Source organism: Danaus plexippus, chromosome 25, assembly GCF_018135715.1.
Source record: "Danaus plexippus chromosome 25, MEX_DaPlex, whole genome shotgun sequence".
NCBI classification, from domain to species: domain Eukaryota; kingdom Metazoa; phylum Arthropoda; class Insecta; order Lepidoptera; family Nymphalidae; genus Danaus; species Danaus plexippus.
This window is the reverse complement of record NC_083553.1, coordinates 4,789,299-4,931,029: the sequence shown is the minus strand read 5'-3', so window position 1 is coordinate 4,931,029 and position 141,731 is coordinate 4,789,299. Positions and strand designations below refer to the sequence as shown.

Genomic DNA, 141,731 nt, shown 5'->3' with positions numbered 1-141,731 from the left:
CGCAGCCAGGTTAACTCGCCGTTTTGCTTCCTCTAAGATAGACTTGTACGTTATTCCGCGCTCTTCTGCCCCTGGCTGAAGGGTAAGGACTACGGCCTCGGTCTTGAGGTAACGGAGCTTTCGTTCCCCTTTTCCTTCTTCTTTGAGGCCTGCCCACTATTTCCTTTTGGAGGCCCCTTTTTGGTCTTCCTTTTGACCACCGTTGCTCAACTCTCGTTAGGAGGTTGATCCGATGCCGCTGTGACTTGCGGTGTATCGCGTCTTTTACTCGCCGTTTCAGCAGCAGCAGCAGTCTGCGTTTCTTTTTCTTATTCACCCCTGGGCCCGGATTTGCCGGTGGCATGAGCTTCGTAACCGCAGGGGTTGACTCGTTACGCCTTTCCTTCTCTCGCGATGGCACCGCGGATGTTATTGCTGGGGCCGCATTGTCTCTCCGCTTGTCCGAGGCAAGCGGTGGTCGCACCTGAGGCTCCGGTAAGAACCGGTCACTCAGACTCTCGAGTCGGGCGTCCATACGGGAACTCATTAATGAAACGGCCTCCCGTACGGCCCGCTGCAGGAGCTCTTCCACGTTGAGACCTCCGTTGGAAGAGACCGTCCGCGATTCGGGCTTCTGCAGACGCGCATTGTCGAGTTCGCGTCTCATATCCGCTAGTTCGGCCCTCATATCCGCCAACTCTCTCTTTAGAATTGCGTTTGTCACCTCCAACATCCTCGTCTCATCCGTCTTTGTTCTGTGGAGTAGCGTGGCGCACGCCTCCTGTATGGATTTTGTGGACTCCTTTAGGATTTTGACAAAGGGTCCCCTCAGGTTCTTGGATTTGGTTGCCACCTTCGCTATAGCCTCAAGGCTTGTCGATATGGTGGCACCTATCGCGCTTGCCGTCTCCTGGTCCTCAGTGTTGAGGCTCCACTCCGAGTTAGAAGGGGATTCCAACAGTCGCGACATGCGTGGCGGTAGTATCCTCCTCGCAATATCCACCTCCTTCTTCTGTTTTTCCAGACGTTGGAGTTCCCGCTCCACTTCAAAAACTGCTTTCTTGGCCTGATGTAGGCCGACGTACTCTCCTGTGGTTGGCGGTCGGCCTCTACCACGCTTGGTAGCCTTAGACAAACCCTTCTTTAGTCCGGTTTCGCTGGCATCACTCCCGCGGCGTTTGCGGAAGTGTCGCCTTTTAGCGTCTTCGTCCCTCTCAGAGATTACAGAGGTTACTGTTTCATTGCCGCTTTCTTCCAAATTGGACAGATCTCGTCCTGAGCGGAAGAATTTTCCTCCGACTGCGGCAGTCCCTTGTGAAGTCTGGTTTTCGAGCTCGGAGCACGTCTCCATGGGTTCCGAGTCGGAGTCTCTCTGTACACGCGTTGAGCGAGCCACATTCCCCTCACTCTGTTCACTTCGGGGTACGGAGGACTGACGCACTTTGGACTGCGTCGTCCTCGACGTACCCATTAGTTCTCTCTCAAGTCTGACTACAAGTACCTTATCGCGAAGCATATCGAGTCCATTATTATTGCCAGTGTCGTTGTTTTCTCCTTCTCCTTTCTTGGGTTTTGATTTGTTTGTAAGATTATCCATAGATGTTCCCACGAGTACCGGGGTATTTACACCTGGCACGAATCCCCACGTGGTCAATTTTATCTTAATTGGATATCTTTAGGAGGCATTGTTTGAGCTGGTCCACGCTTCTTTTTCAACTAAAAACAAGCTTCTAAAGAAGAAGAGCTTGGGCGGCCCCTTTTCATCAGTAATTCTTTATCTGGCAGTTTATTATTTGGGATACGATTTCACTGGGCTGTTCCCAAGCAAAAAATTTCTTCTTTTGCAAGGTAAGTGACTAATGGCACTGATGAGTAGTAATTTTCCAAGTAGATAATATGGTTTGCACGTCTAGGAACAATCCGCGTTACTCGGACCACTGTGTTACAAGTTGGTCCCAAATCTGGTTCGTCATTTATACGAGGATGCTGGTTACCGCCAGAGTAGACCTCAAATTTGTGTGCAAATCTGTATACGCTACATGACAGGAACAGCTTGAACCCTCATTTGTGAGGTTTGTTGCGAAGATATTGTTTCGCGAACATTTGCTCATCTAAAGACAAACCTTGTTCTAAAGGTACAGAGGCATATTTTTTATTTAGGTAGACAATAACACAGGTCTACAATGATTTTGGTGCCGCTAAAAGTAAAACTGATTTCAAGTACATTCGTTACCCTGATAAAAACGTGATACTTACTTTTTTAATGCTACGTATAGTTTTCGAGATTCTATTTATTAAAAAACAAAAGAACATTTAATTAAAAACAGTTAAATACATTTACATATTGCTTCATAAGTCCCAATTTGATGTGCAATGGAGGCAAAATAATCTTATCACTAGAAACTAGAGGCGGGTTTATAATATTTTGTTTGCCAACCGTCATGTTATCTCTCAAAGGCCAATCTTTCTTGATCCAGTGGTCTTTTTTTGCTCTGCTGTCCCATAAACATATGAAGCACGGAAATTTAGTGTACCCACTTTGTTGGCCTAATAGAAAGTTGACCATTTTTAAATCGACACATATAACCCATTGGTGCTCCGAGTACTTAAGTTTTTTTGAAAACAAGATCCACATTTTGATACTCCTCTTTTAATTTCGTTGAATGAGCAATAGGCACAGCTGCATGATTGTTACCAATATCTAGTAAAACACATTTTAAACTTCGCTTACAGCTGTCCATAAACAATCTCCATTCTTCAGCTTTGTACTCTGAGAGCCCCAATTTCATTAGAAGGCCACCAATGTTATTACAAAAAACTATATCATCTTCTGAGCTAAAAAATGGAAGAAATTCTTTTTCACGATCACGATAAAATGTTATTTTTGTACCTTGAGATAACAAATTTCTTTCTTTGAGTCTAGATGCCAGTAGCTCAGAGCGCTCTTTCGAAAGGTCAAGGTCTCTAATCAAATCACTTAAAGCATCTTGAGAAAAAAATGAAGGCGCTGTTGACACTTTAAAATCACTGTCACGTTCATCAGAAAAAACTTCCATCATCTCGGTGTCCGACAAATCTGATAGATCTGAAAGATCTTGACTCATAAGAGATGGTACGTCATCTGAACACAGTCGAGCTCTTTTAGCAGACGGTAAATCAGGATATGTCATTTTTCTTTTGTTTATACCATGTAATTCTACAACACAAAAATAACAGTCATCAATGTGATTTTTCGGTTCTGTCCAAATCATCGGCACATTAAACTTTAAATGATTACGTTTACCGTTTGCCCACTGTCTTAAATGTTCACTACACAACTTGCACACAATGTTTGGAACCCACGGCTTGTTCAGAGCCTTCATCTCTATTTTAAAGTAATCAATATATGTCTTCTTCACTGAATCTGTTATAGGTTTTCTAAACTTTTTCACAACATATTCACCACAAATGTAACAAAATGTATTTGGATTATTTACACAACACCTTCTTGACGACGGCATATCAATATTATTAATTTTAAAAAAAAATATTGATTATAATGACATTAATTATGATAAAATACGTTTTTTAGGTTATTATATCGATCGATACAAACCTGAACGTAGCTTCACACGACATCTTGTGGGCTAATTAACCAAAATATAACCTAGAATTAGCGGCACCAAATAAAAATATTTTTTTTGTAGACCTGTGTAATTGGTCGAATTTGGTGCAACCTGTCAAAACTAGGGTTATCCTGAGGTAAATGAATAATATTGTCATTAAAATATAAAATTAAACAAATTTTTTCAAAATTCTTTTGTCATAGTTGATTTTAGAGGTTTATAACCATATTGATCCGACCAGTACATACGGAACTCTATTACAAACGACAAAAAAATCATCGGCTATCATTTTTATTTAATCTTGGCAGCCTTTCTTCAAGTTCCGTGTCAATGTGAACAGAACCAAAACAAAAATAAACTTCTAAAACATTAACTTTTTAATTAAAACAACTTCAACTTGAAATCATGTTTAAATCTAACAAATTAAACATAAAACTCTTCTTAGGAACCTTAGGTTACTATAAAATAAAACACAATGATTAACACATCAATGTGTACAAATAAAAAACGAAATCGTCTTTTACAACATTAACCAAAATGACTATGACTTGAAATTATCTTAAACATAAAAATTAAGTTAAGTAAACGACCTTAAGTTGTTGCTGTAATCATTCCTCGTGGTTATATTTTGTGTGAATGACAGCCGTTGGACACGATTTTCGAACTGGGAAATATGTGATAAAACAGTAGACACGGCAATTTGTTCTACCGAAAGATTTTTCCATTTTGACATTACGGATGACATCAATTTAGACGCATAAGAGGCTAAACATTCGCCGTCTTTTGTTCTACTATTTTGCAGGTTAATAAGGAATCCAGCAGCAGTCTCAGCACTCTCATACCTGCACTGGGAATACCCACTAAAACTCCCCGGCTTCCCTTCCTGCCCGTATTTAGGGTGATTTGGGACCTGCTGTAGCAATTCACCAATTCACCCCCGGAGCACTCTCATACCTGGTAGTGAACAGATCTTTAAAGTCGCTCCATGTCATTCCGTGAAAAGATACTTGAGACAGCCGCGTTGATGCTTGCTTTTTTAATGCACAGCTCAAGGTCATCATTAGCGGAGCACCTTGCATGTTCGGATCCTTGATACACATGTCCGCAGTAGATAACCAGGCACGAGCATCCACGTTTTCTTTGTCCGGATCGAACTCTGGCAACCGGATATCTTTGCTGGCCGACGACGTTGTTTTCATGGCATTGATTAAGGCCATAAAATTGCGATTCTGCTGCTCCATCAGTAATAACCATTTTGATTCGTCGTTACAAGGTGAATCACGCTGAGTTTCACTCGGGTTACATCCCACTTCTGATAACGGGGAAGGGAGGGGGCGTTCGTCTATACTCATCTTTAATCAACAAATGCGGCTTCAATTACACACTCTGATTTATTGAGATCGCAGTCATACAATAATCAACTTGAAATAATTAGACACAACGCGGATGCAAATGGATTAACTCTCGGAACGTGGTGAAGTCGGTCGTACGCTGGCGCGCCCGCACGATTCGGTCTCTCGTTCAAAAGTGCCACACGACGACGACAATCTTCGTGTTGCCGGCACACATTTCCGAATACCCCCAAGTCAATGTTGACTTGACGTTCCGTTTTATAATGTCCGACAAATAATATATTATGCCGCTACATGAGAACAGCATCCCGCTGTGCGGTTACCATTAGGACAATCGCAACAATAACGCTGAATACTGTTGTAATCAGTACCGTCAGAAATGTAGTCAATTAAATACGATAGACTTCACTGTTTTTATGTTTTGATTTCACTTCTGTTTTAATTACACGGGTCAACATGAAATTTGACTTTGATTGCAAAGCATTAAATTTCGGTAGTTTAGGTCGTAATAAGACGGAAAAAAAATATATGGCATGAAAAACTTTGCTTTTATGCTTAGAATACTGATTGAACGAAATTTTTAAAAATCTTGGATTTTAATTTTTGATTGAAAATAAAACTATTGAAATAAAAATGTTTATTATTTTTATGAAGTTTTACTATCAAATTAGCTTACAGAAAAGTGGAAAATAACTTAAAAGTGCACCATTTTACTTTTTCTTTTATGTTCATAGCTACTTTCTCTCAATAAACCCCAAATATAGTCGCCCATCATGTTTTCATTGTATTGGCCTTGATAGCGTTGTTCAAAATTCATGATGTCCTGATGGAAACGTTCCCCTTGCTCTTCGGAATAGGCTCCCATATTGTTTTTAAATTTATCCAAATGACCATGCAGCATATGTACTTTTAATGACATCCTGCAGCCCATGGCCTTAAAATTTGTAAGCATATCCTCAACCAACTTTTCGTAGTTTTCAGCTTTATTATTTCCTAAAAATCCAGAAACTACTGCTTTAAAACTGTTCCAACTTGCTTTTTGAGTACGATTCAGCAACGTTGGAAATTTTTCATCGGCGAAAATGTCTTATTTGCGGACCAACAAAAACCCCAGCATTAACCTTTGCTTCCGATAACTTCGGAAAAAATTTTTTTAAGTATCCAAAAGCTTCTGAAGTTTCATCCAGTTTTTTAACAAATTGTTTCATCAACCCTAACTTAATGTGCAAAGGCGGCATTAACACTTTTTCCGCTTCAACAATCGGCTCAAATTTGACGTTCTGTTTTCCGACACACAATTCAGTTCTTACAGGCCATGACCGTTGAATATAGTGTCTAGAATCCGCTCTGCTATCCCACAAGCACAAATAACACGGATACTTTGTATATCCACCCTGTAGCCCCATTAAAAATCCCACCATTTTAAAATCTCCAATCAGCTCCCAGTTATACTCACGATACTTTACAGATTCAAGCAAAATTTTGACACTTTCATAATTTTCTTTAAGATGTACTGAGTGAGCAATTGGAAGAGATAACATAAAAACGTCAACTTCGTTTAAACTGAAAGCAACAATTCAATCAAGATTTAATAATTTTGAAAGACATTTGTAAGTCTATACTGTTCCAGTAATTACAAAACAACATCCTACTAATTATATTGATAAAGGCAAGTTACATTTATCAGACAAAATCAATCTAGCGGATCCAACATTCAATGAACCAGGCAATATTGACCTCAAAAAGATATGTCAACACCAGAGGGCCCTGATTTATTCTTACAAAATACACAGTTCGGTTGGGTCATCGGTGGAGTAATATCAATAAATAATAAGTCCGACAATATCAAAACAAAACAAACGGATACTAGATGCCATATTACTACAATACAAGCACTTCAACAACTCACTAAGACATGGGTAATAGAAGACGGACCCAAACTTAAACATTTATCTGAAGAAGAAAAGGCATGTGAACAACATTATAAAACTCATACAACTCATAACAATAATGGAAGTTATGTCGTGGCTCTACCAGTTAACTCCAAGCAATCACTACTCGGAGAAAACCGAACACGAGCTCTCAATCGATTCAAATCATTAGAAAACAAATTCAAAAAGAATCCTGAGTTGGCAAAACAATATACAAACATTATGCAAGAATACCTCGACTTAGGGCATATGGAACTATCATACAATTCAGCAGGTGCAGAAGGATTTTACCACCCTCACCATGCAGTCATGAAAGAAACAAGCAACACAACTAAAGTACGAATCGTCTTTGATGGATCGGCAAAATCTAGCACAGGAATTATCACTGAACGATTTATTATTAACAGGAGCTACTCTACAAAAACCGTTATTCAATCATTTGATTTGTTTCAGGATGCATCCAATTATACTATGAAAAACTAATATACTATGAAAAAATGTTTCGGTACGTGTGGGTGAGACCACAAAATCGAAAAAATCTCAAAGTTATCTGGAGAGATGAATCAGGATCAATCAAAGACTATCAACTAACATTCATTTGGTACAACATCAGCAACCTTTTTAGCGGTACGTACTCTGAAACAAGTAGCTGGAGACGAAAAACAAGATTTTCCTAAAGCAGCAGAGATCATCAAGGATTCTATGTCGATGACTTGATTGCAGGAATGAAATCAATTGTCAAGGCAATAAAATTTAGAAACGATGTGACACAGCTCTTACAAAGAGGTTGATTTAAGATCAGACAATGGACTTCAAATGAACCAAAGGTGCTTGAAGGATTACCAGAAGAACATATAAATAAAAACCTACACACTGAAGTAGATCCAATGCTCAAAACCCTTGGCGTATATTGGCAAACACAGTCATATTTGCTTATTTATAAATTAAACAAACTGCCAGTTAAAGTAACCATGAGGGTTATCTTAGCTGAAATTGCAAAAATCTTTGATCCTCTAGGATAATTAGGACCACTTATTTTGGCTGCTAGACTAATTTTACAAGAATGCTGGTATAAAGAAGTTACTTGGGATCAAGAATTACCGCAGGATATTCAAAATGCATGGCAGACCTTTACAACAGAGTTCAATCAGATTACAGAAATAATATATAAACGATCACTTGTACTGGTTAGCAAGAAGCCGTAGGCGCGTCGAGAATCTACTTGAATTATGTTACAGCCGTTACATTTCCGGAGTCGAGGATTCAATCTTTCGCGATCCCTTAAAATTTTGGCGTTTTGTTAAAAAACGGCGTGGAGCTAAATCCGAGGTCCCATCTCAAATGTCACTAGGTAACACCACAGCCCATTCTGGTCAAGCGATTTGTAACCTTTTCGCACAGAACTTTGCGTCCTCATGTTCTTCTTTGCAGCCTTGTGTAGAATTCGTAGAGGAAAGTCCGGACTTTTATTCTCAAATGTCTCTCGCTCACGTCACACTAAATGAACGTACTATATCGAAGGCATTACGTTTAATAAATCCAAGCAAGTCAGCTGGTCTTGATGGCATTCCTCCTCTTTTTTTCAGAAAAACGTGTAAATTACTCGCACTCCCATTAAAAATTATTTATAACACATCTCTTCAGACTTCAACTTTTCCTACGAAGTGGAAGGAAGCTAATATTTTACCAATTCATAAAAAGAAATCAAAGAGCGATGTAAGAAATTACCGACCGATTTCAATGTTAAACGTATTATCCAAAGCCTTTGAAAGTATAATTACCCCTATTTTGTCCCAATATATCAAAACCATGATTACAAGTGATCAGCATGGATTTTGCCAGCGTAAGTCAACCACTACAAATCTCACAACTTACATACATTACATTTCTGGGTGCATAGATAATAAACAACAGGTTGACTCGATCTATACCGACTTCAGTAGCGCGTTTGACAAAGTTAATCATAAAATCTTAATTTACAAGCTTAGGTTATACGGCATTCATGACCCCCTGCTATCTTGGTTCCGATCGTACTTATCTGATCGAGTACAGAGAGTTACACTCGGTGGTTACAAATCTCACGAGTTTATTGCGACCTCTGGTGTTCCACAGGGATCACACCTAGGCCCAATATTATTTATCATCTTTATCAATGACATTGCACACTGTATCAAGAACAGCAAATGTTCTATCTTTGCTGACGATTTAAAGATTTACCGCTCTATAACATCCATGAATGATTGCAAATTGCTCCAAGACGATCTAAACTCCATACAAAAATGGTGTGATTTGAATGGAATGGAACTAAATGTCGATAAGTGCCAGTTTATTAAGTTTACGCGAAACAAAAACATAATAAGACATCACTATAGCTTACAGGGCAATCCACTCGGGGAAGTTTCGGTTGTTCGTGATTTAGGTGTTATGATCGACGCCAAACTTAAATTTAACACTCACATAAATCATATTGCCACGAAGGCCTGGAAAAACTTCGGTTTTGTCAGACGTAACTGCAATGATTTTAAGAGACCGGCAACTATCATAACTTTGTACAATTCGTTTATACGTAGCGCTTTGGAATATGCGGCTGTAGTATGGAATCCGCATAATAAGATTTACATTGAAAGGTTGGAACGCATACAACACAAATTTACAAAATTACTAGCTAGTAGAAGTAACAGTTGCCCTTATAAGGCCGACTATGAATCACGTTTAAAATATTTTGGACTGAGCACTCTAAAAAACGCCGCGAAATTGCCTCTCTAATTACTCTCTATAAATTATTGAATAACCACTTGGATGCAACAGACCTACTACAAGATATTAACATAGCAGTGCCACGTACTGCACCTAGACAACCTCTAAAAAAAATTTTCTCCTCTCGAACTTCCAAAACAAATATAGGTAAATACTCTCCACTCAACCACCTCATAAACTTATATAATAAAGTCAACAGTGATGGCATTGACATTTTTCACGACTCACTACCTCTTTTTCGCAAAAAATTAACGCTGGGAGCATTATTGTGATTGTGGTATCTTTACTGTTATATTTAGTTTGTTATATTCTACTTAATATTAGAACTTTGTAAGTTATGGTATTATCTCTAAAAATCTTATATTGTCATTGTTTGTAATTATTGTTAGTTATTTTTTTTTTTTACTTCATTTATTTTTTTTTTGCTAATTGTTTAAATGTTAAATAATTAATAAGCGTGTTATATTGCAGTCTGTAGTATTTATTAAATAGAGTATTGTTAAAAAAATTGTTAATGGAGGCTAACGTAACTATTAATGCTGTATATACCTATTAAGTGTTTGAAATTGTATCTGTCATTTTATCGTATTCTTGTTTTAAGTGCTATATTTCAAATACTGTGGTGTATCGATTAAATAAATAAATAAAAAAATCCTTTACCAGCACTCTGGACCACGAAATCAAAACCAATGTGCGAATACACGTTAAGTCCTATGGTTTTCCTGAATGCCACAAACAAGAAGTTCGAAACTAAGTTAAAAAAATATGAAAATACGGAATCATAAAATCTTCTATGTCCGCGTGGTCTGCTCCCATTTGGGTTGTTCAAAAAGGATAGATTCTTTTGGACAGCGGACGTGGAGAGTTGTAATCGATTATAGACGCCTCAAAAATGTTACAATCGGTGATTCATACCCGACACTTATCAATAACGAAATACTAGATCAACTTAGTATCCAAATACTTCTCAACTCTCGACCTAGCATCTAGATTTCATCAGATTAAAATGGCATCAAAAGACGCAGAAAAAACTGCATTTAATGTTCTTCAAGGGCATTTCGAACTTAAGTTTAAAAAACGCACCTTCAAAATTCCAAAGACTAATGAACACAGAGCTCACAGAACTCCAAGGAGCCAGATGTTTTGTTTATTTATATGACATATTAATATATTCGTATGACCTTAATTCTCGAAAAACGTCTCAAAAAACAAAATCTCAAACTTCAGCCTTAAACTTCTTAGAAAAGAAGTTTCTTGTCTTTGTCATCTTATTACGGATAAAGGTGTATCCAGTTTTCCAGTTCCAAAATGTCCTAAAGATGTCAAATCATTTCTAGGCCTCATGTCATATTGCAGAAAATTTATTCCCGATTTTTCTATTCTCATATACCCAGATTTTACGAAACAATATATCCTGAAAATAATGCAAACCCTGTACAACAGCAAAAAAATCGAAATTCACCCGACATCATAGATGAATTACAAGTATTTTAATGTCGCCTTTCAGCTGTTGAAAATCTTCTTAACCCTGAAACGGAACAAGAAGTTTTAGATTATTTTAGTGCCATCAATAACGATACACCTGTCAATGTCGGACTCAATCTACAACCCTTAACTAGCAGACAAAATCTTGACAAAATCTTGAAACCTTACCGATATCAACAAATCGTAGCCCTCAAAAATCCTTACCGTCTAAAAATATACATTTATCTAACGAAAACTTACTTTTATCCGCTGACTCTAATTCCGAGACAAATCAATCCATTGAAAACCAGGATAAATCACCTGACAATGACTATAGTAATTTTATCAAATCCCCTACAAGAACATTTAATACCACGATTAAAAAACACAATGAAAGCTTGCTAAAATGTACTCAAAATTTAATAATAGTACCAACTTCCATCGACTTAGACGGATCTATGCCGTATATACAAGAAGTACTTGATAATTGCCCCGAAAATACTCGCGACTAATTCTTTACAGTAAAAAGAGACGTTTTCACTACACTACCTCTTACAGTCGAAAATAAACACTTTCTCTTCTTATTTACTAAAGTACATCACTGACAATTTTTCTTATCCAAATATATACAAATCCTTAAAATTTGCCCATGATCAAATACTAATATCTTACACAACAATAAACGACATCCGTATATCAGACTTTAAAAATCCACTCGGCAAACATCCTTTTGTGAAAATATACAACGTGATTTTTTGTATAATGCAAACCTGAAAGTAGTTTGCTCGAAATGAGTAACATAATTCAATGGACTGGTTTTCAAGTGATGTTAAATTTTATCCCAAAATTCAATTAAAAATTAAACAACTGTGCAGTAAAACAATAGTTATTAATTAATATCATCTACTGTGCCGACTGCGTGTCCGCGACTAAACATGCCGCGCAAAGCACGTGTTTGTAAGGATGTTGTTTAGTTATTCAAATGCGCAATACAGCGAAATGGTGCGTTGTCTAATGATAATGTATCTGCTGCAGTGAGGCGTTTCGAAGAACAGTTTAATATTAGACTTTCGTGGCACACAATGCTTTCTGCAACCCAGCGCCAGAGAGATTACGGACAGTATCGGCCTCCAACTCTGCAGATAGAGGTATACCTAGCATCCCGAAATATTGGATTACGTGGTGATAAATCCCCGATGCAGCACCCGACAACTGGCAACAGTTTTATTTAACGTTAACGTCAAAAGTTTGCTTGGCATACCCTAAGGGATGATATGTAATGTAGGGTGTGCAATGTATGACACATAATAATTCGTTACGATTAAATCTTGCTACTCAGGTTATACGTAGATGATTCATTGTTGGTTGTTTTCGCTTTCGTTCGTTGTTGTTATTGAGTGTGGTTGAGTGTTTGGAGATGGGTGATAAAGAGTATGATGGTGGGGGAGTGCCCGGGAGGGAATACCGGGTGTTTCGAGTGTAGGGAGTGTGGCGGCGGATGATTCGCTGTCTTCGCGTCCGGGATCGGAGTTAGGAGCCAAGCGACTCTTTTCAGAGATGTCTGGCTCCGATACCGAGACCGGGGGCGGGATAGTTAGAGGGCTCGATCTGGCGGGAAGGCGAGGCCGGGGTAAAAACCTGACTAGGGCCAGGAAATTCTTGCGTCAGCGGGAAGAGGAGGAGTCGAAGGTTGCCTTCGACTCCTGTATGGAAAGGAGTCTTGCGAGAGAGAGGTACGGTGCGAAGATGAGAGCGAAGGGGAAGGAGGTCCCGCTTGAGCTGGAGGCCAAGGGGGCGGAAATGATTATGGTCGAGGCTGATTTGAAGGGAGGGTACGCCTCAAAAATAACGAAGGCTTCTGTCTTCCTGAAGGAGGTCCTCGACGTGCTGGTGACGCGCACGGAAGCGGAGGAGACCCGCCGTCTTAGAGCCGACATCGGTAGGCTCTGTGCCTACTATAAATACTATGTCACATAATTTTATTATTCAGTGTTGTAATAGATACTCAATTAAACAGACTTGATTCCTGCTGCGTCTAGTTATTCACGCTTTCCAAATAAGGTACTAAACTGTAAACACACACCCATTTGGTTATTTTGAATGATTTAATCCGCAAATATTGTTAATGTTTCCATACTGCCATAACAGAAGAGTAAACAAACTTCTAGAAAAAAACATTCTATTGTTATAACGAGCACACCAATGAAAGACACTCTCGAAGAGAAAGAATAAAAAAAAGAAATGTAAGGAGCAGATAAAAGAAATTGAAAAGTTAGCTAGTACAAATAAAGGGAAAAAGGAATGAAAAATCTTGGAGCGTTTGCGAATGAAAATTTTGAAAACAAAAGCATACGAGGACTGTACCATCCAAGCATAACCAAAGGGTATTCTCCGTGATTTTTGTAGGAGTTAAACCATGTCCGTTATTAACCCAAAGCATCCAAGATTAACCCACACTGTGTTCGTATATACCCCATTTACTATGGGATAATCCCAGATACAAGGGTATGTTTTATTGTTACTAGTTGATTTTATTTTGAAAATGTATCTACTTAACGAACGAGAATAGAAGATTGATTAGTTTTATTGGCAATTAATAGTGTTCTTAACTTAGTATGGTTTTTTAAGGTGGTAGAGCCTAACTGTGGTTAAATTACTACAGCTGGAATGTGGGCTAGATCGACCGGGGAAGTACCACCCTCTCACAGAAGATCGGCGTGAAGTAGACTTTAATGACTGCGTTTCATCTGATGAGTGGGAGAGCCGGTTGCCCTTTCCCTGTTCCCACCCTTTCCTGCCATTTCCTCATTGCCAACCCTCCCTCTTCCACAATAACCAACATTGGCAACGCATCCACAACATAAGACTTATTGTGGATGTCTATGGGCGACGGTGACGACTACCCATCAAGTAGGCCGTCTGCTCGTTTGACACCTCTTTCATTAAAAAAAATGGTTTTGTTTTAATTAAATTCTCTCTGAAATATTCACTATTACCCCACTTTTCCCTACTCAATAGCACGCTTTTTATTATGAGAATTTAAAGCATGTGTAACAGTAGTATTGGAAGAATGTAAACATATCGCCCTTGCCACAATTTAAAAATAAATGTGGTACCGTTTTTAGTCCCCATACGCGCCACTGTCTATGCAACTTTTATACTTATCAAGTCATTGTATGCTTTTATCTATCGTGCAATAAACCGAAGATTAATTTGTTAAATCTAGTAATTGTATTATTTCCCTCAGGTTATGGGCCGTCTCATATACTTTTATTAGATCAGTAATTAAATATTTATTGCAAAGTTTTAATCACAGTACATAAAACGCGAATCCGAATCACTCTGTGAATAATGGCTACGACTAACCTTCTAATTGACAAATTATCCGGCCGGGTTTTTGTTGTCCTAAATTTTTGAAAGCTCGACCTCTATCGTATCCGTTAAAAGAGAAAATTAAAAACGAAATTGATCATTTGGCAGAAGAGGGGGTATTGCGACCCGTATCTTTTTCAGATTGGGCCACACCCGTGGTACCTATTGTGAAGAAAAATGGGGATATACGTTTATGCGGAGATTACCGTAGTACCGTCAACCAGGCGACTGAGTCGGATACATACCCAATGCCCACAGCAAGTGAGGTGTTTGCGATAATTGCAGGTGGCTGTTATTACACAACTCTCGATTTAGAGAGAGCTTATACACAAGTTGTTGTTTCAGACTCCACATCAAAATTATTAACTTTAAATACTTGCAAAGGACTGTACTCCGTACATAGGTTAGCGTTTGATGTGAAGGCAAGTCCCGGAATTTTTCAGCGATTAATGACAGCATTGTTGGCAGGAATAAAAGGAGTGGCAATATTGATTGATGATATCATTATAAGTGGCTATACATTAGAGGAGATGACTGAACGTTTAGACCAAGTTTTACATCGCAGTGAAAAATCAATATATGTATGAATAAAAAAAAATAATTTAACATTGAAAGAAATGGGTCTATCCCAAACTAAACTAGATCCCTGTATTTACTTCAGAGTTGAAAATGAAAATAATATAACTTTTGTTACGTGACGGTGTCATAGTGATAGTTAAATTAGATATTAAAAGAATTACGGTGTAATCGCAGGTCGCTCTAAGCTTCTAAGTAAACTTGTTCATTCTACACGGGTCTGACTCAACAGTTCCGTGTGAACAGACTTTTTAGTTTTATATTTCTTTTTCGAATATTTTAGAATATTGTGTCACTATTTGTTCACCCTTCGTACAATATAGTCGAACCAATTAATTGTAATTTAGATTTAAAATTAAATTAAGTCATTTAAATTTTGGTTTCATTCCATCCACCGACCGTCGAAATCATAAATCTTTCCTGGCTGTCTATGTGGACGATCTGTTATTATTTACTAATAATTAAGAAACAAAAAGTTATATAAAAGAACGGTTACATTAACAGTTTAAAATTTAATATCTTGGAGATATGAGCTATTGCATTGGTATTCATGTAGAACGAGACAGGAAGAGAGGACTAATAAATTTGGACCAAAGAAAGTACCTACTAAAAGTGTTACAAAAATATGGTATGTCCAATTGTAAGACGGTCAAAACTCCTATGGAACTGAATACAAAATTGAGTAGAAAAGGAAAGACAGAGGAAATAAATATTATAGAATTTCCTTATCAAAAGATAATAGGGTGCTTATTATATATATCGTAAGTAACCAGGCCTGACATTAGTTTTGTTGTTAATATGTTAATCAAATATAATTGCAAGCCCGAAATGCAGCTCTGGGTTGCCCTTAAGCGCGTCATGCGTTACTTGAAAGGCACTCAAGATTATAGGCTGACTTATAAGCAGAACTCTGAAGAGACTGTGTCATGGTTATTGTGATGCTGATTGGGCGAGTTCAGAGGATGATCGGCGCTACTGCACTGGTTATACATTAGTTTTTCAGGGAAGAGCAGTCAGCTGGAACTCAGGAATAAACCTACGGTTGCTCTATCTACAACAGAAGCAGAGTATATGTCATTATCATGTATACAGGGAGCTTTGTGGCTGAAGCAATTTCAAGAATGTTTATGGCCACAGATGAAAAATAAATATACGTTCATTTACAGTGACAATCAAAGCTCAATAAAACTTTCAGGTACTGATGATTACCATTCTAGAACAAAACATATCGACGTGAGGCACCACTTTATTCGTGACTAAGTGCTAGGAGGGACAATTGAAGTTCGCTATATACAGACTGATACGATGGTTGCAGATGCTCTCACAAAAGCAATGACATACTCCAAGCTGGACTTTTGTTCATCCAAGATGGGCTTATGTTTAAGAGAGGATATTGTAAGAATGTTAACATCGCCCTTGCCACAATTTAAAAATAAATGTGGTAACGTTTTTGGCCACCAGCCGCGCCACTGTCTATGCAACTTTTATACTTGTCAAGTGATTGTATGCTTTTATCTATCGTGCAATAAACCGAAGTATAATTAATTAATTTAATTAGTTAAATCTAGTAATTGTATTATTTCCCTCAAGTAGCCTTAAAACGGAGATGAAGGCTCTGAACAAGCCGTGGATTCCAATCATTGTATGGGAGTTGTGTAGTGAACATTTGAGACAGTGGGCAATAGTAAACGTAATCATTTAAAGTTTAATGTTTAATTTATATTAATAGCATTAGTACAATTGATTTGTCTGGAGATATAACTCTTTATGCGGATGACACAAGCTTATTTTACTTTGGTGATAACATTAAAAATATAATTGACGTAGCTCAGCGTGATTTAAATGTTATTAGCGAATGGTTTGTTTCGTATTTATTAACTATTAATACCAAAAAGACATCATATATGATCTTCGCGCCTAAAAATAAAAATATACCAAATCATGACCAACTAACTATTTTTAACGAGCCAATAAATAAAACTGATCATGAAAAATATTTGTTTTATAATGGATAGCAAGTTAACCTGGCAATATCATATTGATCATCTTAAAAATAAAATATCCCCTTTGATAGAAGCACTACGTAAAATTTCATTATGTATACCTAATACAATTCGTCCTATTATTTATAATTCTTTAGTAAAACCTCATATCGAATATATTATTGAAATATGGGGAACTGCTGCAAAGTCTAACATAAAGTCATGACAAACTTTACAAAATAAAATTATTAAAGTTCTTTATAAATATGATTATATGACGCCATCCGTTGAATTATACAAAAAAAAAAAAAAAAATTCTTAATATAAATCAATTATACACTTTAAAAACCTGCATGTTGGTTGGAAAAATAATAACAAATAAAACACATTCACAATTACCCTTTCATAAAAAAACACATACATACCACACTAGAAAACGTAATAAACTAGAACTTCCAAAAACCAGAACCAACAATGGAAAGAAAAACATTTTATTTGAAGGAGTTCAAATTTATAATAAATTATCAGACTTAATCATTAATTCAAGAGTTTTCCTATATTCAAAAAACGTGTAATGGAATATGTGCAAAATAATTTATAAGTTAATGTAACCCCTACCTAAACATGTTTGTGTAATATATCTACCCGCAACATTTCATTTTACTGTATATAATTCATAAGGCAGACTTTTAAATGTACCCTCAAGCAAAATTATTGTAATTTCTTATTATAAGTGAACTTTTGTGTTCTCTATGAGAAATTAATGTCTTTAAACCGGAATGTGTCAATGATTTAGACAGAATCGAAAAATCACACTGATGACTGTTTTTTTTGTACTGTAGAATTGCATGGTACAAATAAAATAAAAATGACATCCTGATTTACCGTCTGCTAAGAAATCTCGACTCTGTTCACATGACGTACCGTTTCCTATGAGGCAAGATCTTTCAGATCAATCAGAGATGGTGGTAGTTTTTTCTGATGTACGTGACAATGATTTTAAAGTGTCAACAGCGCCTTCACTTTTTCTCAAGATGCTTTAAGTGATTTGATTAGAGACCTCGACCTTTTAAAAATGCGATCTGAGGTACTAGTATATCTAGATTCAAAGAAAGAAATTTATTATCTCAACGTACAAAACTGAAGAATGGTGACTTTAGGTGAAGTTTAAAAGGTGTTTTACTAAATATTTATAACAATTATTCGACGAAATTATAAGAAAAGTATCAAAAAGTGGAATTTTATTTTAAAAAAACTTAAATACTAAGAGCACCAATGGGTCGATCTAAACATTGTCAACTTTCTATTAGGTCAATAAAGTGGGTATACTAAATTTCCATGCCTGATATGTTTAGGGGACAACAGAGCAAAAAAAAAGTGGATCAAGAAAGATTGTCCTTTGAGAAATAGTTTGACAGTTGGCAGACAAAATATTATGAACCCGCTGTTATTTCTAGGGATATGATTATTTTGCCTCCATTGCACATCCAATTGGGTCTTATGAAGCAATATATTAAGGTATTAGATAGAACTAGTCCATGTTTTGTATGTCTTTTAAAAAAGTTTCCTGCATTTAGTATTAAAAAACCAAAAGCTGGTATTTTTGATGGCCACAGATAACACTTGTAATAAAAGACAAGGATTTCATACATTCGATGAATAATTTGGAAGCAAACGGATTGGAAATGTTTTGTTGGTGTTGTAAAAAGATTGTTAGGAAATCGGAAAGACTTCGGATATAGCGTTTATTTCGGGTATAGCGACTTGTTTTTATAAACCATTTGCGACAAATTCCTAAAAAACCTCTTATGGACATTGCGACTGAGTCGGCAAAGGCACCAAGAATCATTCATAAAACTATTAAGCTTTCTTATCCTTTGTTTAAATTTCCAGATGGTTAAATAAATGCTTTGTTTGCATGTAGAATTGCTTAGCACATGTAGAAAGTTAAAATTATGAATCCGTTAGCTAGTTAATTCCAGTGAGTAAACAGTGTTTCTTAAACTTTCAAATATGGCTCGAAAACGTACAATTACTGTTCTAGAAAAAGTGGACATTATTTCGAGACTGGAAAATGGAGAAAACAATGTTGATCTATGTAAACAATTTTCAGTTTCACATTCTACAATATTAATAATGTGGAAAAACTGCGCTAAAATTCTGGAGTGTTATAAAACAAAATCCCTGAAAATAAAGAAATATCGTAATCCAACTCATCCAATTATGGAAAGAGCTCTCCTAGTGCGGTTTAAAGCTCAGAGAAGCCAATTGTAACCCATAAGCGGTCCTCTTTTGAAAGAGAAAGCTAATCACTTTGCAAGAAAACAAACTTTAAATGTTCAGGCAGCTGGATCTACAGATTTAGAAAACGTCATGATATAGTGGTCGTTAAAGTTTGTGGAGAATCCGCAAGTGCATCGCAAAATGACTTGATTGGTTGAGAACAGTTTTACCAAAATTAACTGAAGGGTATACCGACAGTCAAATATGGAACGATGATAAGACAGGATTATTTTATAAACTGATTCCAGATAGAACATTAAAATTCATAGGAGAAAAGTGTGCTGGCGGCAAACTATCAAAAGAACGAATAACCGTGCTTGTTGCTTCAAGTATGGCAGGCGAAAAACGAAAATTGCTGGTTATAGGGAAGGCGAAAAAACCAAGGTGTTTAAAGAATGTTCAACCTTGATTTGCCTTTAGGTGTTTAAAGAATGTTAAACTTTGAACTACTTTGATTACGAATCGAACAAAAAAGCGTGGATGACATCGGAGATTTTCGAAAAAGTTTTAAGGAAATGGGGCTCTGAGCTAAGAGGAAACAAAAAGAAAATCATTTTATTTATTGATAATTGTACAGCTCACACACAAATTTAAAAATTTAACAAACATCAGACTGGCATTTTTACCATCAAATACCACATCAGTTATTCAGCCTATTGATCAAGGTATAATTAAAAATCTTAAAAGCCATTATCGAAAGCTTCTAGTGGAAAAAATGATAAACGACACTGGAAAAGTAGTACCCCATTTGCCGTTAATCTTCTGAATGCCATTGAAATAATAACAACAGCATGGGCAAGAGTAACTCCAGATACGATTAAAAAATATTTTTCACACGCTGCGTTTGGTAAGTTTTCAATTTTAACACTATGTTTACGGGGCACGTCAATTTGAAGCATCTTGAATTTTGTAAGAGAAATTACAGAAATCGTTTGCATTTTTATTTTTTCTCTTATAATGACTTTTTTTCATTGATCAAGGGAAATATATATTGAAGTCTATTTTCTTTAAAAGTTTTGAAATTTTAAACTTCTCTATGTGTGTTCTCTATGTATCTCAACGATATGCGTCAATTTGACGCGCTCGCAATATAGACAAAAATTTGAGTAAACACGCAAAGCCACGCTAAGAGTAATTAGGAATGTACCAACAATACTTCTATCCTTTATTTACCTTATCCGTATCGTCATTTCAAATAAAACAAGCGATAAACAAATGTCGAAAGGAAACTATAGAAAGAACGAAAAGCAGAATATAAATTGAGTGCCAAGATATTTTCTAGGTTTCAGTAGCTTAGTTCAAGTGTTGAATATTATTGTAAACCTCAATTTTATACTTTTTGAGAAATAGCCCTTATTTCATCTAAATATGTCTAGAAGAGGAGATAAAATTTTGCATAAGATAGTCAGTATTAGTGAGGAGTGTTCGGGCTCTGAAGAGGATATTGATTTTATTCAAAACGAGGATGAGATCGAGATTTTGGAATCTGATGAAAGTATGCAAGCAAAGGAATCATCAGACAGTGAAGAAGAAAACTTTCAAAAACTAAATTCTCGCAGAAAAAGAATGCGTATCCTATCCGATGCTGAATCTGAGAATGAAACTAGTATTACGGAAACTTCCCGAAATTTAGAGGCATTCTGTGACACAGAAATAGCAGTAGATGGAACAACTTGGACAAAATTGGAAGTGGGCGGATCAAGTGGTCGATATCCGTCCTACAAAATCTTCAAAGATATCGCTGGGCCTACTGGCCACACAAAACGAAATGTGATGGAAGGAAACGTAAGCAGTGCTTTTCATTTGATTATTACCAAAAAAATGATAAATCATATAAAGAGTTGTACTGAAGAAGAAGCACGTCGTGTTTTGAAAAGGGATTGGACGATTTCAACCACAAAATTGCTTGCATTTATTGGAATTTTGTACGCTAGGGGAGCGTATGAAGCAAATTCGCTAAATGCTTTTTATTTATGGTCCAAGGAATGGGGACCCCCTTTTTTTTCTAATTCATGCAAATTCTTCAATTTGATAAGAAAACGGAACGACCTAAACGTTTACGCAAAGACAAATTTGCAATGATATCCGAAATTTGGAATCAATTTATAGACAATAGCCAATGCTGTTATAAACCTCACGAGAATATTTCAATAGACGAACAGCTGTTCCCTACTAAAGCCCGCTGTAAATTCACACAATATATGCCAAATAAGCCGCACAAATTTGGCATAAAGTTTTGGTTGGCAGTAGATGTTCAATCTAAATACGTTATAAATGGGTTCCCGTACTTAGGTAAGGATGAAACGCGAACTTCAACACCCTTGGGCGAATTTGTAGTTTTAAAATTAGCCGAACCGTATCTTCATCAAGGCTGAAATATAACCACGGATAATTTTTTCACCAGTATTCCTCTAGCTGAAAAATTAGTTGCAAAAAAAAACTAGTTTAATTGGCACTATTCGAGCCAATAAAAGAGAACTTCCAAAGCCAGCCAAAATCAAGAAAGATAAAATGAATTTGTATTCTTCAGAACATTATAAATCAGGAAAATGCATACTCACTATATATAAAAGTAAATCAAACCTAAAGGTGCTGTTACTAAGTACTAAGCATACATTTGTAACAATAAAAGACAATAAAAAACATACTAATAGCATATTACAATGAGACAAAGTTTGGAGTCGACGTAGACCAAATGGCTCGCAAATATACCACCAAAGCAGCATCTTTTCGATGGCCTCTCCAGCTATTCTTCAACATTTTAGACTTAGCGGCAATAAACGCATGGATCTTATTAAGTTTTTATTAATATAATTTATGTCTAATGTCCATACAGTAGGCATGCATTTTTCGAGTGTAATGACATCTGAAAGATGTAGTCGCTTAGCGAATATTATGAAATCTTTAGATCCTACATCTTGAGTGGAGAGAGTTTAAATTGAACCTACTTAGATGGCTTACACACGTTATCACACGTACCACTTCCAAAAAGTGCAGTGCTTAAATGAAACGGACGGTGTAGTCGGGGTGGGCTTTTTAATTAAACGCGCTTTTGTATCACGGTAAAAAATTTTATTTTTCGCTTCACAAGTAACATAACTGTAGGTAGTTCAAAACTCTCCATTACTCTTACGTCAATCTCTCAGCCAATTACAGATTGGTTATGGCCGGCGCGTTTCGGGTACGCGCTACGGTGAATAACGCGTAGGGCAGGACACCTCGGCCTTTGCGCTCATGGCGCCTAGATGTATCCGCTATAACGGATAATTGTTGAAACTGATATTACAAATGTCTTTTTTTTCTGATCCAGTAATTTCTTGAGACATGGCAGATGACAAAAAAAATGTCTGGAGCACAATTACGTCAGAGAAAATTAGAGAAACAATTATCGTTAGCAAAGCAAGCAGACTCGTTCAAGAAGTATCTTCGTCCAAATCTTCAAGAACCGCAACCATCAGGCAACAATACAAATGATGATATGAAAGAAGACATAACCAATCCCACCACAGGAAGCTGTACTACAGAAGGTCCCGCTTTATTTTCAGCAAAAGAAAATAATCCACAACAGCGTGAAATAACCAAACAACCACAACCATGCAAAAGTACAAATGGTGATATGGGAGAAGACACTAATAATCCTCCCACAGAAAGTTGTCTCATTTTAAACTTCAGTGAGTCTGCAACATGGGATGTCTCTACTGATCATCTGCGGCAAATCCTCGTCAAACACGGGCCAGATCAAGTGAAAAATATCGAGTTCCCATTAGATAACCAGCGAAGAAAGTTTTCTACAGTGCATGATAAGAGAAAACTAGTCAATGTTGAACATGTGCCTCGTTCATGGCTGCAATATTCAGCTTCAAAGGATTCTTTGTTCTGTTTCTGTTGTAAGCTATTTTCTACAGATGAAAAATCCGCTCTATGCAACAAACGTGCGAATGACTGGAAGAATATTTCATATATATTATCAAATCACGAGAAAAGTAGTAGCCATTTAGCAAACTACCAACAGTGGAAAGAGTTAGAGCTTCGGTTGAGGACTAATAAAACAATCGATGAAGAAAATTTACATTTGATAAGGGACGAGGAAAAATACTGGCAACAGGTTCTCGAAAGATTGATTGCTTTAGTGAGAGTTCTAGGAAGCCAAAGTTTACCTTTTCGTGGAACGCATGATAAACTATTTACTCCTGGCAATGGATTTTTTTTGAAAATGGTTGAATATCTAGCTTTATTTGATCCTATAATGAATGAACATCTTAGAAAAGCGAGTAACAAAGATATTCATGTTCATTACCTCGGAAAAAATATCCAAAATGAACTGATCAGTGTTTTGGCTAAAGCTGTCCAGGAGAAAATACTGGCGTATATTAAATCAGCTAAATATTATTAAATAATTCTAGATTGTACACCTGACGTTAGTCATGTTGAACAAATGACCATCATCGTTCGAATTGTCAAATTGATAACTGATGAACGTAAATGTGAAATCAAAGAATATTTTTTAGAATTTGTCCCTCTTTCAGACACCACCGGTGCTGGCTTAACTGAAAAAATTCTTGATCAGTTAAATGAGATGTCTCTCTCATTAGAAAATTTACGTGGGCAAGGGTATGACAACGGAAGTAACATGGAAAGGTAAGCACAGTGGTGTTCAAAAAAGGATTTTAGATATAAATCCACGTGCTTTTTTTGTACCCTGCAGTTCACACACGCTAAATCTTGTTGTGAATGATGCTGCAAAATGTTGTCTGGCAGCGACATCCTTTTTCAACTTGGTCGGAAAAATATATGTATATTTCTCTGCCTCAACCCATCGTTGCGAAGTCCTATTGCGTCATGTGCCTAGTTTGACACTGAAACCATTGAGCGATACAAGATGGGAAAGTAGGATTGATGCATTGCGTCCATTACGTTACCAATTAGCTGATGTGCATGATGCACGTGTGGACATTTATGAAGATCATACTCTGATTGGTGCGTCTGGAAATCAAACTCGAATTGAGGCTCAGTTTATTGCTAAAAAAATTGCGTATTTTAAGTTTCTTGCTTCACTTGTCGTGTGGTATAATATTTTGTTCGAAATTAATTTAACTAGCAAAGATCTTCAATCCCAGGAATCTAACCTCAATACCGTTACAAATGCTCTTCTAAAAACGAAAACATTTCTTGAAAGCTGCAGAAGTGATTTGGGATTAGAAAAAATGCTAGTAGAAGCTAAAGAAATATCAGAAGAAATGAATATTGAAGCATCATTCGCATCAGAAACGAAGCCAGTGCGCCTAAGAAAAAAGAAAAGACAGTTAAGCTATGAAGCGGAAGATGAGCCAATATTTGATGCGAAAGACCAGTTCAAAATAAATTTTTATTTTGCTGTGCTAGATAGCACAGTAAATTCAGTTGATGAGAGATTTAATCAGCTAAAAAATGTTAGTCATGAGTTTGGATTTCTCTACAACGTTCATGAGATGCAAAATAAAACTTCCAAAGTTGTTCTGGAACACTGCATAAAGTTGGAAGAATCTCTTAGTGATGGAAACTCTAAGTATGTTGATGCAACTGAGTTATGCAGTGAATTACAAGCTATTGCAAGAAGTGTACCAAATAATACTGCGCCACAAGACATTTTAAATCATATTTGTACAAATGGGCTTCTAGATAGCGTACCTAATTTAGTAACAGCATTAAGGGTATTGCTCACACGTCCTGTGTCTGTGGCCAGTGGAGAGCACAGTTTTTCTAAACTTAAACTGATTAAAACATATCTCCACAATGACTCAAGAAAGGCTTGTAGAGTTATCGACTCTATCTATAGAGCAAGAAATTGCTGAAACAATTGATTTAAAAGAAATGGTTTCTACATTTGCAAGAATGAAGGCAAGAAAAATTCATTTTTCATAAATTAATGTCTACAGCCTAGCAACAGAATCGTGTCAATAGACTATGCTCTAATTATTTGATTAAAAAATACACTTATAATCTGCTTTGCTTTAATTACCTGAACCCATGCCAGTACCTAGTAAAAGTGTTTTTTGATCTTTGAATATGCTATTTCCGGATTATTCAAAAGTACAGAATTCGCAGTTTTGCTTGTGCGGAGTTTTGTTTTGTCAATCTTTAATCGGTGTACCTAGTATTTTTTTGTTGTGTTTTTTATGGGTGTCGTTCCAATGTTTTGCCTAGGACGCCAAGTTTCGTTGAGCCGGCGCTGGCAACGACGCTGAAATAAACTCAATAATTACAGTGGCTACGGTAACAACGGCATTGATTTCGACACAAATAGTGGCAGAGATATTCATAACAGGCACAGTGGTGATAGTAGCGGCGATAATGGCGAAATTGGTCTCAATCATGACAATAACACAAGGAACCGTGAGTCCTGCATAACACTTTAATGTAAATAATCAAAAAAATAACAGTAGTGAATTATTAAGTTTGCCTGGTTCATCTTCATTTTCCGTATCTTTTAATGCTGGTGATAGAAATTTTTCTATCAACTCAAGTATGAGCACTATTTATGCAAATGATCATAACTTGTATATTGAGAATAGTTGTAACTTTGATCTTAATATACAAAACAAAAAAGTTGGAATTACCCATGGAATAAAAGACAAGAGAATAGATTTGTCTCCAATACCATCTACATCATTTTTACCCTAGATCAGTAACTTAAATAATGTGAACAAGAAAAGAAAAATCCTAGAAAAAATCATTGTACAACCAGCAATGAAACAGCGAGGTACACCAGAAGGTTTTACACACACAGCAAATGGATTATGAAGAAAAAATAAAATAAATAAACCATGGTATAAAAAGTCAACAGAACAAAAATCGGCGATCATATTAAGTTGGTTTGTCAACAAGGAAATAGTGAATAAAGAACTAAATTTAAACTATATCATTAATTTAGAAGAAGTAGAAACTATCCATGACAAAGTTTTGTCAGCTGTCCTAGATGAACTTGTTGAAATTAATATAATTAAAAAATATTTTAAAACTGATGATTGGAAAATAATTGAACAAGTTTATGCTACTAAAAGAGAATCACCAGATCACCAGTGTGCAAATGTCCTGCATGCGAAAAAAAATCTAGATACCAGTGTTGATGAAGAAACAAAATATAAAACAAGTATCTACTGTAACTATTGCTGCGATTGGTACCACCTTAAGTGTACAGGATTGAAAACATGTCCCCGAAAATCGTTTTGGATGTGTAGTCCATGTAAAAACAATTAATCAATTGCAAATTATTAAGAGTAATTTAATGTAATGAGAAAATAAAAGTTTTCATTCATCGATAAATATGATTATTCAATATGTGGTGTAACCAAAAATCATAAAAATTTTAATTTTTATGATTTATTTTCAGTTTTGTTCAATAAAGTCTTATTTTTTAATATTATCTATAAAAAAAAAATACATATAGTAAAAATCAACTATACAAAAGTCATTTTATAATTTATTCATGGTATTTTGTTGCAAGATCCTGATGCGAAGTTCAATAAAAAAAAAAAAAAATTTAAACAGCTAAGTATTTCTATATTCTTCAAGATATAAATAACCTATAAATATAATTAATAAAAGTAGAATAATTTACTTACAATAATGAAAAATATTATTGCAGATATAGAATTAAGTTTTTGTGAGATTAGACACTTAATTAATATTTTATTTTATCAGATATAAAATTCATAATTAAAAATTTATTATAGTCAAAATATAACATAACTAAACATAAAAAGATATCTATTGTTGTGACTATTACCAGAGACAAAGCATAACAATAATTCTCAACTATGGAGGGTAGACCTCTACCCTCCATATTCTTAATTATCTTTGAATATTATACACACTTTTTGGAACTTTATGCACATAGCATCCATCTCACTGGGACGAGTTTAGACAAAGTTTAACAATATACTTTTAATTTAAATCGCAAATATTAAGCTGTTCTTATTTTTAAAAAAATTGTAATCGTTGAAGGAAATTATAATTCAAAAAAATATTAAATATACTTGGATTAATAATTATTCATCCGACTGCTGTAGGTACGCATAATTTACATTTATTCAAACAGTAACTGGACTAATAAATATAAATTACACGGACAGTACCCGTATAACTAGAATCAGCCTAAACTTAAAGTTTAAAACTTAAATTTTTCTAGTAAAATTCACTGCACCTACCTTTCGCGGTTTTAAACAATGTTAGTTCTGCGGTTGAATATACCGATTAAATGTCTTTTACTAAAGTGTAAGTTGTAACGTTAGTCTACAAGCAAAATTACTATTTAAAATAAACTTATACGAAGAAACTGTTTATACAAAACAAATCCAGATCGATAGCTCATAGCACTAAACAGTAAACATGAAGACTTACGTGACATCTGACAAATTACAACCTAAAATACTAAGAGAAAAAACAGACAAGATAAATAAATATTTCAAAAAAAATATTGCTATTATATCAAAAACAGATCTTTTTTTATTTTTATAATATGTATGAAAGTAAGGATATATAAATTTAGTATTTTCATTTTTTTATAATGATTTAAAAAAATCTATTCCTATAATCAGTCGGTAAATGTTTTTATATGATTACAATGTCGAAAACTGTTGTCTACTATTAATAAAGTCAATTTAATTACACATGATACTTCTAGTGTATAAATAGAATTGATTTATGTCAACCATTTTATCTATATATAAAAATTAAAACAAATATACTTTTTGTTTTTCGAAAATATAAGCAGTTCTGACGAAGTCAATGTCACTGTCACATTAGATTAAACTACTTTCAATGGTAACTTCAAAACTAAAATTATTTACTAAAGTCTAAAGTATTGTCTGTCATTTAAATGAAAACCGTACATGATTACACTCGTCTTATCAAATACCAATCCACACATCGTTTCGCAATTGTGCTAGCGTTGAAAATTTATTCTGTGTTAATATTTGGCTAAAATAAAAGCAAAATGTCACAATCTCGCCTAAAATCTTGTATTCCTCTGCCAATTGACCACAAGATGCTGGTGTCTGTGATAGAAAAAGCGAAGGATTGGGCCCTGATGCACGGAGTTGGGATGCGAGATAAAAAACATTTCAACAAAGATGTCATTCAGGTACTAAATTATTTCTTTGGTAATTGCATTTAAACATTTGATAATCACAAGTTATGTAGATAAATAAATCCATTAAGATTTTATTTGTGTTAATTGTCACAGTAACAGAACAATTTAAGTTTTAATTGATTATAATAATTGGGTTGATTTTGCTCTGAATTTAATATCACCAGATTATAAGAGAAGTGTTATTTATTTTTATTTCAGATTGCGCCATTTGTTCTTCTGCCATCACCATTCCCTCGGACAGAGTTTAACAGAGCAGTTGAGCTACAGCCAATATTAAATGAATTAATGCACAAGGTAACAAAATAAAATATAAACAATGAAAAAAATATTTTTGATGATTTTTAAGGTATACATTAAAGCAGAGACATTTTAATATTTTTTTTATTATTTTACTTCAAAACAGGATTAAATAGGCACCTACTGGTATAGGGTATTTACTAGGCTGTATTTCCACCTATCAGGTGATAAGATAATCTAGCAATATCCAATTAAAATATATAATCTTTAAGTTATTTTGACTATTAATATGTCCAAAGTTTATTCTGTAGGTTGCACATGATGATGAATTTCTGGAAAAGACACTACAAAATGCACTCCAGGTTGATGAGTTCACAGCAAATCTGTTTGATATATGGGTTAAAGTAAGGGAAGAGGGCATAACACAGGTAAATATATATTTTTTATCGGCATAATATTCGAAGTCGTTTGCTATTAAAAAAATAATTTTCAAAAAATTGTCAAGCTACATAAAATGGCGCAATTCCTTTAACATTAAGCCAGTATTGTCTAGCAGCTAGCTCACTTTACTGTTTAAATTGGCATGATACATGTGTTAAAAGACAAAAAATTTGCATGATTTTTTTTTATCTGTGTGAAAATATCGGTATTAATATTAATAAACTGTATTTATGTATGAATGAATGTAAATTTTCATCCAATGTGAACAATATTGGCCGAACATTCAATGAAATTAGTTTAATATTTGGATGTAACAAGTTTGTCTATCGTTGTGTCATATAATGGTCAAACCTGGACATATGGGCAAGCATTGAATGAAAAATGTGTCCGGCACAGCCAATATCACTAGGGATGCTGCGATCTGACATCATGTTGGAGTCGAGATGTCCTCACACAGAGAACCAATGCGCTAAACACACCCCATATTGCTCATGGAAGCAAGTGGAGATAAATAGTATAGCATCTGGTTTTGGACATCTTGGGCCAGTTTCTAAGGATATACAGAGGTAGTTTGGCCTAAAGCTGGTGAAAGATATCGATTATGTTATTTAACATGCAAATAATGTAGTTAGATTAAGGCTAATCGTCAAATCATTTGTGAAAAAAAAAGCAATAGAATGAGACTTGAAATACATATCGCAATAATTTTCTTGATGTTCATCGAGCTGGCCTTATATTTATAAAACCTGAGGGTGACGTAATTTCTACCTATGTATTATATTTTTCAAGTGTCATTCAATATGATCTTGTGTATGTAAAATGTATTTTATCATAGCAATGCAGAATGTCTACATAGAATACGTCATTTGTAATTTGTTAACATTCTCAATGGTGAATTATTAATATGGGGAATTAATTTTAGTAAGTTTCAAACAATGTTCCATTCATAATAAAAGAATATTTTATTTCAAATACATAAACTAAACAATTTTAATGTCACACTTAATTGATATTACGTGATACGTCCATTGTTTCTACAGTGATTAGCTAATTGTCTCATTATAATCAACTAAAATGTTTTTGTTTCGAGTCAAATACGTTACGTCATTAAAATATATTTGTTTATAACTAATCTTACAGGGAGTAGTTTGCGGACATGACATGACATCGTTTGTCATATACTGCAACATCAATATTTACACGACACAATTGTTATGGATTAAGTGTTTTGTTTGATAACATGAAAATGCTTATTGCTAAATTACCGACGCGACGCTGCGTCTTTATACAATTTTGACAGTTCTAAAGGAAATAACAAAATGGCGTTCAATGTATTAATATTTAATATTGACAGGTGTTGGATAGTTATGATATGAAACAAAAATACATAACGTTATCTAAAACTAATTTATTGATTCATTAGTATTGAAGTTATAATAATTGTAGCAATTATTTATTATAAAAAGAATATATTTATAGAGTAAAAAAAAATACGATTATAAATTTAATACTTAACATTTTTATAATGATAATATATTTTAATTGTTTGCGAGATTTTAAGGTTTTATTTTCTTCTTTTCTGACATAATAGGATCGTTATACTCATTCTTAAAAACATACCCAATGAAAATAAGGCGGTTGAAAAAGATTCCAAAAATTAATAATTGGACAAAATTTAAAAAACATTTTCAGTCGCTCAGCTTCGGGCTCTTCAGATCGGACTACTTGATGCAAAGGGACGGTAACCGGATCAAACAAGTGGAGTTTAACACTATAGCGTCGAGTTTTGGCGCCCTTACCTCACACCTGCCCGCTATGTCTCGGTACCGACTGTGTGTTGCTAGCTTAATTTTCAATAGCAGGGCTTCCCAGACGCGACGACATTCATTGAGTTACGTTTTTAGTTATTACGATGATTCATAGGTTGTATAAAATCGGGAACCCTTGCTATACGGAATATTAAGGCTGCCTCACACGCAGACAATCAGTCAACATCTCTCATCTACGTGTGTGCACGCTTTCATTTCACTGCTTCTATCGCACGCATGTTTTCTTTGCATGTTTTCCTTTCTTCTTGGTAGAATAAGTATTTTAGCACTTGTGATTTTTGTATATTTTTTTTTTTTGTTTGAAACTTTGCGAGCATGTTAAATTGAGAATTTGAGAGATGTTCCCTGACCACGCCTGCGGTGTCGGTTGAGGTTCATACATTTGTTTGTTAAAAATTTTGTCCAATTATCCCGGGATGGTTAGGGTACACATCTTTCAACACATGCACAGATATATAGTCAAATATGAATAGATAAAAAATATTTAACCTACGACGGCTCCATTTTTTTTTTATTCAGGGATCTAAGCGCATAGTGTTCTACATAAAAATATATATATGCAATTAAAAAAAGTCTTAATTTTCTATCAAACAAATAAATATGTGTGTCAAATTAAATGTCGGCTGGAATTCTTTTAAAATGACAGACCAATACAAAATCAAAAGTTCTTATAAAGACAACGGTCCACAAAATTCTTTTTACTAAAAAAAAAAAAAATCAGTATTAATAATTTTATTGGTACATAATTTAAATTACATACAATCCGTTATTAAAAGATACATTAATTCTTTATATTAATAATGTTGTAGTACGAAATGTGTGCATGTAAAGTAACAGTATTGTATTGTACGAATAGTTTTATATAGTGGCATGTATTATAGCCGTTTGTATTACACAGTGGCTTGAACATTAGTTGAAGACATGTTCATTTGAAAGAGGCTTTATTTTTACTGTGATATAAATTAAATATGTTTAAAATGTTGTGTAAATTTTTTAAATTGATTACAATCTATTTGCTCATTGTAGTTCTTAAAATCGTAGGTTTCAGTATGTTAGATCTCTGTAGGCATGTTAAAGCATGGTTTCATGGTATGTTTACTGTACTATTCTATACTATACTATGTATTATTATGATGTATTTTATTTTTTCAGTTATATCCTTCGTCAATTGGGACATGGTGATCTTATAAAAAATGTAAGTAATTTTGTGTATCGCAATCATATAATATTTTATAGAAATAGTCTGTGGGATATTTTATAGATATAGTCTGTGGGATGTGCAGGAAATATATAAATACAGAACTTTATAACGGTTCTATTTTTTTTTTTTTTTTGAATGGTTAAGTAACGAACGCAATGACTTTTCTTTATGTAACAGAATTGGCTTTCACTATTGCTCTCAATTACATGTTTTTATATCAATATCAAATAGGTTGAATTTTTTTGGTGTCCAAATTTATATAAGACTAGTCTTTGCCCGCGAATACGTCCGCATTAATTTCAGAATTAGTAATATATGGCTTTTACTCGCGACTTCGTCCGCATTAGATAGATTTTTCGATAGTAGTATGAAAAAAACTTAGCTGTACTTTTTTGTAGGTATGTTTGAATTGCGCCAAGATGGGATGAGGCCATACTAAGTGTGATTGTCATAGGTTAGGTTAATACATTTTAAGAAGAAGATTGGTTACTGCAATACATTTTTATATACGATGATTTTTGTTTTGCCTTACTTGGCTAGAAAAGTAATTTTTTCCCATTGGATTGCGTTGTTTTCCCGCCGTCAAAAATAACTCATGTCCTTTATCCATACATACTCTGTTAAATATATTTCGCAATACTTTTCAATTAATTCTCATTTTATATATGCTATCATCTTTCTTAAATTATCTTTTTTCGTTATAACTTACAATCCGACTGTCAGCTGTCAACATTGTTGCCCTTAAACGACATAATACGTCAGATTTCTGTTATTAGTAGGTGTAGAAGGGAATTTATTGCTTTAGTTGGATTTTCTGATTTGGCTTTTGAATTGTTCTAACAGAAGTAGAATAATGTTAATGAAGTCTAAAGTATTCTGTATTCTGATTTTTCTAACACTAGTATAGCAACGCCCATTGGCATCATCTGATCACTGGGTTTTGAAAAGTGCCAAATAAAATTTATTCATCAGATGCCAGAGAATCGAGCTCTGTCAGGTCTATGCACTGGCATCACGGATGCCTACGACCTGTTCGGAGTACCATCGGCTGTTGTTCTGTTTGTGGTTGAGGAGGTGTCCTACAACATTTGCGATCAAAGGTTCCACGAATTTGAGATATCGGAGAAGAGACCCGACATTATGGTGAGATTGATGGAGTGTATGTTAAAAATTGCTGGCACGTAACCTGGTAACAGACGATAGTGCGCAGAATGCGATTTGTATTGTCATAAATATGATGCTGAACGCGGGAAACGAGACGTCACAGATATTGTACGTGATTGTGACGTCTCGTTTACAGTACACTTGCGAGCACTTAAACTGGACCCGTCGTATTGTTACTGTTACGAGTTTCTGTTATATATTAACATCAAAAGTGACCAGTTTTTGTTGCACTAAGTGTACATGACCAAACTTATCCCCTCTACGCCTAAAATTAAAATTGCCAAGATACATGCCGGCAACCATACCAAGCGATTGAAAAAATAATTCAAATGTATATCGTTACTTGATTTTGATTTAATGTAGGAAAAAAATATTTTTATAGATATACAGGAAGACTCTGAACGAAATATACGAGGAGACGCGACTCAATGAAAAGAAACAACTCATATTGTAAGTATGGTGAATCTTAGAATTATGATCCTTAAATATAAGTTTATTGATATCGATATTATATTTAATTGTACTATTGCATAGATAACTTTACTATACTCTGTGACTGCCCCTCTATGATATACTTTATATTGTCTATGTTTGTAATTTACTCTCTCTGATAAAGTCTGTGAAGAATATAGCAGCGCGTTCGTTACTAAAAATTGATTTAATTATTAATATTATATATATTAAAAGAATTGTTCGTTTAGTAAGATTGAGATTTCTTGAAAGAAAAGTCTAAAAGAATTTTTTAGACGATTTATTTAAACAGTTCTATAATTTAATTATCTAGATGGAATTATTTGAACCCTTCTTCGCTTTAAGTTTGTTTTATAACGTCCAGAATTCACGTACCTAGCATAGAAATCCACATATATCCTGTGTATATTCGAAACTCATTTTTACAATCTCTAACGTTTGTCTTTGACGTGCCTCTGGAACTGTCCATCCTGGTGAAACTTTGCTGTTAGTGTAGTGCCTTTCGTGGAGTAGAGAAAAACTATTTACTAGTCATCAACTTTAAATAAATAAAATATTCACTGATATAGTGAGGGATAGTTGATTTCGTAGAAATAGCAATAGTATGGGCATATAATTAAAATGTCCATATTTAATGTTACATTTAGGGAGGATCGTCCCGTGGCTGTGGTCTACTACCGCTCTGGTTACGAACCAGCTCAGTATCCGACCACCAAGGAATGGGACGCCAGGCTAAGAGTGGAAAAATCATCGTGAGTCCCTTGAAATTTAACAAAATATATACCAATTACCGAAAATTATGCTCATTTAATGTTTTAACCTTACTTTTCTTTAAAAGAACATTTAAATACAATAGTATTTTACGTCCAATGCTCAGTCACTTTATAACACGTCTTCTCAAATATTGAATGTTAATTCTTCCCAACACCAAATGTGTGTGGTACATTTCGTTACTACGTTTCAGGGCGATAAAATGTCCGTCAATACATTATCAGCTCGCTGGCACCAAGAAAGTCCAGCAGGCGTTGGCTGCTCCGGGGGTTTTGGAGAAATTCATGGGCGCCGGCGCCACTACAGGTCGCGTTAGGGATATATTCGCTGGACTGTACTCATTGGACTTCGACGAGAACGGCGAGAGGGCTGTGGATATGGCCCTAGCTGATGCTGAGAGGTGATTGGTTTTCCTAGGTTTCACTATCATAATCTAAGTATGGGCTAAATGTGCCCACAGAATAAGGTTTTATCTGCAAGGTATTGGCTTAATTTTCTGTTCGAAAATCCTCACACTGTTGAGACCTAACCTTTATTCTCGTAGTTTCTATTTTCCTCTTCCTCTCCTCGCAGGAGAATCTTGAACCTAAAACTATGGATGGCTCTTTATAAATGTTCATGTGGCAGAATATTTAAAAATAATGAAATTACTTGATACGCCAATACAAAAATTAAAAACTCCCTTCTATATTAACATGAGGGATACTTTTAACCAAGAACAAAAGGTATCCAAATTATAAATATCAAGATAGCGAAAGGGTCATCTTTAAGAATTGCACACGAAACAGAACCTACTCTTTTTTATCCCTTAGGATTTACAAAAAGTAAAAAAAATATTACAGGTTTGTGTTAAAACCTCAGCGGGAGGGCGGTGGTAATAATGTCTACGGAGCTGATATAAGGGACGCCCTGCTGAGGATGAGGCATAGCAGGGAACGGGCCGCCTACATACTCATGGAGAGAATACTGCCTCCGTTAGTAAGTATACACACACACATACGCGTCACACACACAGATGCCATGTGTATACGGTATATATGTATATATACTGCCCCGAAAATGATACATAAACATGCCCTTAAAATTAGTAACGACAATCTTGGTGTTCATAGAAAATGAGATCTAACAAGATCTTAAACGACGATTCCTATGTATGTTATTTACTGCGATATATTATATTATGATATTTTATATAGTTTTTTTTCCCAGGTGGCTGGGTACGTCGTTCGTCCAGGTGCAGCTGTTCCACCGCCCATCACAGACCTGGTGTCAGAGCTCGGTATCTTCGGTGTCATTATAGGGTCAGTACTATTTTAATTTTGACAAATCACGTGTCACGTTGTTTGTCCGCGATGAACTCGCTAAGTGCTTAGCCGATTTTTAATTAAATTTACACCCAGCTTGCAGTTTGACCGAACTTGAAAGTTAGCATAGCCTATATCTTAATTTATAGCCGCTATATTATTTTATTGCAAATTATTTGTCTATTATTTGACATTCACACTTATCTGTTAATCACTTTATACATTACACCCTGTGACGTGCTCAAGCGGACGAAGTCGCGGGCATCAACTAGTTGACTATATATTTATATGTTAGTTAGAATTTCCTTTAGAGCACATATATGTTTTACTGTACGGCTGCCGTTACTCTACATCGTGAAATTCTCAATTATTTTTTAATATATGTGAAGTGGGGTTTGTGGATTTACTGGAATAGCTACGTATGTAATCTGATGATTTTAAGAACTAATAAGAGTACTGGTGGGACCAAAGCATTCAACTTTCATGTCTACGCAAGTCATTAAACCGTTTAAATCAATAATAAAAGTCACGTAGTAAGGTTATTCCATTACAAACGTGTATAAACTAAGTTTGGATATCACTTGGCTGTTCGTAATTTAAATTTTTCGTTATTTTCTTAAATTTGCGAATAACCTCTACATTTTTAATGTTAAGCGACTACAAACTTTATTTCCATCACATAAAAATGTTCAAATTATAACAAAATAATGTTCTATTATTGTTAAATTGAACAGTACGAAAGACAAAATCTACTGCAACAAACAAGTCGGTCACATGTTACGTACGAAACTAGCGGACGCCAACGAAGGAGGAGTCGCTGCCGGACTGGGGGCGCTCGACTCGCCGTACTTATTAGACATGTAGCACAGATTATACACACGAAATGACTTAAAATTTGCACAGACTGTATAAAAACAATACTATGAAATGACTGGTTATAAAAATAGATAACAAAACATTTATATATGACACAGATGAAAAATAATGCACACATGTCACAAATATAAAAAAAAAATGCAACAGATAAAATATATATAGTTTGCAAATAATGCTGAATGATAATCACAGGAGGTAGAAAGTTAACCTAATTTTTAATGATAAAAATCAAAAATGTATTTAATAACACTTAAGTCGAATTCATTAAAAAATTAGGTCTAAAATGCTGCCACTGTTTTATAATTTATGAAAATGTTGTAAATATTAAAATAAAACCTGTTTATATATTTTTTTTATATATTATTACCAATTATACATATATAATATAAGTTTTATTTTATATCCACACTCTGCATTTTTTTTCACATTTATTAAAGATCTTGTTGTATAAAATGTAGAGTAAATAATGATCACATTCCAGAGCAAGGGACGATGGAAGGAAGTACGACAATTTGACATAATTATATAACACTTTTTAGAATATAATTAAATTATGATTATTGTATTTTATGGATTAAAAAATTTACAATAAGTTTATATTATTTCATTGTTACCGCATGTGTGATAAGACGGGGTGCTGTGTAATTATAAAAAATTTCTAATAAAAAATTATATCATTCACAGTGTCGTGGTTTCATTTATTTTTTATTTATTACATATGAAACATTTTTGTATTGTCTATTCTTACGTAATATCAAAACGAAATAAACGATTTAATTTTTTTTTTTTTAAGAATCTTTGACGTTCACTTTCAGGAATCATCTGAAATATTCACATAATCACAATAACATAACATAGACTTGGTTCAACGAATACACAATATTTTTATTACATATAATTAATAAGGTAAATAAATTTAAAAAAAAAATAAACTTTTATCGAACTTCGAATAATTCAAGAAAAATATTTCCACCACTATCAACAGTTTATTATCAGACAATCTACATTATTAATTATAATTTAGACAAATTCATGGTATTTGGGGACTTTGTTCTTGAGAAGCAGTCCCTTGTCATTCGGGGTGTAGCCCTCCGTGTATTGGAAGGCCGGATGGTCGTAGATTACCTTCAAAGAAAATTAAATATCTTTATCTATTGCTATTCACGCATAAAATAGTAAGTAAAACAATAATCCCTGCTATTAATAATACTTTTTATCCGTCGTTAGTAATTGAATAATAATTAAGATTTGTATTTTTATATTTTTGAAATATATATATATATATAAATTTTAATGAATCATTTTAAAAATTTGTCTCTGAACTTGTAGAATATTGTGCTATTCAAAACATAAATGAGTCAATATCAATTAAAACACGATGCAAGATAATTATTAAAGTTGCTGGCTGGCAGTCATTAAAAAAATTATATTATATATATAAAGAAGGTATCAGATTCGTGTTTAAATTTTTGCTCTCTGAGTAGAGAATTCTATGTATTGTAATAATTATATCCCTTTGTAACAAGAATAAAACCTTTTTACACATATAACTATTACCTTATCCCTCATGTAACCGTCATCGGCCTGTGTGATCAATTCGGGTACATCGGTCCTTGGTATGTTGAAGAGGTTCATGAGGTAGTGTTTGTTGTTGGTGAATATTTGCCGCTGGTCGGCCCACTCAACCTCCCTCGGGAGTCTCCAGTCCTTCATCTTGGGCTCCTCTCTCTCGGTGTACTTGTCAAAGTCCAGACGTTCAATGTCTTCAACAACCTTTCACATAAAATTATTTGTATGAATTTTAAAATCAAGACTAAGTCTTTTTTTTCATCACCACTTTTGATTTATACTAGATACAGGCGTATGTATTTTAAAAATAAGCCTATAATTAATTTGAATTAACTCAAAGATAACCAATCATTTAGTATATTATGCAATAAGTTTTGGTAACAACCAATTTGGACAATGAAATTGGGTTTTTAATCTCAATTGACTAGTGTAGTCTGTAAGGATTAAATAGCTTGGCTTTCCCGAACATACCACTTCGACATCACCACCGCCAGTCCAGTCGTAAACTAAAAGTTCAGCATGAGTAGCAATGTCCCTCAGATATTTGTTCTTATATTGATGCTCCATCTCGGTGAGGAATGCAGGTGTTAAGGCTTTACCATCAACTTCATGTTTGAGCCCACGTTTCTTGATAGCTTCGCTTACCTGAAATATATGAACATTATTAATATTAGGTGTTTTGAAATAATTTAATTTGACAGAAATATATTTTGAATGTCTTTGATCATAAGATTAGACTAGTTACAAGGTATTGTTTCAAATAATGTTCTTACTTTGTCAACTGGCACATCTAGATATATAACCAGATGTGGTCTCATGAGTTCCTCGATGGTATTGGCTCTGAGCTCGTAATAAACAGACTTGATGCCTCTGCTGACATATTTTTGGGAGAACATAGCTTCTAGGAACACAAAATCAGAGTATGGTGACCTTTCAAGGACAACTCCTTGGCCGGTATTAAGAAGATGAGCCAGAGCATCAATGTACTGGCCGTACCGGGCCATGTACATCATGATCTGGAAATTTCCAGCCAGACGGTGATTAGGATGACAGTTGAAGTTCACATGGTCAAAGGTTCTGGTGTCTTCTGGAATATCTTTATCAAAGATACGAAGGTCGACACCATTTGGTCTTATGTAGTGAATATCCATGTTGGCCTCTGGAAAATGTTTCATACCAAGATCCTCAGCGAGAGCGGCTGCGAATTCAGTTTTTCCTGCAGCTACTGGCCCTTCAACTACTAAAACCTTCGTATTTTCATCAAATCTATGGGTGGTACGATCGAATAAGCTACGTAACCAGGTGTAGTCTTTGTTGACATAGTCGAATGGTGCGGGTTTAGGGGGTCGAGGCGGCAGAGACTCTCGAAGAGCCTTGCCCATTATGCTCCTGTTCTGAATAATGGTACATCCGGCGATTTTTCCACCGTGAACAGGGGTGATCACCTTCACAAACGTAGTTCTAATAAAGGTCGCCATATTTAACTCAGGCTGAAAAACAGGGAAATATATAGAAAATTAATGTAATGGTTATAAACTTTAAGATATTCTTCTTTTCTTACCTTAATTTACTTCATAATAAAATAGAATCGCTTAAAAGATGTGACATAACATCTCCAATGTCCATAGGTTTTTTTGACATTAGCGTTCAGTTTTTTTATTAATTAAAATTTTTTGATTTATTTCAAACTGAAATACTGTAATACTTTTTAATTAAATTAAATTATTATAAATAATAATAAGAACTATAGTTTTTTTTTATTTTAGATGTGGTCACTATTTAGAATCTGGCATATAAAATTACTCACATTACTTAATGTCATTTTTGACAGAACCTTTTTCATCGATGGCGTATTAGAGCCATGTGTTGTGTTATTACAAACATCAATAATAATTACAATAACTGATACTTTGATAAATGTTATTTTAAGTGTACTTTATAAAAATCAAATATGGAAGTGGAGAATATAAATGTGGAAGAATTTTTGCCCGCCAAAAACCCTATAAAATTAAAAAATGTTAAGCGGAAAGCCGTATCTGAATCTGGCGAAGGTATGGACGTGGAACAAGTTACATCTCAATCGAAACCTAAACGTCGGAAGGGAAAGAAATTGAAGAAGAGCAATGAACCAAACGAAAGTAAAGTAAATATGAGAAAAATAGCTGTGCCAGCACATAGGTATAACCTAAAAATATTTTTGTTTGGTGTTACAACTTTTTGGTTCTGATAAATGCATTCAGATGTTAAAAATTACTATCATTAAATAATACTTGATCCAATCCTCAACTTTGCTTGCCATAAACCTTACTTTAAATGAAGATTTGATTGAAGAAAAAATATAATTTATTCACAATATTGGAATTTTTGCCTAAATATCATATATTAATATTACTAATTAATACCTATAGTACACTTTTACATCGAAAGTCTGAATCTCATACAGAATAAATAATTTTTTTAATAACTTATGGTCTATGAATATCAAAAAGTTATTATACTTAAAATATTAAGCTCACTTAAATCAAATTAAGCTCACTTAAATCAAATTTAATTTAAAAGTAAAGATATTAATATTATTTTTATATGAAAGTCATTATAATACCAAAATCATTGTTTTATTACAGATATACACCTTTAAGAGAGAATTGGTTAAAAATATTCACGCCTATAGTAGAACACTTATTGTTACAAGTCCGTTTTAATACAAAAACTCGCAACGTCGAGATCAGAGTTGGGCCGGAAACAAAAGACATTGCTAATCTACAGAAAGCCGCTGATTTTGTTAAGGTAATACAAAAATTGTTAGAAAATTTACTTGTTTTAATCTTTATATATATGATTGTTGATTCAATGAAGAAAATATATATCAAAAATTTTAATAGTAGGATTAGGAACTTACTTTTTGTATATTGCGTACCAATTCAGATTAAGTTATTTTACTTAATTTGTGACCATTGATGAATAATCGTTCTATATATATTTTTTTAAATTTTTATTACACTATGCACTGAAGCAATCATCAGTTTGTTTATTCTTGCTATAACGTTAACAATATAATCAATCATATGTACCATGTTCTTAACAGAAATTCTATATACCTTTGTATTAAATTAAATTTATATTAATTTGTTTATTTTGATCATAGACAATTTTTTTTTTTAATTTTAAGTAATATTATTTCAGACTTTTCTAGACCTTATTTAGATTTTTTTTACCGTTTTCAGGCTTTTATATATGGTTTTGAAGTTGATGATGCACTAGCCTTACTCAGATTGGATGATTTATTCGTTGAATCATTTGAAATTAAGGATGTGAAAACATTGCAAGGTGATCATTTGGGAAGGGCTATCGGCAGGCTGGCCGGTAAGGCGGGACGGACAAAGTTCACTATAGAGAATGTGACTAAGACCAGGATAGTATTGGCCGACTCCAAAATTCATATATTGGGAAGTTTCCAGAATATAGCGCTTGCAAGAAGAGCCATTTGTAACTTGATAATGGGCTCGCCGCCATCCAAAGTTTACGGGAATCTAAGGAATGTTGCCAAAAGGGTCGCGGAGAGATTTTAGTAAACAAATTATATTTATATTAAGGCTTTTATTTATATTTATTAATGTTTGATTTTTTTGGAATGTAAACACTAAAAATTTCACATAGTAGTTTTAAATTAAAGTGATATCAAATTAATGGTAATATATTTTATGGGACATTACAACAGTATCTTATATTTAAAATGTAAGGGCACTCTTGATATAACGAGCCTGGCGTCGTAGCTGAGTGAGGCGAAGCTCCAGGGCTCCGCGGCGCTCCATTCAGCACAATACACCGAGTCCTCGTGTTGTTCGTAGGATTGTAAGACGCCATCTTCTAGCCTAGACACAGGGATTTACACAAATATAGCGTGTATATATTGCAACGTATTAAAAAAAGTATTTTTCGAATATAAGTGTGTTCATTGTACATTTATACGGACAAGTACTGGGTTTAAGGGTAATTAGTAAATATTTCAAGCATCAGAATTACATGAACGTGGTAATGTGACTCGGTGTATTGAAAGTTTCTGCCTGAATAACGTAATTTCAGTTGTATTTTATATAGCGATATGAGATTTATTCGCATTGATATTTCTAAGCTGATACAACACGTTCGTGTAACCGATTCCGAGTCGCGGACTGTATCAGGTTAGGAACGGTTTATTTTTATAATCAAACCTTTGCGTACATTAAATTGTATTTATGTAAGGGTGAGATAAAAAAAACGTGTTGATGTCATATTTCTAAATCAAGTTTATAAATACGAATGGGGTAAAATATTATTAGTATTTAACTATTCTCTCTCTCCCCCCCTCTCTATCTTTATATATATTTCTCTCTCTCTCTCTTCTAGTTATTGGCGTTTCCTTATAGGTTTCGCCAATGTCGTGTGTGTATTATAGTGGACTAACCAAACAGGGTTTCGTGAATTTAACTATTCGGGACATCACTTATATGACAACACAATGTCAGTGGATAAGGAAAAATCACAGTGGGAGTTGTAGTCTTGATGGTAATTGTCTATGGATATTTGCAGGAGGTCTTTCAAGAGTTTTTTGACTATAGGCGTAATAGGATCATGAGAAGGAATTATGCGTTATAATTCAAAGAGGTTAAGGTTTCCAACTGATATAGCATTTTTACAGCACAATATTCAAGCTTTAGGTGGTAGGTCTTACCTTTTTTAACATTAAATGTATATTTTTTGGTTATGTCTAGTTATCGTGAGTACGTATATGTACTTACACCTGGCTAATCCTGAGACCCTCTTCATCGTCACACACGCCCGCCGCGGACGTGAGGAGGGCGCGGGCGTCTGAGCTTCCGGTCAATAAAAGCTGTTCATGGTATGTGTTGTAACGGACTGTCCACACCCTGGAGTAAAGAATTACCACGTTTTTCTTATTTAAAGTTCGTTCTGCCAGCATAATTGTTCTTTCCGGTAGCTTTGAATTGAAATTTAAGTTTATTAGAGCTGATGGCTGATTCTGTTCCAAGGGTGAACTCAGAAAAGCGGAATGTTTCGAGTCCAGGTGAACGGAATTGTTTTGTGCGCTCGTGTTTTCCAGCGTTAAATGTCCCAAGGCTCGGTACATTCGAAAACGTCTGACTCGACAAATAAATACTCCCTTCCATGGCCTACCTTACTAACTCTATTTGATCTCAGCTAGCCGGAGAGCTGAATTCCACAACCGAAACGTCGGACTATGTATATAAATAATAAAATAGCGCGTAGTAATCCGAAAATATTAGTTTAATTCTCTCAGGCCCGTCTACCACAGACAATAACAGCTCACCAATGTGAATGGTCAGTCCTAGTGAATATCGGTTCCTTCCCGTTCCTATAGTCCCAAATGTTCAATGCTGCGTCATCACCGGCGCTCGCCAAATGGAACTGTCTGAATTAAATATGACTGTGTTTATATGAGGAGTCCGGTTTAATAATGTAGTGGCTTGTAAGCTATATACAATACCGTGGGTTTGCATGTCCAACTCAATACAGACAGTACAAATTTCTCTATTTATCATCCTACCCTCATAATAGCAGCAATGAAGGTATGACAAAATGGTGATTGTCTGTTTAGTTTAACTTGGTGTGGAGTTATTAGAGTGCAAAATGAAAATATATATTTTTAACCGAGTTCAAAATTAGGAAGTTTCTCAATTCGATTTTTTAATTGTTGTATATTTGACTTATATTTTTATTTCTAAAATGTAAGATAAGTTAAAAATTTAAAGCTATTTTGAGTTAAAGTTCTCATATATAAATGAATGCATCGATCCCAAAAATAAATAATCAAAAATAATTTAAAACTAAAATGATATTGTATTCATACTTTGTATGTCAGTGATATAATTTGCGATGGCTGAAAATTTAAAAAATTTTCACAACGTCTCGTGTATTTTATTAAAAAATTGCTGTTATATATACGACAAAAAAAAGTTATTTAGAAAAAGCTTACCTATTAGGATTAAAGTCTAGGTCTCTGGCCAGCTGTCTGTGTGCGCCGTCAATGTTCCAAGCGGCCTTGGAACAGTCGGTCCGTGTATCGAAGCATTTTATATGCGTGTCTTGGAGTACTGCGAACTGGTGTGATATACATGTTACTGTAAAAGCTCCAACTGCGGCCATTTTTGATGGTAAATGTCCAAAAAGTTATGTTATGTAAGGTTAGGTGAATAAGTAAATAATTAAGAATTCCGCATTGTGTTATTCATACAAACTCGTATCGGTAAATATGAGTTTTACTGGAATATGTTAAGATTAACCGTAGTTAGAGCTTTTAGAAAAAGATACAATATATATATATATTTATACCTAATAAGCAATTCAGTCGATTTGTTTCATAAAAATTACGAGCGGCCAGTACCGAATAGGGTGGCTATTGTGACTGAGAGTGAGGACGGCCATTATGCTATGGACAGACGTCAAACGAAGTACACAAGTCTAACCTATTGGCTCATGACCTCATAATCCATTGTCATCTTATTATTTGAGTGTGATATTAAATACTGTTGTAAGGATCGAGTACTAAGATGTTGGATAGTTACAACGACCACTATGAGTGTGTATAGCCGAGACCGCCGTGAGGCACCATCCTGATATTTTTTGTCTTTGACTCTTTCCGCGTAACCATTGCCGACCGTCCTGAAGTTTCAGATACTTTTGTCGATATTATTAAGGAGGAAGATTAATTTTCTTCAGAAAAAAAGACAATTCCCAACAATGGACTGCTAGAATGGAACTATTGGAGAAACTTCGAGTAACGGACATAGGCATAGCCAGGTGATAAACCGTGTTAATTTTTTTGTATCACTTACATAATTTTGTAATTATCAAGAAAGTTTAGTTCCCATTTAAGGGAGGACCAAATTGCGGTAATTACCTTAAGGTACATTTTTTCGTAAGAAAAATTGTGTCACCAGTTTTAAAGCCCACTTTTTGATATGCTATATCTGAATTCACTATAGTAAATTCTTAATAATTTTGCTTGTCTTATTCATACCTGGTTTTGTACTTGTGGACTCCACTTTCCTCCGCTAAATTTGAGCCTACTCCTGCCCTCCGGTGCCACTCGGCCCACTTGTTCTCCCGTGTTGGTGTCCCTAATGCTGACGTAATTGTCCAATACTATACCAATCCTGTTCATATCCATGGGATGCCATTCAGCACAGCGTATTTCCTCTTCCGGTTTCTATATATCGAAATCAATATACTTTTAGTGACTCTCTCCAGATAAATACAGGTTTGTACTATAATACTATAAACAGTGAAAGTACGGAATTATTAGGAAATGTTTCAGCAATAACATCGGCCAAAATATTAAGATTTTTTTTTTTGCTTTAAATCTTTTTCTAATAAGAATTCCGCAACTTTCACAACAACCGGAAATAGTGAAGCATTATGTAAATATTTCACCTCTGGAGTCATCGTTTTGAGGAGTTCCATATCTTCAGCGTTCCTATTATTCAGTATGGTCATGGCGTCTAAATCCTTTGGAATAACCTGGAATAGAAAATAGTGGTAAGGCATGCCTAAGCATTAAAGAACATTAAGAAATTACGTAGGTCGCTCTAACAGCCATTAAAATAAATTTCGAAAGACATTTTGAACATGACTTGGAAATTAACCAGCCATGTGTCTTAGAAAGGGAAAAATATACCGCAGTAGCAATAGGAAACACGGTAATACGTAATAATATATTGTATGAAAATATAGAAGCAATATTTTTTTTATTTTATTTTACGTAACAACTAATTGGGAGTGGAAATAGAAAGAGAAGGAGCGAGAGTAAATGGGTGGGGTGAATTGTGAGCAATGTTTATAAAGTTTGTCTTAAAGAATTCACTGAAAGTTTATTTCTACTTCCTCCTATTTTCGTTTCCACATTACGAACTTTCACTTCTTCACTCGAAGGAGTCCGTGCACTATTTTTTTTATACCTTTATATCTATGGACAGTATGTTTGATGACAGTATTCTTCTTTCCATTTTATTAGCATACATTTTACAACACAGACAATAAATTAAAAAATTTTACACATCAACTGCTTCAATGATATATATTTTTTATTTAGGCTAGATTTAGTTTTTGAACCAAAATATACCAATATAAATATTTTCTGTAATTATTGAAAAAAAAAACAAACAGTATTTCAAAATTTTGTTACCTTAGAATTATTTTCCATAATTTTAACCTTATACATAACGACACTAATTTAACTTACCTCAGTGGTAGGGAGCCTAAATATGGACACGCCCATGGAACATTGACTTGTATCCGAGTTGTATGAATTGTGTGTTGTAATGAGGGTAGCCGCGTCGTGAGGGGAACAGCGGAGGTGCCATATTTCGCCAATGTCATGTTTAAATACCTTGGATATTCATAAAATATTTAAAAGTTACATTTTATAATATCAGAGACATTTACCTAATAATACTTTAAAATAATTGCAATTTTTATTATCACATTAACTATGGAATGTTGCGTAAACTGAAAATCAATAAATCACTGTAAATTCGGACTCTTGTGACAATATCCTTTACAGTGATTAATTTGTCTAATTATTTACCAAATCTTACAGGAAATAGACAAGAGTTAGGTTTCTATTAAAGAGACAATTTATTATATTTTTAGTTAGTCTAGATTTCAGATATTTTATTCTTATATGTAAATATAAGTTAAAAATACATACATTTATGATATCCAGTGAATATCCACTGAATCCAGTGACGCAATTGTAGTTAAATCAAAGGACGACTTACTCACTTTAACTTAAAGTTTATTTAATTGTTTTTTTTTTCTCTTCATTGTAGTTGTATTGTAACAGTTAATTTTCTTATATTATTATTTTTGCTATATATTTTTTTTTTAAGTTAAGAAAATATTACGCAGTGCTTTTTTTTTTTTTTTGAAAATTAAAATCAAAATGGCTAATGCCATAAAAATATTCTATCAGAATGTTAGGGGACTAAAAACGAAAACCAAAGACGTTTACTTAGCAACGCTTAAGTCTGATTTTGATGTATTAGTTTTCACTGAAACGTGGCTCAATAGCGGAATATCGGACAACGAGTTGTTCGATGCGCGATATAATATATTTCGCAGAGATCGTGAATCATGCGCTTCTAAGAAAAAGGAGGGCGGAGGAGTTTTGATAGCAGTCTTAAAAAAATATAAATCTTACAGGGTTAATTCTTGGGAAACTAATTGTGAAGATATTTGGGTTAATTTAGTACTGGAGTCGGAAACTATTTCACTATGTGCAGTATATATCCCATCACCACTACAATACGACATTCTTGAACGTTTCACAATAAATGTTGAGAGAATAACAAATAACAAGCAATCACGAACCCTAGTATTAGGGGATTTCCATATTCCGTCCATAGAATGGAGTCTAGATCTTAACAATAATAAAATGTTTCCATGCAATAGTGGTCCAGTTATATCTCTAATTAAGGATTTTATGGGGTTAACGTCTCTTTCGCAATATAACTCTGTAACTAATGCATACGGGAAGATATTAGATCTTATTTTCAGTTCAAATAAAAAGGTTGAAGTAACAGAAAGCAACTTCTCAGCATGCTCGGTTGACAAGTTTCATCCTCCTCTACAGATTAAGCTTGAACTAGAATATAAACCAGCGACGCTGGAAGTGAATACTAATGTTAGGTATAACTTTAGAAAGGGTGATTATGAAAAAATTAATGAACTCCTTGCCGGCATTGACTGGGAAACTTTACTTATTAATTGCGACAACGTAGATGAAATGACCGAAATATTTTATTCACACCTGGGCAACTTAGTCCAGCAATGTATTCCAAAAGGGCGACTGAAGAATAATAGTAATTATCCTGTATGGTACACGAGTAATTTAAAGAAAAGATTAAGAGAGAAGAATAAGTATAGATTGCTGTTTAAGAAATATCACAATCCCATGGATAAAATTGAATACGAAATACTAAGAGACAGATGTGAAATTTTAATTGACACTGATTATAGAAATTATTTAAATGAGATGGAAGACAATATTAAATTAAACACTAAACACTTTTACTCGTACGTCAAAAATCTGCGCGGTAACAGATGTGAGTACCCGGCATTGATGACAATGAATGGTTGCTCTTTCACAAATGGGTCTGATATATGTAACCAATTTGCAAAACATTTTTCTAATATTTACGCTACGAACGATTTAAAAACCACTTCATCAACCCCCATTACAAGATCAATGTTTAACACACATTTGAACAATACACACATCCTTGAGAGTGACATTGTAAAAGAGCTGAAAAGTCTCGATATTGCTAAAGGAACTGGTCCTGATGACATACCTCCATTATTCATTAAAAGATGTGCTGTTCCTTTAGCAAAGCCTTTATATGTAATTTTTAACAAATCGCTATCTCTTGGTGAATTCCCCTCCTTGTGGAAAAAGGCAAGAGTGGTACCAATTTTTAAAAGTGGTGATAAAAATGACATAAAGAATTACAGACCAATCTGTTTACTATCTGTCTTCTCAAAAATTTTTGAATCATTAATTAGCCCTCTACTTACGTGGCACATGAAGTCTACAATTATAGATAATCAACACGGCTTTACTAAAAAAAGGTCTACTATGTCTAATTTAGCAATTTTTGTTGACGATATATCAAAGGCTATGGACAGCTCGGAGAGAATAGATTGCATTTACACGGACCTGGAAAAGGCCTTTGATTTGGTGGACCATCATATTTTACTTCAAAAACTTAGCGACTATGGCATCGATGATTATCTTTTAAGGTGGTTGGAATCATATTTAACAGGGCGTACTTTGAACGTTGTCATTGGAGGTTACCAATCAGATGCATTTACTGCGACCTCGGGTGTTCCTCAGGGTTCTATTCTTGGTCCTATTTTATTTGGAATTTTCGTCAATGATATAGCTAAGTGTTTTAAGCATTGTGAGTTTCAATTGTATGCCGATGACCTCAAACTCTATAAGACGATAAACGACATTAAAGACGCAAGGAATATGCAGATGGATGTCGATAGGCTTGGATTATGGTGTGACCAGAATAAATTAAAATTAAACCATTTAAAATGCTACGCTATTACCTTTAGCAGAAAGGAATCAAATTTCATATTTGATTATAATATTAAAGAAAACGTACTGAAGAGGTTACATCAAATATCCGACCTAGGAGTTACACTGGACCACAAACTGACCTTTATTCCGCATATTGATAATATTATTACAAACGCATTCAAAGTATTAGGTTTTATCATAAGAATCACAAAGGAATTTAAAAAATCTTCAACCAAAATTGCACTCTTTAACTCATTGATACGCAGTAAACTGGAATATTGTTCTGTTGTATGGAATCCGCAATATCAAACACATAGAGACAGAATCGAGAGAGTACAGAAGAAGTTCTTACGTCACCTGGCCTACAAAGATAAAGTCTTAAGACAGAATGACAGATACGAAGATTTGTTAAATCTTTACCATACGCCTGCCCTGTGTAATCGTAGAAAATTAATAGATTTATGTTTTCTTCACAGAATTGTGAAGGGTGATCTTGATAGTGCAAATTTGTTAGAGAGAGTTGGATTGGCGATACCAAAATATAACTCAAGGAGCCACATAAGGAATAAACATACGTTCAGGGAAAGGTTTGCTAGGACTAACATCGGCCGTAATGCTCTCATCAACAGAATGATTCTAACTTATAATAACGTATTTAAAGGAGCTGGGTTAGATATTTTCAAGCATTCTCTGTTACCTTTCAAAAGACTAGCAAAAGGCTATCTGACTACTTGAGGTTAGTCTCAGTAATTCTACGAAGTAAGGTCTCTGTGGAATATACTGCGCAAGAATGTCTTGGTTTTTGGGCTTAGTATTATCATAATTTTTTATTACTACTCTATTATCAGCCCAGTATTATTATTGCGTTTTGATTATGATTTGTGATCACACTTTTTCTTTTTTTGGTTCTCGTTACTTTTTCTTTAAGTCAGTGCTTGTAATTGTTTTACTTTATTTGTACCTCATTTTTTACCAATTGTTGCTTTCAACTGTATCACATTTGCTATTGTTTAAGATTATTATTAGATTATTATTATTATTACAATTTTTTTTGTTCGTTAGTGAACATGCAAAGAATGTTATTTTATTACATATCATGTACATGCGAATGTCGAGTTAGCCTATAAGTGGGGTGAACAATTAATGCATGTAACAAATTAAATAATTTAGTGTTAATTAAGACTAAGAACTAAAATTGTATACAACGTTGGCTTCCTATTTAAATAAATAAATAAATAAATAACCATAAGTTATGTATTGTAATAAACATAAAATATATTCCAAGTTAAATCAAGCTATTGTATAGATTGATAGGGTATGCTTTATTTTATGCAACTGAATGTAAAACATATATAATGTGAAATAGAAGAAAATAGTAATGTAGAAAATATAATAAAAGCACGATAAACATTTTTATAAAGAACTATTTATATTAAATATAAAATTATTGTTGTTGCATCTCAGAATAACTACTCACCTTGGTATGTAGTTCACCTGTGTCTTCTTCGAGCTCAACTACATGAACTTGGTTACTGTTTGGTTTAAGGCTTTGAGTTCCTATGAGGAATCTTATCGCGTCACTCTCACCATATTGAGGTGACAGAGCTCTAGTCTGAAATATATTATAAATTTTTTCAGTGTTTCTCAGACGATGATTTGACTTTGTCAGCCGTTTACGACATATTTATATTTGTAAATATCATTTAAAATGCTTTTAAATTAATGCATTCGATATGCCACTTATTTGTTTTTTTTCTTTTATAAAGTAACAAAAGTTATAGTTAATTCGTACATTGTGATTACCTGGTGCTCAAGTCCGTATATAATGGAATTACCTCCTTCCATTAGAATTTTTGCAAAATATATTTAATACTGTTTTCTACATAAATCTTTTTCTTTTTTAGAATTAAAAATTTGTTGTGATCAAACTTAATATTGAAAACCATTTGTTACACTGACACTTGACAGTGTCATTCACATTTCATAACAAGCTGCTCACGTCAAGATAAGAGGTCGTTTTGGATATTTTGGCTAGTTACAATAGTAGTATATTGAAAAATTTTATTAATAGGTAAATAATTCTAAATTAAAAGAATATTTAGTATTACTTTTTTTCATTTATTCAATATATTCATTGGTCTAAATTACATGAAATTATACCACGGAATGTTTTGCACAACTTTTTATAAGCGAATTTTTTTTTTTCACGTTTCTTTACTAATAAAAAAATGTTTTCTCGAAAGTCGTATAATTTGCCAAGAAAACATAATAGAGATTGTATTATCTGTCGTCTTTTATTTCAAAAAATAAAAATTATATTCCAATTTGTTTAAGAAAGTATTATATTTTTTGGCTGTTAATAAACGATAGACTAAAATAAATTATACAATGCAACCTTTACTTCTTAGAAAGATAGTCTTTTTTTTTTATTTGCTGTTCCAAACTCAAACAATTATAATAAAATAAGTAATAAAATAAGGTATTCGTGGCTTTTATATGTTATAATTCACAAAAAGTAAAAATAGCCAATCATTAAAAATTTTAATATTTACTAGGAGGTTATTAAAGGATTAATTTTGTCAAACTTATAAATTATTATAAAAATGAGTCAATATTAGTGAAATAAACCTATAGCATATTTATTCTGCCAATGTGAATATTGAGGCATAGACAAATACAAGAATTAGACAACTTACTTTTATACCAGTAAAATGCACCTTTTCCCTGAAACCATCTAAAACTCATAAGATTTTGAAGAGCAAAGACTGAGGCCTGATGGAATTATTTAATAAAACCTCTTATCATCCATATCGCGATATCAATAACTTTAACCCTGATGTTTTAAATTAATAATTTATGGTTAAATTATACTTCAAAATCGATATATCAGTCGTTTTATTGAGGTTGTGTATGTCTTTTTTGAGTTGATTACAATTGAGGATATATGTAATCATCATACACGAAGTACTCCCACTTCTACACCTTTCTAGTCATAGCATCAGTCATTTTTCATATCCTGTGTTCTGTCAAGCAGGCCTTCGTTTATTTGCTCTGACAACAGATACGGCAAAGCCAATCTTCAAAGTGTAGTTTTAGTTTGAAAACAATGGTTACTATAGTAACCTGAACCGCCAACTTTTTAGTTCTCTCCGAGTTATATCTGATGTAAGACCGAATAAGCTTTACATCAATCTTAATATATTATAGATAGTATTAACGTACGTTAGTAAATAAGAAACGGAAAACGCATCGTATGTAGTATGATGAGACAAACCGAGAGTAAGTATCAGCTTCTAGGACATATTGTTTATCCTAATATCAAATGTTAATAGTAGTAGCAATATAACATTATAAGTTGTTAGTTTTGTTAGTAATTAGTATGTTGTGAGGTTGGTAGAGAAAGGTGGACTTATCTCGACTGCCTGTCGTGAATTGACGACGAGATGAAAGTGACACTTTCTTGTTTCTAAAACACGATTATTGTGGAGAAATTTTGTTAAATAAATAATTAATACGTCCGCAAGAAACTAATTATATCTGATCTATCAGAATGAAAATCGAATTATTATATAAACAGTGTGTTTTATTAGAGGACATTTTACAGTCATATGGGTATACGAGTTCATTGAACTTTTATCTAACACAAAAATTAAGATCGCATGATTTGTTTATAGAAACTGTCATTACATTAGGTTAACTAAACAATCGTCTGAGACCGATCTGTCGTGATTATAACTATTTTTTTTTATGTAAATAATATTTTGACGTTCAAATTAAATTAAACGTGGAGTAATTTGAAATTACATCGTGCTTAAGATCGTTAGACACGATTGTATCCGAAATAATAGATGTTTCTTACGCAAATATAAATTAAAAAGGTTAGTTAAACGTTTAATTCATTTCTCTTATATTATTATTCAATGTTAATAACTCTAAAATATTAATTAAATTTTCATTATATTAAATTAGAAATTTTTCGTATTAATCTATCGCTAACTCTGCCTTCTTTGTTTATTTTAAAAATAAGACTATTTTCTATGAATATCGGGAATTAATTTATTAATTTTGTAAAAGAAAATACCACTCTTTTAACCTCCGTTACGTATGTCACTGAAATATCATTAATAGTATATCAATGTTGCCATTTATATTTCATAGTACCATAACTCCATTGATTTATTTTTATGAAATGTTTGTAAAAACACCAATGTTCATATTTCTAAATTGCAAATAATAAAAATGTATAAAATTAAAATAAACCCAACACACTAGATGTCATTCAATAATTATATGGGCACGCGTGAAAAAATTAATCAAGTAATGATACGAAAAAATACTCTACATCATTTTAGAAAAGAGTTTATACTTGTATGTTGCTGTACCGATATTAAAGAAACATAGCTTCAAACCACATCAAGGAAACCGGCTTACAATTGAAAAAAACCGCATCGAAATCGGTTGATCCGTTTGATAGCTACGCTACCACAGACGGAGACATCGTTGTCAAACTTATACTACCCTCCTCTTAGCTTCGAGGATTAAAAACACACTATTTCATACTAGCAACACGTTTTATTTACACGTTATTCACTTGGAGAATATAAATATGACATATTGCGAGTTATTACTATCTTTTAATAGCATATTTCAGTATTCTAAATAACGATTTCAATTCCTTTACCGAAAATAAAAAGGAAATTTGTAATAGTACGACATTATTGGTTAAAGTGACGATTGAACGGTATACCGACCCAGCCGTTGTCGGCTTAGTCTTTTTAATTTAGCTTTTTAAACGTTGCATTGCTTAGAAATATATCAAAACTGTAACAATAATGTATCTAATATCTACCACAGATAATGTTAACCGGAAACAGATATTCTAAACCGGAACACAGACTCCGTGGGAATGTTCATGTAATACCTTATCTGTTATGACACATTAGCGCCATTCGGATCTCGATTATGGCATCCTCTACGAGGATTAATTCTACAAATTGACACCCTCTCATTAAAAATTTTACCGTTATTTATTTTATTTATCACCTAAATACTTGACTTGATAATCAAGATTAACTTGATAAAAAGCTCACTTGATTCCTTATTAACTAAAATTTATGTGAGATTTTATTATCTGTTGAAATTGTAACTATGTCTATATACCAGTAAATAGTAAGTCGAAAGGATTCTTTAATGGCTAAGTTCGTTTTTATTGTAATTTTAGATACATATGTTATAGTTCTTATTACGACCTAACGGATTCTGCTTTGAACTTGATTTATTAAAAAAAAATCTTTACTAAATTAATAAAATTGGAAAGAAAAAAAAAAAATTTAATCTGTTCAAATACAATAGCGGTAAATTTGTTTTTTATGAGAGTTTGTTTGTGAACTCCACTTTCCAATTTGTCTTCTAAACGGCTTAACATATTTTAATGAGGTTTCCTGTGTGTTTTTGGTAGCTCTTATATATTCCGAGTTTCTCATAAATACATAGGTTGTTGGTATAAATGAAGAATTAACGTATATCAGCCTCATAAACTGTGTCAATAACAATTTGACTTTTACAGTCCTTGTATATATATATGAATGTATTGATGTATAGATGTTTGTTGGTCGTTCACGCATAAACTACTAAACGGATCTTAAAAAAACTTTACAATAATGTTGCTTGGACACCAGAAATATAGACTATAATTTATTCAATAATTCCCGATAGTTACCACAGTTGCATTGTGTCTAAAATCTAAATTCACATAACACCTCTGTAGAGTATAGATTATGTCGCTGACGATGTTTAACATATATATCTATAATAAAAACAGTTTGTATAGCTTTGGGTCTGAGCCTAATTTCGAAGTCCACACGGTCGAAGTCGTTGGCAAAAACTAGTATAACTTGAATATAAATCTTAAGGCTATGTTTTTGTATTAAACGAATACAGTAGGTTTTTATTGAACACAATTTACAGATATCCTAACTTTGATTTATTTATACTTGGTATTATATGACTAAAAACTTGAGTAAATGAATTTAATATACCTATTTTTTCTTTAATATTTATATTTCTATATTAAATTAGTGCACATTTAGATATAAATAACCTAAAAGTTATAAAGTAGTTAGTAATATATTTTGGGAAACAACAGACTAAAATATTTTATAACATAAAACCTCCATGGCATTATTAAATATTAATGACATCTTATTATGTATAAGATACATTAAAGATAAGGATTTTTCAATTCAAACCGCGGGATATAAATATATTTCATATAAATGTGTTCTGAATTCAAAATGAGCTTTTAAAGTCCAGTAATCCAATTTTAGTTCTGTCTGCATCTCAAATCTCGATCGTGCGCCGTCAAAGGTGCCGCGTGATGACGTTTTGTGTACACGACACGGACACGACACGATTTAGAACTTAAATATATATATGTGTTATAAAAAATGAGAGACATGTAAAAAAAAAAAGCGTCTAAGATTTTATTTATTCTGAATGACTATTACGAGTTTTTTATTGTATCACATAGAATTTTATATGAATTATATAATTGCTTTAACAGAAATATTTATTAAGTATGTTACGGATATGTGATTTTTTTTAAATTACATCCCATGTAAAATATAAAAAAAAGATCATGCACGATAAAAGTCTCGCCATCGGAGATGGGTATCTCTAACTTTACTGCGCTTTTTACGACAGTTCTTGTTCTCTTTGGAATGTAACCGTTTATATTTAGAATTCGCATTTTCCCGCTTTTATTCTTGTTTTTACACCGAGTGGCCAGTCTGTTGCTAGCTGCGGTTTGTTATTTTTTTGCAAGCTCTTGAATCCCGCGTCTGGACGTAATGTTTCAAAAAGTTTTAAATAAATCACCTCACAGATTAAATTTAGCAAACACTGTCTATATTATTTAGAATTTACAAATGTAATAAGTTTATCAATAAAACGTATTGCTCAAGTAATAAACATTTAAGACTAAGATAAGATGTTATTCATAAAATGTATAATCTATGCGTGGGATTGTTATATTAAAACTGTTGTTGATATGTCAAATTATTAAAGTTACCGAAGCTGTAAATAATTGGGTGATAATAACAAATTACAGTTCCCGACATGAGATCATTAAAAGCCCCGCCCGCTGTTCCAGATTACATTCCATTTTTAAAACGATTATTATATAGATAACGCAGGACAACTTTTTTTTTTATTCAAGAAGGTTGAATATGAACCGTGTAAAAAGTATTTAATAAGGGATGATTAATGTTGGCTCTATGTATTAGTTTGCTGTACAATTATTCGGACAGTAGTGAGCGAGCCGAGCTGGGAGGTTGTCGTGTTGTTGTGTGAGGATTTTGTGAAATGAAGTGCTCTGTGGTAGCATTTATTTTGTGTTTAGCTACGTTTTGTAGAGGCGGTGGTGAGTTTTTTTGAAATTACATTACCGTAATTATTATTATTATTAAAGATAATATATATTAAGCTTGATTTTTTTTAATTACATGCCATCAGGGTCCGTCTTATCACCTAAAATAATTGGCTCTAATTCTATAAAACTTATTTTTTTTAATATAAATATTAATTAGTTTCCGATGTAATGAGAAAATTATATTTATTTCCTGTTCAATATCAAAATTTTATGATAACTAATTCCATTCGTAATAAATGTATAAAGAGTATTTACTGTTTTTTGCCTTAAATATAAGATATATTATGTATTAATGTGAGTGTTTGTATTCGCTTTACTTTTGTGATAGACTAAACAGAATATGATGAACTATTTCCACAAAAATAGTTTATATAATAGGGTACAAACAGCCGGTAGGTATATTATTAATGTATTTTTAATAACACTACACTGTAGTTTATAGAAGTAATGTATGAATTTAATTACAAAATAGAAACGTTCATTCTGTTTGTCTACTCCATGGCATGCAACATTTTTTTTTTTCATTAAATTGAGTGACCAAGGACATGTGTAACGAAACTATCTGTTTATTTTCTAGTTTTTTTTTTTTATTTAATGGAAAGCCCAGTGCATTGTTTCTCATACTATTGAAAAACCATTCAATTATTAGTTTAATTAAAAGTAGTTACTTGGTATTATTATACCAAACAATGTAACAATTACTGAAGTAATTTACGGCACTGTTTTTTATGTTAATCGTTGTTGACGGATGTGCTTTCTATACGGTTTTTTGTCTTTAAGGATAATTTATAAGATTTCTATACAATTAATACTTCGAAAACAGGTTAAAAAAATGCATAAATAAAACGCGATCAGACTAAACTTTTAAAAAAAAAAAAACAAAAAATTTAAATAATAAATCAAAATGGCGGGTTTTGCCTGCAATGTTGTGAGGCCTGACAGATTTTATGTGAAAATTTTAAAAATTTATTTATTTTTATATGAAAATTATGAAAAATTAAAATCAAAATCTAAAATAAGATAAAATAAAATTCTTTGATTGAACATTATTTCGTATGAACTAAAAATAAAGGAATAAAACTTTTTACAGCAACAAATTTATAAAATTTGGTTCCGACAACGAGGAATGGAAGAGAATGTTATACAAAGGATGTATTATTATACTTTTGGTGTTAAAATGTCACATAAGTATTGTTTTGAAAGTTTGTACGTATCTAAGTTTCATAGTAACATTTTCTCCCAAGAATGCCGTAAGATCAATTTGCTACTGATAAAGTGTCTTGGACCGAACTCGGGCAAATTAACCCTGGGCCCATAGCGATATGTTTAGGCTTGATAGGAACGGCTTTTTGTTTGGCAGGCCAGTCAGATATTTCGCATATATATAGGTATTACCTTAAACTAACCTCTCGTTTTATTATCAAAGAAGTTGGTATGTATGCGTTATGTGTTCAATAAAAATTCCCGTACAATTCTAAAGACGTTGTAATTTACAACAGAATTATTGTTTATTTTAATTTATTTAGTTTTATACGTCAATCCATTTATATGTATGCAAAATTTAGTATGTATACTTTTGCATAAGTACTTCTCAGCTTATAACATGGTGATAACAAAATCAATCCCGATTGTTCTTAAAGCTGATCATTTTAATGTTAACACATATTCTTATAACGGAAATAGAATTCTTTCTCTGTATATTTTTTTTCTCTTTATAAATAAAGCTTAATGCAAATGATAGAATTTGAAATTCTCATTTTCTATGTCAGTATGATTTACAGAGTGATGAAAATTATAAAAAAAAACATTAAAATGACGACGAATTCTGAACCTACACCGTTTTTGAAGTCGGTTAAAGAGTCTTTAAATAATTTATCTCTAGTTTTATATAGTAATAATATAATAAAAGGGGACTATTTGATATTTGATTGGTTGCAATAAGATGCGAAGGAAATTTACGAAAAAATTATTATTATTAATGGCAATAACGGTTTAATGCAATACGTTTATAAGTTTTTTAGTATGCTGCCAAATATATAAATACTTAAATTACTTCGGCTCTAAGAATTGCTAATTCATACAAAAAATACTACAGATTCTTTTTTTTTTTTAACTTTTGCTTTAAAAAAAATGAAGCCTAAGATTTACAACAAGGAGGTCGACAAAAAAGTTTTGTTAGAAAATTTGTAAGCATTACAATTCGAACAATATAATATAATTTAAAATTGGAACCTGCTTCTTACGGATGTCACGTCCCAGTCCCTTTGACAACCTAACTCTCGTGGCCTCACTCCTGACATATAGGCGACATATAAATATATATAAGTGACTGGCTTAGAACTAAATCGGATAGACTATTATCCGTCCAAAATAAAATAATATGTGGTCCAAATAGTATCTTGAAGCGATATAAGGTTTTTTAAATATCACGAATGTTAAGTTTTACGTTTTCTTCTGTTTCCCAAATATGGACATAATGAATTTTCTCTTCATTGAAGTGATATTTAATTTAATATCCTTTTAAAGTTTCTGACGTACTGGAAATATATTTTTATTAAAAAAAATCGACTATAGTCTTTATGGTTAGCAATTTTATTTCAAACTTATTATCGTGTGTAGATTTAAAAAAAATATCTTTATATTTATGTGTCTCATTTAACAGTTACTGAACGGATAACATTTTCACGTTACTCGTTCTGTTTGAGTTTAAATATGGAATTCTTGGTTAGGTTGCGAAAAACTGCTACCTGAGACTAAACTCGTTGTTTCAGAAAACTTTATTTCAAAAGGACGGTATGTCGACATTTTCTTTTAATAACCAACTGTATAAAGCTGAATTCCTGTAAGAGCCAACTACTGAATCTTTTTTATATAAAAGCTAACTGTCTAAACCTTTTTTATATAATACGCAACTGTTTGAAGCTCAATTTAATTGAAAATTTTATTGCAGTTGGTTCTTTTTTTAACCAACTTTCCATTCAAACATATCTGTTAGTCCGTCTGTGTATTTTATTTCTGATTAGCTACATATATATATAATCTGATGATTTGAATTTCGTTTATGTATGTGGATTATATAACTGATATTTAATATATGTTTCATTGTGAATAGATTCAGGAAAAAACTTGTATAAATATAAGTATTAAGAAATTATATTTTCATATTAACATACACGTAATATTATTAATATAAATTCTTTGATGTCATTTATCTCAGCATGTTTACAAGATACTATTTTTTATATCTCAACAAAGAATAGGCTTTAACAGCGTTCTCGACTCGATAAAATTTGTGGTATTGAAAATTATTATCTACTGTGAGTATTGTATGTGAAACAGTAGATACAGAAGTGTGTACGTGGCTTATAAAGAAAAAAAAATGTATAATATTGAAACAGTTCAGAACATTACAGATTATTTATATTACTTTTTTTCCAATCCTACATAAATGTTGTGTTTGATAAAAAAAAATAATAATAATATAATTGGTGTTCAAAATGCAAGCAAAATAAAAGTTAACTAAAAGTTTTCCTGTATGTATCAATAAAAAATATATATTAATTATAAAAACATGCTCCGCATTCCTTAGTTTAAACGCCAAACGGCACGTATTACGTTCTAATTGGTTATCGATTTCTTAGAAGCTGTTTATTATCGATCACCAGATTCTAAAATATATTGATATCTAATCAATTAAAAATGCTATTAATACACAAAAAAATTTATGCAATTATTGATTGGATAATTTCTTATGAGGTTTGTAACAAATGAAAATTATTTGATCCAATGATAATATTTATGGACGGGATTCAGCTGGAAATATATGTTTATTTTAAATTATTCTTACATTTGATAAATTTGTATCTTAAGTCTTTAATTTGTTTATTGTACACACACACACACACACATACACACACACACATATATATATATATATATATATATATATATATATATTTGCTAAATCAGATCCAAATAGTGAAAACAAACAATTGATGCCAAGCTGTATTTAAATACCGTTATTGTATCAGAATCGAGCCGGCCACACACGTTTTGCATATTAGAAAATCCTTTTACACCGCGGGCCAATTTAAGTGATAACTTCATTATTATATATATTTATGACAATATTTCAAAATTTGTCCACAAGTTAGTCGCTTTCGCTGAATTAAACTGTTTTCTGAGCTTCTGTTTGTGAATTTTTTAGTTTTTGTAACAAAATAATACTCGCGTAAGTAAATGCGTGGTGAAAACCAACTAAATAAAAGAGAACATGCGCTCTATAAATAATTTCTAATGACAATATAATATCGTAATTCGTTACGTTAATTTTGTAGTTACGTATTTTATAAGTTTACATACAAAAATATCAGATCGTTAACGTTCATACCGACAGTATTAAACTTTGACGTCAAATACTTCTTGTTTAGTAGTTTTATATAATTTTGTCTAGCTATTAGTTAAATATTTAAAAGTTATTTTTAATAGATTTGTTTACGAAATTATTATATAATATTAATTGAAAAAAAATATATATGTTTTTATTGTGACGACATTATTTTTTATATAATTAATTTGACAGCATGTGTAGATCAAGCAACGGACTGCCGAGGGCATTAGCCGCTGTGAATCCGGCTTACAAACGTATAGATGCATAAACTTGTTTAAACACACACATATATAATATATAACATACTGATTATATGTTTATAATAATAATCGTATATCAAATCGCATCAGAAGACCTCTTTTTTAAATAATACAATAAATATTTTCGAGTTAATTTTAATAAAAAGTTTATATGAAATTACGTCCCATAAACATTTTCCTGTGATCTTTACTTGTAACGCAGATCAATCAGCTCGGGACAACGCCAAACCTGATTCAGACTGTTTAATTGATACTTTTAACTAAGTAATTTGGTTATAAATCCAGTGTTGTTAAATCGTACATATATTTTTTTATTAACAAAACATTATTATTACAAAAGGGATAACCTTATCTTAATATGATGTCATAATTCGTACGTATGTGTCACTCTTGCCCTTGTATAGAAGCATAACAAAACAGCGCTATACGCCAATATAATGTGTACTAATTAGTTGGAAAGGAATCATTAAATTTCTGATTATTCAGATATATTTGAGATATGATAAATTAGTTTTATGCAAATAATATTACTATGGGAAAGTTTGGGAACTTTTGTACTTAGACGTCTTGTTTATTACCTATCCAAAAACTGGTAAACTTATTGATAACGCTTAGAAATTAGAGTAACATGTAAGTTATAATTATTATTAAAATAAAATTATTTAGTTTTGCTAAAAAACGGGGCGTAAAAGTTGTATGTTTTGTATATAGTTTACTGTCACAGAACATAGATGGCGCTGAAAGTTGTTTCCATATCTGGTTTACTTAAGTGTACTTTATAAATTTCTCTCTGAATCAAATTTTAAGGCCACGCGGACAGAATTGTGGCCATAAACTTGTTATAATACTTAACGCGTAACTGTTTACGAGTAGAAATATCAAGTTATATTTTGGGCCCCAAACTATAAACACTTATGCTAATTTCAATTTAAACTATACCTTCGTACGGACTGGAATTATGAGACATTATGTTGTTTTACTTGTCGGACGAATAAAACAACATAATATCTTGAGCACTGAATGGAGAAAACACAACTCTTATGCTTAGTAATAATAATGTATTGTTTTATGAATGTCTACGTTGAAAAAAAATATATATATTTTTTTTTTATTCTATTTTTATGAATCAGGATCTAGGATTTTAAGCCTGTAAAGAAATTGTTTTTAATTTATATATACATATGTGTGTTTATAAATAATATATTCTGTACGTTATTTTGACGTACCCTTCTATATACCTGCAACAAAAAATTAAAAAATGTCAACATTAAAGGCAATATTTTTTTGTCCATAACGGTGCACTATAATAATAATTGATTTAAAGGGTTCATCATTTTTTTGTCTGTAGGTCTAGCATGTAAGACCTTATACAGGAGATGGCTTGCAACAAATCAACTAGGCTCAATTGAGTATCTAGTACTGTATAAAAAAATTACTTTCGTAGAATCAAAAGTTAACGATTATTAAATAGGTCTTATTCTAGATTCGAATATAATTTTTTTTTTTTATCTTTAATAAGCCACAAATGGAACGGCGTCGTCTGTCTCGACATCAATTTATTAAAACGACGACAATTAACTTTGTCTACGAATTGTTTTATTCGTCCTCCAAAATGGTGTCACATCAGGACCGCGAAATGATAATTAGGTCTTCTTTTACTGTATTAAATGATACTCTGACTTGAGATCGGAATTGCAATTGAGATAAGTTATACTGCGATGTTTGAAAAGAAACGTCAAATTGAGAAAACCTTGCTCGTTGCGGGGTTTGTATCCAAAAAGAAAAAAAAAGATAAACGGTTTAAAAATATTTTAGTAGATTAAAACTTTATTGATACATTTGTTAGACTTTTTTTACATGAATCATTCTGGTAAAATCTTTTCGTAGTAATTAGAACGGATAAATTTAAGTTCAGGAATAGACTGAAAAATTAAAAAATATTTTTGTTTTCGATTTTATTAAAACAGCTCTTGAAACGTTCAAAGTTGAATCAAAATCAGTATTTCTATATTCTAAAGACAATAAAATATAAAAAAAAAACTTAAATTCCAGCTGACAGGCATTATAGAGCGTACGAAATAAAAAAAAAACAAGGTCAATTTTCAACACGAAATTTTTAATGACACATTTCGTTGACAATCCGGTAAAGGATAAAAGAAATTTCGTCATACAACCGAATCTGACGATAAAATAATCTCAGAACCCATATATAACCATAATATATATTATATAGTAACTAACGAACTAAATGAATGTAAAAAATATATGTTATAACAAACGTAATTCATTAATAATCCGTTATCTCTGTCTCGGGTCGTGGTACACTCCATCACTATTTACTACGAAATGCACACATGACCGTTGTCACACTGATAACATTGCTGATAACAGATTCTTTGAATCGATGATTTGACAATGAACCCCGGATTATTATTTGTAGGAAAATTAAATATACTGTTAAGGATATTCAAGTTATATTTTCTAGAGCTAGTTTGGTAGGAATCACGGATAGATTATAAGACGGCATTCGTTTCACGTATTTTATAGCACTGTTTCTTCAGGATTTTTCTAATGTTTAAATAATTATAAATAATAATACTACAGTAAAATCTTCGTGTTTATAAATCGAGGTACTAACACGATGATTTGGGATGAATATTTATTTGATCGTACTCTTATACTTAAATAAACATTTGTGTTTGCTTGCTTAGTTTTCTTATTTTAGCAATAGGTATGATGAAGTTTTAGAGACTGTTTAAACGTATTTGAATCAATTTAAATATAATCGTATAGTATAGATAACAAGGCCTATTGTTTAGCGATATAATCTAAGCAATTGGCATCACAACGCGAATTGATTCGTTGGTAATATTTTGTTTAAGATTTTTACATAACCTCCGACAAAGCTATCTCGGTGGTGTAGTAATTATTGAGTCAATTGTTGTCGCTATTAATAGAACTGCAATAATTGTGAGGTTAAAGTTCAAATTGATCCGGCGATCCAAATAACGTGCCGTGAAATACGTTAGACACGATACGGATAGGAACACGCAATAATATACGGACTTGGGTTCACGTATGCTTGTCAGCCTCTGCTTAGATCAATATCCTATTAGTAGGTTTATATTGCATCCGTCTAAAAACCGCAATGGAAAGTAAAGTTGAAAGTTTTGGTGATTTCTGACACTTACAGAGTATTAATGGACGAATCTTGGACATGTCACAATGAAGCTTTTTAGTGTACGATAAAAAATGGCGGAATATGAATATAAAAAAAAATTATACGAAATTCTAAGCAGAAACTTAATATCTAAGATTTTCGTTAGTACACATTAAATATAACTATGTTTTTCGTATTTACTTCGCCTATTTTCTTGTATTCTACATTTTACTTAGAGTTTCGTTTAGTTTGCAGTGACCATGATCACATGTAGACGGATTTAAGTCTGGTTAAATATAGAATAATAAACACAAAGTTATTACGAAAAAAAATATAGTTTTAATTATAAATAACTCGTAACAAAGATATTACTAATTTAATTAATTTAACTTATTATTTTTTTTTTTTACAGTTATAAAATGCACCCCCGGTTCAAAAGACGAAACCTGTGTCACGGATAATTTCGGGAAAGGTTATTTAATATATTAACTATTAAATTGATTTTATGTTAAAATATTTTGCTTATTATATATATATATATATGCTTATTATATATATATATATATTTTAATTTAAATAACCTACAATGACATGTGAAAGAACATAGTAGTGAACCTTTTTTGCTTATTTAGAATCGCTTGTCCGACAAAAACGTCAGGACAGTATCGTTGAAGAGTGCAGCCCTAGGACTGAATGGAAGAGCAAATGTCACAGATGTATTTGTTCGGATTCAGGACAAGCCCTGTGTTTCAAGATCGAGGGATGTCGCTCCGACAGTGGTAAGATTGTCACTTCTATGAAATTTAGCCTTACTATAAGTCTGCCTCGTCACGATGAAGTTAGAGTTTAAAGTTGTTTATTCATAAATACAGATTTTTGTTTTATAATTAAGTATGGGAACACTAATACAACCTTTAATTTAATATTGGATTAATTGAATTACAAATTGTGTAAATTAAAAACGGGAATAAGAAATTACAATGATTGGAATATAGTTTAAAAAAAATGGTTTTTGCCCTCGCGATACATTTATCCTAACGAATGTTAATAGTTTTTAATTTCGGATAAAACTGCTCCGCGTAATATTCACATATGTATTGAAATAAATGCAAACAATGCGAGTGAATTACAAAACGATATTTATTTGTATATTTAACTTAAACTAACTAGTGTTGGTCTAATGTTATAATCCATTACCGTATCTAGGGTTGAGACGTGTAGAGACTCTTTATGCTTGTCATTTCTTAGGTTGTCAAAATTTTTTCATATATTTTGTAATTTTTCATTCAATATCCTTCGTCAATATAAATTATTTAGGCCTGGAGGTTAAAGGCCCGCCTCTCATACTTGAGGGCGGGGGTTCGAAACCTGGCAAGTACCAATGTGATCTTTTTCCAGTAATATGTACTTTCTTAGAGTATTTAGACACCACTGACGGACGGTGAAGAAAAACATAGTTAGGAAACCTGGTCTTGTAATTTCAAATTATTGAAATCGCCAACCCGTCTTAAGCAAGCGTGGTGATTAATGCTCTAACCTTCTCCATGTGAGAAGAGGCCTTTGCTCAGCAGTGGGCTCCGATAGGCTGATGATGTATGCATGATGTATGTATCTTTTATTATCTGTGTCTTACGAAGGCGTTGTTTTTTTAGGTGAACCTATAAGATGCAAGCCAGAATCGAAGTTTTCTCGGGACTGCAATAGTTGCTTGTGTACGAACAATGGAAATGTTATATGTACGCTGAAGGCTTGTTTGCCATCACTTGTAAAAGAACAGGCAAGGAGTAAGTTACTTATTATGTATAGAATTACTAAATTATATATTTGATGAGCTTAATATAGAAAACCTTGTGCTTCAAAAAATCTCGTATTCATTAAAAGTTGTAATTTATCCTTTTTTTTAAATTAAACACCTATTTAAACTTTACCTCCATTATGTTACTCAAAATGGGTGTACCTTAAAAAGGAATAATTATGACTACTTCATCTGTCAAACATCACACTTAAATTAATTATTTTTCTATATATATATGTGTGTGTGTGTGTATATATATTAAATGTGTGTATTTTATTTCCAGATGACGTCAGCGACGATACGAGGGTGAGTTGGAATGTTTTATATTAATTAAACAATACTACAATATTTTGCACTCAGCAAGTTTTGGTCATGACATACCATTAAAAAATATGGCACGGTTTTGAGGCACAACAATACGAAAGTCTTTTCTTCGACCATAGACTTTTAACTGAAATAAAACTAAAATTGAATAAAAAAGAAAAAATATTATTAGATAAAGGGATTTATATTAGCGAATAAATTTACTAGATGTACACTAATTATTTTTTATTATTCGGAATATGGCGAAATACGAGTATAAAATAAATGCAATCATTGCGAAAAATGTTCTTAATATTTATTTAAAAGCCAAATATTTCGCACAGATGTTTTATTGTACGAAAAAGTGACTAGAAAAAAAAATACCTGCATTGTCAGATCATGTCAGCTACCCCTACCCCGGGGCTGGCTGTAAAGCGACATGCGACAGATGGCTGGAAAATATTTTATATTAAAAATATAAAATTTTATTAAATAAATGAAATAATCTTTTTAAACAGTCATCGGTGTCATAATTCTGCAATTCAGTACAGAGTTTTTCAACACGTATCTTCGTTTTCAAACTGGTTTCATTCACGTGATATTTTGTTGTTTTTACTTCGACGATTATTTACAGTAAATATAAATGGACGAACCATATAACATTATTAATTCTCACGAGTGTAAGCCTAAAACTTATAATAACACCACGGTATTGGAAAACCTTCAAGAACAATCACAGCAAAATCACCTTACTAAATCAAAGCACAAAAATTTATGACGTCACAAGCTTCCGGTGTGGTCTTTTCTAACATTGTGTTGGTTTCGACTTTTAAACTACAAGTTATTAGATGTGTTCAGCAACGCGAGTTTTAGCGAAGTTGACTATAGTTTTAAATATTGGTAGAATTATATAGTAATGACATTTAGTTTTATATATACATTTTGCTATAAAACTGTCGGCTTTGCTAAAACTCTTCTTACTTTTTGAGTTTGCACTCGAGTTATAAGGTAAGATCCTTTTATGTTTTATATTTTAATGATTACATTTCCGATAGCTTGAAACACTTAACATTTGATAATAGTCCAATGTCCCAGGGCTGTCAGAACTTACTTATTTTCTGATGGACAAAACATTGCTGAGAAAAGATGTGTGGCAGTATTCATTTTAAATTATTTACAATATTTCCTACAACATACTTTTAAATCAGTCCTCAAATATAAGAAAAGTGAGTAAAATTTTTATTTACCTGTAGCTCCTGGTACCTCAGAATTTTCCACCTGTATAAGCCAGCATATGTGTTTACGTTTACTCTAGATACTAATACTAACCTATTATAAATGTTTCGCCCATCAGACAATAAGTAAAGTCTATCAGCACTGGGATTGTGGTCGATCAAGATATGTCTTAATTGTTATCTAGCTGCAAATAAACAAAATACATCACCCCATGACACAAAAAGCTTTTAATATACATAATTTCAATTACAGGAATTAAGATTGAGTAAAACGAAAAGATCTAAGGTGTGTACTCCAAAAGCGACGTACAAAATAGAATGCAACACATGTCTTTGCTCCGACGACGGTGAAAGTTTTGTTTGCACTATGATGGGTTGTAGCGAGGAGGCCTCGAATATGGCTGATGTGGAACTGCTAGCAGATGGAGAGGTGAAAATTTCTGTTTTTGAATTAAAATTTCAGACGAAACTCTAGCCTTTGCCGTGCTTTGGCCATTTGTGCGTAAATATACTAGCGGTTAATTTTTAATCTCAGATAACAGTATTTTTTTATTGCTATGATCTATTTTTCACAGTGACATTCATTTAGCAAAGTAACGTCAAACGAGATGAAACTGTCTCGACGATTTGTCATAAAAATATAGTTTTGTTTGAACGACAAAATGTCAGTTACCGTTGCAATTATTAATAATTTCCTAATATACACAGCAGCTGTTTGGACCAAAACAATAATTTGTGTTATGATGTCAGCACTTCTATTTGATAATGACTAGAAAATGACTCAGTGGTTTATAATAAATGTTGTCAGGAAAGAATTTCTAAGGAGCGGATAGATAAGCCGGGTCAGAACGTTTGCAAACCCCGGAGAACCTTCTACATCGGTTGCAACACATGTTTATGTAACATTTATGGGTCGAACTACTCCTGCACCAATAAGCCCTGCCCTTTGCCTAAGGACGTCGAGATATTCCATGAATTGAAGGTAGTTTTGACTTTACAAAGGCCATAATATGACTGTTCTTGTTTGTATAAGAACAACTTATAGTGCTTATTTTCTTTTTGCAGGAAAAGAAATCGATTGTCCCGTAGTGAACAATAGGAATAAATAGCTGTTAATACATCCAAATGAAACTTATATACTTTTATTTGGAAATAAACTATTATATATATCATTGGGTTTTTATTTTTCCCATAAATTCAATTTATTTGGATCTATTCTAACAATTTTATATGCAGTTCAGAAGATCGGTGGCACCGTCCAAACCGGTCGTGTGCGCGGCGAACCGAATGTTCATAAAAGACTGCAACACCTGCTGGTGCAATGAGGACGGTACGAGCTTTTTCTGCACGCGAAAAGTCTGTGTCGAAGAACTACCCGAAGAAGTCTCGGAGCCGGTGGTAAGCAAAACGGATTACTTCAAACATTGCTATACTAACATCTTGTTTGATATGTAGGGATCGTTCGTTTTGTGTTTTTGTAACGGAATTTATAATCCTTATTATGTTAAAAGACAGTAACGCACGTATATCAATTACGGTAGCAAATGAAAAAGACTCGTCGCAAAACGAGTTAATCATCTGCATATAAAATCAAAAGTATCAAACGTCTAGAATGTCTTAAGGTACCCGAATCCTCATTCCTTGGACTCGTAACAGTCGACGATCCTTATCAGTTATGTGGTGCGATCTGAGATTTTTTTGGCAAGTTTGGATTTATGGTTTTCCTCAATATTGCAGAAAATTCATGAAATTAACAGCACGTGCCGGCCTGATGAAGTGTTTGAGCTGGACTGTAACACTTGCCGCTGTAACCCTGATGGTTTGTCGTACTCTTGCACGAGACGAGCTTGTCCCATTGGAGGGGAGGTGAGCATATCAGATCATTTATCTAACACCTCGTGTTTTTCTTGGACATTTCAAATGTACGTAATAATATGCCTATGACTGATGTCTAGATTTATTTCATTATGATTTTCGATTATTGTATAAGTTATATAGGTTTATTTATAAAATATTATGAGTATGCAAATCAATTTATATATATTGTAAATCTTTAATGTCATTAATTTTAATCTTATTATATATTACGTTACTTTTACGGTTTCATTTACAGGAACTGCCGTTGAGAAGGAAGACGAGATCAACATCGCAGGTATATATATCATAGTGTCACGTGTATATTTATTTAGTATATGTTTATTTATGACATTTGTTACAGCAAACATCAAGAACCGCTGAAGTACCAAGAATAGCTCAGTTAATAAAGGTGTGTTGTGATTCTTTTGGGATGAATATCGCACTTAATATGTATCCCAAAAAATGCACCAAAAAATATTATATAAATATTCTTTATATGGAAATAGTAAATAGAACCTGTTATACACGAACAGGTTGCTGCTGATTTGTAAATAACTTGTACCAGCTGATTATAGGATATTATATGATTATTTATACTTATTTAAACAGAGCTTATACCAAAAACAACCAGATATAACGCATGTAATGTTCAGTAGGGGACGCCGAAGAACTGCCAGCCGGGGCAGGAGTTCAGGATGGATTGCAACAAGTGTCTCTGTGATAACGAGGGGCAGAACTTCTCGTGCACTCGTATTGATTGCGCCGCACTGAACAGCAACGGCAACGGAGGCACCAGGGTTAGGAGGGGTGAGAATCTAAGGAGATGTGTCCATAAAACTTGCAGAAAATTCTCAATGTATAAATAATTATTTTAGATACTACTTACGATCATTGTGCATATTCCAAGTTTGTCTGTCCCACTTCATACAAAACGCTTTCCTATTATCTCTCAATAGCCTACGTTAATAAAATGAAATGAGAATTATCAATTAAAAACTTTCGATTACTCATTGTGATTCCTAAATTTCTAAACTATATATATATAAACATGTCAAATTCTTATGATTTTCACAGAGGTGTCGACACGCGAGGAGTCGGGTTGTACTCCGGGTAGCGTGTTCACGCAGGACTGCAACACGTGCCGCTGCACCGAGGACGGCGGACACGCCACTTGCACCCTCAAACAATGCGTCAAACACGATACAGGATATGAACTGAACCAGCCGGGTAAATATAATATAACTATAGAACACGGCACAGAAACAATAAGTAATTAACAAATAGCGTTTATTAAAGATAGCAAAATAATCATATTTTTTGCAATATCATCAAAAACTTGGTCCAAAGATTTTGTGATCGCTGTAATTTTTGAGATGGACATATAACTTACATACACATATAACTTATCTGTGGATGTAAATGTCCAAAACTTATTTCCTCTAGAATCGGATCCCAACTTCCGTTGCAACCCGGGCGAGCAGTTCAAGAGGGACTGCAACGACTGCACTTGCAGCGCTAACGGCCGAGGCGTGTTCTGTACACTTCGCATCTGTGACTTTGAGATATAAATGTTAATATCGTGCGATGTAATCTATCAAACCCGTTTTATTCTGACACATCTGGATTGTCCTTCGACCTTTGTTACTGGCGATACTGGATTAATTGGAATTAATGTTTTTTTTTTGTACAAAAATATTCGTCTTTGAATTCTGTCCATTGCGTTTCATTGAAATATGTTTTATGTACAATATTATCGTATTGGATTACATCGTGTGATGCTGAAGTCGGTTACAGACGGTTTTTTGTAATCCATGGGCCATGGACATAAAAGTATTTATAATTCCTTCACTTAATTTTGGAAATCATTAGTTTTTTTTTTAATGAGATTAAGGTAATGCTTTGTTTCTTATAATGTCTTTAATTTTTAGGTTAAGATCAGAAATCTATTGTAGGTCTCTTCTAGATTTAAAGTAATTATATCATCGAAAGCAAACGTTACGTTCAGGTAAGTTTTATGGAAGCGTGAGTCTTGTAAGTATGCGTGTTGATTAATATTTTTTTTTTTTTTATCATCTCATTTTATTTACATTCGTAAATTCTATATCGCCTCGCCCTGTCTTCATACTAATACGTCATTATCTTAAATAAATACTCATTTTTTTAAATGATTATCTTTGTAGGTAGTGAAATTTTTTACTTTACGTAGTTTTTGTACTTCTGTGAACTTGCGTCAGAGCTTCTCAAATATATAAGCCGGAGATTTCAAACATTCTTTTAAATAATGTTGAATTTTGAAAAGCTCTGAACTTGAAAATATGTTATTATGTGAATTTTATCACGAAACGAATAAAGATAATGAAACTCATAGAGGTTTTTTTTATTGCACTGTCATTTTTATTCCTTTTATGCTTGAACAACAGTTTATTTAAAGGAAAAAATAGTTTTATCATTCAATTATATACATTTTTTATAAATTTTGTATTTAACAGTCAGCTAGACGTCATTATAATGCCTCAGTAACGCCATCTCTTGGCAAAATAGTTTAACCTCCATGTTAATGTACAAACAACAAATTGTAATTACATAAAATAGGTTTTATTGTTTTGTATCTACACCACTGTATAATGTATGTAGGATTATACATTATACAGTTAAAGTGTATACCAAAAATAATAGTAGTGCAGGAAAAATCACAGTGATCTACAGAAAAAAAAATCTCTTCCCGTTTATAACAATTTAAACAGGACCACGTCTAAGTAAATAACGAGAAATGCAAATTTTCCAAACATAAGTTATAACAGAAATTTATAGTCCTTGGACCAGCGCCTGTTTTTCATAATGATTACTAAAAACTGATTATTAGTGAGTAGCTTCATTTTGACGAGACGCCCAACTTTTTCCTCTACGAAAGCAGGCATTTCTACTGACAATTTTCTATTGTATCGTCTTTCAAAATGCTCATTAGATGCCACACCAAGCTTTGCAGGATAAAAATCTAAATACAAGTCCAAAAAATGGATTTTGAGTGACATATCCTGAGGCTTTATAAGCAAAGGGAAGCTCACAAATGATCTGTCAGCATTTGTCAGTTTTGGTGTTACCAGAAAATAATGACACTTTTACAAAAGATAGCAAAGATTTCGTTTTCGAATTGTTCAATTTAAAATTGTAAACTATAAATGTAATATTTGAAGTTTGAACAACCATTGTTCATAACTTTGTCTTAGCTTTTCACTACTCCAAACCCGACAAGCTGGAGAGGGGGCAGAAAATAAATGTCCCTTGGCGCTAAAAGTTCATGACATACATTTTAAAGTGCAGATGTCAAGATTTTTAATTCTTTTGACAGTTGGCTCTGTGTATCCTCCTTATAATTAAGTAAGTACAGCAACAACTTTTGACAGCACAAATATTATATAGTGAATATCTTATTACTTTTAGTAATACCTAAAGATTTAGATATAAATGATTATATTTATGATAAAAAAATATTTAAATGAGGTTTTCTTTGCAGACTAGTAGTGTAGATGGCGCCGCTATGTATGATTTTTCCTTTGTACAGTTTGATACCTCTGCTTCAGTTGTTTTAAGTTATCTTATTTTGGTAATGCATTACTTCAGTTGTAGTACTTAATATATTATGAATGCTATGCTCTCACACTCTCAACAGACGTGATAATATCACGACAGCCATTAATATTTTCCAAAAAGTTTCAATAAATAATAAAAATAAATTCAATATTGTTTTAAGGTTTTATTTTTAATCAATATATAAATATGGTGGAAAATACTTACGCGATTTTTTTATTAGAGTACAAATTTAAAGATGGAGTTTTTCTGTTATTAACACCATGTAGTTAAGTGCAAGTGTAATTGAACGTTTATCTAGTAATAATTACAGCAATGTTGAGCTTATAGGTTAAAAAAAGTTCATATAAGAAATACTATATAAAGAATGTCATAACTTTTATTGGATTTTCATAATATTTGTAAGGAACCTTACCATACTTTGCGCTGGCGGAAGGCTTACAGTCATGTATGTACTGGCACGCCTCATATATTATTACAGGAACTACTTATGTACCTTAAAGTTTGTATTCTATCGTTTAAGTTAAAGTTTGTATTATATATTAAATTAAATTGTGAAGTACTTTATAATTCTGCGTTTAAAGTTATTTATATTCTGACATTAATTGGGAATTCTTATGATGTTAAACTAGCGCCATCTGTATATTTGTTATAATAGTGTAAATTAATGTTAATAATGTCTCTGTACAGTAGTTTAAATGTCCAAATACTTAACAATTGATTTTATAATTAGAGCCTTAGCATGTTTTACGTAATGTTAAGTCTTTTATTATTTTAAATGGAAAGTTTTATGAGGTACACTAGCGCCCTCTGTATGATATTGTATATAAGGTACCCTTAACTAAATGTGCTACCCTTGAATATTATAAATAGGATGTAAGTGAAAACAAAAACATCGAAGTGGAAGTACTGCATAAACTTATCGCTAACAATATACAATATATCGGATTTTATTACAAATTCATTGTTTTAAAGACAGGACGCCAGCCTCGCTGACGTCACTTATGTCACTTGTTTCAGTACGTTCCAGATATTTTAAAATGAAACTTCAATTCTTCTAAATGTTCTTGCATTTCTCGAAGGTTCTTCATAATCACATTCTTTATGATCCGCACTCGCTGAACTCTGCAGTCCGCTGTCGTGCGTCCAGACGTCATATTTATACCAGAATTCAAACATAGTTCTATTCTCTTTGATTTCGTTTTACTTTTAACAATAGTAACGACGACCAATAAGTTGTTATAATAATTGATGCCAGTCTTGAGTTATTTTCATGTTGCATCCGTCATTGAAGCTGCTTGCGCCGGTATATATATATAAACTAACTATATAAGGTAGAGCTTAGCTGTGACCGAGTACTACTGTTCGAACGTGGGCCGGCGTCAACGGGGAAGTACCACCCGCGCATGAACATCACCCAAGCATCATACTTTTTTATTCTGCATCCCTAACTTCACCTGGTAGATGCATCAGATGTCCTATATTCCATCTTATTAAATCTGCGTGACAATTTATTTTACTTTAAGCCTTTTCTTATTTATTCTTCAATAATTTTTGAAGTTTGAATCTATAATAGAATTATTATGCGGAGTTCAAAAATTATTTAATTAAATTCTATGAATCTTTTAAATTTACCCACCTTTAATCAACTTGCAAGTATTTCAACAGATGAAACCCTAAGCATATTTTTTAATTCTTTACATTAATTAACTTGAAACGAAAGTTACACTGGCTATTGAAGACTACACGATTATCAAACTATATTTCTGTTCGATTTAGTTTCAGTACATGTGAGCTTAATTAGAAATAATGTGATTCTTAAATCATACAAATAACATAAGGAAGGTCAATAAAGTAATGAGAGTAAAAAAGGGTAGATTGATTAAATTATGAGAAGGTCTCTTTATCATGTATCTTTGTGTAAACAAATAAGATTTTTAAACGCTGTTAGTAAGAAATATAATTGTTAAACTGGTATGTATAATTAGCAGAACAATTTTATTTTGCTATCGTTTGCAATAAAGCGAGAACTCCCTTATCTTTACGACTTTTTGTAATTTTTTCGAATCACAGCTGTAATTCGAATATTATTTGCGTATAAACATCACGTTAATATGGCCTGGATTGTATTGATATTTCTCAATTTATTTGTCGCTGTGAACAGTATATTGTGTAAGTAAACGATTATTATGAGACTGTAATATGCAGGAAATGTTATCTTCTCATTTGCTGTCGTAATAAGTTTTGTTAATGATCTAAGATTTATTTATGAGTTTCAAATGCAACACATTCAAACCTAAATGTCGCTAACTTTACGAGATAATTGACTATTGCTAATTTATATTTATCCTCGATATCAGTGAATCCACAGCAATCGTGTGTCCCAACGACTACTGTCAAAGGGCCGTGCCATGTTTGTGTGTGTGACACTCGTGGCGTGTTTATCTGTCACGCCATAAAATGCAAGCAAACGAAGGGTAAGTTTAACATAAATAGGAAGCGGCAAATAGATGCATTACTTCTGTCAGATATCCAGACTTTTACTAAGATTAAGAAACCTATCTAAAGAAATTTTATTTATAAGAGCAGGTTATAAAACTGAGTTGAAATAATTACTTCATAATTATGTAGAGGCTACATAAACAGGAAATGGTTATATTGGATATTATTGCACTATTTCGTATCCATTTCTTTGTCCAACATTATTTTACTTTTATTCCAAACTCGTTGATCCTCTCTTGAGTCCTAAGCGATGTATAGTTCTATTTCCAGGCGTATACCGTTGGTCGATATTCTCCAGATAAACTGTCTGCTTGTTTATTACTATAATAAAATCAAAGATACGTATAAAATGCTGAATCCAAAACCATGATTAGTAAATTTTGTTCAGGACCTTATTAAGAAATATAGAACCCAAAAATAGTACTAGCATACTTGAAAAAAAAGCTTAGAAAAGGATTCTTACGTGTGAATTACCTAAATAGTTTGATTTTTTTCAGTCAATCCTAGAATCTCTGTGAAAGGGGAATGTCAGCCCAAAATGACTTATAGATACGAAGAGCTCTTCTGCATGTGCAGCTACGAAGGCAAATGGATGTCATTTAACTGCCGACAAACATTTCGGCGTCTCCAGATGAGCAAGACTTTAGTAAAACATCCCATGAGGACTAATATTACATGTACGCCTAAATCATTGTTCCTAGTAGACTGTAATGTATGCCGATGTGAGGGGTCCGGTTCCATAAAACCATCTTCTTGCACTAATAGAATCTGTTCCAAGGGACATAAGGCTGATCGTTGCAGATTCGGTGACTTTCTGAGAACTTCACAAGAAATATGCATTTGCAGCGATATCGGTTACTACGTTGATCGTCTGTGTGTCAAAGTTAAGAACGGCGTCGTACAACAACTAAAAACTAACGATATAGAAAAAATTATTAACGTTTACAAGATGAGGAAAGCCATGACAGATACTTGTATACCACATAAGGAGTACAAAGTCGACTGTAACCGTTGCATATGTGATAGCACGGGAAAATTTTCATGCAGTCAAGATGTTTGCGACAAAGAAAAAACTATCAGGACAAGCGATTTGAGCCAAGATTTTTTCAATCTGCCATTTATTAACGATGAGAATGAAAAATGCAAGCCTGGAGAAAAATATAGAATCAAATGCAACACCTGCGTATGCACTGATGATAGCAAACTGTCCTGTACTACGTCCGTCTGCTTGGAAGACTTTCTGGTCCATGAGACGTCTTCCACTACAGGACTTCCGTCCTCAGTACAGTCCATACACTAGAATAGTCCAACGTCACAGCAACTCTTAACATACATTCTATAACAAGACAATGTCAAAGACCTACCGATATCAACAATAAGGATCATATTATTTTTTCTTACATATTTTATATTTACTTAATACTTATTGTTCCATGATTTTAAATACATTTTTTCGTAACAAACTATATTTTCTTTTAAGGAATAGAAATTTAGGAAATAACATAAATTCCATGATCATCAACATAAATTCAGACATATCAAGAAAATTTTTATATTAAAGACAAATATTTCATATTTTTTTTTTAGCAAATATAACAAAACCAGATAAAAAAAACCTACCACAGATCCGTGAAGGTGAAAAATGTGTTGCCGGTAGATTGTATAAAATGTCCTGCAATACGTGTAGATGTGGAGAGAACCATAATCTAATATGCAGTAAAATGGCCTGCGTTCAAAATCCAGTTTCAAACCCGTCAAAAGTCACGAAAGAATATCTTAGAAGTGACACCAAAGGATCAGACGTGAAGCAAAAAAAGAAAAGTAACAAAAAAGAGAAGGTTAGGAAAAGGGCAGTACTACCGAAGTTGCCCAAAGGTGCTTGTGTCCCAGGGAAACTATATACCAAAGGATGTAAAAAATGTTACTGCACTAACGAAAAATCCCCAGTTTGCACAACAACTTGCGCAAATAACAAAATAAGTATGTTTTGTCTACTTAATACCGTTGCATGTGTATTCTATAGTAGTGAAAAAAAATCTATTAATATTTATTTATTTCAATCGAGAACAATCAAGTTTTAAAATCGACAATACTACACAGCAGGCAAGTTAGGGTGTATAGATTATAAAATATATATATTTATTAGACATATCGAACACAATTTTGCTGATCTCTTAAAAGGTCTAATATAAAAACTCAGACTCCTTTCACAATTTGACAGATAAGCTAATAATTAGGTCCAAGAGTATGCCCAAAGCTGAACCATTGTGACCTAACATAAACAAAATCTTTTATGCCCGCTATTTTTTAAAATATTAAAATCGTATGAAAAATATTTTTCTTTTGTATACTCTGATAAAAAATACCTAATTATGTATGTGTACAACTATTATTATCAAATTTACACCGCAATGCTACTTACGTTCATTATGGCTTGGCATCATTAAATAAATATTTCAGGCCGTTTAAGTGACCAAGATATAGCAGAAATAGAAGGAAGATCTGAATATGAATTACCGCAATTGCCGCATGTGGGAGTCGAGTGTGAACCCGGCCAATCCTATCTCGTGGAGTGCAATGTATGTTTCTGTTCAGAGAGACGAGATCTTTTCTGCACTATGAAATACTGCCTCAATGTGAAGAGCTATTCAGAGAACGCCCTTGCTGAATATGAAGGTATGCTGCAAATGTATTTCTTGTTTGATTTTTGGTACACAATAGTAAATATTTGTCTTTTGGGATGACGGTAGATATTAAACATCCGGTGCATTTTTTTCGTAACCTATAACATTGAAAAAACTTATACGGTACTTGTAATGTATAAATCCTTACAGGAAAACCTTGTGTCAGTGATTTTAAAAAGTATTGTATGAACTGCAAGTGCGTAAATAAGAAAAGTTCGTGCAATTTATTAAAGAACTGTAATTCAATCATGACTGGGCGACAACTGCTCACTGATGGGGATCACGTAGTGAAACTGGCTTTGGACGTTAAAAAAGACCATTGCACTCCTAATGTAACTTACAAGTAAGAGAAACATGATATATAGATTTCCACGACTATTTATATAACAAAAGAGTTTAAATAAACTTTAAACTTGAAAATCCAAGTTAAATTTAATTCAAAATAAAAAAAATTAAACACTTTCTAATATATAGAAATGTTTCGATCTTTGTTTTTACTTAAATAAAATATTATAAAATCAGCTGACAATTGAATTTTTTGTCCAAAAAGCCCAATAAAAATGGCAATTTGTTTTTCAGAGTTCACTGCAACGATTGTTACTGTCAGCCCGAGGGTGATTTGAGATGCACTCAGAAAATGTGCCTCACTTACTCTCAAACGAAACAATTACAGGATCGGGAAGAGTATCTAGAGAAACATGGTCTTTAATTTGATTATAACAAAAAAATAAAATAAAGCGTTCCTCCATTTTAAATTGAACTTAATATAAGAACTATTCAAGCATTATTCGTTTCAACTAGAATAAGTTTCGATCATATTTTATTTCTCAACCAACGTTTTCAACTTACCAGTAAACATATTCGAGGGATTCACTTCGTCTTTTTTCTCTTATAAGCAAGAAATTACATTTAAATTAATTCGTATAATACATTCCTACATGACGTAGACGTAAGCTATTTTAAATAAAAATTCCAACCGTCACTAACCGTTATTTGAAATTACTCGTCTGTTAAGAGTATTGAATTGAAAATATTTAAAGAAAATTATCATACCTACTTAATTATATCTTTCGAAAGAAAAAAATATTTAAATACACAAATTATTACAACAGTCTTTCAATATTTAATAACACAAATCATTAACTTTTATAATAACTTGAAACATAATTTTGTTATGTACATTTCATTGTGAAGGAAATTGAAAAAAAATACCTTTTTAGTGATGCATTTCTTTAATTAACCAGTCGTTTGAGCGTGAAATTAGTTTTATTTCTCTTATTGTTATTAACATTAGAATATTTTTGTTCTTAACCTATAAGAATAATGTTCACAAGCGTGACATTTTTGGTTTCTTTCACACTTCTATCGTATGAAACTGGTGCTATTCGTAAGTGCAGTCAAAAATGTATTTCACATTTTTTGTAATCATTTTTATTATAAGTTATTACTAAATAAAAATTTTCGCTAGGAACGTGCAAGCCAAGTTCTTATTTCACACTGAATGGTCGACTGTGCTATTGTGATTATCTAGGCAGATGGTCCGAAACAAATTGCAAAATTATAGCTCGAAGGCAATCATGTCAGCCGGGACAGACAATTTGGCAAGGTTGCCATCGATGCACATGCCAAAGAAATGGTCAGCTTTCTTGTTCAAATGATTGTCAGTTAGATGCTGCAAGACCACATGATTTCCTTGATTACGGCTCTATATGCACACCGTATAGATCATATTATGTTAATTGCAGTCTCTGTTTCTGTCCTGCTTCAGGGTTAACCTTTAGTGCACAGTGCGTGAGTGATTCTTCATGTTCCGTAGACCCTAACACTTCAGATATCCAGATATTGGCGAAAGCCAGTCAATGTATACCCAACGTCATGTATTTATTCCCTTGTATTCAGTGCCTATGTTCGGAAACAGGGTATTTTATTTTAGATAAATGTTTAGAAAAATGTCAGTCGCAAGTCAAACCGCAACGTAGATGTATCCCCGGTTCCTTATACAGAAAAGATTGTTTAGTATGTCGTTGTCCGGACGATAGCATACCAGATGAAAAGCTGTGTGTGAAAGGATTGTGTCATAAAAATAAACATTTGTACTCATTGCGGTCAACACCAAATCGTTGCGTTCCACACACTTTCACAAAACCTGTATGCCTTTATTGTGACTGCGGTTCCGAAGGCACTGTCAATGAGGACTCCTGTCTAGAGTTGGATTGCTCTAAAGCGGTAGAGTTCAAGACATATACTGAAACAGATACTTGTAATCCTGGAGAATTGGTCTCAATTTGTATAGAATGCTTTTGTCTCAATGATGGTCGGACGAAAAATATATATTGTACAAGAGTATGCACGTACCAAAGTAAATTGAATGTTCTAGAAAAACTTTTAAATCACAGTCTCACGGATGTGAGTTTGATTGACAAAAGTAAAATAACAAAAGCTAGAACCGGCGAAGATTGCGAGCGTAATACTCTTTATATAGACGAAGGCAGATACTGCTTGTGTTCCAATAATATGGACGGAAGCCTGAAATTCTGTACTTCATTCGTAGAAAATATTGCAAAGGTAGCCGAAACTACGAAATTATTAAGTAAGAACCACATAGATATAACGGAAGATTGCGAATCAAATACCCTAGTGGATTTCGATTGTAATACATGCTACTGCAATAAGAATGGAAAAATTGATCCTAAATGGTGTACTGACGATGATTGCGAAGCTAAAAGAATAGTCGAAGAATCTCATAAAGTCCAGCCTTATATAGATCCTGTGAAAGATTCCGAAGGATCTTGCGTTCCGGGTTCTATATCAAAAATCAAATGTAATTTCTGCATTTGTCCGGACAGCGGGGCGCTTAAAGAACGAGTATGTACGAAAAACATATGCGAGGATAACAAGGCGATGATGTACGAAAAGTTCACTTGCGAACCCCTCGCATATTATGAAGTCGACTGCAATATCTGCTATTGTCCCCAAGATGGCTTGAAAAATGTAGCTATGTGCAGCAAAAATCAATGCGAGAAATCTTTCCTTAGATCGACTGAGTGCATCCCGGGTAACTTGTTCAGCGATGAATGCAACGTTTGTGTGTGTCCGCCAAATGGAAATAAAATAGACAAAGTATGCATGAATCACACGTGCAGCTTACCACCATGGAATACCATCATATTGTCCCATACATTGGTGGAGCAGCAGATAAATAAGGATCCGACGAGGAGTTTGGACCTGTGCTATCCGGGTGAAGAATTCGTGATGGGCTGCAAATTATGTGTGTGTCCAGACTTAGGACTAAAAGTGTATGCAACCTGTGAATCAGTGCTGTGCAAAGACAACTTTATTTCATTTAGAAACATATCTAAAGACGACGGTGGTAGAACATCCGATAATTCCGTATGTTATTCTCTTTCAAAACATAAGTTGTAACACAAAAATAATGTTTTACTTATTTAAATACCAAAATAATATTTTGATTGCGTCGATTCAATCTGACATATGAAATTTTGCAGGAAAACGAGTCAAATTTTTTATACCACTCGAGACAAAAGAGGGAAGATATCAATACGTGCTTTCATTTAAACATCTCTCATAGCGCGGAGAGAAAGGACTGCACTCCTGGTACAACGTATATTATTAGGTAATTATTATATGACATACCGAAAACAAAACACTAAGAATTAAAATCGAAATGGCAATGAAATATTATCAACAAGGCTTCAGATATTATAAAGGATTTGATGATGACTTTTGTTGCAGATGCAAGCAGTGTATATGTCCTTATATCGGAAACATCAACAATTTTTGCCGTCCATTGCCAAAATCAACGTTTTGCGAAGAAGCATATCCCGGCTTTAACTATTTGCCTATGGGCCGAAGAAATCGTGGTATAACTGACTTTATCTCACATTATTTTTAATATAATTAATAGGAGCGATATCTGGTCTGCTACTGACTTTACATATTAAGGAAATAAAAAAATTAATATATATAGTCGATTTTAAAGAAACATTGCAATAATAAAAAATAGAACAGTGGAACATTTTCCAACGATTTATGGAAATATTAATATTATATATATATATATATATATATAATTCGGGTTTAGCCACAGCAACAGTTAAGTTAATAAGCCCTATTTAAATCTCTTTATAATAGAAACTATATTTATTACCACAAAACAAAAAAAAAATCACCAAATAAAAATTATCAAAAAATTAAAAATTTCAGCAAATACGAGTACTACAGAATCTAACAGCAAGGTATACACAGTGACCGTTAAACATTTAAATCACACCGTACATAAATGCGACGAGCCCGGGACCTTCAGAGATGAATGTCACATATGCCAATGCGAAAATAATATTATTATAGAGGAACACTGTTTTAAAAGTGACGCCAAAAACTGCAGCGACGTAAAGTTATATTCTTCTCGTAATAAAACAATAAACATCTAAATATGTGAATTATTTTAACCGACAAGTAAGCGATGCGTATTGTGAACTAAACAATATAATTCCCTGATGTTTTTTAATCTTCTTTTCGTTTGAATTTCCTCACAATATTAGGCAATAAAAATGCCTTTGCAGCTATTAAATTCTGAGCCAGTTCTATATTAATTACTGTTAAACTACTTCGTTTACGATGATCGTGTCTATAGTATCGAGTATATACTTAATTTTTTGCACTATTTTAACTAAAACCTGTAAGTATGTTAGTTATTTAAAAATAAAATAATCATTATATATTAATTAGTCTCTGTGGTATCGAATATTTTCTAAATTTTTTGCACTTTCTTAGCCAAAACATATAAGTATGTCAGTTAAACAAAATTTATATAATCATTATATATTTACGTGATTTTAGATTCATTGAGTCAATCACAGGGACAAAACTATGAATGTGATCCCAACAGAATCTACAAAGGAAAGAATATCACATGTGCCTGTTCTAGTAACGGTCTGTGGCTGGAAAAGGATTGCGAAGGATATTTAGATCCTAGAGGAGAACCCGATTGCGAACCAAACACGTACACATTTCTTGATTGCAATGTGTGCCTTTGCGGACCAGACGGCAGAATTAATAAAAATCGTTGCACCAAACATGACTGTGAACCAATTATCACCCGCAGATCCAAATCTATTATAGGTACCTGTCGAGTCAATACATTCTATTCATTAGCACCATGCCAATTCTGTTATTGCGTAAATAAACACAAACTAGTTTGCAACGCCGCTCCGAAAACCGAGAAAGTGGTCTTAGGGAAGTTTGAATTAAACCAATGTAGTGGCAATATATTAAAGGAAATATCTGATCTAATGCCAGAGAAACCTCTCAGGTCTGGAAAGACGTCCAAGAAGGATAAATCGAAAACAGCCAAGAGCAACAAAGCGACAACAGTTCTGGATATAGGAACAAATATCAGGTCTTTTGACGATAAAACAGATAAAAGCGATGAAGTACAAATAGGTGCAAAACATCAAAACAAAAAGAAACATCGAAATAAAGATGGCGTAAAAAAGGATAAATCCGTAAAGAAAAAAACTAGTGAAGCTATCGTTGATGATGGTTGGAGTGATTATTCTGAAGAGAAACAGAAGAAGAAAAATAATTCAAAAAAATCTAAATCATTCCACACAAAGACCGAATCTAATCCAGAGACAGGCGACAAAGAGGAAAACAATCTTCTCACAATTAATTTACCATACGTATTAGATAGAGTGCTTAATATGGTTCTGCGTAAATCCATGGTGTCTTTGGAATCAGGTAATAATTGCACACCAGGTTCCACCCTAAAAAACAGCTGCAATAAATGCTTCTGTTTGAACAACGGTAAAATGCTTTGCACAAATCATAAATGCAAATGATTATAATAAATAATTAATGTAATATAACTTTGCTAATGGTTTTGTTATTTTGAACTTGAGATAGACCTGATCAATGTCTAACATCATTTGAAGTGAATATTTCGTTACACATGTAACCTGGAAATGTTTCTGTTTTAAAATTAAAACTGAAAGCAAGCAAAATCATTAAATTTAATATTATGATTTAACTCTAAAGTTTTCGTCACAAAAGTAACTTCAATTATGTTTGACTATTTTTAAGATTCTAATTTTTTTACTCTTAGAAAAACTTTTTTAAATAAGATTGTCATTACTCATCTGATATCAATTGCAAAATAAAATGCCAACAATTTTAACATAGATATAGAGTTTTTAAATATCCACGACACTGGCAGAATATACTGTGCACGTCTTTGCACGGATGAAAGCCATATTAAAAAAAAAGTTTCTAAGGCTACAGATTAGCTTAATGGACTACAATATGAGAGCATAATATGTCCAAATAAAAACAAGTGCCATTTGAAAAAAACTGATTTTATCTTGTTTGTCAATGCTATTAATGTATATTTTTAAATAGGTATTTTTAAACATAGAAAATGGTACAGTAATCGTAGCTTCTTCAATATAACTTTCTTTCTGCGTTATAATAATTAAATCTTAAATGACCATCTAAAGTAGATTAGGAATTTGAGATAAAATAAAAAAAGAAAATGATTTTCTTGCTTAATAGTAGCTTTCTGTCTATTCAATAATTTAAATCTACTGTAGTCCATATCAATATAAAATAAAGTTTAATGAAATAATAATAATTTTGATAATGAAAATAACTTTTGTAATAATCGATAAAATATTTATTGCTTAATCTCAAAACCAATCAATTTCTTTCTAATACCAAATTTTAATTTTAAACCTAATCGAGTAAAAAATTATGAATTAAGTATGAAGTATGAATGTTTTAAGAAACTTCAATAAGTAAATATAAAAAAAAACATGATATTAAGGTCATGTTTTTATGTTTTGCACCTCACTGTCATATCAGCGTATAACCACCAAAAACGTAAGTCATATAAATTTATTTCTTTTAAACAAAACTCAGAAAATATCATCAATAAATAGTTTACAATAAATACGATGTGATCTATTGTGGGTTAGCTTCTCCGTGACAGTTATTTTTATGTCTAAAAATGAGAATTATCAGCGGTCCGTTTATCTAATATTAAGAGGTGAAGGAAATATTTAGAAGGATGCGACTACGAATTGCTTCTGTACCAGCTAAGACCAGGTTTAGGGAATAAGCTCTCCTGCCCTGACACCAATTGGTAAAGACAAAGGCTAGTGGAACCCAATATTGGCAAGGTGACGGATTCGACGCCTGCTCGTGTCGATGGATTTTTAAGTTTAAATTTTTTAATTTACATTAATTTAATCTAGATGAATTATAAATTTGGTGATTGGGACTTTTTACCAAAATCCATTAGCCTTCAGATGAGCTAAATATATTTCAGGTCACGATATAAAATAACAGAATTCATGCAGATTTCATCACCTCGTGCCATATAGAAGCGAATATTGAATCTTAAAACTACTTGGATTCTTTTTAGCATTGCCTCAAAAACTATGGAGTGAACGTTGTACCAAGAACTCTATCGCTTTGAATGATTGCAACTGGTGTTGGTGTGATGTCAGGCAGAGGTTTCAATGTAAAGCTCGAATCTGTGAGGAAGTTGATATGTTTGGACATTTTAAAGGTCAGTTTTCCACCGACATAAGCACTATACTAACCTACCTTCATCATGGCGCGATCAAGTTAATTTAAATTAAATTAAAAAGGCTAGAAAACAGGATACGTTTTATACATTAAGTAAATAAATTTTAAATAAGAATATTAACTGTTTTAATATGTTTTCAAAATTAGTATTTAAAATCTACAAAGAACAAAGGCTTTCAACAAATAATTATTGATACAGAATAAAAAATCATCAGGACGGCAACTTAAGTAATTTACAAGAAATAAAATATTAAGACTCGATTAATTTAGTTTCTGTCTCAATGCCTTAATGATTACGTTTATCTTTTTCCATATAACCAGACGCTATCCGTGACATCGATGTGGGGATGGAAGGACACGGTTCTTGGCGATCTTCAATGACCCCGTGCACACCCGGTGTTCATTATAGAAGGGGGGATGTTCTATGCTTGTGTGATGAAGATGGAAATTGGCCGAATCCAGTCTGCAGAGACATCTTCAGAGTTTTGCATGCTGTGGAAGTCCATCGGGATACTGTTAATAAAACCTGTACTCCTTCTAAACTATATCTCATTGGCTGTAACGTCTGCTTCTGTTCATCATCAGGAATTTTAGATCCAGAATTCTGTACAAAACAAGAATGTCAGGAAGATGACCCAGCGCTACCGGAAAACCGACAGATAACCCAGTCTGATTATGAAAAAATTTCTGAAGTGTACGCCAGATGTGATTCTGACGAAGCTTATGAGCTTGGATGTAGAAAATGCATTTGTCTGAAAAATAATAGACTTATATGTAATGACTGTTCAAAAGAACAGACAACCGTGACAGAAAAGCCTTTATACAGAAAGAGAAGACGCAAAAGGAGGAGAAAGAGAATAAGAAATACCAGATTTGGATTATGCGAAGGAAAATATCCCAGAGAGAAATTCTCACTCGGTTGCAGTACCTGCTTCTGCGACAAGTACTCAGGAATATACTGCTCAGTGAGGAAGTGTCTTAAGCCTATAAGAACACTGAAAGCGAGTCTGTCCCTCTCTCAAAATGATCCATCTATAGTTCCTCCAAAAGTAAAACAAGTGGAACCGCCACTGGACGATGACATGTGTCAGTCAAACACCAAATATACCAAACGATGCAATGAATGCATCTGTCTCAAACTAGAAAACAATGTCAAGGTTTTGGATTGTTCACTGAAAAAATGTACGTCTTCACAAGTTGATGAAATGTTTGAGAATGACTGCGTCGTTGGCAGCGTGTACATGAGGGATTGCCGCATTTGTTACTGTTATACCATTGACGGAGTCAGACACCAAGTATGTCACGCCAACGCAGAGTGCGGGGAGAATAAAAATGAGTTGGACATGGGATTTTGTATACCTATGCGCATGTACAAGAAAGACTGCAACACCTGCAAATGCCTGTCCGATGGAAAAACTTTAAAGTGCAGTAGTGCACCTTGCACGGTAAGGTCGTCGAACCCAGTCTCAGTGGATCTGGTGCCGGTAACAATGATGAACGGCGACCCATGTCCGAAAGGTTTCTCCTATAAATTGGACTGCAATGTATGCTTTTGTCTGTCTAATGGGAACGCTATATGCACAACGAGAGACTGTTCTAACGATGACCAAGAATTTTGAAGTTAGTATTTTTTTGGTCCGACTACATAAATATAAATTATGAGAATATATAAAAACAAATTGTTTTTTATTTGATTTCACTGATAAAATTGAGAAGTAGGCTGTTGGATTGTCAATTAATTAGGAGTTTAGCGTAACTTGATTGAAAATTATTGAAGATTTTCGTTATAAACATGACCTTAACCGTATATATCACCTACATCTGTTATTAGAATTTCCTTCCCGGGAATTTAATGATATCGAGGACATTAAAAACAAACTACTAAATAGTTTAAATAAAAGTAATATTTTCGGATTTACTACGCGTTTTTTGTTTTTTTTTAAACTAAACTCCCGACGTTCCGGTTACGTTTCAGCAGCGCTGATCACGGGCGGACGAGATGAAAATGTATGTCAGTTGCTGTTGTCGTTTGTCACTTACTTAATAGTTTTTTCTTTAGATATAGTGAGTAGTGTTCAAAAAAAAATTGAAAACAGGTTTTAGAGATTTTTCTTCTCGTCTTACTCCTACATATATATTTTAAACATATTTAAAGCAGTACAAAATCGAAATGCGATAAAACAATCCTCTTACGAAAATGAAACTTCAAGGGATGTTCAACATGATATATTTCACACAACAAAATAAATTCACACAAAACGTTGTAATGATTTCAAAACAAATTGTTAACAAAAAAAAAAAACAATAAAATCAATGTGTTTCAAGACTTGTGCATCGATTTATGCGTATTTTAATAACTTTAACATAACATAGATGGCGCTGTTACAAATTGGTTTCCAAAAAAACAATAATAATATGAAGAAAATATTTCTCGTATTAAGTAGCATACACGCATAAGATTGTTTATATTTAATTTATTACATGCTATCATAACAATAAATAAAAAAATATTAAAAATCTGAAAAAATGCGTTCAAATTAGTTTTTTACTTCTTTCATTTCGTTGTAAATAATTTTCACATTAAAATGTTTTTTTTTTCAAAAATAATTTTCTAATACATAATAATAATAAAGTAAATTTCTGCTAACTAACCAATTAATTATTAAACATGGCAATATCTAATAATTTTTCTTAATGATATTCATTTTTCATATGTCAACACTTATTTCATTCGGAAGTTACAATAAAGCTAGATACATAAAAATTCTTTATGCATATAAATATTTATATTTATTAAAATTATCTTATATAAACTAAGGAGATTTTGCATCGATGTATGAAATTTAACAGCAAAATTAATTTAATTTCATAGCATACTGTCATTATTAGAGCTTTGAGACATTTCTATCTAACGTATATACTAAACTTTGCTTTACTTCGAAGGCTTACAACAAAAGATTCTTCATAGCAAGGCGTCAATGAATTTAGGAAGCTTAGAATGTTGCGTGTGTTGCAATTAAGAGAAGACGTCGTTGACTTGTCTGCAACACCTGATGAAGGTCGCCCTCCGAGGCAGTTCCCTGAGCCTCGAGGCCCCCACGTACGTGCACGCCGACCTCAAGCCGCCCAGGACGTCCTTCACCGTGCCCTCCACGTTGCCTCGGTATTCAACTTCCACGGTTTTACCTTAAAATATTATAGACCGCACACCCTCAGGACCGTTAACGAAATTACACTGGATGCCTAGATGAGATTTCAAGTACCAATTTACATATCATTTCTTGCACGGTCTACTGATGAGTATAGTAAGGAGGTCGGTATCGTTGTTGAGTGACACGGTCGTAATGTCCATGTTAAGCTAGCACTGCTGTAGTTAATATAGCAATAATCCATATTACTCTAGCTAAAAAAAAAAGTTCAGTATTACTTTAATGAAAACAAGTAGGAAATAAATACCTTCAGAGGATCTGTATTCAGCGACGCCGCCCGAGTGTTTCAACATGGCGGTCGATGAGGACATTCCATAGAACAGTTTCACTTTCTTTCCATCGGGTTTGGTGACGAGGTCCCCGGAGCACTGGTCGTGTCCCGCGAACATGCCGCCGGCCATAACGAAGTCGGCGCCGGCTCCGAAGGCTTTCGCCACGTCGCCAGGACAAGTACAACCGCCGTCCTGAACGGATATATACATACAGTACATTGGCTGTATGTTACTGACAATAAGGTTGCATTTAACGTTTAACGCTCTGGGGGGGATAAAAGAGATAGCGAGAGAGATAGAGAGAGAGAGAGAGCGAGAGGTAATGCGTGGCGCGCGAACGTATGCGGGCGATCAATTGTGACTTGTAAGTAATGTTAATAAAGTTTGTCTTAAAGAAACACCGGAAATTCCTTAAAAATCAATTTCTACCCCTTCCTGTTTTCATACCAACATAACGAAGTGTCACTTCTTCCGCGCGGATCGACTCCACGCAGAATTAACTTTTTTTTTATCTCTACTTACTTACAAACCATCCATATACAGCCAATGTAAAGGATTTAACTTCCGTCTGAAGGGGTTATGTTTTATTTATTTATATATTTTAATTCCTTTTTAATTATTTTTTTATAAAACAATTGAACTGAATCTTTATTATTAAATACGCTCATATTCTTTGTTTTTTTTTTTAATCTTTGTTTCGATGTAACTATTAGGTGTGTGTTTAGTGCAGATTAGAGTGAATATGCTATGATAGTCAACTTTAATTACCCGTAGGAAGTAAATTATTTCAATCCAGCTCCTATTATATTATTATTTAATATCACAATAAGACTATGTATATTTGTAACAATGTTTTGATATCTCACATAGTTAATGGTTGAAAAAATTATAAAGTACAAAAAAACGATATTTTAGCGTCAAAACAACGATATAATAACGAAAAAAAAAACACATTTTAGCGACAAACAAACGACATTTTAGCGTCAAAACAAAGATATAATAACGAAAAAAAACGACATTTTAGCGACGAACAAACGAACTATACACAATTGCAATCTGAGTAAAGGTTAGTTTTATAAGTAAATATTACTTACAGATATAATGTGTCCCTTGAGCCCATGGGCGGCGTCCGCGCACTCTATGACGGCGGACAGCTGAGGGTATCCCACGCCCGTCTTCATGCGGGTCGTGCACACCGACCCCGGACCGATACCGACCTGACGGGACAACAATTCCAAATTCAAATTTTTATAACTGAAAATCGATATCACATTAGGGTAACGGTTGTAATTATCCGTTTTACACAGATTGAAAATAAATATATAGATGTAATATACATGAGCGTATATAATAATGTGTGTTTGTTTGTTTACCTTTATGATATCAGCTCCTGACAGGATGAGCTCCTCCACCATCTCCCCAGTCACCACGTTACCAGCCTAGCAACAATAACAGTACAACATAATTACAACTTAATTTAAATCATTCGGTATACATATCTGAATTCAAAATCTTTTCAATACGATAAAATTAATATAATTTTATTTTTATTACGATAAAATATTTATGATAATTATTAATTAGGACAAAAAGAGTGACTCTATAGAAAAAATTCTTTAGTCTTTTTTTTGGCTGTAAAGTTTGGGTCTTGAGCTGTAAAACAAAAAAAAATTGAAAAAATAATTTATTGGAATTGGAATAAATGTCATTTTACTACTCTTTAATTGACAACTATTCCTTCACTGTCATATAGATTAGACCGATTTGTAAATTCATACCAATTCCAATGTCATTACTTCATTCCAAATGCGTTATATGGTTGTGTAACTATTTATATCGCATTTTTTTTTCCATTTCCATTTCCATTATATTACTCACAATGATGGTGTGTGATGGGAATGCCGCCCTCACTCGCCTCACGTACTCCACGAAGTGCTGCGAGTATCCGTTGGCGACGTCCAGACAAATGAATTTCAAACTACTGACGCTGTTCAAGATCTCTGACAGACGGTCGAAGTCAGCCTCCGCGGTACCGGAACTAGCGGCTAAGGTGAGTTAAATTTATAAGTGAGCGAGTTAAATTTATAACCAAATATATGACATATGTTTATATATGTATGTGTGATGTAAAATTGCTCTAGTTTTTCATATATATTTTGTTTTTTTTTATACATTGAAATTATAAGAAACACAGTATTGATTGAGACGTAGATTTAAATGATTGTTTGTTTCTCTATATAATGGAGTCATAGATATTTTATTATGTGTATCTAATTTTTATATGTACATTTGTATGTGTGTGTGTGCGTGTGTGTGTGTGTTTTATTATAACATCACCAACAAACTTTTTGATAAGAAACGTATATTCTGTCATGTGGATCGTTAAGTTATTCATTAAGAGATCATATCACATAGTATTAAAGTAGGTTATTGAATGACACGGGACACGCTTCGTGTGTAATAAAGACTTTCCAATATTGTGATAAGCATACATAAGGAATATTCACAAAGATGTTGTAAAAGTATAAAATATTACAGCAACGATCAATGACGAATTGATTTCCACGAAAAACAAATGTGCCTACTTATATAATTAATCTCACCCATTTGTTCCAAACACTCCGGATGTTCATCCGCGAACTTCTTCCAATTATCCAATGAATAGTATTTGTGGATGCAGGTGAAGAGGCCGTGCTGGAAAATACGTGCATCAGATAATATACAGAGCTAACAGATTATATATTATATCTGTAATATTAAGTATTATTCCTAATAGAATATTCATATGTAGAGTTTTGTTCACGTCCGTATTCCCAGGACACCTGTATGTCCTGGGACCTGGTGTTTATGTAGGAAGGGGCTTTTGTTTACAAATGAATACGACCCACGTAAGTGCATAACAATGTACAAGTGACATGGTTAGCGCAATTAAATTATCTAAACCTGTACTATAAATACGTATATGCCAACGAAACCAAGAAATATTTTCAAATTATTATATCAAAAAGAAATCTCCCTATTTATTTATTTTTTGTAAATTGCAAAAAAAAATGTGGCCTTAATGTTTTTTCGTCCATTATGACAAACACATTGTTATGTCATCGGACACCAATGCCATTCCAATCTAAAGCGACCAACCTTCGACAATTCCATGGCCATTTCGAATGTGCCCACGGTGTCCATATTGCTCGCCATGACGGGAACGCCGCGGTAAGTCTGGCCAGAGTTACGGAACGTTATCTCCCTGAACAGATCCACCTGGAAATTATGAGAAAATAACATAGATATGTCAATGAAGACCTGTAACAGCTGCACTGACTTCTGTAGTTCATACTAATTTATTATGAATCGAGTGATAATTATTGTTTCTTATAGCATCGACATCGATAAATCGTACGAACACGAGTAATTTTCGCCCGTGGGTTACATCACAATTTTCTTTTAATTCCACCCACAGTACTTTTAATTTCTAGCTGTGCCCGCGACTTTGTTCGCGTAGAAAAAGTACGTTACTACAAAATTTCTTTATTAACAATGTTAGAAGTCGTATTAGCAGTTTCAGTGAGTATTCTTCTTCTTCTTGCATTGCTCACTCGAGATAAAGCTACATATAACTGTCCATGAGAAAAACAGGGCGTCCGCAGATCTACACCGACACAACTCATGGTTTGTCCCTCGGAAATAAGTACATTAATTAAATATAACATGCCATTATCAAACCCATTAAGTGTTCAATGCAAGTAACTTTACATAATTTTGGTTTAAAGTAATTTAAAAATATTCCCATGGGAATAAGGCATTTTCCCGCGGTGAAAGGTACCCTAAATGTTGAATCAGGTGATCAGAAACTTCCATATATAATGTTATTGAAAATCGTCCAATAGTTTTTAAGTTATAAGTGTACAACAGACAGAGAGACACAAAAATTTCAAAAATCATATTTTTGGCATCTTTTTCTTCTAGGAATACCCCTATAGGAATTTATTTTCAATGTACTTATATGTATTTTTTTAAGAAGCAAATTATTGTGTTGCAATATATATATTGTTCAATATCAATACTTTAATTATATTTCGTTCACCATTCATTCACTCATTCAGCGTTCATTCGTTCAGTATGAAAGTGTTTTGACATTTAATCTATTCGTATACCGCTTCCTGTAGCTGGTGACGTCGACAAGGAATATTGGCGCCATATTTCTTTAAAGACTTGACGCCATATTTTTTTGTCTTAATATCTCAATTTATTTATGTATATATTTATTTATTAATATTTACGATACACTAGTCAAATAATGTCTTTAAATGAAAGTATTTAGATAGTTTTAAAATAATTAAGAAATCTGTTTATTGATGTCCGTAACTATTGATGTGAGCGTATCTTGACGTACAAATAATTTTACCACAGAAAAAAAAAAAAACTAATGACTTGTACCGCTTCCTATATATTTCTACGTTAGTTTAGGACGAATCTTCTCTAATATTTTACTGTCCATAAATAATCTACGCGCGTTGAAAGCCGAATGAATGATGACCGAGGAAACGGTATATTACTATAATTTTATTATTAGATTATAATTCATTCATACGCTCATTCATACATATATCATTCACTCATTCATTCGTTTAGTCATTCATTCTCTTTATACGCGTTTAATTTTATGTTTCCTGTTACTAACATTACAAGAGCAACGTAATTAAGATAAAATGTGTTAGTAAATTATTGATCGAGGCAAAGAAAGCGTCTCGATAAAAGAATTTAGCGTGGATTTTTAGAATTTTTCTCGTAACCTACTTATCGTTGACATTGTAGGAAACTTTGGACCAATGCCACAAAATATTGGCGTAATTTTGACATCGCTGTCAAAGAAATATGGCGTATAGCAAGAAAATGTGTTAAGTAGAAAATTATGACGGAATAAAATTATTTGAATGTGGTAACTAATATGTCATTTGCTTTATTTATTTAATAAAAAATATAATAATAATTAGAAAGACGCGTAGTAACCGAAAAACTTAGTGGTATTTAAAACACTAAGTATGATTTAATGTTTACGTAATATAATAAAAATTTGTAAGAAAAATAAAATAAATTCTTCAAACAATGCTTTAAGCATTATCGCGTCACGATATTCAAAAGCATGTTTGTAGTTACTATTGTCGATATGTTTTGTTATATTAATTAATAAGTCATAAGAATAAATATTTTCACTTGTATCAAAGCATTTTATAGCAATATAGTAAGGGGAGGGAAATTTAAACACCGAAGATGACAAAAATTTTGATATAATTCAAAATTTCAGGTTTTTAAACAGAGTTTGTTATATAAGTAGATAATTAATAATAATTAAATCTTCAAGCTCTTTCTTGTTTTCACCACACAGTACTGAAGATAATAATTCGTTCAACAAATAAAAACGTTTGAATGAAACTAATATATTTCGGATGTACTACGCGGATTTTATTATTTTAAAACTACATAATCCGAAACATCGGGATTACTACATAACTACTAAACTACATAATCCCGACGATTCGGGTTATGTAGTTTTAAAATAATAAAATCCGCGTAGTATATCAGAAATATATTAATTTCATTTAAATGAATAAAACTCGCGACATTCTTAGATCTCATTAAATAAAAACGTTGACATTGACAAAATACTGCACGATTTCGGTGCTTATGAAGCCATAGCATATATATATACATAAGTAGACCTTATGTTTCAATGATTATATATAAGTAATTAATATGTACAGACATATCACAGATTAAACAAAAAAATACATTATACAGTGTCATTTTATTTGGGGATTTAACGGATTTTTCAGGGTCCAAGCTACGTATCATCACATTATAGTGATGAATATTAAATAATAATATCCCACTTACTTTAAACTTACACTAATAAATCAATTACGCTAGCATCTATTATCGTTAAGATTTAGATATATAAAACAATGAAATCAATCTTGTGCCCTTGGTTTAATTCAAACACCTTAAGTACGTTTAGCACAAGTTTACATATGACTACATACTAATAGTTTCGCGTTAGTTATTCAATAACCTACGTTAATACGATACTGTGAGGAGATTAAGGAATTATAAACTGCTAACGCTCCGTAAGTAGTGTGACGAAACAAACTTTGGGTAAGCATATAGAAATGAAAATGCTAAATTATAAACATATTTAAAAGCTTTTTAAATTATAAATATATTAAAATTCAAAATTTGATAGTTTAAAGAAAGAATAGATTTTAATTAAAGCTAAATCCGAATACTTTTCCATTATCTGTTACTTGAATTATTAAGAACACATCCAAAGATTTTGATCGAAAATAAAGTAGGGTTGTCACTTAGTCGGATAAAATCGGATAACTGCGAAATTGATTCAACACATGAATAAAAAAATATATATAATTTTTGAAATTAAAAAAACTAAATAGTTTTTAAATAAATTAACATAATTAATTTCAACTATGTATATTAATTAATTAATATAAAGAAAAATTCTTAACATTAGTAGCCATCAGGACTGAAATACGTAAAAGGAAAAAATCGAGTAAATAGGAATGGTAGAATGAATGAACGAAGAACGATCATTAATGTGAGAAAACTGGAAAACTTAAAAATATTATGATCACTAAAAAAGGGGTTATAAGAGGCTTAATAGAGCATTATCAATAATCTGTTCTTAGAAAGTGCTATCCTACGTAATATGACTGCTTGTGCTAGATACATTACTAATAATATAACCCAGTAACATTGTTGTACGTCAGTTAAAAAATAAATTTGGCTTCAGTATTGAGAAAGCTGAATAAGGCTAAAATATGCTGTAATTTTGATGTGTAGACTAATGTTCTTGAACGTATTTTTCTCTATTTAAAATTCGAATACAGGCAACACAGTTTTTTGTTTTTGATATGTAGATAACAAAATATGTTTTAGTAATACAAATTTTAAAATAATCACAATATAATAGATATTTTTTTGTGTTATATCAAATAACGACATACCAGCTTCTGACGTCAATGGCCGCCTGTAGTTATTCTGGATGTTTTTGTTTTAGGGGCTTCGTAAATTTGATAGCATTTGCAAAAGACTTCACTCACTGAGTTAATTATATAGTGTTTTTCATACAACAATAAAGATAGTCAACTATGAATAAGAAGAAAATATTTTTTTTATTATTTATAAAACTCTTTATAATTAATGGTCATTCAAGTTCTTAGATGCAGACGTAAGACCCTTAACCGAGTAACAATAAATCCTAGATGGCATACATCATTTTGGATAAAGCTCCTACAAAGTTCGTCAGATATTAATCAAACATAGCCAAGGACAACTTCAAAGATACTAGCTATCAAATGACACCAACCGCATCGAAACTTGTATATCAATCTGAGGGCTGTACACACATGTACGCACGCGCACAAAAACGGATATCGACGTGAAACTTATAACATCGATATTTTCTTCTTTTTATTAACATTTATTAAAGTGTTTTTAATATTTTCATTAAGCCTCACTTAGCGATGGCATTTAGTAATTATTTCTTTGACTAGCCCAAACTAACTTTAACTTTAATCCGTAATCAAAATAATAAACTTATATATATATATATACAAGAAAATAACAAATATTCAGTGAGTGTAATGTTTGTAGAGTGCTCTAACATTTAAAAATATGTAACACTTTAAATTTTCATTACAAGTTTATGTTTGGTGCTTGTCATGTAAAATCAACAACGGTGACATATCTGATGGCACTATTAGAGGCAAATAGTTGCATTAAAATCGCCCAAAAATCTTGACTAATATAACAAAGTCGTTTGCTAGAGATTGTCTTTAAAGTCGAGAAGTTAAATAACAAAACTATCGTGTTATTAAAACTTTCATTCGTTAAACAGGTGAGTATTTTTTATTATACACGCAGTTAGTAAAACGAGAGCAAATCCATGTAAATAATTATAATAAATAAAAATGAATTCATCACAGGCTTATTTCAATGTTTATAATTACCTTACGAGGGTATTAAAAAAAATTACATTATATATCACAAAGGTCATTGAACTACTCTTTAATTTTTGCATGTATAGGTCGCTTAACATTCAACACAACTAACAAGCCAGTTAGTGACAATTTATGTCACAGGCTGACAACTATGTTTAATCTCTCTTGAAAAAATATACTATCAAGTGAAAAAGGAAACTTAAACTCGGTTATAATTTATAAATATTGTACGCTTCATATTAATTTACGACTGGAAGTAATCTTATTTGCTATCTGTGTTCTTAAACTGTGACGTCACACACGCTGAATGAGTCAACACGTTTGTCTATGAAACATACATCAACGTGCGTAAATGCATATAATACATAAACTACGTCTCGTTTCATTGATGAGCTTGTATATGGTAAGTTCAATGATCGCTTTAATGTTTTAATTGTCTTCCAGCTTATATCAATACAAGAAAAATACCTAATTTAAGTTTACCTGTAATGGCGTGTTGATACCTAAAATTATTATTACTTGTAACATCTATTATGTACACATGTTTTTTGCAAATAAATGATCTTTATCTTTATAATTAATAAACGTCAAATTTCAAATGTTTTTTTTTTCACAAGCGCGAATCGAAGGTTTGTCAGCTATTATGCCGCATCCGCTACATCATGTGACGTTTGTCTTTTATATCTAAAACATTTATTGTTACAATATAAGTTTATTGCATTACCGAAAAAACAATCGCTTTTGTAAAGTTGTGATTATAACCATTAAGAAGGTTTTTTTTTTATTTACTACTTCTGAAATACGTGGTCAATTCAATTTCAATATTAATCTTTGATGTAAAATCGAAAGATATGAAAATCGATATTCTAATAAGTTCTTGATTATTGTTAAAATCCTACTCATCGCTTTAAACTAGGCAGAATTAATCACTTTCAAAATTTACTAAAACATTTAAAAAAACAAAAGACTTTCTTACGACAAAATATATTTTTTTCCGAAGATCTTTTTGAAAATTCATAGATATTTAGAAATTCGAACTATTACAGCCATTATTTTAATACTTAATCCAACAAACGAAATCACACTTAAATAATCGATCATTCTAACAAAATGAAAAATATCAAACAATAAAATATTATAATTTTTATTGAAAGCATTACTCAAACTGTACTAATGTAGTTTATATTTTGCACTATTACAATACCATCAAAACGATGGTTAATAGAATTCGTTTACAAATGTAAATATGAAATTAATGTTCTTTTAACGGTAATCAAAACTTTATGATCTTTCATTCAATCATTTGATCTAACATCAACATAGTTTCGTGACCATTCATTCTGTATAGTAAAAATAGTTTCAGCAAGACAGCATATTGATAGGACCTTGATCTTTCAAAATAAACATATGAAAAATTAACTCACATCGTTTCTACTTTTCAGTGTGCTCCGTTTAGGCCGCAGTAGCACGTCTTTAAAATCCAATTTAACCTCATTTATAATATTAGGCATTATTATTTAATCAGAGCTTTTGTAAATTTTATATTTAACAAACAATGGACGTCGTCTTTCCTCGCGAGATATCGACTAGACTGCTCGCAGCGCTAACTGTTGCCAGAATCTAAATTTACATTTCCTCTTTAATAATTTCTTTTTATTTTGTTTTGGTTTGTGGTTATTTTGTTAGCGTATTCAAATAAAATAGTTGAATAAGCTTCTAATTTGTATTTAAATAATGACTAACGACGTTATCCCTTCGTCTACACAAAGAAAAAAATTAAACACGCAGTTGCCACATGTTACATAAACCAACTCAATTATATAATTCAAAGTGTATTAACTGTTTAAACTATGAGAAATTATTGTAACAATTCTCCACGAAAATATGAGAAATTCTTGATAATGGCAACACCCTTTCAAGTGTAACGTGACGGTGACGTCACAAGGGCATGCTAAAATACTCGCTTCAGCGGCTAGGTGAAGGTTATTAGAAACCGATCCATCCCATTTCACTTTTAACTCTATATAACTATAATAATCCCTTTGCTATTTATAAAATTACTATTTTATTGACGAAACAATCAGCTGTTGTCAGGTTTGCTGCGCATGCGCGAAACTGCATTAGCAAATGACATTGGCCTTACGGACTACGGTTGATGTCTAATGATATATTTTCGATGCGATCCAGTGTTCTGCCTCGATTGTACGACATTATCAAGCAGTGAAAGACTAACATAGATAACCCAGTTTTTGAGTTAATTTAAATTTAAAAAAAATACGCGTTACCAAGTGTTTATCATTGGAATTCATTATGGTGTGGCGTACTTACATATTTTGTTATACAAAATATTGAAAATAGAAAAAAAAAATATTTTGAAAAAATACGATTTTATCATAAAAATGCGAGTTTGCACATTGTTAAACAATTTCAGGTAATGTGTATATTACATGAATATGATTGGACACACTCCAACTCTATAACGATTATTCAATAAAAGTCTTGATACATTTTAACATTTAAAAAGACTTATAACAAGCATTTTAATACATAGAAGTTGTTACATTGGCAGAACAATTTAACAATTCCAGTGTGAATGAAGCTTTAGAATAATAAAAAAAAAATAACTGACAGACACTGTCTACTCGTCTATAACAAGGGTTGCTGTAAAGTACCCAAAATTACGGGAAAAAAATGTAATACAATAAAAAATATAGTGTATTCAAAGACCATAGCTTCATTAGAAATTTAGTTTAAATAATTATAGACAAAAAATAATAAAAGTGGTGGCCTGGAGGTTAAAAGGCCCGCCTCTCACACGTGAGGGCGTGGGTTCGAAACCTGGCAAGTACCAATGCGATCTTTTCCGTTCATATGTACTTTCTAAGAGTATTTAGACACCACTGACGGACGGTGAAGGAAAACATCGTGCGGAAACCTGGTCTTATAATTTCAAATTATAAGATTGAAATCGCCAACCCGTCTTGAGCAAGCGTGGTGATTAATGCTCTAACCTACTCCATGTGAGAAGAGGCCTTTGCTCAGCAGTGGGCTCTTATAGGCTGATGATGATGATGGTGATGAATTATAGACAAAGTTCTAAGTGTTAATTATTAATTTTAAAACCGTATCGTAGTTTAAATGCAATGTATTTATCTAAAACAAAATATCCATAATGAAAGGAAATATCTTTAGCGTGATGACAAACACGAAAAATATACGCTGAAAAGCTTTTTATTTAAGACAGGATCAAAAATAAAAATGTATATAAATCTAGAATGGTATAGGCTTAGCTGGTAGCGCCGCTTCGTAGCCCGTCCTGAAGTTTACTGAATTCTTTTTTGTGGCTGAAAAATTAAAAAAAATATATATAACTCTTCGTATTATAAATAAAAAATACCAAACACTGGGCCATATTACGCCACCAGTATCTAATATTTAAATTTTAATGACTGCCGATGACGTCACCACGGTTAGTACAACGTATGCGGGCTCCAACCCTTGTAAGCGGGTAGCCAAGTGTTACTCATGCAAACAGGAATAACGTTTACAATCTCTCTAATGCACTATAGATCTATACATTCCTAATTTACTATTATTTAATCTTATTAAAAAAAATCAAGAAATTTCCTCTTTAAATCAATGAAAACGATACCATCTTTTGGTGCGATACAAAAGTTTGTCAGATAGTAAAGCAACTAATATAAATTTAATCCAAAAATGACCTAATTTAATTTCACTTCTAAATCGTCATCTTTGTTTGGGGCATCAGTAAAATAAATCAGAGAGGGATTTATAAGGAAAATGTTCACTAAGGAGGAATTAATTGTAATCATTACTTGTAGTGGTGTAGACCACGTGATGAACGAGTTCCAGGTGAGGCGAGAATATCGCCTCCTTGTAATTCCCGTACCCGTCACACTCAACGTTCGAACCCGTTCGACATTTCTCTCGAACGCAGTCTAAAGAAAATTTTACATCTAGTCAGAGCAAACAAAACATTTTGCACAAATGAAAATTGTATTTTAATGCTCATTCGATTGTTTTCAAACTAACGAGACCTAAGACTATCGCGAGTAGTCATTTAAATGAAACTAATATTTTCGGATTACTTCGCGTATTTTATTATTCCACATCTCCTATGCCCTTCATCACGGTTGCTGACCAACTAACTGAAACATCGGGAGTATGTGAGTTTAAAAATAATGAAATACACGTAGTAAATAATAATAATATTGAAACTAATTTCATCTCATTAAATTAATATTTAAGGCAAGTATTTATCTTCAAAATGCGAATTTGGTAAAAATCTTGTCTCATCAAGCCCACTATTGCTCGTTTCTAATCTCGTTTACATATTAAACTATAATCGATATTATATAATATAATCGATTAAATTGATTAAGTAGATATTAATAGGAAATATCGTTATTTTAATCACCACAGTTCATATTGGAAACTTCAACTCGAGGTACTTTGATGCCTTGAATGAAGGTGCCGTCCTCTAGCGAACAGTAACACACGAACCGACGGCACTATTGATATATTTATGTGACAAATGTATTAATATATGCATTTATAGTTATTATTCTTAATGATATTGAAGGTAAATAAGACCTTAGACTCGTTTTCTTTTTTTTTTTTAAATATACAGATTCGTGTCATTCTGCTAGACTGATTTCAATCATGTTTATAATAAAAATTAAATGACAATAATGAAAAATTACGATAAATTTTATAGTAAAAATCTATCAAACTTTTTAAATTAATTAAATTTGATTAATATAAATATATATTTCTTACCTGGACGGGAGCGTATAGCCAAAGGGGGGTACATTGAGGGGCGTTGTAATGCAAGTGTCCATCTTTTCCGTATTTTTTCTTGAAGTACTTCAACTCTTTCTTACAAGGTTCTTAAAATATGATTGCTTTTTAGTGATAAATTACGATGACAGCAAATAAGTAATAATATAAAATATTTCAAATTTGAATTACATTAAATAGATATTTTTTTTCATGAATAAATTTAATATTACTAGAAACACTTTTGCCGCAATTAATTTTTTTTTTCACGATTAAATTTAATATTACTAGAAACACTTTTGCCGCATGCGTGTAATACTGATACGTGAGAGAAAAGAAAACGAGACTCGAGGCGCCGTAACGCGTTACGTTACGAAATGATTTGCCCTGATATTAGAAGTTATCACTTCAAAAATTAAAGATCTGTAAATTGAGAATTGCTTTCTGTAGCCATGTAACGGTAACCCAAATGTTAAGACCACGGTACTTGATATCCCGTGAGTCGCAGGTTGAAATCTGATAATGGATATACATTCTAATACTAACTACTACTACTACTACTACTACTACTTATTAATTAAGTTTTCACCTAAACACAGATTTAATAAAATATAGGTAAAATAGTTACAGATATCAATTGATTACACATACATATATTATAATTATTGAAATATGAAAAATAATATTTGGTCAAACGTAACCAGATTTGCTTTTAATTTATGAGATTTGTATTAGATTTAGTATTTTTTTTTCTTTTCTCACTCGCTTTGCCTTCAGTATATCTTAAACCCTAATATCCATCATCTCACCGTTTGCTTCCATGAGACTCTCGTCCCTCTTCCTCCTTAGCCCTGGCGGGGTAGGCACGGAATGTATATCTTGACACAAACCCTGCCTGCAGACCAGTCCATCATCACAACCCGGCTCGAGAAATTCTTCCTCCACCTATACAATCTTCTTGATTAAAAACAAATGTCCGAACATATGGTTACCTGTATTAATAAATGGGTTTCGTTTTTGTAAAGATAAGAATGATGATAAGTAAACAGAAAAGGAAAAATATAAAAAAATCATATAATTTCAGTAGGAAAGGAAAAGGACTTTAAAAAAAACGGCTTCTGCGAGTGATTCAGATTACAATACTATATACCTTTGTCCCATTTTAATTTTGATGATCGTTCACAGCGGCTGAATTCTCTATTTAAGAAAAACAATAGCAGTATATAAAATGCCTGACTATTCATAAGTGAATTTATCAAAAAAAGCAGCTAAAGTGTACAGTCTATTCAAAAAGTATCGCAGTTTTGGAATTTCAATGGGTTCCGTAGATCCATTTTATAACGCTATGTAGGTAATCATATCTCTAAATACAACCGACTAATTCGGCCATGTTTTATGTCAAGCTTATTTATGACGGCTGCTTTGTTTGCATGTGTTTTGACGTGTCTTAATTTTTTTACCGGTCGGGCGAGTTCGTCGACAACAGATACAGACAACAGAAACGTAGAATAAAATGAAGAAAATAGTATCGACTGATAGTCTTATCGGAATTGGAGAAGTTATTGAGAAACAACATATCGACTTGGGTTTTCACCAGAAACTTGGGCCTGAGAAAGGTTGACGCGGAACTTTTCTGTGTAATCGAAGATTGCTCCAGAGGGTCATACCTGGTAACGAATAAACGGTTTATGTTTCTGTCGTAAAACCCAAAGCGTAATCTCCTCAATGGAAACTGCCGCAGAGTCTGAGACCGCAAAAAAGGGTAAATTTGGGTAAAACGCGAAAGCTTAGTTTTCTTTAATTGTATGAGCGTTATGAGATAGCTCTCAGCACTCCATGGATTCACCATGCGGGTGTCAGTTCCATCGCGTTGTAGCGAGAGGAGCATTGACAGTGCAGTGTTCATTTGTGACAAATTTTCACCTTTTTTGGGCCCCAAAATTTTTTACGACCCTATAAAGCACGAATCAACATCAGTATTCGAAAGAAATTTAATACTCAAGACCCGTTTGTCTTTCAACAATTTCAAATAAATACATCATTTCGTAAGTTTATATTCTTACTCTAATGCTCTATCAATTACATATTTCTAACATCGACGAGATCAGCTCCTAAAGAGTGCTTATATGTATGAAGCCTTCCTTTTGTGCTGTTCATCATCTTAAAATGTCCATTAATATTAACACAACTGATAACGAGATAAAACAAAAAGACCCATCCACTATTTTTCTGATAGTATGGACTATGGTTTACAGAAACAGAACACTTTGAAGAAAAAAATATTTTGGACGAAAAAAATGGTGTTGTAAGAAATATGCATTGAAAGCTTATTTTTGTTTCCAAATTGTTTCCAAACGAACCACCTTCAATCATCCAGCATTTAAGAAATTATTTATCATCGCTTAATAACACTGATATATTAAATTTGTCCTTATAGGTAAATAAATACAAGTATATTATGAAGCGAGTCTTTCGATTCCTTTGTTACTTACCTCCGTCTCCTTGGAGCCATTTATAAAGTGAACTGTTTTCTTGAACTCAGCGCATTTTTGGTTCAGCTCTATAAAAATATGTTTGTGAGAATGCAAATTGGAAGCTGGGATGTATTCTCGCTGCTTCAACCAGCGCCTGTCCAGTTACTGAGACCTAAACCTCTAATTAACTTTAATATAATCTCGTTACTTTCACTAATTCCTAGAGACTTCTCCAAATCTACCTCCCTAGAATACTATCAAAGAAACAAATTTAGCAGAGAAAACTTTAGACGTCCGAGGAAAACTTCATCACAAACCAATTAGTGTGTGTGCGTCTATTTTCCTTTGGATCAACGAAAATATAGCATCTTTTTTTATAACGCAAATATTAAATGATTACGCACTATTAGCATGTCGAAGACAATTTCAGAAACTATATTACATTATGTTCCGCTTGAAAAATCAACTTTTCGTACATCAATAACTTTATATCACGCCATTTTTCGTCATGGAAATAATTTGTAATGTCTAAACCAAAATCAAAAACAATAAAGTTATCATTCCACTTTACTTAATAATAGCGTGTTAAGTCTAAAGAATTATAAGACCATGCTGACGTTGGTAGGTGCTGCACCGGCCGCAGCAGTTACAGGTCTCCCGGTCTGGTAGGAAGGCTCCAAGAGGACAGCGCTCCTCGGCCACCTGTCCGCCAGAACATTCCCAGCCTCTACAGGAGAGCGGGCAGTCGTCTGAAGTGGGCGGCTCGAAACGGTAACTACGACGGCTAAACGAAGAGGGATTAACTCACGGTCAGGACATATCTTGAGAATTGACAAATTTGTAAAATTTCATAAACTAATCGCGATATAGTATTGAAATATACAAATTATGTTATGAAAAATACAGATTTAAAACTACATTAGAATACTTCATTACCTAGAAAACACTAACAATATGAAATTCTTATAACAATTTTTTTTGTCAACGTTGTTTGAATATAAGATATGTTCTGAACAAACTACGTAAAATAGCTCTCGAAGGAAACATTCTTCACTATAATATATATATTAATAATCACTTATACATATTTTAAGGAAAATCCATTTAACCTAAGTCAGGGAACCAAAACTTTGAGTTGAATTACATAACAACATATTGTACAAATGTATGTAGAAGTGAACTTTGTATGACCTTTGAACTGTGACCTGTCAAATGTTGGACAAACGGGGAAAAGTATCAGCGTAGGAGTTGGGGAGTTTAAAGGAATTCATCAGATATTCAATCAATAGATATTAACAAACAATAATTAATAACAACAGAATGTACAAATTTTAACTCACGAACTTATTGAAATGAAAGTAAAACTCGGAATAGAAAAGATGACTGAAAATCGTTCAACACCTGGGATACCCTCATTATAACTATGAAATACCATGTGTGTGACTAAAAACCACTAGGACACGATTAGCGATTTATACGGCCATCCAGATCAATTCGTAAATAAAATTGTGTATATGCTTGCTACCGACTCTTTCTTTCTCTCTCCCACTATATACTTTTGTGTATCTTTCTCTCTCTCTCCCTCAGTGTTAAAAGTCCAACGCAACCTTGTTAGAAATCGCATAAGAAGTTTCTTTTCCATATATCGTTGTCTATAAATGAAAAAGTACGGAACTAACTGACAGACACTTGTACTTCGTCTTCTAGTGACAACAGTTAATACAAAGTACTCGGGACGTCAAAGGTTAAAAATCAATATTTACACACTTTGTATGGGAACTACATCAGAAACGTAGTTTCATTTATAAATAGAGACTACTTAATAATATTATAATTACAATAATTTAAAACGGCATGACTTACACATTTATCGTTTCACTCGGCAGTGCCGGTATTGAAATTGGTACACCTGTAATGAATAGCATAAATTGTTTAACATACAACAATTTTAAAGTTTAAATTAACTTTAGAGATAAACAATTATCTCTTACATCTCCTCAAGATCTTATCACAGCGAAGGGCTCTCGACTCTTGCTCAGGATGGCCCCAATACGGATTGCATCCAGCCCTGAAGTCTACAAAGACAACAGATACTAAGTATACAAAATGTTTATAAGGTCTATGATAAATTGACAAATTTACTTATAATGTAATCACCAGTATTCTATAGCTTTTCAAACATTCATTCAAACTATTTCGCTTTAAAAACACTTCCGAAAAGTTTAACATAAAACAAGACCTCTCACCTATAGTGGTGACTGGAAGGAACTCGTCTGCCTCAAAGTTATATTCATCTTGCATACAGGACTGGTCTAATTCTAAGAATAATAACAAACAAAGTGACGCTGAAAAACTTATTAAATGTGTCTAATGAATACATCATGTATATATTTTTCATACTCAGATATCAAAAACTTGATTTTTCTGACAGACGTGTCCGAAGCTTGATTATCGTAATTGAATCAATTGCAAATCACTTTAAAATATTTGTTTAAAGATTATTAATAGGAATTGAAAAGCAATGGCCACAAGGGTTTTATATTTGTGTTTCTTATAACTTAAAACGAATACATACCTCTGTAAAATATACATTCATCACAACAACGACATTCTGTCGGATCAGCTGGTAGGAACATTGTCCGCCATTTGCCGTATTTTTTCTCACAATATGTACGATACTCTGAGGGATGTACGCTGCGTTCTCTGAGGACATGTGTAGATTTATTTAGGAAATATATCGATAAATAAATAAAATCCAAACGATATGAAAGTATTCAGAAAAAATACTTGAGATTGGTTAGGATCTGGTTAAAACGAAATATCGGTCAAATATTTATCAATATGTGCAAACATATTTGTATCGTTAAGTTAATATTCACGGTTTTAAAGGTTTTCATTCCAATAGCAACATATTGAGATACAAAGACCTTTATTGACAACAAAGTACAAAGACTTTTTTCAACATTACAATATTATAGCATAAAGCTATATCTTTTTTTTTTTAGACCACCATAAAAAAAATTGTAATATTGTAACGCAAGACTTACAAAATTGCTGCAACGTGCTAAGTTGTTTATTGTTCAACAAGTTAAAAAGTAATATCTAAAAAAATATTCGCGACTAAAGCTATCTATCCTATTTAAACATAACATCTTCGACTCTTCCGCTTGCGCGCGACATAAAACTAACAATTTCATACAAAACAAATATTTGCTCCAAGCAATTCTAACAGGCATACTACGTGCAATCGAAGATGCAGTTGTCCTCGTAAATAGGTTAAATGATCAAAAACACTCCAGTGTTTAGGTCACAGATGGAAAAAATTACTACACTTACGAGTAGAATAAGCTTTTTCCATGTGAACAAAATTTATATATATACATTTATTTACGGTTATTCTGAAATTGGTTGCGAGATAGCTTAGAACCAGGAAAAGAACATGCAAGTGAAAAAAAAATTTAGAAAATTCAAAATCTTATTTTCTGCCTTCACTGAGGAATACAGTTTTCCTGGTCAGCTATACATTTCAAATTTTGAAAGTTACGGAGACGAAGTCGCGGACAAAAGCTAGTATATTAAACTTACTTGCAGGAATCTCGGAACAAGTCGCATTCTGTTTGATTATTGAATCTGGGACACTGAGGACACAGTTGGAAATCTATAATAAAAAATTATTAACTTATTTAATTTGTACAGACAGCGTTCGTGTCTTAAATGTTTGTAATTAATAACAATAACTCTAGTGCCTAGTTTCTCTGGTTTCGTCTGAATTAACAAAGTAAATTTATATATAAATAATTTATTGAAATCTAAGTTGACCAATTCAACAAAGGAATCTTTTTTTGTCTCATTAAATTAACAAGGTTATATTGTTCTGTCCTATAAATTATCATCAAATTAATAGAGCAACAAGTTCAGAATCATCCAAATCAATAACTAAATGAACGAAAAATTTTTTGGTACATTTAAGTCTTTTATGGATTGAAAAAATATGTATGTATTATTCAAGTATATCGTAAATACCATTATTCCGGATACTAAGTTTTTTTTTTAATTTTATATCTACATGTTTCCGATGTTTGAATTATTTTTTAGCCACAATATTCTCGGTCAGAACACATGAAAGCACCTGTGACAGATACTGACTATAAAAAAAAAAGAATCCGAAAAATAGCTTCATTTAAATGCGTAGACGTGAGAAAGTTTTAGTTATCATTACCATTATTGGTCCTACAGATGGGTCGCACCGTCCTCTGGCTGGGGAACTGCACCACAGTCTTCTCCGGGCTGTGCTGATTGCATTTATCGTAATCTATATCGGCCTCGTTGTTCATCACCAGCGAAAGCACTTCCGTTTCCCGCCAGTATTCACTGGTATCTTTTTCGCCATCGATGAGCATTATAAATGGAAGGAACTTAAAAAATATATACATGTATAAATATAAGATTGTCGTCCACAAACGTACAGATATTATCGAGTACTTTAAAAAAATAAAAAAGAGTCATATTAATGAGAAGAAAAAATGGTGATTTTAGATTTTCACGGGTCACTTCTTTAATGTTGTACTCTTTGTACGTAGATTATCTAAATAAGGATTTGGGCTGTGACAACAAAATACTTATTTTAATTATAGACTAATAAAGCTAATATATTATAATAACCTTAAGGGGTTCTTGCGTTGTTGTGTTTTTAACTTTCTCTTTTTGTTCCAGTGAAATCACTGGCACGAAGCTATCTGCTATAACATTACTTAAACAAATTATTAAAAACAACTGTAACTTCATTTTGATGGGGATATTTTTTTATTTCTGTTCACACTATATAAAAAGTTGTGACATATTTTGGGAAGTGCTGATAGGTTTTGCTTTTCATGTTCTTGCAGACCGTAAATAGCTACAAGGAGGTCGTATATATTTTTATTTATATAGGAATAATGTGGATAACATTAAAAAAAAATTGTCAGCCATCCCTAGTAGAAACACCAATTTATGTAATGATGCTTAAAACGTTTTCATTTCTCCAGTTTTTTTATTTAATATTATTCTTTGTAATACCTTTAACATGTTTTATTATCGATATCAAAAATTGGCTGTTTTAAAGAATAAAAGTATGTTTTTTTCGGATTTTGGTATAAAGGTAGCATGTTTGAAGTTTGAGAAACGAGTTTTAAGTCTATATATTTCTTTCGAATAAAAAACACCCAAACAATTGCACCAACATAAACACACACACATATATATATAAAATAATAAACATGTGCGGACAATAAATTCCAAATATGCGAGTACTTTTACTTTATTTTTATATTCAACTCTGTTGCAACTTCCAGAGATAGAGACCTCTCATCTTTCCATAGATTCACCGTGCGTTGCAAGGAGAGGAGCTTCGATGGAGCCTGGAACTTGCGACCCAGGTCGCAGTTTAAAGTTTTAAGGTTTTATTAAAGTCATCGACAAGGAAAGGCCAATTCAAACGCGATATTGGATAATAATCGTAGATCCAAACTTTTTGACGTTACTTATCGGTCGATTATCTACCTTGTTGAGATCGTTCAAAAAGCTATCTATTATTCATTGTAAGGTTTATCTTACGACCAATAAATTTAAAAGAAGCATTTTCTGTAACCGTAGAAACGCATTGACCGCCTAACGATAATCCCGGATCGTATAACGTATATCTTGTTTTCCGCCTGAGACACAGACAGTGACATTTATTTTGTTTTGTCCTCAATCCATCCGTCCACTCACAGAATTTATCCACTTCATCCAATAGTACTTAAACTGGCCAACACTTTCAGGGTTTTCAAGGCCATCGTCAAAAAGAAGACTATCTTCCTGATATTGAATACCAACAGGTTATACCCTGGATACCACGTGACCTTGAAAAAGATTGAAATAAAAAGTCTTCCTTTTGAGGACCTTTACTCTGTTGGTTATAATGTCTTGCGTCTGCCATATAATGTCACCTCTTAAAATACATTTTCTAAATTCTAGATCAATTCTAAATTATTTATCTAGATTCTAAATTGCTGTCAAGCGCTGGCATTGGCAGAACATCCCACGATTTCAGTGCGAATGAAGCCATAGCATAAAAAAAATTGCTCTTAAAACCTATATTGTTATTTTAGGAAGCATTGGAAAGGAATTGTAAATAAAATAGAGAGATATAAAAAGGATCTTTATTAGATAAACAAAATTATCAATCTATGGCAGTGGGTGGCGTCATGGTTTCCGTTCGTCTATAATGTCTATGACTAGAATCTATTAAAATTGAGCCAAACAATCAAATCTATAGAACATGTGATTTACCGATAAAAATGTATAATATCAAAGTCAAAATATCATTTACTACTAAATTTAATTATAATTTTTTTGTTACTATTAATTATTTTTATTACAAAAACAATTAACAGGGCAACACTGGGTTCATTTTAAAAATAATTGACTAGAAGAGATCACAAAAATGACTATTTTATTAGAATTTCTAACCGCTAGAGCTGCGACCGCTACAATACTAATCTAAGAATAAGTAATACATTGAAGTACTCTCGTGCCTGAAGTAAAAAAAAACAACGACCAAAAATCTTAAAACTGACAAAGAAAACCGTTAAAATTCAAATTATTCATGTAATTTTCAACCGACACACAAAATGGGAGCTCAACGTATGCTGGTGAGCAGTTCAACGTATGCTGGTCCTTAGATCCATGAGAGCGCTGGCTGTTATGACCCCGTGCCTCTGGCCATAGAACCCATCGCCACCAATGGATATCGTGGAGAAGGAGGTCGAGTTCCTCCTCTGCTGGCTTCTCTTATCTGGAATCCTATTTGGAATGTAATCCCCACTGCAATTTTCCAACCAGTCCTGCCTTTCATATATCTTGGTGGCTTTTATGGGCTTGGATATTGCTTGGTCGGATTTATACTCTTTGACTGGTCGGTTGACCCTCGGTCGGGCTTGGTCTGCAGAAGTGCTGAGTTTGGTTTTGTATTTCGACGTGTCCTGGGTATAGGTGGACGTTTCTTGGAAACTCTTGCTCTTTGGAGCTGCTGCTGTATGGGATTTGCTGGAAAATACAATTTTAATAGGAACACACAATCGTATAGTCTTTGCTTTGCTTTGCTTTGCTTGTCTTAGACTAGACCAAGTAATTTAGATGAAAATATTATACGGACTCTATATATGTATTGTTAGGATAATTAGGGATTATTTCCTGCATTTAGAAACGACATCATCCAAATTCTATAAAAGTGAAGGTAGCTCCAGAGACAAGCCATTTGCTGGTTGGCTTTCGTGCGGAACGGTTCTCGTTGTGAGGTGGCGAGCAGTTTTCAGTGTACCCATATTTAATTTATGAATGCTATGTGACTAACGGCTGTTTATTTATTACGAATATTGACATCGCACTAATATTTGTTCTTTATTACAAAGTTAAATTCATTATGTAGATATAAATAATTGTAGTTTGTATGACTATGTTTTTTTTTTTAATAAACCTATAAGTATAGTTTTCATTGCCTTCCAAATATTGTATTAGTCCACTAGAACAGCCCGCCTATATATATGTCTATTGTTTTCATTGTCTTCAAAGCCCTTTGAGGTACTATCGGGAATATTGCTCGTGTCAACGCATTTAACATTCTTGTATAGGCAGGTTTTCTTAAGACTCACCTGTAGTGCATCTTCCTGTTAGATCCGCAGCTGTTCCCAAACCCCTTAGTCATGATACTGTAGAGTTTGTTCCTGTAGTCATCCACAGACATCTGCTTATCATCTCGCAGTGGCAGCAGCACGTCTGATGGTAGCGTCACTTCGTCTTTTTCGCGATGGAACCTGTTTTCGAATATCCAAATTAGACACCTTTAATTTGGTAATGGACAAATAAAAAAGGATATTTAGATTGAAGACATATAAAGTTGCGAAAACCCAGAGGATGTTTGTGTAGGGACACCGAAAAGAATGGTAACTCACTTGGCTACGTACTCATGATGGAGAGCACCATCAGCACTGAGCCTCTTGGCTGGATTGAACAACAGTAGCTGCCGCACCAGATCTGAGGCGTCTCTTGGAGCGCTGGCCAGCTGGTTGGTGAGCGAGGAACTGCTGCTATGTGCTGCAGCCTGTTCGCGGATCAGTGACGAGCCGTAGCCGCTGCATACAGCTGATATGTCTACATTAATTTAAGAATGTAGCGATCGTTTATACTTACACTATAAAATATGATTAACTTAATTTTCAGCTAGATGTAATGTTAGTAAAAAAAACTAATGAAACAAAGATGTATTGCTTAAGCTGCAAAAACATTTTTTGGTAGTTAGCAAAAATCAATTTCGCACAATGATAAAGATTTTTGGTAGTATAAGTGTTGTAGTTAAACATACCCTCAGACGAGGGTTTCGGTAGGGCGGCCATGATGCGTTCAATCTGGTTGACCGTGGACGTCCCCGGGAACAACGGCTTACCAGTCAGCATCTCACCCAGGATGCAACCCAAAGACCACATGTCTATGCCTTTTGTGTAACTAGACCATGTTTATAACACAAAAATTGTTGAAAAAAAGATAGTTTAGGACCACTATATATGATACATAAAAACTTCAACTATTATTCTTGCACTGTCTATTGTTTTTTTAATGTAGTATATTCAATGACAATTACTCGATTAGTTAAGCCGCAATATACCCTTACTATAACTTATAAGAAAGATCTTGTCGTATATCTGTGGCTTTGAAATGGTAAAATCCTTAAAACATATATTACAAAGTACCGCCACACTTCAAACTGAGCTACCGCGTTATACATTAGACTACCTTCAATACCATCGTCCGTGTGACCAACTTACTTCTTACTAGCGATAAGTATCTCTGGCGCACGGTACCACCTAGTTGCAACGTAGTCTGTGAGGCAAGGATCGGCCCCGTCCTCACCACCAGAGTACATCGAAGACACAGACCGAGCCAGACCAAAATCTGCTAGCTTTACTCTGATAAAAGAAATCTTTGAATCAAAGTCTATTCCATTATATTCGTTAATTATGTTCTTAACGTTGAAGACACTTTGTAAATTAATAGTCATTCTATTTGAATTTTAAATGAATTATAAAAGAAATTAAGCTAATATTTTTCGGATTTACTACGCATTTAGAAATATTTCTAACACCAGACTCTTAAAGTTTCGGTTACTCTGCAGCAACCGTGATCAACGTGAATGACACCACCAAGATTCAAACCTGTTAGTTCTGGAATTAATTAAATTAATCTATTGTGACATGACAACTAAACGAAAAGTGGTGTATTAGGTTGTGTTACGAAAATCCTAATTAAAGTATTCTAAGCTATAGAAGAAATATTGTATAACATTGAGAACCTAAATCACGATTTAGGACTTGCTTGTAATAAGTAACTCAACGCAAACGCGATATCACAGAGGCTGCAGGTTCAAATGCTGTTCGCAACTATGATCGACTCATTGTGTTCTTAGAATTAAAATTTTAATCTACCTTATCAAACTATTGATACAATTATAAGAAGCTACTTGAAATATCTAAACGAGCAACACTAGATCACACTCACCTGCAAGCGCTATCTATCAGCACATTACTCGGCTTCTGGTCCCTGTGTATCACGTTTCCAGAGTGTATATACTTCGTTGCCTTCAGCATTTGATACATAATGTAACGTTTGTGCACATCCTTCAGGATGTTGCCTCGTTTAATGACGTTATGCAAGTCCGTCTCCATGTACTCGAATCCGAGGTATATGTCGCGGTTGTTCAGTGCCCTACGGTCACAGAAACTAATGAAGTCTCAATTCATTTTAGAAATCTGTACATTTCTTTGCTGGATATTACTTTGGAATCACTGTTAGTGATGGTCGATAAAAGTTTTCCTCGACCATCTCGATGCTCGTTCATAATCACGATTATTGTTGGTACAGTTTATGGAATTAGGATAATTTACAAAAAAATAGGTATATTACATGTTTATTTTGAAAAAATTGCAATAGTAAAATTATAATGACAACTGTTTAAAGAATGCATGTCTTAAAAAGAGACATTTTAAGTAAAATTTAAAAGAATTTTAAGGAATTTACTTGCATTGCAGCAAGCTTTTTGAAATTTCGTACAAAACAGCTCAGGACAGCGAAGAGGTTTACAAAGTTAATGAAAAATAGTCTATTTCCGATTTTTACAACAAAATATTAATAATACAGACCTACAATTTATTTATGCAATGAAATCGTTTATTATTTTTAAAATACATTTTATCTTTATCTTTAACACGCGTTCGTTTGTCACACTACACACACGGCGTTTTTCGTTCTTCACACAATAACCTGACTATTCATATAATGTTCGAAAACTCATGAATCGAAAACTAGAAAGACGATGTACACTTATAGCAGGTGTACTGAGCGTTATCTAACTCAGCAACCTAACTTTAAAAGTATAGAAGAATAGTTTAAAAGACAACCTTTATCGATGACATAACTTTTAAAATCGACAGTAATATTTAAACTAACTCGAAAATTATAATTCTTTTTCTTTAACCTCAAACATACCTACGTATTAAATTTACATTAAACTAATTAGTGACGGGACACATTAGGTGCTAAGGAAATGGCTTAAATTTATCTTACCTGTGTATACTATGAAGTTTCACTATATTCGGATGATTTCTGAACGACTGTAAAAATATAATCTCTCTAAAAGTTCTCTGCGCGTCAGTCTGATTTCTAAAAGCGTCGAAGATTTTTTTTATCGCTACGACGTCTTTGGTCTTCTTATCGACAGCCTTCCAAACGATCCCATACGCGCCCTTGCCTAACCTCTTTTTAATATCGAACCTCTTTAGTATGTGCTCGTCGATTTCCGACATGTTTTTTTCTGGGCTCTTTTTTGTAACTTTATTTTTCTCGTCACGTTTAACATTTCCATGCACTTGACTCATTTTCTGTTTTCTCAGTTCGAACCGCTGCTAACAATTCGCCTCTAAAACCGTAATTTTAATGAAATACAAGCAACATGAAATATGTAAATTCATTATCATTAATATTTCAATAAAACATGACATGAATTTAAATTTCCATCGATATTATCGGTCCACTAAGCAACCAAACAGTCAATACTTGAAATTGTCTGTATTGAAATAATTACACTGCAATATACTCCCGTGTTTATTCTTATTGTATTGATTTTTGTTAAACTTACATTCGTTATAAATAAAATTGGTCCTATATTACATGTTATAAACACAACAAACAAATATATTACAAAATTCAATATGAGCACGTTTTGTTTTAGCTGACGAAATTCATTTGTTTACGGCGCCAAACAAACTTAACGTTGCTATAGCAACCGTGTCAAGTTTTTTAATGATGGCCATAGAATTTTTTATTAAATCGATACCTTACGCTAATGTCATATCGATTTTGTTTTTTTATTTGAGTAAGAAGGAAATTAAAATGCATCTCAGATATGATAAAATTTATTTGAGATAACAGTAAATTAGTAAATTTTATTTAAATGTAATTGCCGTCATAATCAAGCGGCCTAACACTAAAACATATATTAATCAGTAAATTCCTTAAAAAGGGAATTGTTATTGACGATTGTGCGCTTTACATGAAAACCTAATTTATAAGGTAAATATCTCAAATTAAGTACTAAATTAACAGAATAAAAACATTAAAAATAAACTTTTAATGTGGTTTATCACAGCTTTTTTACATATTGGTAATTTGAAAACACAGATTAAAATTAGTCATATAATTGTAAATATATAACAATTCATACAAATTTTACTTACATAACATTACTATAATTAACTTCAATAAAAAAATAATAAAAAATAAAAAAAACATCACAGCGCTATAATATTTAGATATTAACATTCAAGTACATTAAACTTTCTGAATGCATAATAGACATTTTAACATTACATTTAAAAAGCGAACTAGCGGGAACATTGAGAAACCTTCTAAGCTGCGAAGGCACTTGAACATTAGTTATATTTGTTTAAGGTAAAGGTGGATGAATCTTCTTCCTCTCGTCTTCTTCTAAACGACCCTGATCCAAAGATGATGGTGTTGGAAGACCGCAGGGCAATTCCAGCATGTCTGATTCATGAGTCATTATATGTTCAGCCTCCACTATATATAAGGAATTTTTCATTATTCTCAATTATTGAAATTTATAGAAATGTATTTTATACGATATTGCAATCGCCCGATTATTTTCTTTATTTTTTAAATAGGTGTATTAAAAGGCCAACACCAATTGTTTTAAGCATAATAAATTAAGACATTTTGACTTATGTATTGTTAAATTAAAACACTTACTTCTAATACGATGTATTTTGTTCCCATATGAAAGATCCCAATAGTAGAGATTTACAAAAGTGAGAGGCAGTAACGGAAACAGAAAATAGACCCTTTTTGTTCTGCGAAAACTGGAACGTAACACGTAAAAAATTATTGCTATATGTAATATGCATTGACATAATAAAAATAAATTTTAGTAAGTAATATTTTTACCTGCTGGATTTAATTTGGTTTCACAATAATATTAGTGAAATGTATATAAATAAGTAATATATCTCACCCAGTGAATAAGCCTGTACCAGCAGCAATGTAAAACATTGTATACCAAAGGAAAAGATCTCTGTTCTTCGCGATTTCCATAGCCCTTTGCCTCTGAGCCATCTGATTCCTCATTTGTATTTGCCGTTCCATCTAAAAAATGAACATCATCCGTTTTAAATATTTTTATTTTATATGAATCAATTCTATCAAAAAATATTTATATCTAGAATCCATTTTTAATAAAATTTTGTAGAGATATTCCAAAAACAAATTAATAAAAGTATTTTTTAAAAGTCAATAACAGTCTATAGATATAATTTTAAAATTATAATGATGATTTTCAATGTATAAGGAAGTAGGAGAAATTACCCAAAATAAATAATAACATTTCCTTAAAAATATTGGTATACTTCTTTATGTTTTTTTAAATGGATGTATTTATTCTCCTGTCCTTGTATCCATAATTCATTCATTCAAATTGAGGTCATAATAATTATTATAAGTTTTATCATTGAAATTTGTATACATATATATATGAATACAAATTTATTATATGTGTGTGGGGGGGGGGATGTATGTGTATCATACTCTATGTCATGAAATAAATTAAATAATGACTTTGAGGTAGTGAACCACTGTTTAAATAAAATAACATATATTAGATTTAAATAAAAAAAAATATTCAAAGGCACCATTATACCAGTAGTTATCCAAGTAGAATAATAATCTTAAAAGTTATTTGGTGTGATAAATAAAGCTAACTACTATTTTTAGTCATTACTTACACTGATCTCATTTAAGCTTTGAAGAAATTTTTCATTTTTTCTATACTGGTCTTCCAGATTAATGGAGATGTAATTACCCATTTTCTTTTAAATATCTTTAGAATATAAGATAATAAATTAACACTTATTTCAGAATAGATAATCACAAAGATGTATTTAAATAGCAAATAAATTCAAGGTCTTAAACAAAGACAAGGTTTCTTTTTTATTGTATTATTAAATATAACACTTTTTGCTATTTAAAAAAAATATATATTTTTTGTTATATCAATAAAACTTCTTGTAGCCTAGCCTTCTCAGACCTAATATTGACGTACTAGGTATATTGACATACGACTTACGGGCGTGCAAGAGTTGCTGTATGAAAATTAAGAATAAAATAATAAGCATTTTTATAAAAAAATACAAATTGTTCACGAATTAAAACAAATTACGATGCTTCTTTATGAGTATTTAAATTATTAGTACTTCATTATGAGTATTTGTAATAATAACAAGATATAGTGAAATAAAATCGATTTTAAATGTACATCGAGTTACCAGAACATCAATAATAGTACAGTAGCGCGAGTAGCAAACTCTGTCAGAAACGTCAAAATTCCCGCTCGTTTTGTTTTACAAATCAAAGATATACAAACACATAGGAATTTTTAAATATCTAATAGTATCTGGCCTTTAAACAAAATGGGTATTTTAGGATTATCAAAGTTGATTGCAGATATTGCTCCAATGGCTGTAAAAGAAACAGAGATAAAAAATTATTTCGGTTGGTGTTCAGCATTGTGTAGTAATTTTCTGATGTGGTTTTATATAAAAATATTAATGATAATTGTGTTAAACAGGTAGGAAAGTTGCCATCGATGCATCTATGAGCTTGTATCAATTCTTAATTGCTGTAAGAAGTCAAGGTATGTTTTTAAACTAGTCCCGTTTCTCTTTAATTATAATACAAATAATAAGCAATACAATCCGCTTTTATACTAAAAATACATTAAAAGGTGCGTGATTAAATCTATGAAGCTTAAATTATTCTTTATATAGATCTATATAATGATATTTTCTTAATTATAATTTTTTATTATTGAACGGTAACCAGGCGCTCAGCTGACGTCCGTTGATGGTGAAACAACATCACACCTAATGGGTACATTCTACAGAACGATTCGTCTCATAGAAGATGGTATCAAGCCTGTGTATGTCTTTGATGGTAAACCGCCTGATATGAAGTCACATCAATTGAACAAGAGGGCCGAGAGACGAGAGGAAGCTGAGAAAGAACTCCAAAAGGCTACCGAGGCTGGTAAATAATGATATTGATATAAATGTCTCATATACATCATTATGTCATAATTTTTAGTTAATCAAACTTTAACCATTAAAATTTAGAAATTTTGTATTAATTACCAGTGTTATTAGAATTTGTATATGAGTAGAATACACTATATGTCACAGCTATGCCTCAGAAAACAATTAAAACAACCAAAACTTTATAAAATAAATAAAGCCTATTTTTTTTTACTTCAAGATAATAGTGGCACATGTACTGTATCAAGTAATCAAGGGCCAAAAATGTCTTTAACCTCGCTGCCTCTTGGTAATTCGTAGTCTTAGATTACTGGATCAATTAAACATAGCTTAGAAACACTCCAGGGAAACTGGCTTTTAAAGAAAAAATCTCTGCGTAAAAATTGGTTGATCTGTTTAAGAGCTATGACGCAAACAGACAAACATACTAGAAACTGCCAACGACCATCCTTTTACATCAGAAAATAAAAATCAGAGACTTAAATCTCGTCTGTCCGTGATCACTGTTGCTGCAAAAATAACCGAGACATGGAGATTTATTGATATAAAATAATAAAAAAATATATGGTTACTATTATCCACATTCTTTGGATGTATCCAAAAACATTGATTTTATTTAAGGGAATAAAAATTCTCTCATATGTATATAGAATCTATTTAGGTAACACATAATATTTCCCTGGTAAAAAAAAAAAATATGTAGTGCCGGATGAAGCAAGTGCGGGTATCTTTGGCAATTATTTTGGAAGGTTCATTGACCTTTATATCTTTACTAACTATTTTAAGTAGAAGCTGTGTATCTATCCACTATTTTGTGACATCATATTGGTCTTGGCTTTAGCAAATACTGCCTTACATAGTATTTCTGTCGCTGTATAATCTGGGTAACATATATGGGTATTGGGTATATATAAATATATATGTATAACATTCCAGGTGACACGGCATCTATAGACAAGTTCAACCGTCGGTTGGTGAAGGTGACTCAGCAACACGGCGCCGAGGCTCGGCAGTTGTTGAAGCTAATGGGCATACCCGTGGTGGAGGCTCCGTGTGAAGCTGAGGCACAATGCGCTGAATTAGTGAGCATATATATGTGACTTAATAAAACATATATTTTTCTTATCTATTCATTATATAACAAAAGATACTTGTAACATATACACGCTGTTGTGTACTAGTTATGCTTGGTCGGTGTTGCTAAATAACATGTCCAGAATAATGACCATTTTTACATATGTCGGAGTAGGAGCAACCGGGGTTTTTAAAAGAGTGACGTCAGCATAATTGACGTCACCGATGATTTTCTTTAATGTCGTCAGGATCTCAGACTTCTGAAGGTAACCTCGTAGACGGTTTGACGAATCCCTTACTTCGAAGAGGTCCGATCCCTGCAGCGGCTCGAGCTAGACTCCCTGTAACACACACCGAGGTGATCTCGGGCCCCCCAGTTGGAGGGGTCCCAGTAATCTGTACTCTCGCCTCTATTTATACCAACCGACACTCATTGTTGTGACTACCCTTGCCTGGTGGCTCCGCAGGTGGTTGTGCGGCTGACACCTGATAATTTCAACTACCCTCAATTAGTAATTATTCAAATAATAAAAATTGCTCCGATGTATATAATATTCTGTCATAGTCTTGCTTCTTGCCACAATACATATATAACGAACTTAATATGGTTTTATTGGATACTACACATGTGTTAATGAATTCGTTTATGTAATAAAATATATTGATAATAATGAAATATCTTATTTAAGTTGCTAATATATGTTATATATGTATCGGATCTATTACAAATTCATTGTTTTTAAAGGGACGCCAGCCTCTCTGACGTCACTAATGTCACTTCTTCCAGTACGTTCCATGATATTTTAAAATGCAACTTCAATTCTTCTAAATGTTCTTGTATTTCTCGAAGATTCTTCATAGTCACATTCTTCAATCGGTCGCACTCCTTGAACTCTGCCCTCGTGCGTCCAGACGTCATATTTATACCAGAATTCAAACGTAGTTCTATTCTCCTTTTAAACAGTCTTTGATTTCGTTTTACTTTTACCGATAATTATGAATACTAATAAGTTCTTATAATATATATATATTATCTGAATAATAGCATTGTGGTTGTATGCATATGTTCTCAACAGATTTCAAAAACGAAGGAGGTTACCAATTAACCTGTATTTTATTTGAACAAAACTTAATTATTCCAGGTCAAAGGTGGTAAGGTGTATGCTGTAGCCACTGAGGATATGGATGCTTTGACCTTCGGAGCGAACGTGCTGTTGAGGCACCTCACCTTCTCCGAGGCGAGGAAGATGCCAGTACAGGAGTTCCACCTGGACCAGGTGCTGAGAGGATTGGAATTGGAACAGACAGAGGTCGGATCAGAATACTAATAAATTTAGCAAAAAATCTACTTTTGATGAACAATTACACAAACAAATATCTTAAGATATTTTACTATAAGATTTTTATACATGTTTGATAAATCTAACTATGGGTTATTTTATTAATGTAATTAACATGTTCTTAATATCTTTTCCAAAAAAAAAGCTAAACATTTTACATGTATTAAAAGTAATAAAATTAGTCTATATTTTTATAGTCACTTCCATTTTGTTGTTTTGTTGAACGCCTTTAGATGTTACAAAGGTATTTTTGAGTTGAAATTATTTGGATTTTGGTAATTAATGGGAGTAAATATATAATTGTAGTCCCTGCACTAATATTTCTCATCTATTGAGACTTACGCAAATGTAACTGATGACTTAGTTGCCAGATCCAGTTTGTACATAACACAGATGATATAAATATCCAAAGATCTATCCGACAATATCACGACTAAAAAACAGAAAATACATAGATACAATGCACATTTTTTTCTCAAACGAAAATGCTCTAAGTACACTATTTAAGACTATATATAATATTTTAAATAAAATATAAATAGGTCAAAAATGAAGAAATTAAAATATTGTTTCGCGAGATATCTGACCACTGCTATCTCGTGTGCATCCTGTCAGTCATGCGGGCAATGGAGATGGTTTCAAAGAGTCATTTGTCGTATATCTTCTACCTTATATAGAAATTGTATATATAATTTTTCTTTCGTAAATAAAAAAAATAAACTAACAAAATATTTTGGCTTGTAACAACTCTATATCGAAAAAATTCAGACAAAATACTAATATTGTGACCGAAAGTTTTTCATACTTACATTAGAAAACATACTAAGATATAATCTAAATGATCTTTTTAGTATGAAAATACAACATTTTTCTTTATATTTTCTAAATATATCCGACAATTAATAAAACTTAGTTTTGTAATTTCAGTTCATTGACCTCTGCATTCTGTTGGGTTGTGATTACTGCGGCTCCATCAAAGGGATCGGACCGAAACGGGCCATCGAACTCATCAAGCAACACCGCAGTATAGAACAGGTTAATTGTATTAACTATAATAAAAGTATACTTAATAGATATCTAATTTATATATTTTTAATAAAATAGTTTGATTCTCTTCCAGGTCCTTCACAATATCGACACAAAGAAATACAGTCCGCCGGAGAATTGGGAATACGAAAACGCTCGGAGACTGTTCCAGCAACCAGAAGTTACCGAGGCGAAGGATGTGGAGGTATTATACGTCAGCGGTTCCTAAACTTATTTTTGTCTACCCACTTTGAGAATAAATTATTTTTTACCCCCCTCCCCCTTATTAAAACTATCCTAGCTAAATGAAACTACAAATCGCCCGCGACCTCTACAAAATACCTACATTTTTTCTGTGTCTCTTACCGAACTTACGCCTTCAGAGCCCACGAGGGGGCGTAATCGCCCACTTTGGGAAAGGGATAGGTATATACTAATACTACATATTTATCAACCGTTGAACAGTTAAAATGGTCGGATCCTGACGAGGAAGGTCTGGTGAAGTTCCTCTGTGGAGATAAACAGTTCAACGAGGATCGCGTCAGGAACGGGGCCAAGAAACTCATGAAGGCGCGCACCGGAACCACGCAGGGCAGGCTAGATGGATTCTTCAAGGTCGATGAACACTTATATTTTACAAGGTTTTAAAGTGGTAGAGCCTAGCTGTGGTCATTTACTACAGCCAAAACCTGGGCTGGCTCGACCGGGGAAGTACCACCCTCTCACACAAGAACCCTCTCTCTCTCACACAATCAAGGTTTTCAAGACATCCGCATGTTCAAAGTCGCGGAAGTCGCGGATGTTCAAAGGAGAAACGGTGACTACTGCCCATCAAGTAGTGGACTATACTCATATATATATATATGTATATATATATATAGTCGACTTAGTCATAGACGATAGACGCGCAGGTTGTTTTTTAGATGTTATCTGTCATAGGTATGACATGGTACGCGGAAAACGAGACGTCACAATTATTGTACGTGATCAGATGTTAGCCCCCAAGTACATTTGCGAGCACTTAAACTGGACCCGTCGTATTGTCACTGTTACGAGTTTTTGTTATATATTAACATCAAAAGTAACCAGTTTTTGTTGCACTTAGTGTACGTGACCTAACTTATCTCCACTACGCCAAGATTCTTGAAAATTTACACAAAATAAAGCTTATATTTTTTGTTAAAAATTGTTGTAAAAACAGAAATTAAATAAGTTGTACAAACTATAACTACTAAATTAATTTAACATTCCAGGTGTTATCAACAACACCAAACCCAAAAAGGAAAGCGGAGGAAGATAAAAAGAGTGCCAACAAGAAAGTTAAAACAGCTGGAAGGGGGCGGAAACCGAAATAAGACTTTAACCGACTTGATAATAAATAGTGTTATGTTTAAGGCCCATTAAAACTTATTAATATGTTTGTTGAAGTTAGCACATTTAAGAATAATTTGTCAATTCAATTGAATCAAAACATATTTGTCATCAATAAAAGAATGTTTACATGTATAGGTTTTGAACGAAAAAGTTAATACAACCTAAAATAATAACAATCATCATCATCATCATCAGCCTATCGAAGCCCACTGCTGAGCAAAGGCCTCTTCTCACATAGAGAAGGTTAGAGCATTAATCACCACGCTTGCTCAAGACGGGTTGGCGATTTCAATCTTATAATTTGAAATTATAAGACCAGGTTTCCTCACGATGTTTTCCTTCACCGTCCGTCAGTGGTGTCTAAATACTCTAAGAAAGTACATATGACTCGGAAAAGATCACATTGGTACTTGCCAGGTTTCGAACCCGCGCCCTCACATATGAGAGGCGGGCCGTTTAACCTGCAGACCACCACGGCTTAAATAATAACAAAATGTCCTTATATACTTTCTGTTTGTTTGTTAAGAAATATTTGATATTGGAAACTATTCATAATTAATAGCCATTCCACCCCTGAATAATAACTGAATAAACTTAATATTTCACTTATTTTTAAATATATATATATATATATATATATATATGTGTGTGTGTGTGTGTGTGTGTGCGTGTGCGTGTATTCAACATTACTGTCATTAACTATACATTTATGTAAGTAGAATTCAGTTCATAAAATTCCGACAATGGATCTAAAAGTCATTCACTTAGAAATATATAGAGAGAGGAGCTTGGACGGTGGAGGTGAGCGTTTAACGCGCGTTAGTTAGGGGCCCCTTAAACCTACACCTGGGTCGCAAGTCCCGGGCACTGTTGAAGCTCTACTCCCTGCAACGATGGGCCCGGCACCCGCACGTGATTCCATGGAATGCATTGCAATAAAAATTTCCACCAAATAAATATTACATACAATAAATAATTCCTAACCTACTTTAACTTTAGCTCCAAGACATGCGATTTTTTTAAAGAGAAAAATCTAAACGCTACGATTTCTTCGTAAATCACATTTCTATTTTAAATTTCGAATGAATAATGTTAACCGGACATGCTCATTAAACGGTCTCTCCCCTTTCTCTGTAACTTCGTTTTTGAGGACACGTAGAAATGTGTTAAATAAAATTTTTAATTTTTTTATATATTTATTGATACTCGAGATACAAGTTCAATACGTTAACAATAGTCAATACATTTAGCTATAACAAATAAAATATTAAGATCAGTTTCAACATCTAGATAATTATTTGTCTTTTTTATAAAATTTTATAAACAAAATAATTTAACCCAATAAATACATTCGTGGAAACGTCATTTCATACTGAATTTATTTCAATTTTAAAACATTAATCGAAATGCCTCGCATCTGTATGTTTTTTTTTAAATTTTAGTCAAAAATAGGAATATTTGTGAAAAACATCACGTCACAGGTGATGAATAATTTTTCTGCGTTTTAATGTATTCCTGTTATTTATTTCACTTAAATTTTATAGTTTCTGTAAAAGTATAAATTTTGAAACAGTTAAATATATGCAACAGAATCCAAAAAAGTCATCGACCTTTCATCTCAATCATATATTCATCTAAACCAGCCTTTCCCAAAGTGGGCGATAGCGCCCCCTTGTGGACGCTGTAGGCTTAAAGGGGGCGGTAAGAGACAGAAAAATGTAGGTATTGTGTAGAGGTCTGGGGTGATTTGTAATTCCACTCAGCTAAGATAAGTTACAGTGGTTTTTTCAGTAGGTGTAAATATAATTTATTCTCAAAGTGGGCAGAGACAAATAAAGTTTGAGAAACCCTGATCTGAATATAATATGTATGTGCATTAGAAGTTTTTCTTCAGGAAGTGGATCAGTCCGTTGGTGGAGGCGTCGTGTGAGGTGACGGCGGCGCCCTCTGCGAGTTCCGGCTCTATGATCTTGGCGAGCTGTTTGCCGAGCTCCACTCCCCACTGGTCGAACGAGTTGATGTCCCAGATCACGCCCTGGGTGAAGATCTTGTGCTCGTACATAGCTGGGGGGTCACGTGACATTTATTAACAAACAAAAAATAACGTATTCTCTATGGTGATATAAAATTATTAACTAGTTTTGTGTGTGAGTATGTGTTCGTATGTGATTGAATTTTCCCGCATATGGTAGTATATGAATGTGTGAAGCAGTTTGAGCCTGTGTGTGTGTGTGTGATTGTATGTATGTGTGCGTCTGTATACAATTCTATATAAACATATTTGAGTTTGTGTGTGACGCATTACTTAATAAGATAATCACCAATAAGCGCTCCCAGTGTGAAGGGTGTCACTTTCTTAACTACGATAGAGTTCGTCGGCCTGTTTCCCGTGAAGACCTTATGAGGAAGAATCTTGGAGATCGCTTCCGGTGCCATGCCGGACTTGACGAGCTCCGCTTTAGCCTGGGAATGATTAAAAATTTATTACTAGTAAATATAATGAAAAATTATCAACCGGAAGAGCAAATTAATTCACGATAAATCTGTATGACATCTATTTTATATCAATTAAACAACCATGTTCATAATTTAGTCATTTTGGTACTAGAATGATCTTTTACGTCAAATAAATATAACTTCAATTTGTTTTTAATTAAACTGATGATGAATTATTAATCCTTGTGATGATTACTAGAAAACACTCATAAAAAAAAGTAATTTTCTCTCAATTTCCATTACTAAGCGAAGCGAGCGCAACGCTGTACTGGCGACTCAGGTCATTTATCCGCGAAGATGATCTCGGCAACCGAATATCCTGGAGTCGGGGTATTTTTGTTCCATAGCACAGTTATCTAGGCTGGTTTATCGAAAAAAAAATTATCGGACCACCAATTTCTATTTTAGTTACGGAAAACTGAACCCATGTCCAATTAAAACCGGGCTTCACTCAATTGCATCGAGAGCTTTACGAAGGAAACGGGATAAATGCGAAGGTCCATCTCCTAGTATTAATGGAGAATATGTAACAATTAATTAATATGGTGATTGAAGCTAACCTCATCCGGCGTCTTTCCCTTCATGAGAGCCTCCGTCTGCGCCAGGAAGTTGGCTAACAGGATCTTATGGTGGACGCCTGATGAGATCGGGTTGTGGCTCTGCGCTGGAGCGATGAAGTCACAGGGGATCAGTCTGTAACGTAACGTGACATTGGCGAAATTTATAAGAAAACGAGATTTATAAGAGAGAGAGAGAGAGAGATTCGGTAACAATGAAGGTCACGTGATTATTGTTAAATTTAATAATGTGTTGCAAATAAGAACTCGTTAACAAGTCTAGACTGGTCGATCTATATATGAGTCTGGACTGGATATAATTATAGATTAAAATACTATAACTACATCTGTTTGTTGATTGGTTGTTTTAAATATGGCCTTCATACGTGCAAAGCCGTGCAAACTGCATGTGTTTAGTGTCGTATATAATGCGTCATCTGTCACATATCCACGTGACTACAGCACCTGGTGCCCTGGTGCACGAGCTGGTAGAAGGCGTGCTGTCCGTTAGTCCCCGGCTCGCCCCACACTACCGGCCCCGTGCTGTACTCGGCCCGCAGACCGCCCCTCGTCACTGACTTGCCGTTGGACTCCATGTCACCCTGCTGGAAGTACGCCGCGAACCTGCGATGATAGAAACAGATATTCAATTACAATTAGTTCAAGTTATGGTCATTTGGAGTTACATATACATATGTAGTATTTATTGACGACAAGAAAAATATTTTTTCAAGCATTAGAGAATATAGTGTTACAAGTGGCGCCATCTTTTGCTAATTATAAAATACTATAATGCTTGGAATTATTTTCATGTCTGATAGTAATTGATTATAATATTGAACCAGTGTATTTTTGTAATGGCAACATTTAAGTATCAACCTGTATTTGTAAACTATAAATACCGGCGACAGCAATTTTGTAGGACATAACTGGAAGTAACGCTGAACATTGAAAAACAAATCTAAAACGGTAACTCGAGCAATAGTTTTACTTTGCAATTTGTGAAAAGTACCTACATTGTACTTAAGGTAATTTTATAAAATTGATAAGAAAAATATATAAAGCGAACCCGCCTGATGCAACTAGTATATCACCTGTGTAAGTATTGGTCGTAAGGTAACAACGCGTGTGTCTCGGCTCCATAGAAGTTTCCATACCACACTCCAAGAAGAGCTAATATTACTGGAGCCTGAAATAAAAAAATAGCAAATATATATATAATTAAAATAATACGCCTGAAATAAAATAATAGCAAATATGCCTAATAGATGAAACGTTTGAAATAAAAGGCATTTTAACAGATACATACAAAAGCAGGTTAATTTAACTGATGAAACTTCTTATACGGATAGATTTGAAATAACTTTTTCACATTCAATCATAACTATAAAGATATAAAATAAAATTATATTAACAATGAAAAAAATTAGAAAGATATATAAAATACTTACATTCTCTTCCAAAGGTGCGCTCATGAAATGCTTATCCATAAAGTGGGCGCCTTCTAGAAGTTTCTCGAAGTTGTCGAAGCCAATGTATAGAGATATTGACAGACCAATCGCAGACCACAAGGAATATCTGAGAATGAAAACAAATATTTACTTCAATAACTATATCAACTATGACAACATATTGTTAACTATGTGTACGAGCGATATCATTTTTAAAGAAACAGCTTAGCCCATACAAAAAACAATTTTAAATAAACGCTAACAAAGTATTAAATAGGATTTCTTTCCTATTGGAAACGTATGTTATATATGGAGAGATGTTAAAACTGGGTTCTTAGGAAAATCTTTAGTTGTTAGGGACTGACATATGACAGACAGACTGACGTGATTTAATTATTTCAGGTATAAATAAAAACTATTGTCACCGCCGACAATTTGTGTTTTTGATATTTTTTAACTATTTTCTTTTCTCCTAGTTATGAAAAATAACAATATAACAAAATTTTTAGGGCTATTTTGACCCCCCTAATATACATGTATAAAAGCTTTTATAATCATATATATATATATAATCATATACATATATATATATATGTCACGTATATATATATATATATATATATATATATATACGTGACATACAGACACATTTCTTATGATAATAAATATAAATAAAATTAACCTTCCTCCGACCCAGTCCCAGAAACCAAACATGTTTTTGGGGTCAATGCCGAAAGCGGTGACCTTTTCTCCATTGGTTGAGAGTGCTACAAAATGCTTTGATACTGCTGACGGCTGAAACAGAATAGAGGTTTTAATTAAATAGGACATAAAAGCACAAATAAAAGTTAATACACACACATATATATTATTAAAACTTTCCTAAGTAATTTAAGAATATGGAACTACATGGAACAGCATATATACATACATCTTTGGCTGAGTTCAGGAACCAGTCCTTGGCAGAGGTGGCATTGGTGATAGTTTCCTGTGTGGTGAAGGTTTTGGATGCTATGATGAAGAGGCTGGTCTCCGGATCCAAGCGTTTAAGGACCTCCGCCAAGTGGGTACCATCTATATTCGACACGAAGTGGACCTGGTATATTAAATAATATATATTAATTTTTTATCAATGCATTTGTTCCTGTTATAATACTTTTTTAATATAGTTATACTTGCTCGGTATTTTTAGATAATATGATGTCAAGTGTAATGTAGGTAGATCACTTTATATAAGGTTCCGTCATTCAGTCTTGCTACTTAATACATACATACCGAATTTAATATAGTTGTATGGAATACCACAGATAATAAAAGTAATAATGTTTCTTGTAATAAAATTAATTAATTATAGCGATTTCAGTGTAAGTATGAAGATCTTAAACACATGCTACTGTTAAAAACAAATCATTTGATTTTTTTTTAATTTTTGCTTTTTAAATTCTGATTTTTATTCATCAGATATTATTATGTGTACTAATATCTCGTTTATCCTATAGTCTTCATACCTTGAGATGCTTGGCGTATGGCTTTAACGCCTCCGTCACCATGAGAGGTCCAAGGTCTGAACCTCCGATGCCAATATTGATGACATCGGTAATACTTTTACCGGTATAACTGGAAATCGAATTAATCGCTTAATTATATTACTTTGTACATGGATTTAAAAATCTAAGCAATATTTGTGTACTTTCTTAAGTAATTAATTTGAAATGTTCAGAAACAATGTTGTTGGAAGGACACGCTGGTGTTGATGAATTTTTTATGATTTATTCTCTATTTTTAATTTCAATTCCAGCATTGTTTTAATATTGATTATATAAGTATGTGAATTTACTAGGCTCTTTTCAAATAACATAAAAATATATAAATTTTTTTCATATATTTTTTAAACTTTTTTAGTTTGTATAATCTATGTACCCTTTCCATGATCCGCTGATGACCTGATTGGTGAATTCCTTCATGTGCTGTAAAACACTGTTCACATCAGGCATTACATCCTTGCCATTCACTAGTATGGGGCGATTTTCTCTATTACGGAGTGCTATATGCAGTACAGCTCGGTCTTCTGTGAAGTTGATCTTTTGACCTGTAAAACGATATCTCCATTAATCGTTGTTAAATTTAATTTGTACAACATAATTCTTTTAATACTTGTTTTTATTATTAAATAACTACCAAATTTTTTTTGCATACATATGTATTTTATACTATAAATCTTCTCAAACCGCTTCTCCTGTATGTTTTTCTAGTATACCAGACTTATAATGTTTGATTCTACAAATGACTTGAAATATATGAGAACAAAATTATTAAATCATTATATTAAATGATGATCTTCACTTATAAGCTATCAAATAAAATAATCTTTTACTTCATACACCACGAACACGACATCTCGAACTTAATTCAAATTATTTACTGTTATTTTCCTGTCAAATTTACCTGAGAACATAGCATCTCTAGCCTGTTCCACATTCCTACTCCTCGCCAGCTGCATCAGAAGCCCCAACACTGCATCATTAACTCTGTTCTTTGAATAGTCTAACAGGATCTCACCATCGTTGGGTGTTGGGATGCAGAGGCTGAGTTAAAAATACAAACATTCACATATAATTGAAACTTCTTAAGTTATGTGGTTCAAAAAAATCTCATTAAGGATTTAATTATAGATTTATATACATATCTATGTATTATATAGAAAATATATATGCCGACATTTCATAACGTTAAAAGTAATGACATTGCCGTGATCTAAACGACCTTTTGAAAGTATAACAAAGTATACAGGCACTATAATTTTAGTTTCAGTTAAAATTATTAAAATTCAAGTAATTGTAATTTATTTTAATTAATTAATTCAACTTTAACTAAAGTTTTAATTATACTCACCTAAACTTCTTAAAGCGATCCGTATCTTGTTGGAACAGTTGATAAATATTAATCTTCTCATTATTCGCAGAGTAATAATCTTTCAGTTTTTTATACACGGGGTCCTCTAGCAAATTCACTTTGGGTTCCATTTTTAAACAAATTGTCTTTATTTGCAATGAACTTTTCCGAAACTGCCGTATCAACAGTGTTGATAACGTATGTCCGTTTGACATTTCAAAGACTCTTGAAGGTTGTTTGCGTTTAGTTTTTGCTTTGGATGCCATATAATATATAAATATGAATAAAAATTAACTATTTACTTGTAAAAAGGTGATCATTATCATTTATATTAGGTATTTTACTTTCGGATTGAAAAAACAATTCTAACAATCTTTATTTGATCTTATATTTTCTTTGAATAAAATATCAAATAATATGGAACTGTCTAGATAACATATATGTGAATATTATACTATTTATTGCTAATTCTATCGTAATATATTGGTTTTAATTTATTTTTTAAGATTTTTTGTCATACATTTGCAAGCCTAAAGCAAGCGAAGGATCTATTTCAGATTCAGAGTACACTTTCGTTACTAATCCGCGTCAAATGACATAGAAAAAGGAATGAAAGAAAAAACTGTCTTTATTTTAATAAACTTTCTTAGCACCGACACGCAAAATTTCGACAAAAATATAAAAGATATCCTAACATGTCTTTATACTGTTACAAGTTATATACAATATAGTTCTTAACATCTACATAATAAAGGTTATTATTGTTGGTATCCATATATTAATTAAATAAACAAGACAATTTAATCAAAACATATGACAGTATTGGTTTTAAGATATATCTTCATACATTTCGTATTTACGCTATCTCCATGGTTTATAACAATTGATATTCTATAATGTTAGCTATTACAGAGTAATAAAGACGCGTTTCCTGTGCAGGGCCACAGCGACCGCCAGCCACATGAGAGCCGCGGCTGCGTTCGCGGTGAGCAGCTGAGCGTGGATAGGGGAGGGGAGGTGCCAGTGGAGGGGGAAGTGCTTTTTAAGCAGCTCACTCCCGACGTAGAGGAAGAGCGCGTTCTGACCTGGAAGTGAACGGACGTTAGTGAAGCCGAATTATTATTATTATAATATAACCCTAAATTTACTACTAATAGTAATGATGACTATTAGAGTCGATGAAAATTAAGTTTTTTTTCAATTTTAACTTTGTATCATTCTTCTTATATATGTTATAAACAAAATTCTACCCGCATAGTACAGGGGTCGTCCACCCCACTTGTTCTTCAGATCAACCACGAAGTACAAGATCGCCTGGATGAAGAAGGCCATCGATGACGTCACCAGGCAATACGACACAGACCACAGGTTCTTGTTGACGGGGATGTACCCGCCCTCCGAAAACTTACAGAGCAGGCCGCCCACCACGCCGAACATCACAGACCAGAAAACCCAACGCATGATGCGGGCTCTGAAGGAAAATATATACAGGGTGATTAAATATTGTATTTAATATTCTTGATTCTTAATAAAAATTTCTCTCTTTGATTATGGCATTTTTGAAACGGAAAATTTAAAATTTGACTTGTAATATATTCTTATTTGACCTGTCTATCTACTTACAAGGCATTAATATAAAAAATACCATAAAATAATGTATGTACCACAATCATTTTACCCAATTGATTACCATAGACAAGTGAATGGAAAGCATTTTTCTCTAGGACAATATCACTAGTAGACTTTATTTCTTCTCTATTACCATACTATGTGACAGGTTAGTAAAATTTAGACGTACCTGGCATGGTTATACACGAGCATGATCCTGGCGGCGTGGGCCCCGGCTTGGACGACCAGAACCCCGGACAGTATGCCCAGGATACCCTCAGGGTCGTGGGGTAGCTGGGTGCGGTAGATGCTCTTGAAGGTCCCGTGCTGGTACAAATGATTCGGGCCGAGGATGAGCCTGTTAAATAAACATAGGCGCTTAGAATGTTAAAAAATTAAAAAAAAATCCTTGTAAAATATATAAATATTTAACTTGGTGTTAAAAATATGTACGAAAATCGTCATGAATCATTACGGTTGCTGGTTACAAGCCAGTGACGTATTAAGATCACGTGACCACCCACCACCCACGCGACCCACGTGGAGGGGGGGTTCAGCGCTTTGGGACCCGTTTATAATTAAGACAAGTTTTTCATATACAACAAATCTTATTTAAAGTTAATTGAGATATTACTTATTATATATACTTAAAATATGTATGGTTATCATATTATATATTAATTTATTTTACCATAGATATGTTTATTATTCAAATTTAATTTGTAATTACCTGTCAATATAACCAGCTATGCCACCTGTGCAGTTCTGGAGGGAGAAGTCCCCGGTCGCTGTCCTATGCAGCCCCCCGGGACCCGAGTACCCCACGGGACACCCGGGGGCAGCGACCGTCAATGTTATACACAGCTGTGGAAATAATGAACGTAAAGTAATCATCGTCGACTGGCCTCTAAAGATCAAAGATTTTTTGACTTATATGGACCTTTAAGATTTATCCATATATAATTCTCGACATTAAATATTTTTGTAGGAAAAGATGGCGCCACTGTCAAGTGTTATATAAATGTGATGTTAAATACAAACGCTCGTTCAGTCGAGTGCGACACAATGGCTTATCAGGTAGAGCGTCTGAAAAGCTATAGTAAGGAGAAGTAAATGTCCAGGGTCACTTCCAGTTATGTCCTACAAAATGGGTGAAGCCAGTATTTACAGTTTACAAATACAAGTCGATACTTAAATGTTGCCATTACAAAAATACACTGGTTCGGTATTATAATCAATTACTATCAGTCATGAAAATAATTCTAATGATTATAATATATTATGATTAGCAAAAGATGGCGCCACTTGTAACACGTGGGTGCGAATCCTGTCCGAGTCAATCTTTGTTTATTGCATGTTTTCTTTGAGTTTTAATGAAGAGATGCGATGCTTGTACCTGTACAGCTACCATCAGCACGGTGGCCAACCACTGTTGCCAACCGGCAGCGATGTCACGGAACAGCGACCGACCTGCAAACCAGTCATTTTGTACATTTAGTTAGAAATATTTGTGAAAATTCATATCTGAATTAATTTTTATTTTGATAAGAATATTTACACATTGGATCTTAGTAAGACAATCTTTTTTCATTTAAAATTCATTACGAAAAAAAAAACAATTTTGTGTTTGGGTTGTCATACAGATGTTTATGTTAATGTCAGAAATACAGATATATATTTATAGCAACAAATAAATTTATGAAGAAATTTAGTAATACACACACACACACACACACACACACACACATATATATATATATATGATTTCCTACAAAAATATATATATATTTAAAAAAATTATCTACCTGGTATAATATTCTGGCTGGTCCTCATAAAAGCACACTCCAAAGACCCAACAATCAAGTACATAGCAGCGAGTCGCTGTAGCACGCCCGGGAACCGAACGTAGGACCAGTTCGTGTTCACTGATCCCAGGCAGATGCCGATCAGGGACAGAAGAAGAGACCTCCTTGCGACCTGGTGCGTTCAATGTTACTTAATTTACGCCATCTTTCTTGTTGGTAGTATTAATTAAGTCTAATTTCATGGAGGACTCATGATATCAGCTTCAGAATGTTTGGTGGAAATATCCTTTACTGCAATAAGTCAGTAAGTATCGTTCGGACGGATTTTAAATAAAATAAAAATTATTAGCGACAAATTAATTGTTATTCCAATCATATATCGTAACATAATTCGTAATTATATGACACTTTATTACTGTGCTATCTACCAATGATAGAATTTTTCTCAAAATGGAAAACAAGTTATTGAGATTAGTGACATCGAAATGACGGACAGACAGACAAACTTCAGCTTCATAGCCGAATATATGTAGATTATATATTGGAAGCTGCCAAGTAGCCGAAACGTCGGGAGTATCTTTTCACAAATAGTTATAAAAACTTTTATTAGTTATTAGTTTAATTTCATTGAAAACTCGCGAAAATCTTAGATCGAATTAGTTTATTTCTAACTCATGGTATATGTCAGAGATTCCCAAATTTACTTGTCTACGGCCCACTTTGAGGTATTTTTTTTAGGGCGCCCATTTCTCCGCCTATTGAGAAACCAGTATAACTTATCCTAAGCTAACTGAAATGACCACTCAGCCCCGACCTCTACACAACGTCTTATCTCTCACTGTGGGAAAATTTGGTCTAAACGTTCGAAGGCTGTTTGTAATGATACAATATTTCTTAATCACTCTTATTTTTACTCGATTTTTTACTCGATTAATACAAAAAAGAATGCTTAAAAGTGCTTAAGGATCTAACAGTTTGTAATTCACTTGCGTGATCTATAATATTGATAGGCGCCATCTGTTGGAGGCGAATGGTAAATAATGGTATATAAATTTGTCCAAGCCGTTACTAATTTTGTATATACCGACATTAAGACATTTTTAGCATATATTCCTGCTATATTTGTTTTTTTTTTTTAATCTCTTGTCTAATGTAAGGTATACCTAATGATACAACTCCATGTCAGAACAGCTCTGGAAACTGTCCTGGCAAGTTGTTTCTGCCCTACCGAAGTAGTTTATTGTCATGTAAGCTTTATGTTTTCCCAAAAAATAAATAAACGTCATTGCAGCCATACCTGTCCAAGCGCGTTGACCCTCGGCAGCGAGGTCCTCAGCCTGGCGTTGAGGGACAACACCATGGCCTCCCCCATTGTGAACGCGAACCATGGGAATACCAAGTCCGCCACCGTCAGACCGTTCCACACAGCGTGGGAGAAGACCGCGTAACCCCCGCCACCAGCGTTCACGAAGATCTGGTTATGAACAGCTGACAGTTGTATCACCAAAACAAACACACCTGATTGTTACGTACGCGCTACATGTTATAAAATAAATGAACATCGCCGGGGCGACATCCTTGTATGGATAGAATATCATATAACGAGTGACGCCGCTGACTCCGCAGAACCAACACCAAGCCGTGTGAACCAGAAGATTCCTGATACCACACAAGCTATGGAATGGTGTTGCTATCCTAGCATCGGGGCAATCATGTAGTCTTAGGTATAGGCTATGAGTTTTAATATGTGATTCTTATTATAATATACATATAAGTAAGTTTCGTAGTTTTCCTGGAACCTCCGGTTGCCACCCTATATAATTTGATAACGTCTTTAAAATCTCAAATATTGCTGGCGGGGATTCATTCTATGGGTGCGCCGAGTGAGAGAACATTGCAAGCAGGAACTAGAAGTTTTAATGTAAGTCTTCTACTGTGAAGTCTGCGGTAGTATATTTAAGCAATCTATAATAATAATCTATTAAATCAACTAATGTTACGTGCGACTTTGTTTCTAATTAATGGCGTACACTTAAATTGATATGGAAAACTTCAACGCCATCTGTCGCCTGTGATAGATAACTTCGTATAAAATACAACTTTCCCGCCGAGTTCTTGAGTGGAGCGGACGTTATTATTGAACAAATTCCAGCCTATGTTCTCCTGATGTCTAAGCTGCATCATTTGAAAGTTTCGTCGAAATCGATAGAGTCGTTTTTACGTGACTTACAGACTTCGTCATTGATAATATAAAGTAGAACATATAAATTATGTTTTGTCACTATTTAGGCATTATTTCATAGTATCAAATAAGTAACATTTTAATTGGTAGTAGCTATACTAAGATATATTATTTTTATAGTAATCACTTTTATACTACAGCCGCATCGTTTATTTTATTGAAATTCATATATTTCGCTGACTGTACATTTAAACGGGTTTAAAATTATGGTAGGGTGACCACTATTTAGTCGAATTGTGAGAAAAGTTTAGCTTATACCTAAAACACTATCACATTATTGCACCTGAATGTACTAAAGGCAATTTTTAATTGCCTAAACATAAGTAAAATTATCTACCCGCATAGGAATATTTAAATTATGCATATTATTATAGTTCACGTATTTTTCCTTCACGCTTAACACGTGTTTGTATCGTGACTACATACGGAGCGTTAAAAGTTTTTCATTGATATATCTTCACATATTATTAAGTTTAAGTTATTGATTGAGAAAATTTTTATATAGTGTCGATACTAAGTTGTACTGAACATGCTGTATCTTACTACAGGTTCGTTGAAACAAACTAAATACGACTAGTAACCAGTTTACATTCAGAAGCCTATGTCAATACTGACATATATATGTATTTGTTTAAGTATATACGGTCATACCATAAGTGCTATCGCGATCCCTCTGAATATATCGAGTGACCTCAGCCGTGACCTTGTCGGTGACCTTGGGACGCTCGCCTCCGTAGTCAGCACCCTCGTCTCCGAACCCAGTTCATTGTCCTCCCTGGTGAATACAGCGGGTTATACACTTAACATATACAGGCTGTTTGAAGAGAGTTTAATTTCAGCATATACAGGCTCATTCAATAGGAAAATAATAATTGATAAGTACAGAGGTTTTAATAGTTTTTTTTTTTAAACAAATTTAGTTTAACATAATTAATGACCAGGAAAAATACAGCAGAGTGTAGTCCAAGGATTGTTATCAGTAAAAAAGTTGTTTTATTGTCATGAGAATAAATATATTTCATTGATATTGTGTTGAAATGAACAAATAAATAAATAAATAAATACTACATAAATTTATTACCTTGCGAAATATCTGGCATAAAATCTACCAGCGACTACTCGTTTGCCGATACCCTTGATAATATACCACAGTGTAGCCATAGATAGTAGTACAACAGCTGCGGTCAGTATCGGAAGGTAGGCTGCATCTGGTTCAGCGGTCATCCTCGGAGTACATTCATCCTTCGTCAACTCCGTCACATTGATACTGTACTGGCCAAATTCACCAAACCGATATGTTCCTATTAAACAAAAGGTGCCTCTATCATATCATAACAATATGATCTAGAGCTTTTTGATTTATGGAAAATTATCTTTGCAAGCAATGTTAGCATTTTAACATTAACTTATACATACTTGAATAATATTAGTGTAAATAGTACAGATAAAAAAAAAGTATATTGATGGACTTAAGGTCGAAGTTTCATTGAACAAGCAGGTTTTATATTATACTTATAAATAAAAATTTATAATTTAATTAAGAGTTACTGAGGAGATTTATTACTGTTTATGAATAATTATACAAAGATATCAATTTGCAAATATAAAGTAAATGTATTAATCTTATATGGTTTAAATAATATATGTTTTGTATGTCTAACAAAATGTCTCGGTTAATATAGCAAATTGAATTGCTTATATTTTTTTAATCTTAACTTTCTGCCATTAAATAACACTATATATATATATATTTTTTTTTTAAGTATTAATATCAAAATAAAGCTTCCAAGTGTAGATCTGTTCAGTTGAGTGCAACAAAAATATAGATAAAAAAAGATAAAAGATAATAAAATCTTGTTTACATCGAAATATAAATCCGACAAAGGATATTGTTACATTATTATTAACGATTTTATAAACAAAATGGTTCTGTTTTCATACAACACTCTAACAAAGACAGTGAATCATTCTAATCATTTCACCTGAACATATTTATAGTTAAATGAATATTGAGTATGTTATATCGTAATATTAGCAGAATAACCAGTTTCGCGGTGAAATATTAACAGCATTATATCCATACCATTACATATAAGTCCATTGGCATTTTTAATAGCGTAGCGCAAAGAACTCTCAGTTTCGATCACAACAGCGCCGGTTGACGATAATTTCTTTGTTTCCAACAACATGCAATCCTCACAGACTTCATATTGGCTCCAGAAAGTAATTTTCTCGTTTGTTATAATCTCCAAACATGCCTGATCGTATTTCAACGTAGTACCATTGCAGTCGCGCACGAATGCGCCGACGTTTTTAAAATTACCTAACATTTTTCAATAAATCTACATTTACTTTAAATGTTTCGAATTATAAAATATATAGTTCGTGCACAATAGCGAGAACACAAAAATAATCAGATCAGCAGAAATCTGACAACGTAAATAAATGATTCATAAAAGGAAGAATGACATATGACAACAAAATAGAATAACTTACTGACAGATGGAAATTATTTAGTATAGACTACAGAATAAAATGATACTTCGTGATCAAAACAAAATAAACATGTTACAGTGATATTAGCAGAGGATACATAATATATTAAATTTTATATTTATATCGTTTTTCATTTATTTATTACAAAGCATATTACAAGCATGCATAGGGTTAGCTGACAACAAATCATCAAACTGACCGTCTGATTGTTTGCCACCGACGTCGTTAAGAAAAAAAAGAAGGTTAAGAAAATCAACAAAACAATTAAAGAACTAATATTTAAAAAAATCTTGTACTGTATTATTGTTCACAACTGTTTCTGACAGTTGAATTTATAGTGCTATAAGTTATAATATATTTTTAATGAATCGTAAATATTTTAATAACATTCAAAATTATGTCGCTTCATACAAACCATAGAAATATTGAAAGATATTAAGAATATATTTACAAAATTTATGAATTATTTGTAAGAATTCTAATTTAATTTCTATTTAACTGTCTTTTTTCTTGCAATGTTTTTGAAATAAGATAACCTTAGCGTAATCTGAAAAATTTTTTAAAACAATTATCTTATAATACAATCTCATTATACCTATAAATAGGACACAGCCTAATACATTTGAATTTTTTATAGCTTTGCCGTACCACTATCGTTAACAGGACTAAATGTACATTGTTAAAATTTCAAGCCGTAATATGATATAGTTAGGCGTTATTTGAATCATATTAAATGATAAAAGTCATTTGGCCTAAATGATAAGACCAATAGAAAATTTGGAATAATTTTTTTCTGTAAATTAGTGGTACTACAACATATTTTTAATATTTCTACAATGTTTTGTTTTTTAATTAATTCCTCCTCCGTCTGCGTAAACAATAATAAAAAAATCTTTTAAGCTCAACATGCTCCTCGCTTCTCACTCACGCGTCATAAATCTCAATTTCCGGATCGGAAGTCGGTATTGGGATAAAAATTAGTCTTAGTTACTTAAATAAGATACCTGTCAATATACGTCTCGTTAAAATCGGACCAGCTATTTCAGAGATAAACCGAAACAAATAGGTAGACAGAAAAAGACAAAAATAAATATATATCTGTACATATATATATATATATTCATGTTATAATAAATGTTTAATGTTCATGTTATATTAAAATCATGTTCATGTTATAATAAAAAAATCCGGTCATTCCAATAATACAAACTGACACTTCAATTTTATTTATATGCATGTTTAGATTGATGGTGACGGGATAAGTACAAAATTTCTGGTTAACTTCTAGTAATCTCCATTTGTAGATATTTATTGGGAATGGGAAAGTAAAAGGAAACAATATATATATATATATATATATAGTAGCCTTTAATAAATATAAAAAAACCCATCATTTTTTTACATATATTTAATTTATTTCTGTAATTGTACTTAACACTTAATGGAATTTCTGACAATACATATATCTTATATAGTCTGTGTCTATACCGTTCCAATTTATATTATATCTGTAATAATAAAAGTATTATTTATTTATTTTATTGTTAGTGATTCATTACAAATAATTGCTCTTTCATTTTGTACAAAATTTTATTTATTATTATTAGGTACTAATGTACGGGATCTTCGCACCCCTGTTTTCGATGTTTCAATTTATTTTCTATAACACAGTAATTCAAAATATAATATAAGAAGATGAATTTTCGCTTTTTTTTTCTCAAATCG

At 33.0% G+C, this 141,731-nt stretch overlaps 16 protein-coding genes and 1 long non-coding RNA gene across 22 annotated transcripts; 8 read left to right on the top strand and 9 right to left on the bottom strand.

Moving 5' to 3' along the window:
• The first annotated feature begins 28,077 nt into the window (after positions 1 to 28,077).
• On the top strand, positions 28,078 to 37,408 carry LOC116775125 (glutathione synthetase-like). Of its 2 annotated transcripts, none has more exons than XM_032667944.2 (12): positions 28,078 to 28,422; positions 28,630 to 28,725; positions 28,980 to 29,096; positions 29,506 to 29,675; positions 32,091 to 32,133; positions 33,112 to 33,282; positions 33,686 to 33,753; positions 34,422 to 34,526; positions 34,739 to 34,945; positions 35,388 to 35,523; positions 35,755 to 35,846; positions 36,584 to 37,408. In XM_032667944.2, exons 1-12 carry the CDS (start codon positions 28,276 to 28,278, stop codon positions 36,711 to 36,713), a joined length of 1,482 nt encoding a protein of 493 aa, XP_032523835.2. In that variant the 5' UTR covers positions 28,078 to 28,275; the 3' UTR covers positions 36,714 to 37,408. The 2 variants fall into 2 exon arrangements, with proteins under 2 accessions (XP_032523835.2, XP_032523836.2); XM_032667945.2 differs by lacking the exon at positions 29,506 to 29,675 and adding an exon at positions 30,802 to 30,932 and having other exon boundaries at positions 28,080 to 28,422.
• A 283-nt stretch (positions 37,409 to 37,691) lies between these two features.
• On the bottom strand, positions 37,692 to 40,014 carry LOC116775173 (NADH dehydrogenase [ubiquinone] 1 alpha subcomplex subunit 10, mitochondrial). Its single transcript, XM_032668014.2, has 5 exons — positions 39,856 to 40,014; positions 39,068 to 39,784; positions 38,766 to 38,939; positions 38,283 to 38,498; positions 37,692 to 37,850 (listed from the first exon to the last, which is right to left on the bottom strand). Exons 2-5 carry the CDS (start codon positions 39,770 to 39,772, stop codon positions 37,746 to 37,748), a joined length of 1,200 nt encoding a protein of 399 aa, XP_032523905.1. The 5' UTR covers positions 39,773 to 39,784; positions 39,856 to 40,014; the 3' UTR covers positions 37,692 to 37,745.
• Positions 40,015 to 40,124: 110 nt separating this feature from the next.
• Positions 40,125 to 41,880, top strand: LOC116775031 (RNA-binding protein pno1). Its single transcript, XM_032667816.2, has 3 exons — positions 40,125 to 40,472; positions 40,919 to 41,081; positions 41,519 to 41,880. Exons 1-3 carry the CDS (start codon positions 40,246 to 40,248, stop codon positions 41,861 to 41,863), a joined length of 735 nt encoding a protein of 244 aa, XP_032523707.2. The 5' UTR covers positions 40,125 to 40,245; the 3' UTR covers positions 41,864 to 41,880.
• LOC116775033 (EARP and GARP complex-interacting protein 1) lies at positions 41,607 to 51,368 on the bottom strand. Its single transcript, XM_032667818.2, has 9 exons — positions 51,202 to 51,368; positions 50,876 to 51,010; positions 46,555 to 46,701; positions 45,747 to 45,833; positions 45,334 to 45,522; positions 44,290 to 44,414; positions 43,624 to 43,725; positions 43,073 to 43,201; positions 41,607 to 42,166 (listed from the first exon to the last, which is right to left on the bottom strand). The coding sequence occupies exons 1-9, from the start codon at positions 51,241 to 51,243 to the stop codon at positions 42,004 to 42,006; spliced, it is 1,119 nt and encodes a 372-aa protein (XP_032523709.1). The 5' UTR covers positions 51,244 to 51,368; the 3' UTR covers positions 41,607 to 42,003.
• A 5,291-nt stretch (positions 51,369 to 56,659) lies between these two features.
• LOC116775064 (neurogenic locus Notch protein-like) lies at positions 56,660 to 72,192 on the top strand. 2 transcript variants are annotated; one of them, XM_032667868.2, is made up of 12 exons: positions 56,660 to 56,818; positions 65,050 to 65,109; positions 65,270 to 65,416; positions 66,290 to 66,421; positions 66,716 to 66,738; positions 69,207 to 69,368; positions 69,708 to 69,836; positions 70,084 to 70,122; positions 70,189 to 70,236; positions 70,484 to 70,634; positions 70,902 to 71,054; positions 71,271 to 72,192. In XM_032667868.2, exons 1-12 carry the CDS (start codon positions 56,761 to 56,763, stop codon positions 71,393 to 71,395), a joined length of 1,227 nt encoding a protein of 408 aa, XP_032523759.1. In that variant the 5' UTR covers positions 56,660 to 56,760; the 3' UTR covers positions 71,396 to 72,192. The 2 variants fall into 2 exon arrangements, with proteins under 2 accessions (XP_032523759.1, XP_032523761.1); XM_032667870.2 differs by lacking the exon at positions 70,189 to 70,236.
• A 3,283-nt stretch (positions 72,193 to 75,475) lies between these two features.
• LOC116775063 (uncharacterized) lies at positions 75,476 to 79,385 on the top strand. The gene is made up of 7 exons (XM_032667867.2): positions 75,476 to 75,587; positions 75,776 to 75,892; positions 76,415 to 76,594; positions 77,505 to 77,897; positions 78,378 to 78,593; positions 78,752 to 78,944; positions 79,181 to 79,385. The coding sequence occupies exons 1-7, from the start codon at positions 75,530 to 75,532 to the stop codon at positions 79,308 to 79,310; spliced, it is 1,287 nt and encodes a 428-aa protein (XP_032523758.2). The 5' UTR covers positions 75,476 to 75,529; the 3' UTR covers positions 79,311 to 79,385.
• Positions 76,058 to 79,648, bottom strand: LOC116775065 (uncharacterized). The gene is made up of 3 exons (XR_009753121.1): positions 79,451 to 79,648; positions 78,435 to 78,598; positions 76,058 to 76,238 (listed from the first exon to the last, which is right to left on the bottom strand). It is a non-coding gene; the product is annotated as an uncharacterized LOC116775065 (long non-coding RNA).
• A 6-nt stretch (positions 79,649 to 79,654) lies between these two features.
• Positions 79,655 to 83,053, top strand: LOC116775391 (uncharacterized). The gene is made up of 5 exons (XM_032668292.2): positions 79,655 to 79,988; positions 80,070 to 81,991; positions 82,108 to 82,235; positions 82,355 to 82,482; positions 82,826 to 83,053. Exons 1-5 carry the CDS (start codon positions 79,925 to 79,927, stop codon positions 83,050 to 83,052), a joined length of 2,469 nt encoding a protein of 822 aa, XP_032524183.2. The 5' UTR covers positions 79,655 to 79,924; the 3' UTR covers position 83,053.
• A 101-nt stretch (positions 83,054 to 83,154) lies between these two features.
• Positions 83,155 to 84,500, top strand: LOC116775363 (uncharacterized). Its single transcript, XM_032668254.2, has 2 exons — positions 83,155 to 83,300; positions 83,462 to 84,500. Exons 1-2 carry the CDS (start codon positions 83,240 to 83,242, stop codon positions 84,460 to 84,462), a joined length of 1,062 nt encoding a protein of 353 aa, XP_032524145.2. The 5' UTR covers positions 83,155 to 83,239; the 3' UTR covers positions 84,463 to 84,500.
• Positions 84,501 to 85,302: 802 nt separating this feature from the next.
• LOC116775369 (uncharacterized) lies at positions 85,303 to 87,888 on the top strand. Its single transcript, XM_032668262.2, has 3 exons — positions 85,303 to 85,498; positions 86,043 to 86,189; positions 86,531 to 87,888. Exons 1-3 carry the CDS (start codon positions 85,432 to 85,434, stop codon positions 87,826 to 87,828), a joined length of 1,512 nt encoding a protein of 503 aa, XP_032524153.2. The 5' UTR covers positions 85,303 to 85,431; the 3' UTR covers positions 87,829 to 87,888.
• A 532-nt stretch (positions 87,889 to 88,420) lies between these two features.
• LOC116775220 (GMP reductase 1-like) lies at positions 88,421 to 99,308 on the bottom strand. Its single transcript, XM_032668071.2, has 8 exons — positions 99,127 to 99,308; positions 92,829 to 92,948; positions 92,294 to 92,384; positions 91,569 to 91,735; positions 91,064 to 91,129; positions 90,785 to 90,907; positions 89,666 to 89,882; positions 88,421 to 89,395 (listed from the first exon to the last, which is right to left on the bottom strand). Exons 1-8 carry the CDS (start codon positions 99,211 to 99,213, stop codon positions 89,226 to 89,228), a joined length of 1,041 nt encoding a protein of 346 aa, XP_032523962.2. The 5' UTR covers positions 99,214 to 99,308; the 3' UTR covers positions 88,421 to 89,225.
• A 1,609-nt stretch (positions 99,309 to 100,917) lies between these two features.
• Positions 100,918 to 109,847, bottom strand: LOC116775317 (uncharacterized). Of its 3 annotated transcripts, XM_032668194.2 has the most exons (14): positions 109,639 to 109,846; positions 109,196 to 109,391; positions 108,562 to 108,634; positions 107,552 to 107,679; positions 107,223 to 107,294; positions 106,968 to 107,051; positions 106,840 to 106,885; positions 105,594 to 105,760; positions 104,995 to 105,062; positions 103,312 to 103,447; positions 102,503 to 102,612; positions 102,141 to 102,234; positions 101,539 to 101,661; positions 100,918 to 101,046 (listed from the first exon to the last, which is right to left on the bottom strand). In XM_032668194.2, the coding sequence occupies exons 1-14, from the start codon at positions 109,759 to 109,761 to the stop codon at positions 100,973 to 100,975; spliced, it is 1,494 nt and encodes a 497-aa protein (XP_032524085.2). In that variant the 5' UTR covers positions 109,762 to 109,846; the 3' UTR covers positions 100,918 to 100,972. The 3 variants fall into 3 exon arrangements, with proteins under 3 accessions (XP_032524085.2, XP_061380739.1, XP_061380738.1); XM_061524755.1 differs by lacking the exon at positions 102,141 to 102,234 and having other exon boundaries at positions 109,639 to 109,847; XM_061524754.1 differs by lacking the exons at positions 104,995 to 105,062; positions 106,840 to 106,885 and having other exon boundaries at positions 109,639 to 109,847.
• A 1,294-nt stretch (positions 109,848 to 111,141) lies between these two features.
• On the bottom strand, positions 111,142 to 116,303 carry LOC116775449 (extracellular signal-regulated kinase 2). 2 transcript variants are annotated; one of them, XM_032668351.2, is made up of 8 exons: positions 116,183 to 116,303; positions 115,612 to 115,963; positions 114,547 to 114,753; positions 113,817 to 113,957; positions 113,357 to 113,496; positions 112,947 to 113,145; positions 112,647 to 112,808; positions 111,142 to 112,041 (listed from the first exon to the last, which is right to left on the bottom strand). In XM_032668351.2, exons 2-8 carry the CDS (start codon positions 115,920 to 115,922, stop codon positions 111,657 to 111,659), a joined length of 1,545 nt encoding a protein of 514 aa, XP_032524242.2. In that variant the 5' UTR covers positions 115,923 to 115,963; positions 116,183 to 116,303; the 3' UTR covers positions 111,142 to 111,656. The 2 variants fall into 2 exon arrangements, with proteins under 2 accessions (XP_032524242.2, XP_032524243.2); XM_032668352.2 differs by having other exon boundaries at positions 112,959 to 113,145.
• A 140-nt stretch (positions 116,304 to 116,443) lies between these two features.
• Positions 116,444 to 118,633, bottom strand: LOC116775113 (plasminogen receptor (KT)). Its single transcript, XM_061524577.1, has 4 exons — positions 118,341 to 118,633; positions 117,575 to 117,705; positions 117,313 to 117,422; positions 116,444 to 117,123 (listed from the first exon to the last, which is right to left on the bottom strand). Exons 1-4 carry the CDS (start codon positions 118,419 to 118,421, stop codon positions 116,990 to 116,992), a joined length of 456 nt encoding a protein of 151 aa, XP_061380561.1. The 5' UTR covers positions 118,422 to 118,633; the 3' UTR covers positions 116,444 to 116,989.
• Positions 118,634 to 118,911: 278 nt separating this feature from the next.
• Positions 118,912 to 124,591, top strand: LOC116775315 (flap endonuclease 1). Its single transcript, XM_032668193.2, has 9 exons — positions 118,912 to 119,106; positions 119,183 to 119,248; positions 119,437 to 119,640; positions 120,582 to 120,727; positions 121,862 to 122,029; positions 122,987 to 123,094; positions 123,180 to 123,290; positions 123,551 to 123,700; positions 124,339 to 124,591. The coding sequence occupies exons 1-9, from the start codon at positions 119,025 to 119,027 to the stop codon at positions 124,438 to 124,440; spliced, it is 1,137 nt and encodes a 378-aa protein (XP_032524084.2). The 5' UTR covers positions 118,912 to 119,024; the 3' UTR covers positions 124,441 to 124,591.
• Positions 124,592 to 125,834: 1,243 nt separating this feature from the next.
• On the bottom strand, positions 125,835 to 132,081 carry LOC116775314 (glucose-6-phosphate isomerase). The gene is made up of 12 exons (XM_061524756.1): positions 131,856 to 132,081; positions 131,409 to 131,548; positions 130,884 to 131,052; positions 130,472 to 130,580; positions 129,895 to 130,059; positions 129,646 to 129,758; positions 128,964 to 129,090; positions 128,607 to 128,701; positions 127,978 to 128,136; positions 127,516 to 127,648; positions 126,781 to 126,922; positions 125,835 to 126,523 (listed from the first exon to the last, which is right to left on the bottom strand). The coding sequence occupies exons 1-12, from the start codon at positions 132,068 to 132,070 to the stop codon at positions 126,336 to 126,338; spliced, it is 1,755 nt and encodes a 584-aa protein (XP_061380740.1). The 5' UTR covers positions 132,071 to 132,081; the 3' UTR covers positions 125,835 to 126,335.
• A 384-nt stretch (positions 132,082 to 132,465) lies between these two features.
• Positions 132,466 to 139,969, bottom strand: LOC116775461 (heparan-alpha-glucosaminide N-acetyltransferase-like). The gene is made up of 10 exons (XM_061524612.1): positions 139,594 to 139,969; positions 138,592 to 138,811; positions 138,162 to 138,285; positions 136,566 to 136,742; positions 135,269 to 135,440; positions 134,860 to 134,933; positions 134,194 to 134,327; positions 133,654 to 133,821; positions 133,106 to 133,326; positions 132,466 to 132,940 (listed from the first exon to the last, which is right to left on the bottom strand). The coding sequence occupies exons 1-10, from the start codon at positions 139,838 to 139,840 to the stop codon at positions 132,762 to 132,764; spliced, it is 1,716 nt and encodes a 571-aa protein (XP_061380596.1). The 5' UTR covers positions 139,841 to 139,969; the 3' UTR covers positions 132,466 to 132,761.
• Between the last annotated feature and the right edge of the window lie 1,762 nt (positions 139,970 to 141,731).

Excerpts from the sequence above, each read along its gene's own strand:
- LOC116775125 (XM_032667944.2), top strand. The coding sequence starts at position 28,276 with ATGTCACAATCTCGCCTAAAATCTTGTATTCCTCTGCCAATTGACCAC. Across the intron at positions 32,134-33,111 it reads ATGGTGATCTTATAAAAAAT|ATGCCAGAGAATCGAGCTCT; the intron begins GTAAGTAATTTT and ends TTTATTCATCAG. Across the intron at positions 34,527-34,738 it reads CTAAGAGTGGAAAAATCATC|GGCGATAAAATGTCCGTCAA; the intron begins GTGAGTCCCTTG and ends ACTACGTTTCAG.
- LOC116775173 (XM_032668014.2), bottom strand. The coding sequence starts at position 39,772 with ATGGCGACCTTTATTAGAACTACGTTTGTGAAGGTGATCACCCCTGTT. Across the intron at positions 38,940-39,067 it reads TAGATGTGCCAGTTGACAAA|GTAAGCGAAGCTATCAAGAA; the intron begins GTAAGAACATTA and ends CATATATTTCAG. Across the intron at positions 37,851-38,282 it reads ACGGTTACATGAGGGATAAG|GTAATCTACGACCATCCGGC; the intron begins GTAATAGTTATA and ends TTTTCTTTGAAG.
- LOC116775031 (XM_032667816.2), top strand. The coding sequence starts at position 40,246 with ATGGAAGTGGAGAATATAAATGTGGAAGAATTTTTGCCCGCCAAAAAC. Across the intron at positions 40,473-40,918 it reads ATAGCTGTGCCAGCACATAG|ATATACACCTTTAAGAGAGA; the intron begins GTATAACCTAAA and ends GTTTTATTACAG. Across the intron at positions 41,082-41,518 it reads AAGCCGCTGATTTTGTTAAG|GCTTTTATATATGGTTTTGA; the intron begins GTAATACAAAAA and ends TACCGTTTTCAG.
- LOC116775033 (XM_032667818.2), bottom strand. The coding sequence starts at position 51,243 with ATGGAAGGAGGTAATTCCATTATATACGGACTTGAGCACCAG. Across the intron at positions 43,202-43,623 it reads AGGACTGACCATTCACATTG|GGTGTGGACAGTCCGTTACA; the intron begins GTGAGCTGTTAT and ends TCTTTACTCCAG. Across the intron at positions 42,167-43,072 it reads GGTCTCAGGATTAGCCAGGT|GCTAGAAGATGGCGTCTTAC; the intron begins GTAAGTACATAT and ends CCCTGTGTCTAG.
- LOC116775064 (XM_032667868.2), top strand. The coding sequence starts at position 56,761 with ATGAAGTGCTCTGTGGTAGCATTTATTTTGTGTTTAGCTACGTTTTGT. Across the intron at positions 66,739-69,206 it reads ACGTCAGCGACGATACGAGG|TTCAGAAGATCGGTGGCACC; the intron begins GTGAGTTGGAAT and ends TTTTATATGCAG. Across the intron at positions 70,123-70,188 it reads AGACGAGATCAACATCGCAG|CAAACATCAAGAACCGCTGA; the intron begins GTATATATATCA and ends CATTTGTTACAG.
- LOC116775063 (XM_032667867.2), top strand. The coding sequence starts at position 75,530 with ATGGCCTGGATTGTATTGATATTTCTCAATTTATTTGTCGCTGTGAAC. Across the intron at positions 75,588-75,775 it reads CGCTGTGAACAGTATATTGT|TGAATCCACAGCAATCGTGT; the intron begins GTAAGTAAACGA and ends CCTCGATATCAG. Across the intron at positions 75,893-76,414 it reads AAAATGCAAGCAAACGAAGG|TCAATCCTAGAATCTCTGTG; the intron begins GTAAGTTTAACA and ends GATTTTTTTCAG.
- LOC116775391 (XM_032668292.2), top strand. The coding sequence starts at position 79,925 with ATGTTCACAAGCGTGACATTTTTGGTTTCTTTCACACTTCTATCGTAT. Across the intron at positions 82,236-82,354 it reads GGTACAACGTATATTATTAG|ATGCAAGCAGTGTATATGTC; the intron begins GTAATTATTATA and ends CTTTTGTTGCAG. Across the intron at positions 82,483-82,825 it reads TATGGGCCGAAGAAATCGTG|CAAATACGAGTACTACAGAA; the intron begins GTATAACTGACT and ends TAAAAATTTCAG.
- LOC116775363 (XM_032668254.2), top strand. The coding sequence starts at position 83,240 with ATGATCGTGTCTATAGTATCGAGTATATACTTAATTTTTTGCACTATT. Across the intron at positions 83,301-83,461 it reads CACTATTTTAACTAAAACCT|ATTCATTGAGTCAATCACAG; the intron begins GTAAGTATGTTA and ends ACGTGATTTTAG.
- LOC116775369 (XM_032668262.2), top strand. The coding sequence starts at position 85,432 with ATGATATTAAGGTCATGTTTTTATGTTTTGCACCTCACTGTCATATCA. Across the intron at positions 85,499-86,042 it reads AGCGTATAACCACCAAAAAC|CATTGCCTCAAAAACTATGG; the intron begins GTAAGTCATATA and ends GATTCTTTTTAG. Across the intron at positions 86,190-86,530 it reads TATGTTTGGACATTTTAAAG|ACGCTATCCGTGACATCGAT; the intron begins GTCAGTTTTCCA and ends CCATATAACCAG.
- LOC116775220 (XM_032668071.2), bottom strand. The coding sequence starts at position 99,213 with ATGCCTAATATTATAAATGAGGTTAAATTGGATTTTAAAGACGTGCTA. Across the intron at positions 91,130-91,568 it reads TCCCATCACACACCATCATT|GCTGGTAACGTGGTGACTGG; the intron begins GTGAGTAATATA and ends TATTGTTGCTAG. Across the intron at positions 90,908-91,063 it reads CAGGAGCTGATATCATAAAG|GTCGGTATCGGTCCGGGGTC; the intron begins GTAAACAAACAA and ends TTGTCCCGTCAG.
- LOC116775317 (XM_032668194.2), bottom strand. The coding sequence starts at position 109,761 with ATGAAGTTACAGTTGTTTTTAATAATTTGTTTAAGTAATGTTATAGCA. Across the intron at positions 108,635-109,195 it reads CATCTGTAGGACCAATAATG|ATTTCCAACTGTGTCCTCAG; the intron begins GTAATGATAACT and ends TTTTTATTATAG. Across the intron at positions 103,448-104,994 it reads ATGGCTCCAAGGAGACGGAG|GTGGAGGAAGAATTTCTCGA; the intron begins GTAAGTAACAAA and ends AAGATTGTATAG.
- LOC116775449 (XM_032668351.2), bottom strand. The coding sequence starts at position 115,922 with ATGAGTCAAGTGCATGGAAATGTTAAACGTGACGAGAAAAATAAAGTT. Across the intron at positions 113,146-113,356 it reads ACCGAAACCCTCGTCTGAGG|ACATATCAGCTGTATGCAGC; the intron begins GTATGTTTAACT and ends AAATTAATGTAG. Across the intron at positions 112,042-112,646 it reads AACAGGAAGATGCACTACAG|CAAATCCCATACAGCAGCAG; the intron begins GTGAGTCTTAAG and ends TGTATTTTCCAG.
- LOC116775113 (XM_061524577.1), bottom strand. The coding sequence starts at position 118,421 with ATGGGTAATTACATCTCCATTAATCTGGAAGACCAGTATAGAAAAAAT. Across the intron at positions 117,706-118,340 it reads AAAGCTTAAATGAGATCAGT|ATGGAACGGCAAATACAAAT; the intron begins GTAAGTAATGAC and ends TTCATTTTTTAG. Across the intron at positions 117,423-117,574 it reads GGTACAGGCTTATTCACTGG|TTTTCGCAGAACAAAAAGGG; the intron begins GTGAGATATATT and ends GTTACGTTCCAG.
- LOC116775315 (XM_032668193.2), top strand. The coding sequence starts at position 119,025 with ATGGGTATTTTAGGATTATCAAAGTTGATTGCAGATATTGCTCCAATG. Across the intron at positions 119,249-119,436 it reads AATTGCTGTAAGAAGTCAAG|GCGCTCAGCTGACGTCCGTT; the intron begins GTATGTTTTTAA and ends AACGGTAACCAG. Across the intron at positions 123,701-124,338 it reads GGCTAGATGGATTCTTCAAG|GTGTTATCAACAACACCAAA; the intron begins GTCGATGAACAC and ends TTAACATTCCAG.
- LOC116775314 (XM_061524756.1), bottom strand. The coding sequence starts at position 132,070 with ATGTCAAACGGACATACGTTATCAACACTGTTGATACGGCAGTTTCGG. Across the intron at positions 129,091-129,645 it reads TGGGACTGGGTCGGAGGAAG|ATATTCCTTGTGGTCTGCGA; the intron begins GTTAATTTTATT and ends TTTCATTCTCAG. Across the intron at positions 128,137-128,606 it reads TACGACCAATACTTACACAG|GTTCGCGGCGTACTTCCAGC; the intron begins GTGATATACTAG and ends CTATCATCGCAG.
- LOC116775461 (XM_061524612.1), bottom strand. The coding sequence starts at position 139,840 with ATGTTAGGTAATTTTAAAAACGTCGGCGCATTCGTGCGCGACTGCAAT. Across the intron at positions 138,812-139,593 it reads CAATGGACTTATATGTAATG|GAACATATCGGTTTGGTGAA; the intron begins GTATGGATATAA and ends TTTGTTTAATAG. Across the intron at positions 135,441-136,565 it reads GGGTCAACGCGCTTGGACAG|GTCGCAAGGAGGTCTCTTCT; the intron begins GTATGGCTGCAA and ends TGAACGCACCAG.